Source organism: Dioscorea cayenensis, chromosome 18 (assembly GCF_009730915.1).
Source record: "Dioscorea cayenensis subsp. rotundata cultivar TDr96_F1 chromosome 18, TDr96_F1_v2_PseudoChromosome.rev07_lg8_w22 25.fasta, whole genome shotgun sequence".
NCBI classification, from domain to species: Eukaryota; Viridiplantae; Streptophyta; class Magnoliopsida; order Dioscoreales; family Dioscoreaceae; genus Dioscorea; species Dioscorea cayenensis.
Window position 1 is genome coordinate 992,697 of NC_052488.1, and position 144,179 is coordinate 1,136,875.

General features: G+C 32.2%; 10 protein-coding genes and 1 long non-coding RNA gene across 34 annotated transcripts in view; 6 read left to right on the forward strand and 5 right to left on the reverse strand.

The window, feature by feature from the left end:
* LOC120282248 (kinesin-like protein KIN-14L) overlaps nucleotides 1–12,869 on the reverse strand; it is a 17,832-nt gene extending 4,963 nt beyond the window's left edge. The window contains exons 1-18 of one of the 2 annotated variants that reach the window (XM_039289014.1): nucleotides 12,464–12,869; nucleotides 10,572–10,695; nucleotides 9,923–10,009; nucleotides 9,624–9,794; nucleotides 9,435–9,541; nucleotides 8,047–8,178; nucleotides 7,701–7,879; nucleotides 7,396–7,557; nucleotides 7,115–7,206; nucleotides 5,755–5,906; nucleotides 5,429–5,602; nucleotides 3,941–4,087; nucleotides 3,242–3,430; nucleotides 2,056–2,127; nucleotides 1,312–1,367; nucleotides 991–1,207; nucleotides 479–670; nucleotides 172–387 (exon numbers count right to left, since the gene is read on the reverse strand). In XM_039289014.1, coding sequence (XP_039144948.1) covers nucleotides 172–387; nucleotides 479–670; nucleotides 991–1,207; nucleotides 1,312–1,367; nucleotides 2,056–2,127; nucleotides 3,242–3,430; nucleotides 3,941–4,087; nucleotides 5,429–5,602; nucleotides 5,755–5,906; nucleotides 7,115–7,206; nucleotides 7,396–7,557; nucleotides 7,701–7,879; nucleotides 8,047–8,178; nucleotides 9,435–9,541; nucleotides 9,624–9,794; nucleotides 9,923–10,009; nucleotides 10,572–10,695; nucleotides 12,464–12,658 — 2,664 coding nt within the window. In that variant the 5' untranslated portion in view covers nucleotides 12,659–12,869. Of the gene's footprint in view, nucleotides 1–171; nucleotides 388–478; nucleotides 671–990; nucleotides 1,208–1,311; nucleotides 1,368–2,055; nucleotides 2,128–3,241; nucleotides 3,431–3,940; nucleotides 4,088–5,428; nucleotides 5,603–5,754; nucleotides 5,907–7,114; nucleotides 7,207–7,395; nucleotides 7,558–7,700; nucleotides 7,880–8,046; nucleotides 8,179–9,434; nucleotides 9,542–9,623; nucleotides 9,795–9,922; nucleotides 10,010–10,571; nucleotides 10,696–12,463 lie in introns of those variants that run through there. The other variant, XM_039289015.1, reaches the window with a different exon arrangement.
* Nucleotides 12,870–22,072: 9,203 nt separating this feature from the next.
* Nucleotides 22,073–28,901, forward strand: LOC120282249 (dehydrodolichyl diphosphate synthase CPT3-like). 9 transcript variants are annotated; one of them, XM_039289017.1, is made up of 8 exons: nucleotides 22,073–22,172; nucleotides 22,337–22,438; nucleotides 24,937–25,044; nucleotides 25,128–25,258; nucleotides 25,489–25,559; nucleotides 25,683–25,747; nucleotides 25,841–25,934; nucleotides 27,933–28,901. In XM_039289017.1, the coding sequence occupies exons 6-8, from the start codon at nucleotides 25,740–25,742 to the stop codon at nucleotides 28,800–28,802; spliced, it is 972 nt and encodes a 323-aa protein (XP_039144951.1). In that variant the 5' UTR covers nucleotides 22,073–22,172; nucleotides 22,337–22,438; nucleotides 24,937–25,044; nucleotides 25,128–25,258; nucleotides 25,489–25,559; nucleotides 25,683–25,739; the 3' UTR covers nucleotides 28,803–28,901. The 9 variants fall into 9 exon arrangements, with proteins under 9 accessions (XP_039144951.1, XP_039144954.1, XP_039144955.1 ...); XM_039289020.1 differs by having other exon boundaries at nucleotides 25,496–25,559; XM_039289021.1 differs by having other exon boundaries at nucleotides 25,500–25,559.
* Nucleotides 28,902–35,822: 6,921 nt separating this feature from the next.
* On the forward strand, nucleotides 35,823–44,244 carry LOC120281773 (MADS-box protein SVP-like). 2 transcript variants are annotated; one of them, XM_039288466.1, is made up of 8 exons: nucleotides 35,823–35,905; nucleotides 36,110–36,291; nucleotides 42,322–42,400; nucleotides 42,602–42,663; nucleotides 42,764–42,863; nucleotides 42,967–43,008; nucleotides 43,101–43,297; nucleotides 44,016–44,244. In XM_039288466.1, exons 2-8 carry the CDS (start codon nucleotides 36,110–36,112, stop codon nucleotides 44,038–44,040), a joined length of 687 nt encoding a protein of 228 aa, XP_039144400.1. In that variant the 5' UTR covers nucleotides 35,823–35,905; the 3' UTR covers nucleotides 44,041–44,244. The 2 variants fall into 2 exon arrangements, with proteins under 2 accessions (XP_039144400.1, XP_039144401.1); XM_039288467.1 differs by lacking the exon at nucleotides 35,823–35,905 and having other exon boundaries at nucleotides 36,004–36,291.
* A 5,463-nt stretch (nucleotides 44,245–49,707) lies between these two features.
* On the forward strand, nucleotides 49,708–56,567 carry LOC120282477 (peptidyl-prolyl cis-trans isomerase CYP40). The gene is made up of 9 exons (XM_039289303.1): nucleotides 49,708–49,964; nucleotides 53,421–53,921; nucleotides 54,202–54,289; nucleotides 54,376–54,428; nucleotides 54,722–54,826; nucleotides 55,785–55,860; nucleotides 55,942–55,979; nucleotides 56,067–56,147; nucleotides 56,259–56,567. The coding sequence occupies exons 1-8, from the start codon at nucleotides 49,776–49,778 to the stop codon at nucleotides 56,145–56,147; spliced, it is 1,131 nt and encodes a 376-aa protein (XP_039145237.1). The 5' UTR covers nucleotides 49,708–49,775; the 3' UTR covers nucleotides 56,259–56,567.
* A 1,147-nt stretch (nucleotides 56,568–57,714) lies between these two features.
* LOC120281814 (sodium channel modifier 1-like) lies at nucleotides 57,715–60,791 on the forward strand. Its single transcript, XM_039288508.1, has 3 exons — nucleotides 57,715–57,832; nucleotides 59,792–60,265; nucleotides 60,473–60,791. The coding sequence occupies exons 2-3, from the start codon at nucleotides 59,792–59,794 to the stop codon at nucleotides 60,518–60,520; spliced, it is 522 nt and encodes a 173-aa protein (XP_039144442.1). The 5' UTR covers nucleotides 57,715–57,832; the 3' UTR covers nucleotides 60,521–60,791.
* A 1,192-nt stretch (nucleotides 60,792–61,983) lies between these two features.
* On the reverse strand, nucleotides 61,984–64,938 carry LOC120282033 (uncharacterized oxidoreductase SA2266). 3 transcript variants are annotated; one of them, XM_039288755.1, is made up of 6 exons: nucleotides 64,611–64,934; nucleotides 64,293–64,435; nucleotides 63,632–63,891; nucleotides 62,637–62,730; nucleotides 62,413–62,524; nucleotides 61,984–62,335 (listed from the first exon to the last, which is right to left on the reverse strand). In XM_039288755.1, exons 1-6 carry the CDS (start codon nucleotides 64,799–64,801, stop codon nucleotides 62,206–62,208), a joined length of 930 nt encoding a protein of 309 aa, XP_039144689.1. In that variant the 5' UTR covers nucleotides 64,802–64,934; the 3' UTR covers nucleotides 61,984–62,205. The 3 variants fall into 3 exon arrangements, with proteins under 3 accessions (XP_039144689.1, XP_039144690.1, XP_039144691.1); XM_039288756.1 differs by having other exon boundaries at nucleotides 61,987–62,335; nucleotides 64,293–64,443; nucleotides 64,611–64,722; XM_039288757.1 differs by lacking the exons at nucleotides 61,984–62,335; nucleotides 62,637–62,730 and having other exon boundaries at nucleotides 64,611–64,938.
* A 110-nt stretch (nucleotides 64,939–65,048) lies between these two features.
* Nucleotides 65,049–79,382, reverse strand: LOC120282032. Of its 3 annotated transcripts, none has more exons than XM_039288753.1 (19): nucleotides 79,074–79,382; nucleotides 78,186–78,367; nucleotides 76,715–76,819; nucleotides 76,528–76,599; nucleotides 76,239–76,386; nucleotides 75,498–75,577; nucleotides 72,691–72,746; nucleotides 69,997–70,133; nucleotides 69,814–69,904; nucleotides 69,626–69,691; nucleotides 69,289–69,511; nucleotides 67,922–68,023; nucleotides 66,715–66,800; nucleotides 66,489–66,611; nucleotides 66,263–66,332; nucleotides 66,081–66,172; nucleotides 65,515–65,619; nucleotides 65,293–65,425; nucleotides 65,049–65,229 (listed from the first exon to the last, which is right to left on the reverse strand). In XM_039288753.1, the coding sequence occupies exons 1-18, from the start codon at nucleotides 79,352–79,354 to the stop codon at nucleotides 65,312–65,314; spliced, it is 2,133 nt and encodes a 710-aa protein (XP_039144687.1). In that variant the 5' UTR covers nucleotides 79,355–79,382; the 3' UTR covers nucleotides 65,049–65,229; nucleotides 65,293–65,311. The 3 variants fall into 3 exon arrangements, with proteins under 3 accessions (XP_039144687.1, XP_039144688.1, XP_039144686.1); XM_039288754.1 differs by having other exon boundaries at nucleotides 65,049–65,234; XM_039288752.1 differs by having other exon boundaries at nucleotides 65,049–65,425.
* A 5,196-nt stretch (nucleotides 79,383–84,578) lies between these two features.
* Nucleotides 84,579–85,493, forward strand: LOC120282452 (protein MIZU-KUSSEI 1-like). Its single transcript, XM_039289271.1, has one exon. It carries the CDS (start codon nucleotides 84,654–84,656, stop codon nucleotides 85,338–85,340), a length of 687 nt encoding a protein of 228 aa, XP_039145205.1. The 5' UTR covers nucleotides 84,579–84,653; the 3' UTR covers nucleotides 85,341–85,493.
* A 4,554-nt stretch (nucleotides 85,494–90,047) lies between these two features.
* LOC120281620 lies at nucleotides 90,048–93,781 on the reverse strand. 2 transcript variants are annotated; one of them, XM_039288306.1, is made up of 12 exons: nucleotides 93,564–93,781; nucleotides 93,375–93,413; nucleotides 93,184–93,263; nucleotides 92,484–92,624; nucleotides 92,296–92,412; nucleotides 91,753–92,181; nucleotides 91,355–91,674; nucleotides 91,178–91,277; nucleotides 91,053–91,112; nucleotides 90,881–90,964; nucleotides 90,685–90,801; nucleotides 90,048–90,547 (listed from the first exon to the last, which is right to left on the reverse strand). In XM_039288306.1, the coding sequence occupies exons 3-12, from the start codon at nucleotides 93,208–93,210 to the stop codon at nucleotides 90,245–90,247; spliced, it is 1,698 nt and encodes a 565-aa protein (XP_039144240.1). In that variant the 5' UTR covers nucleotides 93,211–93,263; nucleotides 93,375–93,413; nucleotides 93,564–93,781; the 3' UTR covers nucleotides 90,048–90,244. The 2 variants fall into 2 exon arrangements, with proteins under 2 accessions (XP_039144240.1, XP_039144241.1); XM_039288307.1 differs by having other exon boundaries at nucleotides 92,484–92,670.
* Nucleotides 93,782–102,970: 9,189 nt separating this feature from the next.
* On the forward strand, nucleotides 102,971–109,881 carry LOC120281687 (alternative NAD(P)H-ubiquinone oxidoreductase C1, chloroplastic/mitochondrial). The gene is made up of 11 exons (XM_039288388.1): nucleotides 102,971–103,110; nucleotides 105,105–105,298; nucleotides 106,048–106,143; nucleotides 106,776–106,842; nucleotides 106,946–107,138; nucleotides 107,730–107,823; nucleotides 108,138–108,353; nucleotides 108,644–109,009; nucleotides 109,093–109,169; nucleotides 109,406–109,509; nucleotides 109,595–109,881. Exons 1-11 carry the CDS (start codon nucleotides 102,990–102,992, stop codon nucleotides 109,732–109,734), a joined length of 1,668 nt encoding a protein of 555 aa, XP_039144322.1. The 5' UTR covers nucleotides 102,971–102,989; the 3' UTR covers nucleotides 109,735–109,881.
* Nucleotides 109,882–112,075: 2,194 nt separating this feature from the next.
* Nucleotides 112,076–119,188, reverse strand: LOC120282333. 9 transcript variants are annotated; one of them, XR_005542950.1, is made up of 12 exons: nucleotides 118,963–119,188; nucleotides 118,690–118,876; nucleotides 118,546–118,619; nucleotides 117,166–117,241; nucleotides 116,113–116,220; nucleotides 115,831–115,893; nucleotides 114,413–114,541; nucleotides 113,481–113,618; nucleotides 113,322–113,347; nucleotides 113,073–113,196; nucleotides 112,909–112,989; nucleotides 112,076–112,160 (listed from the first exon to the last, which is right to left on the reverse strand). It is a non-coding gene; the product is annotated as an uncharacterized LOC120282333 (long non-coding RNA). The 9 variants fall into 9 exon arrangements; XR_005542955.1 differs by having other exon boundaries at nucleotides 114,433–114,541; nucleotides 115,872–115,893; nucleotides 118,963–119,187; XR_005542949.1 differs by having other exon boundaries at nucleotides 114,433–114,541; nucleotides 116,113–116,209; nucleotides 118,963–119,186.
* Between the last annotated feature and the right edge of the window lie 24,991 nt (nucleotides 119,189–144,179).

Consider the following 144,179-nt stretch of genomic DNA (forward strand, 5'->3'; position numbering starts at 1 on the left):
AAAACAATGCACCAAGATCATAAGAAAGATTTTACTTAATATGACATAGTATAGTTCTGTAACATAGTCATGGCTTCATATACCCACTTTCTTTTCAATAATCAGGAAGAAAGGAATATTAAAAACATAAAAATAGAAACCATATGATGTGAGCATTTCCAAACTCTGTACCTGGTCAATCCCTCGAAGCTTTAGCACAATTGATGAAAATTTGGACTTCTTTTCTTGCTTTATATTGACCTTAAAACCTTGAACATGCTCATCAATTATAGCGTTCCTTGTACTAGAATCATAATAGACAGGAGATCGACCGGGACTGCTGCTCCTACTGGAACTTCTACTTCGGCCAGTATTAGCTTTCTCTAAAAATCGTTCAACAGGAGAAACCTACAGAACAGAAGAAAACACGAAGGGTGGTAACTCCTATCCATACAAAAGAAAAGTAACCAAGGCAAAAGTTGCATGTGGAGCTCATTACCTTTATGGATTGCAGTTCTGGAGACCTAGCAAGCAAAGATCTTATGTACAAGATTCTAACTCGAGAAACAAGCATAGTATCCATCACCCTTCTTGGTTCAATTTTACGAATAAATGAAAAAACAGCATCTCTAATTTCAGCAAGTATTTCATGCTCCCGTGCAGCACCAGCTTTAATGACAGCAGCCAAAACCTGCAAAAGATTCCTTTAATGGCTTAGTATTCATCACTTAATGAAATAATTAAAACAAAGAAACAGAGCGCGCATATTAAAAAGCTAGAAAATTCGAAAAATACGCGTCAATAAAGGGTCATAGGCAGATGAACCAAAAGCTAGAATTATAATATTTATCAAACATCTAATGATGAACCAATGAACTTATGACAAGGATGAAAATCTGTGCCTAAGGGGAGAAAACCATATAGTAAGAATGTAAGACATCAGGAATCAAGACAGACTATAAAATCCATGCATGGCCGGTACAGAATAATATTGAAGCCTTAAAAGTATACCAGCATCAAAAGCTTGTTCGCCCCATCAGCAATAGCTGCAAAGCTCTCAAATTGATCGGGATCAAACTCTGTTAGCGCAGCTGTCAGATATTCTCCAGCAGGAGTTGTCTTTCCCTTTTCAGAGCCTGACTTTACAATAGCACCAGCACTGCTAGATTTATCCTGACCATCGGGCAATGGGAGTACATCTACAGTGCTAACATTGCTAGTATCATTCCTGCCATTGGATGACCACAAGATGATAAATAAGCAACTACAAAAACACTGGAACAATCAAAGCTCTTTTTAACATTTTAATTATTTTTCAGATACATAATCTACCTGTTTAGGTCTTTAGCTTGAAGGCCAGATGTTTTTTTGATAGAGGGGCTAGATACCTGCAGATGACCAAAAGGTCGGTACTTACAAAACAAAACCATAAGTCGTTGAACATAGTTGTATTCTACACACACACTCAAGAAACAATACTGCATTCTAGTACCAAGAAAATATTCTGCAACTCACAGATTAATACATAACATGAACGGAAATTTATAATGCCACACCATTGGTCAAAAAGCTCCACATTTCACCTTGCTAACTGACTTTAAAGATATTAGAATTCACCAACACAAGAGCAGGCAACCAAAACAGTGGTAGCAGCTTATTGAATGGCATGTGAATTATCAATCCAATATCAGGGCATTAAAAATACCATAATAATAAATGTGAAAAGGTGATTTAAAAAAAAAATGAGATGAAAGAAATAAAGCTCTGCTAATTGCTTCAGCCTCTAGTTCATATTTCATACAGGTAACTTGATGTCCCGGCCAACCTTTATATTCTTTGAGATATTTCTGAGCTATTAAGTAGAAAATGCCATTTTGAACACAATTTGGACTTTAAAGACAAGAACAATGTAAGAAAACAATGCAGGAAAAAAACAGAACAAATAATAATTTAGTATAGTAATCAGATGTGAGAATTTTCCTTGGCCAGTAATCTATCCTGGAAGTGTTCTAGTACTAGCATATTAATAATAACAGCAACACAAAAATAATAATAATAACCACTTCTGCACAGAACCTGGGGTGATCCACCAAGTGAAGCCTTTTCAGTAAGCCTGTCAAAAAGCTTTTCATTTTCTTCATGCAATCGCTGCAGAAAAAAAAATAGAATAATTGATCAATCAACACAAAAATCAAATACATCGAGGGAGGCTGACACCAAACTGCACTCAATAGTACCAAGGTTCATAAACAGAAACCACGAATTGGACATCTGCACTACTCAAATTAATCGATAACATTTAAAAGATCCAGAAATCAGAAATTTTGATAATCTCTTATTTATGAGTTTAGTGACAGCATCTAAACAAAGTATAATGTTCATATCAACTAATATCTAAAGAACATATATTTTAATATGACAAAACCGAAATTAAATTTTGTTATTGTAGTATCATAAATGCAAATATAACTAACAACATGTGCTGAAAGTTACAGGATAATAACATTATGTAATGTAGGCCAACATGCAGTGAATTTCCTATGAGGCTTTCAACCATTAAAATAAACAACCTGAATACTGGGTCATAAAATATAAGAAGCTAAGAAAAGGAAAAGCAACATAAAGCAATGAAAGGAAGAAACTGACTGAACAATTATAAAAACACAGGAAAAGCTCAAGAGACAACAAGCATCCTAAGAACAATACATAATTCGAAGGTAGCCAAGCTAAAGCATACACAACCCAAAATTCATTAGATAGGAGAATGGATATAAAGAAATAATAGCATTAAAAATTGAAGTTTATTCCTAATATTCAGTATTAGAATAAGAATTAGGTGTTGCAAATAACATTTTTGCCTTGAGAGGACATTATTTGACAAACTGTTCGCTTGATGGATCACACGTTTGAGACAAGAAAACATCCTCCGTGAATGAGGATTGGGATTCCCAGTTTATGCATCTTTTGTGTACTTTCAGTCTTTTCAGATAATTTCAACTTCTTTTTCTTCATTATCAGAATCTTGATGATTTCAATTTGATCAAATACAACTGTACTACGTAGTAATAACTTTTTCTAGGAATACTTCACTAACCACACTGGTCAAATCATGCCACAAGACGTTTAAAATTGCCAGTTAAAACAATAAAGGATTTATACGAACCCTATGCATGATTTATTTTGGATGCTGATCACACAAAATACCATCAGACAATGCAAACTGCTGCAGACAAATATAAATTGCATGGCAAATTAAGCAAACCTCGATAAGCGCGTCCCTCTTAGCAAGTTCTTCTTCAAGCTTTCTAGTTACATCTGAAGAATTAACACTATCCCCTGTTGCCTTAGGAGCTGAAACCCCTAGAGACCCAGACTCAGACTGAAGAGCAGATTGAGAATCATTGGAGTGACGGACCTCATCTAGCTGTGCTTCCATGACCTTAAGTTTATCCTAAATGAAACAAACAAGTATGCTGTATTCAGCATATCTGAGAGAAATTTATGGTGGTAGAACATAACAAAACCTAAGGATTACAAAATTACGAATATAAAGATGATAGTTCAACTGCTGAAGCAAAGCATTATTAACAACATTTTTAAATCATGGCCAAAACATAGATTCAATTTTTTGACTATTAACAAACCAAATTTCTAAACAAAAAAAGTGTGAATTTAACGTAAGAGCAGGACCTTGTAGACCCACAAGAAACCGATTTTTGTGTAGCCATTGTTACAAAGATTGGAGTTTTAACTAACACATTTGTTTTTGAAATTCAACAAATGCATATCATGAAAATAAATAAACCTTATGATATTAGAACAATTGACAATTACTCAAAGCAAACATAATGCACCCAACAAGTACACATTAATAATAATGGTGCCATGCACAATAATACCCTCAAATATCAACAATTTCAAAGTTCATATCAATAGCACACTCAATAAGAAGAAATTCAACCTGCAGGGACTTAATAGTTGAATCATGACCCTGTATCAGTATTTTCTGTTCCTGCTCAACTTGAAACAGGTGAGCTAACTGACTCCTAAGCTGATTGTTTTGCTCCTTCTCAGTGTTTAGTTTCTCTGCCAGCATTGAATTCTCCCACTGAAGGTAACAATATATATCAGAGTTAGTATTCCACCGATTCACATCAACAAGAGGAGGCAACAAGAGCATAGCTCACAATAGAAATGAAATAGTTCAGTATGGAACATTCTCTCTAGTTATGAAGCTTATAAATCCAACAAAACAAACAAAAAATGAGGATATGTGTAAATGGTTGAGGTGCATCTACGTCTTTTTAAACAAATTAGCTCCGTTCTCAATAGATCTGTGTTTCCAACTGTCAAGAGAAAAAAGATGGTAGTGGCCATCTGACAGGCCATTTTTGGTAAGAAAGAAGTGCCTCAGTTTCTTGATAATCAGTTAACACAGTTCAAAATTGCACTAAATACTTAGATTGAAAAATAGCAGCATTTATAGAAAGCAAGGTATGGACATATTAGTATAGTTGAAATGCGTATAGGGGATGTGTAGGGTACATATAGTTCCACTTATTCAGGTTGATTAAAATAGGACAGACAACTGCACCAATATAAGAGTCCTCATGTGATTTCGGTATAACCACATGAAAATATTGAGCACTATAATTATGTCAACCATGAGGAATAATTTGTCCTACTGCTTTCACAATGGAATTAAATATCGCATCCAAACATCAAAAAATTACTTTCAAGTATTCCACTTCCTTATCCTCAAAGGAATCAAAATAATCACTGCATAATTGTAAGGCATTTTGCTCCATGAATAATTCATTTTTTAGTAAATATCAACTTGCATTAAATAATGACAAAGGACGAGGTATTTAACAGTTGGCAAGCATTGAATCAGATGTGTCTGAGAGATTTTATATTGATGTCTCATCCACCCGCAAGTACTCCACATTGGCTTCAAAATTACCATGGTAAAAATATGATCACCAAGTTAAGCGTTACTTTAGTTCTAACACACTAACTAAAAGAGTACGGATTTCACCTTTTATCAGCTGAATTTAGATACTGGGGGAAGGAAATTACTGCTTCAACCTTTACCATGCAAGATTGGTCCTATTGGACATCCCATATTTTTTGTCTTCATTTACCAAACCAACAAAAATTTTCAGATTTAGCAACTGGTTGCAAGAACAAAAGAATAAAAACCCAAGCATCGCTGGCACCATTGAGATATAAAACTATCAGAGTGAAAAATGAAGATCTCCCTTGAGCTCAGAGGAAGTTGGAAGTTCATGTGGCCATTGGAGAAAAAGTATGAGCTTGACTAGAAGATATCATCATAGTAAGCATCAGATCTCAATTTAGCTAATTTATGAAGTAGTTAGTATATCATGTAATCCACATATGAAAACGAAATATGAGAATTTATGCAAGAATGGATAAATTATGGGACCTTTAAATCAGCCTGAAGAGTGAATGAAACTTTCCAGGCCTTTTGAACTTCATTGAATAGAAGAATGCATTGATCATTGGCATCTTTTAGAGCCAGATTCAATTCCAAGCCTTCTTGCCTTAGATCAAGAATTTCCTTCTCTTTCTCATAAAGCTCTTTCCGTGAATCATTTGCCTATAAGAACCATCAATAATAAGTGCAAATGAAGTCTTTACCAAATGGTGCACTGGTATTCTGAAAAAGAGAAAAGCAGGAATCCAGTGTACAATAGTGATGAATAGGAAATCAATTTATGAGTGTGTGAGATAGGGAGCAGGAGAATCTACCACATCTCTCCATTTTTTTATAGTATCTCGATTTCCAAGACTTAGTTCAGCATTCCTCGCCCTTGCAGAAAAGTTAAGGGTAGACAATGTTTTCGAAAGACTCAAAGCATCAGGACAAATATTGATAATTAACAAGGTTTTTGAGCTGTCACCTGTCAAGCAAAAGTGGTAAGCATTTATCAATGTATACAAAAATCATAAAAAGAGAATAAATAATATTGAAGTATAATTGGTTCAATGGATTTTATGAGCATAGCATAAGTTCCTCATACACTAGAACCATAACAGTTTGAGCCCTTAATGTAGCCTTTTATCACTTTCTAAATCTTATTCCTACAATTACTCCCCTCACAACTAAACCCACTGCTTTATTTCATGATCACCTATCATCTGCCTCAAACAATCAATCTTTATTTCCAATAAATCAAGCTTTGATTTCTACCAACCCCATCTCCAACTAACAAAAGCTAGCACATTTGAGGGACCCCCATTACAAAATTAAGAAATTGAAAGGGTTTGATAGCTGAAGACTGAACAGCAGAAGTAGAAAAGACTGGTGGTAATAGATAGCATCATTGGATTTTGATCTTAGTTAAAGGAAATAAGAGACCTTAGTGGCTCCAAAAGGAAACCAAAAACCAAAGCTTTTATATATAGAAAATAAATCAATAGTAAATGAAAGAGATCAAAGAACATGGTAGCCTTCCAAGCGAATCACATGGCAATGCAAGAAATAACATTTATTAGTCACAATTCTGATTTCTAATAGTAAAGAGCAGGCATGATTTGTCATGGAAGAGAGGAAATTTTAATCTTTTGCTGTAAGACAAATTGTTAGGTCACACCTGTAGAATAACCAACTGAAAACACCATGAGAGTCCAATTTTAATAGCACATTGTTATTCTGTATCTTCTTTGATGGACAATCCAAATAATCTACTGCTGTCACACTTAGAATTTTAGCTAATTTTACAAGCAGCCCCTGTAAAACTATAGGAGAAAACAACTTTTCTCTTCTGTTTTGGTTATTAGCCCAAATATAACAGAACAATCTTCTCGGTCATTTTTATTATCTATTAGCATGTCAAAGTATTAATAACAGAAATATGTCTATCTTCTAATCCATAGTGAGCAATAATAGCGACAATTTACAAGTATGGATAATGCAACACATCAATAACAAATAATGATGGACAGAAGTAATTCTTTCTCAGAGAGCTATTATTTCAATTATTAGAAACTACTTAGTAGCCAAATAGTAACATCAATTATAGTATCAACAAACTATTGAAACAAATATCAAGCTGTACAGAGCATAAGATGGAAAGGAACTATATATACATGTGAAGTGATTTGTTACCCAAGGAGTCAGAAAGGATCTTTGTAAGCATCGAGTTTTCATAAGGAATCGTCTCTTTCTTTGAAGTCAAGGAAGACAGAACATCACCCAACCTATCTCCAAAAAAAAAGAGAGAGAGAAAGGAAAATAGTAAACTTCTTGCCAGGAAGCTGAGAGTGATCGGTTTAAGGACTTTCCAAAGTGTGTTGATGGAAATAATTCCTCGATTGTTTTGTAGAAAATTACAATTCTTAAAAGTAATAAAGATTGTGATAGGAAAGGAATTCAGACTTGAAACTTACGCGGAAAGTGACTTTGACACATGCAAGAAGTCTTTCACATGATCCCCACTAGCATCCTCAACAAGTAAACATTCACTTCCAGGTAAGTCTACAAGAGAAAGCTTGCTGTACAGGTTTTCCATAGTGACCCAATTGGTATATCGAATATGGATCGTTAAAATCCTGCAATTGTTATAAGAAACTTGAGAACCATAGAACTGAAAACCACTAGCAAAAGTAACCGTGATGTCAAATGTGAAATAAATTTTGCCTTTGTAAGAATCCGGAAACTAATTGATATCAAACCATAAACAAAAATTTCATACAGTTGAGAGACATTGGCCTTTGACGGATCTCTTGTATAATTTTGAAGTGCTGCTTTTAACACTCTAGAGAAGTCCAAGGGATTATCAACTTTCTCCTGCACTACTTCTACAACAGAATCTGGGGGTCCCATTTGAACTCTCGGTAAAGAGTTTCTGAACTCTGCAAGTAAATCCCTCACCTACAAAATGAACAGAAAATAGTTTAACATGTAGAAATGCAGTGAATGAAAGATATAAGGAAAATGGAGAAACAAGTTCATAAGTGGCCTAACCATGATAACACAACAGTACTCCCACACTTACACATAAACAACAGAGAAGTTGGAAAGAAACTAATTAGATTAACCTCTTCATTATAAAGCTCCAGGGCAGTGAAGTAGAAGTCATAACGAGACGTCGAGGTAGCATCTGAAATTGAAAGATCAAATAGCTCCTCGAAACTTCGCAGATATAAGCCACGCTCACTACTAGATCCCTCCTAAATGCCATAGAAAGTTTACAAAATTAAAACACAAAAGAATATGAAATTGCAACATTTCATTCCCATCTAAAAACAGAAAATCATTACAACAAACAACAATATATGTGCCACGATCATCAAAACTTAAAATGCCCATGAATTGGCCAAAGCCGCAACCTACAAGTGAAAGCATAATTCAATGCAGATCTAAGAATTAGCACTAGTAACAGCCTTAATGAGGATATAAGTTATTTCATTGCATGTCAAGGTGTGTCCTCTTTGTAGGGCTCATTATCTCTTCACTGTTGTACTTGTGAATTGCCGTGAAGGTCAGCTAGTGCGTGGCAGGAGGGCAGTTGTTTGTTCGCCACTGGTATGGTTGGTGGCTGAGGTAAAATTGCTATGAACAGATTTTAGATATGAAAATCACACAGATACTTAGCATCATTGCTATAGTAACATTTAAATGATACATAATTAGTAATCATGTTTTGTGTTTCTATTTGAATTAAGTTTTGCTACTTCAAAAATAAAAATTTTTGCTATAACTAGGGGAACAACTCTGAAAATTCATTCAAGTGAAATTAGAGTCACCAACTTGTGGATGAGATTCTGTTGACTAAAATTTCCTGACAGAAATATTTATGACCAAAGAATCTTTTCTGATTGCTCCTGAACAACAAAGAGACCATGGAAGAAATACAAGGTTCTTCCTCTGCAGGAAACATATCAGGTGGCACTGTGGCAGGCCCATTATGGGATCAAATTGATACATTCTATGAAGAAATATTTGAATGTGCAAACTGGGGAAAAAAACAAGGAACACTTATAATTCTCTCAATATGGAGGTCTCCTCAGAATCATTTTTTCCTTTTAAAAATGAGAAAGACCTTATCACCTATGTCATATAACCACAAATAGTGGGCAACATATTGCTTTCAGCCAAAACAATTTGGTACCATGCTCATCCATCCAGCAATTTATGAAATTTCATAAAATTAACCAATGCAATACTCTATTGACTGTTGGAGTAAATGTACATCAATTTTGTATGATGAATTCTCATGAAGCACCATAGGATTATGAATTATCAAATTATAATCATAGGATTTGGTTGTTGTTGCCAAATATCATTGTGTTCAGTTTTATGCTTTCATGAAATTTAAGAGAAAATAATGGGCAAAGCAATCAACTTAGAAGGAAGAAAAGAGCAGGACTGCTAGCATTAATGCATAGTAGTGTGGGAGAGCAAAGAATAAAGATGAGAATCGGACCATCGTGTATGTCTTTCCTGAATGGCTCTGCCCATAGGCAAATATAGAAACATTAAATCCATCCATCGCTGACTGTATGAAGGGTTGCATATCACGGAAAAATTCACCTGAAATAGTGTGAAGCATTATACTGAGCCTTCAGGGCAGTGAATCCCGCAGGAGTGAAATTATCAAAAACTTAACTCTTACCTTGTCCAACATGAGGTCCATATACCCTATCAAACTCAAAATCCTTCTTTGGAATGGCAAGAGAATCATCACCAGTATTTATTCGAACGGTAAATTCATCAGGAAATTCAACAATAGATGTACCCTCATCTTCAAAGAGAGGTCTTGTGCGACAAAATACTTTCACATTTCCTAAAAAGGAGAATACCACACTCTTAACAAGTCACCCACACTACAAGGGTTTCCAACATAAGAGCAGTATAATGAAAAAATTAAGCAGACACAGGGCAAGAGAATTGTAAATCCATAAAAAAAGGAACCTTTAGCTGTCAATAGGTCATTAAATAACCTTTTCTTCTCATTGATCAAAGGAGCAACTCTGGCCTCACTTTCAACTGCAGCTTGATCTACGGATAGAACAAAATTAAACCATTAGTAGAAGCTTAAGATTAAGTAGATTCACTCGAATATAGCATACCAAAAATCTGTTGCAGCCAGGATTTAAATTCAAGTTCATTCAGTTGTTGTATTTTGTGACACATATGAAAAAACGGTTAGAGCAGCTGCATCAATGAAATAACGTCATACACTGCATGTGGGAAAGGAGTACACTTTCAGTTGTCTTTGAGCATTAAGTTGGGCACATTAATTCTTTCAAAATTTCAAACAAGCCCAGTCCAAAAATAGAAAGATATACAGGAAATAACAAAGTTTTGGGATGATTTCATCCCATCCCATCCCATAGGACAAATAGAATATTGATTCTACTTTTGTCATGGCACCCACGTATAACCAAATAAACAAACCAAGATTAGCATTTTCATTCCATCAAACCTAACAATTGATACTGCAAATGGAAATATAGCATTAGCACCTTCAAGTGACTCCACTTATACAAGATTTTAGCTTACTTCAAACAAAACAGACCCATAGGTAATAGCTGTCAGAAGGAAGCATGTCAAATCTTACCTAATTTCCGAGCCTTATCTGCAAGAACACCTAAGTAGCGGGTAACTCGATCAAGTTTAGCATTGGAATACTCTCTAAGGTCATTAGCTTCTTGCCTTAACTCCAGGTAATCTTCTCTGGCATGCTATTGAGAAAATATAACACACATAAAGATAAACATGAGTATATATAAGTTATGAGGCAACAGTAAATCATAAAGGAATTGAGAAAAGTACAGCCTGTATTTAAACAGCGTCCCACACTTACATCTCAAGTACATAAATGAATGGCTGATTAGAACTATCAGAAAATTAATGATAACAAGCATCAAAAGAATGGCTAATAACAAATAAATTAAGGTCTATGATTCAGAAAACATTGGCTCCACAATTTTTTAGAACTTATGAAATAGTTGTCAAGAACATTTCCATGAACAGGCCAGTTAACACTGATAGAGATCAAAAATATCAAAATTTGCTTCAATAGAGGCTTGTTTAACCAGCTAGTTTGAATAACAAACAACTCTTAGGTAATGTAAGAGGACGCTTACATGATGTGGTTTTTGCTATCCATTTTGATGACAATGATAGTATAGTTTCCATCTTGTTTGATTATTGTGACATATTTGGAGTTGGTGGTCCAAATTGCTCAAAAATTATACATGTCATGAACACTTAAGCTTTATTGGAAGGTTATAGTAGAATTTATTGAGATTTATACCATAATAGCCTATTAGATATACAGCATTGCCACCTCAATCATCTTTGAAGATTTGGAGCAAAGAGCATAATCAGTGGATCATAAGTCAATACACATTTTTGAACACATTTGAACCACCAAAATTGGGATCCCAACAATGGTGATGTGAACACTACTTTAAGTGCTCTAAGATTTGAAAGTTGTTACAAATCTAAAAGAAATGGTAGCTTACACTGATCCAAAACTTAAGGCCAACTCATCTACTTCACGGCTCACATATGTGAGCATTAGTTCCTGAGTTGATTGCAGATGCTTCATTCTCAAACAGGCGAGTTAGATTGGCATCACAGCTCATTGGCTGTATGACATCTAGCATATCGCTATTGTCTTCTTCAACTTAACTGTAGAGAAGTTCAAAGCAATGCACTGCCAGGTACATTTAAGGATTCCATGCTGAACAGATTTGCGTGCAAACATTCTTTAGGATAAAAACTAGGGCAGTGCAAATAGGAAACCGCACATTGCTTTCAACCCGTCAGATTACTAATTGCACCCATAAGAAGAGTTCATTTAATGATGTTAGTTGTCTTTAAGTACGGTTCACATCCTCAATCACATTCATATTAGAATTTATGGTTCAACTCCAACTTCATCATCTTGTATTCCATTTGCTGTTAGGGTAATCTCTAATAGTACTGCTGATTTAACTATTGATCTTGCCGTTCTAAAAACAAAATCATCGTTCCATGTAGAGAGAAACCTCGACATTATTTCTTTTTTAAGCCAGCCTACTGTTGTTGTTCTTCCTTCCCTTCTTGATATGGAAACAGTTCCATGATACAACAAGTTTTTTCAGACCATGAAGCAATCCACATTCCAAAAATAACAACAAAGGTAAAAAGCTCAAAACACTTTAGCAAGTTCCATGAGATTAGTGAACTGACTGCAAGTCAATCAGAACTTCTTCAAGTATATCAGTGAAAGACCTTTTTTTATCATAAAAAAATAGCAACTTTTTCTTTTTTTAACACAAACGAGCACAAGTAATCACCACGATAAAAATATAAAATTAAAAAAAATAATAATTCACTCTCAGAATCTCTACATTCACAAACCTCAAACCTCCAAGTTGCAACTCCACATCTTCAAAACTTCACAAAAACATACTAATAAAAACTAAATAAAACATAGACAGATAGAGTAAAAGATCGCACCTTTAGCTGGTCCTTGAGACTCTGAAGCTTAACAGCCACAGAATGCTTAGCCAGCTCCGCGCGAGGGGCAACAGATGGTGTGGAAATCGAGTATCGGCGTGCCAACGGCGACACAGGCTTCGGATCCTCAACAGACTTACGTGGCTCAAATCCTGGCACCTCCCACGTCCACCTATTCTTCTGCTGATCCGCCATTACCAACCCTTCAAAGAAACCCTAGATTCCTCTCAGCCAATGCCTCAAGAAGGACACCAGAGGAAAGCTGAGAAGCAGGAGAAGGGTCGGAAGAGGAAGAGGACGAATGAGGCCTATCCAGAACTCGTGGGGAGAGAGAGGGTAGAGTGATTTCCACCAAAGATTTTTTTCACCTCGCCATTGATGGGGTTGCTTGCTTGGTTTCTAGGTTTTTCAAATTTCTCTTCTTTTTTTTTATATAATTTTGTCTTATTTTGAAAACTTTTCGTATATACCCTTGTCAAAATAGATAATCATTATATAATTCTCAAAGCTTTTTTTTTCAGCCTTAATATCTCTGAAAATTAATCTAATTAAGTGCATACCTTCAATAAAACCAAATATATCCTCTTTAAAATTTGATTTGTATATATATATATATATAGGTTCATCTAAGTATATGCACTTTTAAACTATATTGTAAGTTATATAATTTCTTTTGGCGAAATATGGATAAATCATGTGTTAGGAATGTGGACAGACCATATGTAATGTGACGTTATTTTATATAATAATAAATATATAATTATATTTAAATTTTAAATTATTTTTGGTAATATTAATTTTTTATTTATATGTTATTAATAAATTTGATTTAAATTTTTTTATGAGTATATATGTGCAAAAATATTGACCTAGTAGAAATTTTTATGGCTACATTTATGCATAAGTTTTTTAAGTTATTTAAAATGTAAAAATATATTCCCTCCGTCACATTATAGGAAAAATGGTTGAATTTAAACATTCAATATTTTTTTTTTTTTCATTTGCCCGTATCTCTTTACAACAATTATCTCTTCATCGATTATACATTTAAAATAATGGTGGTAAAGAATAATGTATTTAAATAAATTAATAAAGTTAAATTTAAAAATTAACATTTAAATTAGTTTTGTGAATAGATAATTTAAAATATAGAAAGTGGACACTTGTAATAATGGAACAAGGAGTATATTAATGGTACATGCCGAATAAAAGGGGTATATGTGTAAATAAATGGAATTTTAAGAGGGTATGCATTGCACTTGATTTTATTAAAATGTATACATGTAATTAGGTGAATTTTAAGGGGTATACATTAAAAAAAAATATAATAATCATCTTATGTAAGAGATGGTGTTATCATTGCCAAAATTATTTGCCTAATTTTTTTTTAATAAATACAGGCAAATCACATGGGAGGGACATGTATATGATTTGGATTAACCACGTGCCCTCACTTTACACAATGGGGAGTCAACCTTTAGTCTTTGCCCATAGGTAAAGAACCCAATGCTAATAAACCAAAGGCTATTGACACTTATCTGTTTTTCAATAAAAAATTATAAATAAAGATAAGTATATTGAGAAACTTTTTTTTTATTATATTTAAAAATTTTGGAGATCTTAAAAAAAAAATTTGATTGAACTGAAACCCTAAAAATATCCATTATAAATGAACAACTATATATTTACATGGAATATTTAAACTGTCTTATACCAATTTAATTAAATGTCAAATGTAACTATTTAACTGTTATACATAGCAACCAAACTACCATACTTGGTTCACTTTAAATTTTGATTTATATATATATATATATATATATATATATATATATATATATATATACAGATTTATATATGTATATACACTATTAAAATATATTGTAAATTATATAATTTTTTTTGATAAAATGTGGATAGGTCGCATGTCATATATGTGGATAGGGTGAAGTCACTATTTAGTACTCTTAATATGCATGCCCTCACCGTAGTTGAGATGAGATTATTTTTAGTAATAATAAAAATATAATTATATTTAAATTTCTAATTAATTTTTTGTAATATTAATTTTTATCTAGATATAATGAATACATTTAGTTTAAATTTTTTTTTTTAATGAGTAATGCCGCTAGACCAAATGTCTTTTGGGTGAACCAACCCTACCCTTATATCATACCCTGATATGCAGTTGAGAACACGTCATTGTCCCAAAATAGGTCACGTACCTGATTACCTAACTCCAAGACAATGCAAAGCTCATGATATCATGCTCACAATACGATTAAAACGGAATGTATAAACATGAATAATAGGGTATAAATATCCAAATGGTCCCTCTATTTTTCGTTTTCCGCCTTTTTAGTTCCTCTAATATAAAATCCGCCCTTTTGGTCATTGTATTTGTACATTTCCGTCCTTTAGTTATAAAATCCGCCTTCTTGGTCCTCGTATTTACATATTTTTATCTTTTTGGTCCCTCAAATTCATCAACTGTAAGGACCAAAAGGGCAGATCTATCAATTAGAGGGACAAAAAAATAAAAATGTAAAAATACGAGGACCAAAAAGGCGGATTTTATATTAGAGAGACTAAAAGGGCGGAAAACGCAAAATAGAGGGACCATTTTGATATTTTGACCTGAATAATAGCTGTAAAATATGTCTCACACTACAAATACATAACAACATAATAAGAAGTACAACTACATCTTATAAATATTTTTGAAGTTAATTTACACACTAGTGGATCCATGATGCAAGACACTGAAGAAAAATACAGAACCCAGAGTTAGGTAATATAAAGAAAGGCCTATAACAAACTGACAATGCACAACACAACATTGCCTAGAGCACAATAGATCTAGAGATCTTTGCTTGGAGCATGAGAGTAGAAGTAGCAATGAGTAACATAGTTACCCAGTTAGTGGATGAAATAAATTACTTTGTTACTATGCTATATATAAGAAAAGCTTTCACCATTGCTCCACTTGTGACAATTCACTTTGTGCAATCATTTCATAAAATTAAAAATGATGATTTATGCATAAGTTGCTATTTCAATTTTGGACAGACATTTAGAGTGGCAACAAACCTTTGAACTTATAGTTAATCATTAAGTTAATAAATATATATGTTGCATGTATAAAGAGAGATATATCCACTCTCACTCACTCAATTCAGTCAAAAAAGCATAATGTATTAGTCAATACATTTGATAATATCAAACTAAAACTAAGAATTAAAAAAAAAAAAAAATGGACACCCGTTTGAATGGAGATAATCATATTATTATCTAACATTTCTTTTGCTCCTGTCTTTCTCTTGAAACTGGCTATAAATAAATAAATAATCTCTCAAAACCAAACTCATAAATGAAGATTAGTTCATCTACCTAATTTTTTACATGTAGTGGTCCAAATCACTACCAAACCATCTTTGATTTATACACTTGAAAGGACTTACATGAGATTGAAATTTATTTTAAATTCCAAAAGTATTTTACAATTTAATACTATACAATAATATAAAAGAATGAGTATTTTTAGAAAAAAAAAATTTAGAGAAAGCGACAACCCTAGTGGATCCATCCTAGCACTGGGTGAACATCACTAGACTTAAGCATGATAACCTTAGAGTCCAGTACCTAAAAAGATAGAAGAAGAGAGGCTGAGTAACTCGGTTACTTAGTGAGTGGGGTGAAAATTGGTAGAAAACTTTCAAACACTTTCAAATACAGAAGAAACTTACTCAAACCTTTCCAGAACATCGATCAGTAATTAAAAGACCACAAGTAAACGTTAGGCAAGAAACCATGTACAAGTACAAATACATTAACATAAATTTCCAATGCACAACTTTGCAAACACTTCTCAATATCGCCATTAACCAAATGCGAAATCCTGAAATACAAATCTTGGAAAAATAGAAACTTCTAGACATGATTTCAAACAAAATGTCTCCAAATTTACTATAGATAACATATGGTCATTTATTATTGCCAAACGGACACGGTATTAGATGGTCGTTTATTATTATCGAACGGACATGGTATCAGATGGTCGTTTACCATCTATAGGACAGGGTACAAAACTACAGTCTTGATTTTTCAAAAATTCTTGTTAACAAAGTCAATATTTAACTCCTACTAATAAGGTTGAGAACAATTCATTTGGAGACTAAAACATTCAAACAAAACTTGTAGAATGTTCACAAATTTTTCTCAAATATTTCAGAATTTCATAATTTCATAATTTTAGAATCCCACTTTAGGGGAATAAGTAGATAAACGGAAATTAGATACATAATTTAGTAAATAAATTACCAAGTCATTAATACATACCGATCACTCTCAAAAAAGCAAGGGTAAAACCATTGTATAACCGCATAAACAAATAAGCGAGATTAAATTTGAGCAAATTAAACAAGGGAAAAAAACATAATAGGTACATGCACACTCCAACGCATAATTATATGATTGATAAAATCCACAATTCTAACTATTCCAATACATATAATCTCAAGATTCCCATTATCAAGCTTAATTACATGTATACATCTACCTCACACCCATCAATCATGCTTACCAACCTAAACACACATAGAAGCCAAGGTAAAGATATGGCGCAAGATAAACACTAAGCTTATTATCTTTCCCATTCAAGATTTCAACCCCACTAGTACAATATAATTGAAATAGCCTCATATGAATGTTTTTAAAAAATTAATTAAGCAACTTCTTAAGACCCCAATAGATTTTTCCTCGGATAGCATTTCTACACCTTTACAAATCACCTAACCTTTTCTTTTAATGACACACACAGGGCTTCAACATATTTAGAAGTCACAAAGTATTGAGCTCTACATAATTCACTCTGTAAATTTACATCCCACACTTCTCTGCATAAAAACACCTCTAAACGTGTCTCATTCCATAACATATAACTCCAAAAACATACTATCAAATGCAAAGATATTTTGCAGAAACAAACTTAGGACAATCTTGAATATTTTCCTTGTTTAATTCATTCTCAAATTCAACCTCCAATAATGAGAAAAATCCTTCTAAATCTAAAAATTATGCATAAAAACATCAGCCCTTTTTAATAGATCATAACTCATAATCTACAAATCCAATAAACTTGAAATTTTGCAGGTTGAAAAGTTAACGTGATAAGGAATATTTTCTATATTGGGCACTTTGTCTAATAGTGAGTCCGGAATTTGCCTTTAAATCCGCAAGTCTACATAGTAATACCTCCAAGACATGTCAACTTGAATGGATCGTATCTCATAGAATGTATGCCCAATAAATACAAAATTTGGCAGGTAGATAGATTAAACAATTCACTACAACTTTTCAATTTTAATCTTCTATAAATTATGCCTCTATGGCCTCCGAATTTAGGTCACAATTTCCAGCCATCTCATTATCATTTCCAGATATCAAGATACATACATTCATCTAGTCTCAAACCAACTCTCTTGATTCAAGTCATGCAAGCATATGAGATATCATTTTCAAAGTTTTCACAATCAGTTGAAAAGTATGATTTTAAACATTCATCCAAAATTTATACAACCCTAAAAATTCCTCTAGCCACATCTTGACTTCATTAATGACATCATTTTCACCACCTATCTCACAATCATATGGTTATTGCTTACGATTAATTCTCAAAGTATTACATCAAACACTTGGTGTACATCATTCAAATATTCACATATGATTTCCAACATATCCATTCATGACCGATTTACATACACCAATCCTCTAGCATTTCCTTTCACCATAATCAACCATTCTCTCCATCTAATACATGAGATCCACATAACCATCTTGCCATAGATAACAATAAATCAAACTCTCAGAGGTTTTTAATTAAAAAAAAAAAAAAACAAATTGACATCAAGTATGGAGTGTATTATGCAACAAATAGAATTTTGGTAAACTGAGTAATGATGAGCTAAAATATATATAACAAAACCCTGGGATGTCAGATAAAAACATCAATTAAATTCATGGAGGTCTTCCAATTAAGCATGGTATGCACTCCAACAAAAACAAAACCAATATTTCAACATGATCAAACCAAATCCACACCAAATCAAGTAAACACAATATGCAAGACTTAAAAAATTTAAGGGTTCAGTTTGCCCACTCACATGAAATCTCTTTCTCCCTCCTACTGCAAAGGATATAGGAAGAAACAAAAAAAAAGAAAGAAAAAAAGAAAAAAAAACATGGAGACCAGATCTAGGGTTAAGATCAACAATTGCACAAAAAAAAAGAGGAAAACCCAATATTTACTTACCTATAACCATCAACAGCCAAGGGTGGAGAAAGATCATAGGGCTAGGGTTTGCGACTCATGGATGTGAGATGGAGTTGGAGGAGACAAAAGGTTGAAGTTTTAAATAAACTCTTGGATTGTTACAAAAACGGTTTACTATAGGAACGGGCTGCTACAGAAAGGGGCTGCTACAGTAATGACAAAAAAAAAAATTGGGTTCTAACAGTTCAATTTAAAATCTTTTCCTATATATTTTTATTTTTAGGGGATGACTCCATTTGATGAATGAAAATCAGTTGTAGTATATTATCCCTCATTTATTGGCCAGATATTCTAAATTCTTGAAAGTGACATTTCAATAATAGAAGTCTTCTTCAAAGCTTATTATCAAATAAATAATCACATCCCATTATTCATACGAGAGAGGATGGAAATGGGAACAAGTTTGTCAAACAAAGTAAATTGGACCCAATGTTGGAGAAACATATACAATTTTTTCATTCAATCATATACACATTTGTCAAAAATGGGACTTGATATTGGAAAAACATGTAGAAAATTTCCATTCAATCATGTACACATTGCACACCAACGGTGAGATAAAGGAAGCTTGGTTGCCAATTTCTGCATTAGGTTGACTTGGTGACGGTGAGGTAAATGATGTTTCACAAGAAGCTCAGGCTTCCATTGCCTTTCTTCCTTAACTCTTCCGAGAAATACATGTCATTTTTTTTTGTTATACCTTGAAGAAGTTGCATCACTAAGTGGACACTTTGAAGAGGGGAGATAGAGAGAGAAAGATACTCCCACATTACACACCATCTAAGAACTAAACAAATAATGTAATTATGCAACTTTCAAATTCTTACAAATTTATTACAAGAAATAAAAATAGCTTTAATGAAAACTTCAAAGATAAGATTTCATGAATGGATCTAGAGAGAAAATGATTTTTGAACTTGTAGTTAATCATTAAGTTAATAAATATATATACTGTTTGTTTAAAGAGAGAGAGAGAAACATCCATTCTCACTCATTTAATTAAGTCCAAAAGTATGATTTTTTTTTTTGTGCTTACTTAAAAAAATACCAGTACATGGGAAATGAAGCCTTTTTCTTTAGCTTCTAATTGTCCCATAAGACAGTGGCGAAATTAAGCCTTCTTAATCTAGTGTTCATGCATGCAAGATTATGCATCACATTATCAAGCTGTTTTTCCCTCAATACATGGGAAAAGTTAAAAATATGAGAATCAGATCGAAAAATAAATACAAAAAAATAGCTTTAAAAGAGGGACAATAACAACATACCAAATATGTTTAAGTACACACCCCTCTTCGAATAAGAGTAACCGCTCTCTGAAAGCCTGGTGGTTAAGAGTAACCACCAGGCACGTCAGCCGGCACCTCCAGCCTCCATCTTCGTAAGCTGAATCGCAGACCTCCCGCCATACTAATCATCGCGATGTCATATCTCACCTCACTCTCTGAGTTCCAGATCTCAACGGAGTTTGAGAGAGAGAGAAAGATACATAGATGGCGGATGAGGCTAGGAAGGTTGGGGCAGGTGCTTGCCAGGCAGCGGCGAGGGAAGTGATCGTGATCTCATCTTTTTCCCCTTTTCGCTGATCCACTGTAAACCTCTCCGAGTTCCAGATCTCAACAGAGTTTGAGAGAGAGAGAGAGAGAGAGAGAGAGAGATGACGGATGAGGCCAGGAAGGGTGGGATAGGTAATGGGCAGGCGGCAGCGGCGACGAGGAAAGTGACCCTTAAGAAGGGATCGACTGTGCGACTGAGGCATTTGAGAAGCAAAGAGTTAAATTTTGATCCCTCATCGGACCGGCTGCTAGGGTTTGAAAACAAAGGAAGGGAGTTTGAAAAACAAAGGAAGGGAGATCTAACCATAGATTACAAAGGGGAGAAAATCAGGCTGTTGATTATGTTGAACCAATGGAAATTGGCCAAATGTCCAGCACTTATGCTCACTCGCGGGTTGGAACATGTCAACATCCAACCAATAAATCCAACCAATAAATAATAGCCAAATGTCCTATCAAGAATCAATTGGAAAGAAAGATTTTTAGGGGATAGCATTAAGAGTAAGTATATATAGGTTAAGAACTAAACAAATAATGCAATTAATCAACTGTCAAATACTTACAAATTTAATACCATTCTCACTTGTTTAATTGAGTCCAAAAAGTATGACTTTTTTTTGTACTTATTTATAGATTATAGCCAATATAAGTTAATATTTCCAATTGGGATGTTGAAGTCAAAAACTACTGTTTGAGCATCTAGGATTTCAACTTATAGCTAACCATTGAGTTAATATTATATAAAAGAGAAACATGCATTGTACGTCATTCCAAAAGTTAAAAATGTCGGTTTGAGCATATTGATTGAATGATTTTAAAATTGGTTGGATGGGTGGCACCTAAATTTCTCCGTTATTTATGACTATTTTCTTATTTTCATTTGATTATTCATCACCTAAATTTCATTTTGATTATTTTCATCAAATTTTTTGAGGATAAATCATGATATGATATATAAACTAATTAAGAGCTATCATATGTCATTTCAAATTGAGAGTTTAGATGAAAACATTTCTAGGTAATACAATTAAGAGTATATATATATACAATAATTTATCAGACAATAATTATAAATTATTTTAATGTGAAGGATTTATAAAATATGGGAAAAGTACAAAAAAAACCCATGTGGTTTCCGAGTTTTGCAAAATAAGGAATGAGGAATTTTTGATTCATGATATGGTTTCGAGATTTGCAAAAAGGGAAAAACCAGATTAGCACGTTAACTTTTTCAGGTTTTAGCGAGCGAAAATTGTCATTTATGTAAAAAAATCACTATGTGAGCTTAAAAAGCAAGATTTTTTTCAACATGATTTTGTTTTGATTTTTGGAATTTAAGTTTTTTTCTTGTTTAGTGAAATTTTTGGAAGAGAAATAAATTTAAAAAAAATATTTTTTTATGTCATATAAGTTGATTTTTTTTAAATAAAATGACGATTTTTGCTCGTGAGTTAACACAATTAATTCTTTGAGATAACGGTTTTTCCTTTTTTTGCAAATCTGAAAAACCACGTAGAATCGAAAAAAATTCCTCATTCCTTATTTTCTGAAAAGCTCGAAACCATGCGTTTTTTTGTATTTTTCCCATAAAATATTTATTTACTTAGTCGTACACATTTCAATTTCTTTAATAAAATATATTATTTGAAACCATTTCTATTTATTAATATTTGATTTTTCAATATTTATAATATATATATATATAAAGATTAATATAGAAAAAAACACCAATTTCTCTCTCGCCGCTTCATCTCTCGCTGCGCCGCCGCCGCCGCCGCCTCTTCTAAGTGTCTTGCTGTCTCTTCTCTGGCCGCTCAGTAAGGTTTGCAAAAGGATTGAAAAATATTTAGATTGATGTTTTTCTCTGATGCTTTTGAAAATTTGATGGTTTTCTCTGATGTCTTCGCTTTGTGTTTGCAAAAGTATCAAAAAATATTTGGTTTGGTTTGTTGTTAGATTAAGCTAAATGAATTTGCTTCCTGACAGGTTTTACTGAAGCTTTGCAAGGTTCTAGGGCAGTGAAGGCTTTGTTTTGGGTAGGGGAGTTGAAGGGTTTCTTTGACATGGATGTTGAGATGTATACCAATGGTAATGAATTCCTCTTCTGTATTTCTGGTTTGTGTTTCTCCTGCTGGATCATTTCTTATATCTAAATTTTCCTGCTTTTAATTTTTCTTCTACATTTCTGCTCTGTGTTTCCTAGTCATGGAAATTACTTTTATTTTTCCAGCTTAGATCAATATGATTTCTTCACTATTCATCTGAAAGTTTGCATTTTGAGACAGAATTGTTCATGATAATTTGCACAGTTGCACTCCATTCCAACATATTTTTTTATGTTCATATATGTAGGTATTATGTTTTTCTTTTGGATAAAGTGTCAGTTGGCATCTTGCTTCTAATTTAGGTTTCATGGTGATGAATCCAGTGTACCTGTCCATTTGCATGACTTTTAAAACTTTGGAGAAGGATTGATTGCAATAATGCAACAACAAGTGGAATAGGGAATTAAGTATATCAACAAGAAAAAACATAGTTGATGAAATAAGCTGTCAACTAGTGGATACCAGCTCAGTTTATTTTACTGATGGATTGGATTGGACTGGACTAACATGTGAAAGAATCTTTTTTTTCTTTAAAAACCCGACAGTTATGAGCACAAGTGATGTGTTCATACATGCTCATTATATGGTGACTATAAATTTAGAAGAGCACAAAATATTTTGCTAAATACTTTAGATTCATGTCGTGCAGCTTGGAGATGCAATTTTTTTTTTCTTTTAATTTATTGGTTTCTTGATTACCACCAGGCTGGAGAAAGGTTTGATAGTTTATGTTTCTGATAGTTGTGGTGTTCGAGATACATATGAGACAGATGGAAGTAATGTGCTAGCGGGGTCAGAACTACTGGTTGTTCTGGTATTAGCCTGCATAGATGTCTTTTGTTTTGCCGCTCTACATGCTTATGTTCTTCCCTGGAAGCTATTGGTTTGCTGTTAACCGAGTTAGTAGGTTCTTGAAGATATAGATCTATATATATATATATATATAACTATGTAACTATAATTATAATGAAGAGTGAGGGTTTATTTTTGTTGTTTTGGAGATTATGGTATTAATTGGAATACTGACATAAGTTTTCATACATAAACAGCATAAATGCAGAATCAAAATACAAGGAAAGACACTTTTCATGAATTCTCTGGAGTGACGAACTGACTTCTATAAAATAATGCAAGTGTAATTTGTAGGTGGTTTCCCATGTACTGTAGTGGGCTTTCCTTGTCCTGTTTTCTGCAGTTGCACTGACTTTACTGCTTGTTGTGCAATGGACAAACCAATGCAATGGTGGTAGTGATTATTGCCAGTTCTGGTTACTCATTAATGACTAGCCTTAGATTCACAAATAAGCTTGTCAATTGACTGCATTTAGATTTTTACTGAAAGTTCATGAAGAGCTGAACTGAAGTGTTTGATTCAACCACATATGCAAGTGAAGGCATGGGCATTTATCCTTTGTATCATTGTATTTCCTTGATCTTTTTGGCAGTTGGAATTTATGGTCAATCACCATGCTTGACTGTGAGATGTGGTTCAGCAGAGTTTTGGAACAGTCTTGTTCCTTTAGTGGGGAGTGGTCGGAAGCACTTAAGTTATGAATGCTAATATCTTTTATAGAGAGTTTGGACATAAGCGTATCCTTTGTGAGTTTGTTTCTATTGGTTTCCCTCTGTGGACATCTTTTTCTTTTCTGCTTTTTTGGATTTTGTGTTTTTTATTGGATTAGAGGTCAGAGAAGGAACTATGAATTTAAAGGAATCTGGTTCCTTCAGCTGTTTCTTGGTAGGCTATTTATGTTTCAATGATGCTTTTCCTTTTGTCAATTAGAAAGAATTCAATCCTATTGTCTTTGATCATAATATATCTGAAGTTGCTGTTGTGTAGATACTAAGCTAAAGTTGTTTTGAAAGCAGTTGATGACAGCTTGACACTCAACCATGTTAGACGGCTGTGCTAGATTATTCCTTTTCATATTTTTACATTTTTTGGTTTTCATTTTTTGTGTTCTCACACCACGGAGTTCCCTCTATTTAAGTTGTAATTATTTGGCAATTATGTGTGGTTAATTATGCATAACGATGTTGTGGGTGATAAGCTTTATGGTAGTGGCAAGTTCAGTAAGCGCCTCCCTTACTATCTATTAAGGGGATGCAAATTTAAAAACTCAGCATGAGATATTTCCTTGCTGATAAAATTCTTTGATCTGAACTTTTTAATTTTTTCTTATTCTGTGGACCCTCAGCATGAGATATTTCCTTGCTTATAAAATTCTTGGATCTGAATTTTTTATTTTTCCTTATTCTGTGTACCAAGTGACTTATGATATCCTGACTGCGATTTTTCTATATATCCTCACTGTTAATTCCATGAGCTATGAGTCTTTCTTCATTTTATCAGGGAGAGTGTGAAGCTGGTTGTTTCTGTCTATCTTTGCTTCAAGCTATTCCATTATCATTAGCATTTATAGCTTTTTTTATACATGGTTCTTTGAATGTTGATTTACATATTTTAACTGAATCTTGTAGGTGAATATGTCTTTGGCATCTGCTCTGTCACGCTTTAATAAGACTAGGGAGGAGAGGGATCAATTTAATGAGTCTATTAATCGAATTTTTTTGCATTTGAAAGCAAAGGTTTGAAGCTTTTTCTGATTTTGATGTTTTTGTCCCCAACATCAAAAGATGATCTGAAGTTTGCCATGTTTTTCAAAATATAGGAGGATGAGCTTTCTAGATCTGTTGGCTCATGCAAAGTTGAAGCAAATATTGTTCACACATGGATCAATTTCTTAGATGATACATGCCATCTCCAGTCCTCAAATTCAGAACTGAAGAAGAAGCAGATTGAGTATGCATGTTTTCTGTTTCTGATCAATAAATATTGCAAGTATCATTTTTTGTGGAAAAAAATAATAACAAAAGATAACAAGTTCCAGAAAGGAATAGGTGATTGGAGATTCTAGTCCAAAATTTTTGTTTCTGTTTCTTGGTCAATTTATCATGTCTTGGCAATCACTTTAATTCATCATTTTATTTTATTTTATTTTATTATTTTGGGTGCATTTTCTGATCATGAAGTGATTAGCTAGAAAGAAATGAATGCCATTTTCTGAAGCTGACTAAACAGCACCTTGTTGCATGCATGCAAGGTATTTCTCATGCTCTTTCAATTATCATGGTGTTTTTGAAGATGCTGATTTACAAATAGTATTATCCATCTATTTCCATTTGAATTTGCTAAATCTTTGTGATTCTGTTCTGTTGCTTCATAGGAAGAGTTGGGACAGTCTATCAGTGGGAACAGGACATTTGTGGATAATCTGACATTGATGGAGAGGTATCAATTCTCTCTACCAGATATGTCTGTACAAGCCTTCTTGTACATGTGAAAAGATCGACACTTTAACTGATTATGTGCTTTCATGTTTAGGATGTCAGAGGAGATGCAACCAGATGTAGGCAGTGCGGTAGAAACAAATCCACAGGAATTTTTTGAGGAAAAATATTTGGAAACTGAGACCAAGGTATATACTTCTATATGATCTCTTGTTCTTATCTCTGTGATTCTAGGTGGTTCCTTGCTCTTCAGTTTAGTAGTAGTAGTAGTAGTTCACTTTGATTTTGGTATCTTAAGAATGTTTACCTACTGTCTATTACCATGTTTTTTTTTGCAGATGCTAGTTTTTGCCCTGACAGGTATTTGCCATTTTCCACCCGTTTTGTTAACCACCTTTATATCCTAAGGCATACACCTAGCTTGTTAAAATTTTCAAATTGTGATTTCTCCAAATCCTAATCAGAAATAATAGTGCTCATTGCTGTGGTTAGCCCAAAGAAATTATGCGACCCATGTGGTGTCTCTCTATGTTAGGTGTGGAGTTGGAATTTCTAGTGACTTTAAATGAGAACATTGGATATATCATGGTGGTGGTAGGTGTACTTCTAATATTTTCTACCGAAGTCTGCTGAATTAAATAAAATTTATGGTGCCTTTGACAGCCATAAATTGGATTTTGCACAGGTTAAGAATTGGCTTTGCGGTGAGGTAAAAAGATTTCTAATTTGATTCTTTGATTTGTAAACATAGTAAAATGATTTTTATGACCAGTGGATTTGACATGGACCTGGACTTGGACTTTTTAGAGAAACATTGGAGAAGACATTAGGGGTGTTCACCATTGTTGTAGACACCGATGCTGATGAGGTTGATCTTGTCACCTGCTTGGAGCGAATCGTTGATGACAAACATGAAGGGTTTTCACTTGTTGAAAAATGAGGGTTTTGATTTTAACTCTATTGAGAAAACCTTTGAGACGAGAGATGTTTTGCTCCAGTGGTGGTTGTTGGCACATGAGAAAGTACACGACATGGAAATAGATTTTTATATATTAAAAAAATCAAGTTTAAATTATTTGTAAAATGTGAAAAATGCCCAAATATTTAATTTTCAGCAAATTTTAAACCACTAAAGTTTGATAAATAAGCTCGAATTTTAATTTTTTAAAATTTTTTATTTTTCAGCAAATTTTCAACCACTGAGGTTTGAGAATCTGAATTGTTTCACATTTTATTTATTTACTTTTGCTAAATTTTAAAATCAAATGAATGGGCATTTTTCATATTTTGCAAATAATTTAGAATGTGGCTTTTTTTTATATAAAAATATATTTCTATGTCACATTTTTCTCATGTGTCAACAATAATTGCCGCCGGAGCAAGATCTCTTCGGTCTCAAAGGTCATCTCTTTAAGATTTCAAATCAAAGCTCTTGTTGAAATCAAACATGAAAACCCTTCATGTTTGTCATCAACGATTCACTCCAAGTGGGTTGCAGGATCAATCTCATTGGCGCTGGTGCCTATGACGGTGAAGTCGATCTTCCATGATAGCATGGTTTGCTCTCTAGTTTCTTTTTCTTCTTTTTTTTTTCCTTAGTTACTGTAATTGTTTATCAATTATTGCTGTTAATTTTTATTTGATTGTTTTTAGTTAAATTGATATATGCATCTCAATCCTTGAGTTACATGATTTAGAACTTTTTTTGTCTTTGTTCACCTCTTGTTTATGATCTATATGAAGTTTGGAAGTTGCAAAATACCTGCTTTCTCTGCGGCTTTAACTAAACAGAAGTTTGAAGCTATCTTTTGTCTTTTTTTTTAATGCTTCTATAATGCAATCTCAGAGTTAGATAAAGTTGTGAAATCCAAGGTCTTTGTCATTGCTCTTGTAGATAAATAACAAATTAAGAACTTGTGAATTTTCTGATCGCTTGATGATGCCTGTCACATAGAAGTTTGAGATGATCAAATTTTGTATTAAATTATAATTTGTCATTCTATATGGATTTTTTAGGCCTCAAAAGGCTGAATAAGGTCGAGAATAAATTTGATTCTTATGTTGTTATATTGCTTTCTAAATTAAGAATTTCTTGCCAATTATCTGATTTCATTGTGCAAATCACATGAAACCGTTGCACTATTGAATTTATAATATTGAATTCTGTTTCTCTATGAATTTCTCAGGACCTCAAAATGAAGTATAAGAGGCAGAACAATTTCAAGTTGAGTTCCAATATTTTTGGGAGGATATGGTTTTCCATGCGGATGTTTCTCTTCAATGTGCTCTCTTTTGGTCCTATGCCTGCACACATCGCTTTCATTATGGACGGAAATCGCCGATATTCAAAGAAACATAATTCCAAAGAAGACACTGGACACAGTGCTGGCTTCTCTTCTCTAACATCTACTCTCCAATACTGTTATGAATTGGGTGTGAAGTATGTGACTGTCTATGCCTTCAGTATTGACAACTTCAAACGAAAGCCGGATGAAGTCCGATCCTTAATGAATCTTCTGAAAGAGAAGATTGATGAGTTGTTAGAGGAAACCAGCGTGGTCAACGAGTACGATATCAGAGTGAATTTTTGGGGCGAGTTAAATCTATTGACTGAACCTGTGAGGTTAGCAGCTAAAAAGGCAATGACAGTCACCGGCAAGAATACGGGGCCTGTGCTTTCAGTTTGTGTTGCTTATACTTCTACTCATGAGATTCTGCATGCTGTTCAAGAATCTTGTGCTAATGTGAATAAAATGCTTGCTGTAAGGTATTCTAATGAATGTATTAATTCCGCAGAAGGCTTGGTTTCGGTGGCAGATTTGGAGCAGCATTTGTACAGTGTTTCTTGCCCGGAACCTGATATTGTCGTTAGGACATCGGGAGAGTCTCGCTTAAGTAATTTTCTTCTGTGGCAGACGCCGTATTGTCACTTGCAAAATCCGGGTGCTTTGTGGCCGGAATTCTCTCTTAGGCATCTGGTATGGTCTATTTTGCAGTATCAGAGAGCCTATTCTTCCTTGCATGCAAAACGAATGAGGAGCAAGAAAAAATATTGATGTTTTGCTTCGAGTTCTTTTCCGGCATGAAAAACAATACTTGTGATGCTTGTGATACGATTTTTTAATTTTTTCTATGAATGAAGATTTTGAAGCATTCGGAATTTTGTCGAGAATTCACTCTTTTTATTGTGTCAACACAAAGATGCTAAAAAAAAGTGAGATTGGTATGTGTCTATTTGGAATACATTTATTATTCATCTCTAAATATAAATTTATGGATGCTTATGCTTGGATTAATTTTTTTTTTATCTTGTTCTCTGTGGATGCCAGAAATTAAATAAATTAATTAAAAAAAGGAAAACTTTGTACATTGAGCAGCAGAGATGTTCAGAATTTAAATGTTGAACCTTTTTAAGCATTTCAATCTGTAGTAATCTTCATTTGTAAGTATTTATCTTTGCTTGAAAGTTTGTGACTATTTTATACATAGATCAAAATCTCTCTAAAGATTTCTATAAATTGAAATTCTTTTCAAAAACTATGTTCATTTTCAATTGCTTAAGCGGCCAAATTTATATAGATAATGTGAATAACATTAACAATCATTTATATTTTTTGGATACGGATTTTTAAAATCTAGAGATATTTGATGGGAAACATTAGACCATGATTAAACAATTGTTATTAGTAGAGGTGATATACAGATTTTACAGTCAACTACTGTGTTGCTATATTGTTTGTTAGGCACTTATGAAGTGTTGTTAACTACTATCAAATATTGTATACAAATGGACAATGGCAATGAGATGCAAATTTAATAATCACTTTTAGACGTCTTTAGAAATAATAATAATAATAATAATAATAATCTATTTGTCTGAATAAATAGTCCTTAGTAGGCCTTTTATTTAGTTATTATTTTGCCTCTTCAACCTGAACTTTGATCATCAATGGAGATTGAGAAGGACAAGTTTCATTGTGGAATGATAATAAGGAGATGATCAGTAGAGATGAAGTTTAGGTGATTTAATTGCAGTATTCATCACTTCTAATTCAACTAGTTTATTAATTTTCAATTAAAACAATTAATACTTTGGTTAATGCTCAGAAGAAAAAATTCTCATAATATAATATCAAAACTAACATTCTAATGCATTTGATGCTGATCCTGTAATCAATTCTTAATTAACATACAAATTAATAGTAAATATATATTTATCATTTTTATTGGAGAATAATTATTCATTGAGAATTCTAAGTAATTAATGATTTTTTGATCCATTGACATTAGATCTACTAGACTACTGGGCGTGTCACGTCCCTGACATATTAGTTGTCCACATTTCATTTAAGAAAGAAAAATTATAAGCATGTTTTTTTTCAAGTGTTTATGTGCTTTTCTCATGCAAAGAAGGTTGGCATCCAATGTCATGCAGGTGCTTCACAGTTGTTTAACCATTGACATGCAATTGAGAAAAATAAAATTAAAAACAAACATGATCATTAAATGGAAAATATTTAGCAGATGAGTATGATTTGACTTTTGAGAAATATACCATGAATTCATGTTTGAATAATGTTTGTTAGATAATTCAAATTGAGTTTTGTCTTTATTTTAAGTTTTTAAAATAAATATTTTTTTAAATTATCATTAGCAGTGGCTTTTAAAGTATACCATACGCTCAATCATTCGGTATTATCACCGATAAGTTACAGAACCTTTGATGTCAATATGTCAAGAGACCATTAGTAGCAGTTTAATTTTTGTTAAGATAAAAAATATAGAAAAATTTATTATTAATTTATTTAATTTTGTTATTATTAAAAAGTTACAAAAAATTGTACAAAAAAGTATTTTAAGCAAGTCATAATTTAATTATATCATCTATTTGGTCATTCTTGTAAGAAAGCAGACAAATCAACATAAGTTCATTAAGCTGAGAAAAAAATAATTAAATTTATCTAACCACCTATGAATTCTTTGATTCATGAAATAAATTATTTTAATTAATTAATATAAATTTTTTTGGATAAATAAAAAAAAGTGAGTTTGTTTATATATAAGAGATATATATTTTTTATTCTTTTAATTTTCTTACATTCCAATTTTTAATCACATACAAAACACAAATTACATTTCGCCAACGACCATTTGGTTTATTAGCATCGTGCCCTTTAGTAGGGTGTCACCGAGTGTTGAGCGTAGCTCTTCGAGTTCGATCCCCATCTCGCATAAGGTGAGGGCACGGTTCGGTGATGAGCATGGCTCCTCCATGTGTTCGTCCAGTAGGGTTCGTGACATTGCTTTTCTCAAAATTACATTTCAAAACATATCTTTCCCTTGCTCAATTTGGTCCCTATTTTTATAATAAACAAATAAACACATTATCCCATATATATATATATATATTTACGTTTCAGACATATCCGGATAAATATGAATATAGAATAGGACAACAAATGATGTTTTGATCTCAATTGATACCAACGTATAACGTTCATTTTATTGACCTTTAGTACTTTTTTTTTTGTTAACATTTAATAAAAACACCCCCACATTATTTATTTTGCTAGTGACACTTTCAGAGGTGGGTACAACTTGATTAGGTAGGTTTGATAGGTTTAACCCACTTGGTCTGGTTCATAGTTTGGGTGAACCAAACACGGCCCCTACCTTAGTCGGGTCTAGTGGTTTTGGGTTGAATCGGTATGATAAGAATTATACGTATGTTTATCGTTGGATTTAAGCATATTATCCAGTGGTGTGAGTAGTGAAATGAACAACATTTATCAATAGTACTAACAATAGTGTCACTAATAGTGATATAAAAAAATACTGAATGGGATAAACAGTACAAAGTGGGATACATAGTTCTCGTATCATAATCGTTCGATCACCATCTCAATAATGACCCTTCAATCATAGCTATCCAACCAGATTTCACTCGTTGAATATTTTTTTTTTAAAAACTAACCAATTCATATGTTTCCAACTCAGTAATAACCCTTAACCATTGTTTTTTACTACTGCTGGTCGCTCTCTCTTCTCACCTTTATCTCTGTCTCTTTTCCTCTCTTATTTTTTGTTTTTTCTTAATACTCAGTGAAATGTCCACAACGAACGTATTGCTATATATTATGTATAGCAATCAAGCTTAAATTAAGCTTTTGGCCATTATTTTATATCTTAATCATTAAAAAAATAAAAAATATATACTATATATTTTTTAATAGATGGTAACAGAATCATGTACTCCAAAATGAATTGTGTATGAATGTTTTATTTAATGTTAATAATAAATAAACGTTAAACATTAAAAAAAAATATTTTGCCATATACAGTATTTACTTCATTTTGTAAGTAAAACCCAATAAAACCAAAAATAGAGAAAAGGACATCTTAGCGCGTTTGGAGAAGTGCATTGGCCATTCACAAGAAGCCACGTGTCGACCCTATCCTCAACCCATCCCTAATCCCTATCATGGGCCCCACACACTTGTACGGAAAGCTAGAGCCATTTGAAATATATAAAAAACCTTTTTAGAAAACCCATAAAATATAAATAAATTAATTTATAACATAACCATAGATTTTTTTTTTTCAAATTATTTAATAACACTGAATAACTTGTGATCTAGTGGACAACGGCACACTGACCCTATTATAAAAACTTGGTTTAATATCACAAACCCTTTATTATTAATGCTAGATTGCAACTTAATCCCCATGTTTTTAAGCAAATTATCATTATCCCTTTGTGCATGTTTCTAACCGTATACGTATTTATTATTAAAAAAAATGACCTCATTTGTCAAATTTTTTTTGGATATAATTTTTTTTAAAAAAATTAATGATAATAAACCAAAAACATTTGAAAACAGAGATAATTAAGTAATTTTTTTTGAATTATAAATGGTCAATAAATATTTAGCACAACATCATCAAATGATCAAAATGAATTATTTTTATCTGTGAATATGATAAAATAAAAGATGTTTATAAAAATAAAAATTTCCCCAGGACAAAATTATTACTTTAAATTTTATTTCTAATAAATGATATTTTGTTAAAGAAAATTGAAAAGAAAAAACCACCTCACCACAATGACCACCAATTCACCACCTCCCCTAGATTTTTCATTGCGAAATTACCATAATGCCCTCCAAATGACCATAATACCCTCCATAGTACCATTTGTCCTTCCCACTGTTCTATTTCTGACTTTACCTTCCCTTCGCTCTTTTTGCTTTATCTTTCTCTTTTGGGTTTAATTTTCAAGTGATCAGTGTTTTCACTTCAGAAACACTCTTCTTTAATCATTGCTTTTATTAATTTTGTAAGTGATTAACATTAGTACTCTTTAATACATACAAATGGTGAGTTTCTCACTTTCCCTTTTTTCTACCTTTGTTTATTTTCTTTTTAATTTTTGTAAAATTATTTATATGCCTTTATCCTGCTGGTTAAATTTTTCAAGTCATAAACACTCTGAAATTTTTAGTCTAAAAACAAATGGTAAAATCCTCAGTTTTTTTTTTTGATATATAATTCATCAATTATTTTTTTTTATAAATAAATATTACACATATTTTTTATAATATATATATATATATAGTATTTGCGAACGTTGGTAGAACAGTTGTATTAAAAATTAAAAAAACAAACAGATGAGGTGTTAGGTTGAGTGATGGAAAAAAATCCAGAGATGCTACTTAGAATTCCACTATGGTGGGGCCTGATGTTAGGGATGTTTTACAAAATATTTTTTTTAGAGACATTCTAAAAATTATATATACAGGGGCGGAACCAAGGGGGGGCTAGCAGGGGCTGAAGCCCCCCCTCGGCACCGGAATAATACTTTTTAAACAATATAAGATTTGGTGGTTTTCGATTTTTCTATAATTAATTAAATATAAAATATAATATTTGGACATATGGAAGTGTGGAATGTGGGTGTGCTTGAGTGGTTAGTGGGTCTATCCATATTGTTTGAGATATTTTGGTCCACCCAAGATCAAATCCCACTTGGTACATTTTTTTCACATTTTATTTTTTAATTTAAAAATTACTATTATTTCAAAATTTTAATAAAATAAATCTTATATACAAATTTTAGTAATTTAAAAAAATATTTGAATTGATCATGAGGCCTAACATATATATTCATATATGTTATAATGTACCATATATGCTATAGTGAAACAACAAAAGTTTTTTATAAACAATAGTTTGATTGTTTGTAGTGAGAAAGATCAATTTTTCTATATTTTAAAAAAAAATACGAACTTGAGATGTATTCTTATTAGTTGAATTATTGAAAATCTCATATATTTGCTATCGATAATAACAAAATTTTTAATTATACTTTATATTTTTTTAATATGTGTATTCAAATTTTGGTCATATTAGCACATTATTCTTCATTAAAATAATTATTTTATTAGATTATTTTTTTACTTTTTATTTTTTTTGTTTTGCTTTTAGGCTTCAGCCCCCCCTACCATCAAGTTCTGGTTCCGTCTCTGTATATATATATATATACACCTTCATTGGCATTGAAAAAGCAAAAGAGAGAATGGGTAAGTAGAAAGAGGTTAGGTGTTTAATGTGATAAGTTTGGACGAATCCACTGATAGAGAATGGGCGATGGTGGCGGAGATATCAATTTTCAATCCAGGGACGTCCCAAAAGATTTGTGCTCTATGTATATATACATGTATCTATATGTCATTCAATGTAATGAACAATATCACTGTGTTTATAAATAGTAACATAATAAAAAATACCAAATAAACTTTAATGAATCCTATTAACTCCTAATTAATATGCACTCTAGCGGCTTAATAATTATTAGGGCATCTCCAACCATGATCCCAAATCCCAAATTTGGGGTCATGGTTGGCTCCAACCCAACCCCATTTCCTACCCCAAATTGCACCCCAAATTTGGGGTCCCACATATTTTAAATTTTTTTATTCAATATTTTTTTTATTTTTATTATTATAACTAATAAAACCTTTAAGATATTAATTTATATAATTAATACTTTAATTAAAGTAATATTTTAATATAATTATAAGTAATATTTTAAATTAATTTTAAATTTTATGTGTAATTAATTATTTAACAATAAAATTCTTAATTAAATTAATATATGATAAATTTATTAAACTAAAATAGTTAAAATATACTAAAAACAATGAAAGAGACATGCACTATGAATTTATAACAGAATACATTCATAACAAAATAGATAATAATACATAAAAATTTATAACAAAATACATTCATAACAAAATAGATAATAATACATAAACATTCACCGATAATAAAAAATGAGATGTGTAAAAGAATATTCTTTTTTGGGGTTAGATTTGGGGTTTGTGGTTGGAGTATAATTTACTGTAGTGGAACCAAATTTGGGATTTGGGGTTAAAATTTGGGGTTATGGGTTGGAGATGGCCTTATACTCAACTGCTGATGTCCACAATTAATGTATCTTCATATATATATATATATATATATATGACCTATTATCTAAAGATGTCTATGATAACCACCGGATAGTAATCCGACGGCTATTATTATTATGAATAATAGAAACTATGTTTTACAGTGTTATACAGTAATTATGAACAGTAAAAAGTTATACAATATTTATATAAATAAATAATCATTAAATAATAAATCAATGACTTAGATTTAAAATGTCTTTAGATTTTAAATCTTAAAATTTACCTGAATGATTATATATATATATATTATATTCTCTCTCTTGTTTTTTTAGACTTCATTCTTCTATCTATCCACAGTGTTTTTTAGCCATAAAAGGATGTGACTTCCTTTCTTAGTGTCCTACACTCCTACCCCATAAATGCATAAGGGACCTCTTTTGGATAGATAAGAATCCAACTAAGCAACCATGAAGTTCTCATTAGTCATAGCATAAACAACAGAGGCGGCTCCAAACTATTTAAAATAATAATAATAATAATAAATAAATAAAAAAAGTCACTTCAAAGAGATAAAGAGAAAAAGTATCACAATTTTTACCATAAAAGAGGGCCTTAGTCTTTCCCTCTATCTTTTGTTTCCCTTCAAGGTAACCAATCAGTGCTTTAGATCCATCTCCCAAGGCTCTTTCCTCTTGCTTTCATTGGTAAGTTCCTTTTCCTCTCCATTCCCATCCCTTTCTCTTCTTTCTTTGTCTCCATATCACCTTCTTCTTCTTCTTCTTCTTCATTATTCCTTCTCTCACGTCCTTCTTGTTGTTCTTGTTGTTGTTGTTGTTGTTGTTGTTGTTGTTGTTGTTGTTCTCTTGTTCTTGTTGTTGGTGATATATTGTGTGAAATTAATTACTAAGATGGCAAGGGAGAAGATAAAAATAAGGAAGATTGACAACGCCACTGCAAGGCAAGTAACCTTCTCAAAGAGAAGAAGAGGGTTGTTCAAGAAGGCGGAGGAGCTTTCTATCCTTTGTGATGCTGAGGTTGCTCTCATCGTCTTCTCGGCCACTGGCAAACTCTTTGAGTTCTGCAGTTCAAGGTTCTTCTTCTTCTTCTCCATTTTATTTTATTATTTTTTTTCCTCTTGTTTTATATTTAGATCTTGCTTACTAACTTCATACAATGGTTTTATGTATTGCATTTAGGTGAGTTTATTTAGATGAATGTTTATGAGGTTTTGTAGGTTTTGTAGTTTTTTTGTAGTTTTTTTGTTTTAAGGTTTAATCTTGTGATGATCTTAGTTGGTATATATGTGTTCTTGTTAGTGTTCTTGATGAACTTTAAGGGGAATTATAATTAACATTTAACACTTGTTTAATTGCAAATTAGTTGTGAGTTGATATAGTTCAAGATTTCTTTATCTATTTAATTAGTCGATTTCGTATCGATAAAATTATGTATATATTATCATATTGATTCAAAGTAGTATATATTCTGCATGGAATGTATACCTTCATGTTTTAATGAGATATGTAAATAATGTAAACATTATGCTATTTGGAATTTGACTAAGAACAATGTTGGTTCATATTGGTTATTAATGAGAGGATGTGATTTAAGATGGCATTAATTGCTTTCCAATTTATACATATGTGATTTTTACAATCTTGTATATCTACATAATCAAATGAAAATTCATAGGGACTATATATTTAGTTTAGATATATATAAGCACAAGAATTAATGGCTACCTTTGAATTCACTGTATCCCATCTTCTTAAATGCATTCTTTCCATCAAAATCAGCCACTTGAATTGTTTGCCATTAATTGTTTGCATTTTACACTTGTAATTTGTTAAAACTTCTTGATTTTGTTGCTAATTCTATATATGTTTTAGTCATGAAAACATACTAGTTTTTTGGTCCAGTAAATTTTATTATGGTATCAAAGAAGCCATTTCATGGACTGAAACAACTCGAAGGTTGTCGTAAGCCTTCACAATACTTTATATGTTCAATTTTTGGTTGTGTAATCCGGAATATCAACATTATTTCGAATCTTATAATCGAGCACTTAATCACATGATCATAAATGAGACTGAAAATAAAAAAAGAAGAAATGCTTCCATCTTTATTATGAGTAAGTTTCGCAATATTTCTCTTGTTCAACAACACTTTTTCTTTTTTTTCTTTTAAAGTTACTCCACTTTAGAGAAAAAACAAAGTAGCATAATTCCAAGATGAGCTAGAAGCCACATTAGCACTCAATTTTCTTGAAAATTCAACAACCAAACATGGAAAAGAAGGACTAAATGTTTAATATTACAAAGAAATTTCACATCATTTGGACCAAAGATAAATTGCTTGTCATTCTCAAATTAAAGCATTATAACCATACTTAAGATTAATTGATAAGATCAATTATTGTCCTTTGGAGAATAATTGTGTCCTTTTTCTTGACTTGATGGATAGTGCTATTTTTTCCGATGTGTTTCTTCCCTTAATATATATGACTGTTCTTCTTGATGTAAATCAACTGATCTACCAAAAAGGATTGTCTATATGTCTCTTTTATGTGGAAGTTACACAAGGAACCTACTTCTAAATAACACATATGATATGATACTTCTATCAATACTTAATTGCCAATTAGATCACTGGATTTGCAAGATTGTGTTTGTAACTGTCTTTATGCAGAGTTAACTAAAATTCTATCTGACTTAATTAGTTAATGAATTTGTTAGTTATATAATATATATATAGGATGTTGCCTCATTTATATGTATTAGATATGATATTTTAGTGTTATTATTGTCATTATTATCATCATCATTATCATCATTGATCATTAGAGTCATCAGAGACCTTCTATCTATTCATTATAAACTTTTCAGTTTCTGTTGAATGAAAGTAAGTGTTGATCCATGTTAACTAATTAAGAAGGCTCTTTGCATCAGATGGTTTTCTATTATTATTCCTTAAAACATTTGGGAAGCCCTTTGGGGAGAAAATCATGTTCTATGAGCCTCACCGGAAGAAGTTTTACTGGCGGATAAGTCACTTAAGTGGATTGACTTTCTCTCGGTTCAGATGTTAATTTGCTATGAAGTGGGGAAGTGGTATTCTCCCTATTGTAGCACTTTTTAATTTGATTTGAACTAAACTCGCTTCAACATTTTTCACCGAAATGAATGAAATGAAATTTTATATAAACTCACTTCCCCTTACTTCAGGATTTCTTTTATTTTTTATAAGAAGAACACTAGAACTATTAGAAGTGATATTAACTTCTAACCACTTAAGAGAAGTACTAATCCCCCATTTCTTGACTTAGTGAATGCCCTCTAATTTGAGTAAAAGCTCTATCATGAAAATTGTGATAACTTGAGAAAATGAGGTGGAAATAAAGGTGTTAATGTGTTGCTTGATGTGGATCGAACCCATACTAAATGGCTTCGGGTGAGACATAAATGAATTCGTTAATTCACTAGTAAAAATCAAGTCGGGTCATGAGTTAATAATCCGCTGACCAGCCTAATGACTTGTGTAAACCATATGACATGTATAAATATATAATTATATTAATCTTGGAATTTTTATTAACAGAATAATTTTTGAAATATTTTTAGCTTTCTGGTAAGTGTTTTTAGATGAAAACAATGTAAAGATTATCTCAATAAAGCTTTTATAAGCATTTATTTCATAATAATTAAATCATCTTAAATCAGTCATTCTGAAAAATTAAGGTCAAAATGATTTTGATGACAAAGTTGTGAACGAGTTAGTGGACCAATGCGGTTTGATCCTTCCTCACACATTTAATATGTCCTCTTAGGAGATAGTCTTCATGTGTGTGTGTGTATATTTGTCCATGTGCATAAGTGAAAGGGATAAATTGTGCCAAAGGGTTTTTAGTCTAGTGATACTGACCCCACTATGTAAAGTTTGGTTTATAAGACTTTCATTGCGTAGATTCGAATTGTGTTGGATGCCATGGTATGAAAAAATCCTTGGTGTGGAACAGGCTTACAATGCAATATTATCCCATAATGGTAGGTGAGGGATGCATAGCGGGATAATTAATTCTCGGCTATGCGTATGCTTTTAACTGTATATACACTTGTCGTATTTATAAAAAAATAAAGGAATAAATTCTTGGATTGACATAAAAATGGATGAATGGATGGAATCAAATAGAGGACATATTTCCCAACTTTTATATTGTTTTGGAATAAGATATTATTAGAATAATGAAACATGTCTTAGATTATCAGTGTCTTTTTTTCTGGGAAGAAGTGTTGGTAAGTGTTTTTTACGTAAGCGTTTACTATTTTAGATAATAAGAGAGAAAATTTATTAATAATAATAAGTTTAATTTACTAAAAAAGCGATTCCAAATTTACTATCTAATTCTCTTCTGTTGGGGGTGTTCATTTCACTGTAAGGGAAGGGAAGTTAGGAAATGAGGGAAGTGTCACTTTCCTGAAATGGGGGAAAGTGATATCACTTCCAAGACTTCTATGTTCATTTGTCAGAAAGTGAAAATAGAACCGAAGAATTTAGGTGTTGGATGAAATTTTATGAGTTCAAAAAAGATTTTAGAAGTGAAAAGAAATTAGTTTTTATAGATTGACTCACATTGGGTTTAGTTCAAAATCCACTTCAGTCGGAAGTGGGGGAAATGTCACTTTCCTCACTTCAGCACAGATAAACACCAGAAGTGGGGGAAGTCAGACCACTTCCCCTCACTTTCCCTGAAATGAACACCCCCACTGTAAGTCATTGGAAATTCTAAGAAAAAAATTCTATATAAAAATAAAGGAAAAAAAATTCTAAAAAATTCTAAAAAAATTTTGTAGTACTTTTCATTTCTAATTTAATTCAATTAAGATATCTGGAAAGGATCAAAACGAATATATTTCGTGTAGTTAAAAAACTAAATTATACGTGTTTGTGCCATATTTGTATAGTTCAAATCTGAAGAACAGGGGAAAAAACATTTTTTTTTTTTTATATATATAGTTTACGTTCCAAAGTGACAATTATTTGTGCTTGGGGGTTGTGGCCTTATTTTGTTGTACCTAACCACATTTAGTGGTTGATGACTTTTGTATATTTTTTTATCTTAATTTAAAGTGGTTTATTCATTTTTTCAAAAAAATAAATAAATAAAACAATAATATAATGACAATTGTTTAAGCTAAAAACCCAAATACAAGCTGAATAATAGATAAAGAAATATTTAGTTTAATCGAGACAGTAATGCACAATTGGCTTTTGATTCAAATTGAAATGTTAGATTTGGGCCATATATATAACTAGATTAAGAGCTCGTTTCACTTCTAGATGAAAAAAAGTATTTATTTCATGCATGGTTTTTGGAAGCGCATTTGTTTATAACTGCTTTACATGAGTTACACGTTTGGATACTTAGGACTTGTTTGGATGAGCTTTTGGAAAACCCAGAAGTGCTTTTTTATAAGTTAAGCACTTCTGGGTTCAAAAAAAGTTGTTTGTATTGGCTTTTCTGCAAAAGCAGAAGCTGTAAAAAAAGCTGAAAAACAGCTTTTTTCAGAAGCTAGTCATGAGCAGCTTCTGAAAAAAGCTGTTTTTTAGCTTATTTTTACAGCTTCTGCTTTTACAGAAAAGCTAATACAAACACAAAATATAAAAAGTGCTTAACTTACTATGGAAAAGCACTTTTTCCAGAAGCACTTCTACTAAACTTAAAAAAAAGTGCTTTTTTGAAAAGCCAACCCAAATAAGGCCTTAATCTATAATTATTATTATTATTTTTGGGTAAATTAAGACTTGTGGTTTACTTTGTGTATTTAGGTGTTTTTGTGAAAGTGCTTCTGAAGTATGAAATTATTATGAAAGACATATTTATATATAAGTCCAATCAAAATTTTCTTATATACAAATCTAACATAATTAAGTTAATACTCATGTAATATATTCACACCTAATTAACACTCCAGAAGAGGAACAAACCAAGTGAACAAGATGACAAAGGGTTTATATTGAAAAAAAACTATAGTTTTATATTATATCTAGGGTTCAAAAGTAATATTGTGATTTCTGTTAAGAGTATGTTGGTCAAAATAATTTCTGTTAAGAGTATTTTGGCCAATGAGTCTTTTTCACCCTCCTAATTTTTTTTTAAAAATGGCTTCCGAAAAAACACAAAAACTGCTACTATGAATCTAGATGTGTTTATTTCATGAATTTAGCACTTTTCGGCCACAAACATTTACAGTATGAGTTTATAACCCGATGATATAAGTATTAATTCCTTAATTATCGATTTTACTATATACTTTTTTTTAATGTCAAAATAAAACAATATCAAAGACTTTATGCTTGATAAATAATAATCTCTATCATATGTTTCTTACATAATTTGTAATATTTCACTTTCCTCGTGCCTCATGAATGATTTGTATAATAAATCAAAACTTTTACACTTTCAATATTTTTTCTTAAAAATCTTCACCTTGAGGACCATGATAAAATGTTGTATTATACCAAGACTAATAACAAAAAGAACATTAAACTATTATTTATTTATTTATTTATTATCATATATTGAGAGGCACTATTGAATTGGATAAGAACCATCCTTTCCAACCTTCTGTTTGCCTTGTTTCACCATGTGACTAAATTCTTATTTCTTCTCTACTATTCTGTATTTATTATTATTATTGTTGTTGTTGTTGCTATACTCATGCAAAACTTTATTATTGCATATATATACACAATCTTTTGGAGTGTATTTTAATCAATTATTCTCTTTATTTTGACTCTGTATAAGAATGGCAAACTTATATTTTGGTGAAAGATTTAGTTATTATTATTTTTTTTAAAAAAAGTCATATTCTTAGGAAGTGTAACTTGCAATAGGAAAGAGTACAGTTAATGGACATGAACATATTAATGAAACTTGATTTAGATGGTGAATGTATTGTGATTTATCCATTTTTATCAAAAAAATGGAAGTAATTATGATATGAAATTTAAGTTGTGACAAGTTTTTTGTTCTTTGAAATATAATACAAGTTTTGGATCATCATATGTTCATTTTTAGATAATGGAACAGCAAATTATAACTTGGATTTCATTTTTGAAGCATGAAAGATGTCATCGAAAAACATCGTATTCGTTCAAATGAGGGAACAAGTTCAGATCAACCTGCTCTTGACTTTCAGGTAAGCTATTCTTTTACTCATTCTTAATTTTCATGTCATTCTGAATTTTAGTAACAAAGATATATTACTGAATTTTTTGTGTTGTTATGATTTAAGAAATCAAATTCTTGTGGATGAAATATGAGTTGTTTTATTGTCCTGTGCTTTTCATCTATTTTGATACTGAATGTTACTTTAATACTGAGATTTTTGTGTTCAAAGTTAGAGAATAGTGACTTTGCAAGATTGAGCAAACAAGCTGAAGAATCAAATCATCAACTCAGGTTTTTTCTATGATTATTTACATATGCTAATGCATGAATTGGAAAAAGAAAAATCAATCATATTAATGAAAATATGTGTTTGTTGTTTATCAATTTACAGACAATTGAAAGGAGAAGAGCTTCAAGGCTTAACAATTGAAGAACTACATAAATTGGAAAAAAGTTTGGAAACAGGACTTAGTCGTGTGCTTGAACGAAAAGTATGTTTGTCGATCCTTTGTTTGTGTGTGTGTGTGTGTGTGTGTGTGTTTTTTATGCGGATAATTTCATTTGAAACAATCGAAAAAATTCATGTTTTCTCAGGGTGCTCAGATCATGGAACAAATTGATCTCCTTCGAAGAAAGGTATTGAGATAAAAATATCTAGTTTGATCTTATTTGTGACGTTGAATGGAGTAGGATCATGTTTGGATTGTTGTTTCAATGTACAAATGCAGGGAGTGCAGTTGATGGAGGAAAATATACAGTTACAACAACGTGTGATTGAAATTTCGAAGGCCGGGAAGCAGACAATTGTTGATACAGAAAATCCCGTCTTTGAAGACGGGCAATCCTCTGAATCTGTCACTACTGCTGTACAGTCTGGAGGGCCTCAAGATTACGATGATAGCTCCGATACATCCCTCAAGTTAGGGTATGCAAACTAATTAAACCATGCATTTAAAATATGTGCACTTGATCTTAAAGTATTGGTTAAATACGTAGAGCAGTATAGTCTAAAAAATGTTACATGTTACATGTTAATCATTATAAATCGATTTGATACATTTTTGAAGTGTCTGCGGTATTCCACATCTCCCAAACTGCGGAATGCAAACAAAGCAAATATACATTCAATACATTGATACGGTACACTCTTAAAGTATCGGTAACATTCCATGATATGTTCTCAAACAAAGCGAAAAATACACTTAACATATGTGCAATCAGTATAGTTTAAAAGATGTTGGATGTTATATGGATAGCATTATGCATAGATTTGGTAGTTTTAAAAGTATCGGTTATATTCCGTTACATCTCGTAAGTGTAGTGTCGGACATTTCATACAGTGAAATGTAGGGAACATATTGAATATTTTTAGCGTGACGGAAAAAGACTTTGGTAGCATAAGTGTGATCGGGTAACCGACAAGCATTGACGATGAAAATGCACTCCCACTCTTAACAATGATATGCTATTAATCTTAAACAGTATCTCAGATTCTTTTGATCTGCATCATTATAACTGCAAATTGTGCCATATGACCAATTACTGTGACTAGCACTGACCTCATTATTTCTGAAAACATTTCTGAAACATCCAAACTCTTTGATTAAATTCTAATTCTAATTCATCTTTTGGATTAATTGCAGGCTCTCATGCTCTGGTTGGAAGTGAAGATTAAAAATCTCTTTTAATTTATTCTGAAACTATGTATAAAATCACTATGAAATGCAAAGAATGGAAAGCACTATGAAATGAAATACCAATCAGACAATAACTGAATGAACATGAGAAAACACAACTGGAATTCATTTCTGCAGTTTCCATGTTTGGGAAAGAAAAAAAAAGTATTTATATTTAATTATTATGAATTGGACATGCTTGTGTGTTTGGATATGCATGGTTGGCCAAATGTTGGGAGATCAAGTGGAAGAACTGTTGGCATTATTATTATTATTTATTTTTTTTCTGCATTATTTGTGGTTGTTGATGTCAATTGTCAAGCATTTCTTGTCAACACACAAACATGGAAATCTTCAGTGGGCCAATACAAAGATCATAGAAATGTATAGGGGTATTTTTGTCAATTAACACTTAATGGTATTTTTCATATATACCCTTGAAAAAAAAATCAAAGATTTATATGTATTGTATTGGAATCTTGAAGGGGCATTATTGAGAACACAGAAATGTTTGCTATTTCTTTAGGGGTGTTTTTGTAAATATACACTTAATGGTTTTTTCCATATATACCCCTCAAAAATCAAGATTTATATGTATTATAAGACCCTTCCAACCTTGAAGGGGCAAGAGAAATGTTGGCTATTTATTAAATATTTCTAATAGTTACTAAAAATTTAATATTTTTGTGTGACCACCCCTAACAAATAAACTCATTTTATTCATTAAATCTTGAATCCTAAAAAAATTAAGATAGTAAATAAAAATTAATATTTTTAAGTTTAGTTTAGAAATTTAAATAAAAAATTATATTTTTATTATCATAAACAATCAATATTTTATAGAATTTACAATATATTCAAGGACATAACCAAGGTTTTTTTAGGGGAGCAAATAAAAAAATTAATATTCAATTTTTTTACTAAAAATAAAAATAAATTTAATTTATTTATATTAAAAATAAATGATGAGGTTTTAATATTTCAACATCAAGGACAGATGATGGTTCACCTTCAATAATACCTTTTATTGGCAAGCAAAAGGTTGGTGATGTGGATTGAATGCAGATAGAATTAAAATATTTAAATAATGAAGTTGTTTAGGTGTTAGACTTTAGTTGAAGTTCATATGAAAAAAATCTTGCTTTTCATTGAAGTCTTTAATCATCCAAATAGCATCTAAATACACCACACTTACATTGTTTCTCATTGATTTACTTTAAATTATTATTATTATTTTTTAATTTAAATTAACCTTATATCTTTTTGAATTGGTTTATGATTTTTTAGGATTTTATTGGAAATAATATTTTTTTTTTAAGTTATAGAACCACTATATAATTTTTTTTACTCTATACATACTAGTTTGTAAAATGCTAGGCATGATCCATTCCCTCAGTTTCATCTTTGAATATATTTTAATGGTGTATATATATATATATGAACAACTCAAAATTTAAATGGTCATATGGTTAATGGAATTCTGTATTACTACTGGGAAAAGAATTAGCTGGAACGTAATTCTTAAGTTATATTGATGGGAATATAGCCAATTTTTGTTTTATTGGTAAGAGTAATTGAATGAAAATATTACTTTGTTTGGTTTTATAAAAAATTTACCTTAACAATTATTATTTTACTAAAATACCCTTAATAGCTGTTAAATAGATTAAAGTTGATAATATTTACTAATGTAGATAGAAAAGTTGTTTAATAATAAATATTTGTTATTATTTTAAAAAATGAATTCAATATTAAATTATTTAATTTTAATTAATTTATAAATTTAAAATAATTATTTTTTAAATTAGATAGCTGTTAAATAGATTAAAGTTGATAATATTTACCAAAGTAGATAGAAAAGTTGTTTAATAATAAATATTTGTTATTATTTTAAAAAATGAATTCAATATTAAATTATTTAATTTTAATTAATTTATAAATTTAAAATAATTTTTTTTTTGTAAAAATAATAATTAAATTAAACTTAATTATTTTAAATAAATATATATATATATATTTTCCTCCAATTTACTTATTTAATATTTGAAAAAAATTTAATCTCAATTTTTTTTCTCCTACAAAATATTTAAAATTTTTTAAAAGTTGGTGTATTAGAAATTATATTGAACTTAAGAGGAAAAAAAAATTACATTCTAAAGAGAATATGCGATTACCATCTCTTAAAACAGTAATAGTATTGATCAAATTATCAAATTTTGGGAATATGATATTTTCATCTTAAATAACCAAAAAAGATAATGTAATTAGTCTATTCCTGAGATAATTATGATATTACCTCTAACTATAAGCCACCTATATAACATTTGATTTTATTAAGAAGTTCCAGACGTAGACGAATTTTCAAAAGTAATAAGACAAAACCAAAATATTTATAAATTTTTGGGGAAATAATCTAAAGTACAATAATTGTTCTTTTTTTTTTTATGCGTTCTATTTATGAGTTTGATTGATTCATGTCTCGATATATATATATATATATATATATATATATATATATATATATATATATATATATATATATATATATATATATATATATACGCCAACAAATTGAATTTTAAAAGAAATAATTGGTATTGATTTTATTGAGAAGTATGCACACAATGAAACAAATTTTCATAAAAATATGAATATATATATATTCCATGTAATTGGCGAATAATTTCTTGGCCTATTAATGTCATGTCTTTTTGCATAGAGTGTTTTTATGAGAAGCACACATGATTGAACCCTTAAAAACTTTTAAGGTGAAAGTAACAAAAATCAATATATGAAACCACTTCCAAGTCCTCATAGTCTTCCTACCACTTCCCCCCCTTTTTTTTTTAATTAAATTTTATTTTTATTTTCCCATTGGTACCCAACAAACAAGAGATGAGCATTTATATCACTTTCAATGTAAATGTTTATTAGATTTATCAATCTCAATTTCCAATTACTAGAAAACAATTGAATGTTAGTCCAAAGGCTGTTTTTTTAAATACAAAGTCAAACTAAAAGTTATAATGCAATCAATCTCCACTAATTAATGTGTTGAAAAACTTTGATTAGTGACAGATTTGTTTCTAATAGACCATTTGATAATTTTACTTTTACCCCCTTGACAAGTTCAAAATTACTTGTTATCCCTTGATTTATAGTTTGTTATTGTTTCAAAAAAGAAAATCCATGTTTAAAAATTAATTTTATTTGGATAATTGGGAGCAGTAGTCAATTTTAAGTTTTACAAGGGTGTGACTTGCAAAAAAAAAAAATATTTTATTTATTTTTGAGTTGGCATTGACACTTCCAAAAACAATCAAACAAAAAATCATTGAATTAAAAAATTGCACACAATTATTGAAAATTTTCCACCTGAATGAATTATCAAGTAATTTGTTAATTGAAAGCTACAAGTACATGAAATAATAATAATGATGAATTTAGGATTTAAATATATAAATTATTAAAAAAAAATTGCCCTCACAAAAGTAAGTAATTGTCTATTAATAAACCTCACAAGTAAATGTCAACTTTGCTTTTTGTAAAAATTTAAACAAACGTTTTTGGATCATATGATTTTTATTAAGTTGTTCATACTCATAAAATTTTGTATATAAATATATGCAGAAGGCCAAAAACAAATTGAGGAAAGTAATGATAGGTCCCTCCAATTCTTTCAATTTCCCGAAACAATCCTTCAAATTTATCAATCCCAAAGCATTTCTAATTTTCAAAATTTTACATTTACAATTAAATAAAATTAAAATTACAAAATTATCTCTACATATACGTTGTCATGGTGACAGGTTTTTCACAAGCACGATAAAAAAGGCAAAGATGTGCACAAGCCTCGATAGAGATAGAGAGAGTAAGGTTGCACACATATGGGTGTATAGACCATATACATACAACCACTACTTACATTAGAAATGCGCTTTCACCAATGATTAGATCTATCACCACTTGTAAAAGATTCTAATGAGGATCTGACTACCAATAGATTACTTGATTGTTGGTAGACTACCAATAGACCACTTAATTATTGGTAAAGTATTAAAGGATTTTTGCTCTAATGACACTTACACACTGTGAAAAATATCTTTTGAGAACTTTCATTGCCCAAAGTTCAAAACACATCAGACGTAGTGGTACCCAAAAGAGATTTTTATCTGTAGGAGCGGCCTAGTAGTCAAATCCCTGTATTCACCGGATGAGTGTGCATGAGCCAAAATATTGATTTTTGGTGGTGTACGCGCCCTGATAAGTGATTTGTCCACTTTGTAAAAAAAAACTATATATATAGAGTTTCTAGTAATTTTTTCTTTTCTTTTTTACACAGATTTTTTTTTTTAAATCACCCTAGAAAAGGACTGATGGTAAATTTTCCAAAGTAGGGATTCCGGGAAATGAGCCCAAAAAAAGTAATTTTTATCTTTTGTTGGGCTTGTAATTTAAGAAAAGACACTTTCTAACTTGTAAGAAAGACCAAACCATAAACCATTCAATAAATGCCAAAATCCAAACTTGGGGTAAAAAGTAATTCCAATCTATTCAAGTGAGGAATCCTGACCTCACCTAAAAGTCCTCCCTTTGATTTAAAGAAAATTTTATGCAAAAAAAATAAAAATAAAAATAAAAAAACATATTTGCATGTACACCCTTATAAAAAAATTATATTTCTTTTTATATAATCTATAATTTTACAATCTTTGTGAAAGTTCAACCTAAAGATTCCAAGTGTTGATCCTCATCTTCTCAACTCTATCTCAATAGTGAAGAAAATAAAGAAAATGACTAAAAGTTTGACTTCTTTTTCTTTAAATATTATATAAAAATAATAATAATAATTTTTATTAGTATACCCCCAATAAAAATTTATTTTATTATTTCTGTACCTCTCATTATAATTAAATATTATATATATATATATATTTTAAAATTTAATTTGTTTGCATATACACTCTCTACCAATATATACTGTTAAAATAAATTATTATATATTAAATAACTGAAAAAAAATCTATTATATATATATTACTAAAAACTTCTAATAATCATTAAATTAATATTTTTTATATATACCCCTAACAAAATTAAAATCATTTTATTCATCATATGTTAATTGTAAACATTTCTAATACCAATTAAGTCAATATTTTTCTATATATATCTTTACTAAAATATTTAAGCTATATTTAAATAAAAATTAGCATTATCAGAAGAATTATTATTATTATTATTATTATTATTATTATAAAAGATCAATATTTATATAATTTATAATATATTTTAATAATGTATGTCAAGTAGAAAGGTATACATGCAAATAAATCAATATAATTAGATGAATTTTTAGGGGTATATAAAACAGCATTTTATTTATTTATTTTTAACCTCAAGAAAAAGATTTAAGGGTGCATTATTAAATATTTTTTTTTGTAATAATTATATAAAATTATGAGACTTTATAGGGATATAAGTGCAAAAAAGTTTACAGAGGATGATTCTAGAACCTCAACATAGTACTTATTAACATTAATAGCATTCATATAATAAAACAAAAAGGCTTATTTTTTATTTACGTCCCTCTTTTTTTTTATAATTAATTTTTTTCTCTCTCTTCGTTGTTTTCAAATTTATATAGCACGAACGAGGCGGCACTTGGGGGTTCCAGAGGAGCAGAGAAACGAAGGCTAGGGTTTCGAGGAGAGGAGAGGGCGAGCAATGGAGGACGAGAAGGGGAGTACCAATCCGCGATGCTTCTTGGACATCAGCATCGGTGGGGAAATGGAAGGGCGTGTCGTTGTTGAGCTTTTCGCTGATGTTGTGCCTCGGACGGCGGAGAACTTCAGAGCTCTTTGCACTGGCGAGAAAGGCGTCGGACCTAACACTGGGGTTCCTCTCCATTTTAAGGTCATTTTTTTTCTTTTTTTCTTTTTCTCTAATTGAAGCTTTTGATTTGGTTTCTTGTTGGTGAGAATCGTGAGATTGAAGTGTGGTTGGATTTCGTGGTTTTGATGATTTGGTTTTTGGGATTTGGAGAATGAATGTGTTGGTGTTGTGTTAAGATAATGTTAAAAAAAATTTAAGTTTGATTTGTGGAGGTTGAGTGAATTGTGCTGAATTGCATTTAGATAAGAGATTTTTGTTGTCAAGAATGTCAAAGAAATGTTTGTAGGAACGGCATGCATGCGTCAAATTGCTGTCAATTGTGCATTTTTGGGGATTTTTATTTGTGTGCTTTCTGCTTTTAATTGGTTTAGGGTTGGATTGTTTGAGGATTGGTACAGTGGTTCTGATCTGTGTGTTTTACATTTTATATATGAATTTTGAAAGATTATTATTTTCATAGAGAATTTTGCTTAAGGATTTATCTTTTTCTTTTTTTTGTTGTGGGAATTATTTCTATTGCTTGATCTGATTCTTGTTTTATCTTTCTCTCTCTCTCTCTCTCTCTCTCTCTCTCTCTCTCTCTCTCTCTTAATTAACAGAGCAGTTCTTCTTGATTATCTAGTCTGTTTCTGTAATACATAGAGCATGGTGATGGTTAGCTGAAGATTTGTAATGTGTATGTATAGCATGACAACTTTCATGGATTTTAAGTATAGATTCTAAATCAGAGGATTTGAACAATTATTTTTCTATGAATAGATGATTTTATCTCCCAGTGCATTATTTCCTCATTGCATTGCTTCTTCGTATGGTGCTCTCTCTAGTTGGTTAATATGTACATTATAATTTATACATATTATGTATTTATGCATGTATCATGTTTGTACACAAGGATATATATGAAGAACCCTATTGCTTGAATCCTATCGAGATTTTTTTGGAATTCTCCCCAATTTCTCTCTACTCACACTCAGATATTAGCAGACATTCTGTAGCAAGTCCGCTGGGCTCTTTGACATCGCACATGCTTGTTCTAGAGATGGTCTGTCCATGTATCAAGTTAAAGTAATACCTTTCTATGTAGAGAAAACAATATCAAGATTTTGGTATAGTTTGGATGTGTTTGTTACATCTGACGTATATACTAATATAATGATCTAATTATTTAACGGCTCCCCCTTCCAAGGTTTAAGTTTTATTGTTAGTAGAAATTTAATGTTAGGAGCAGAGGCAATATAATAGAAGACAATTGGAGAATGAGGGAGAACAAGAGGATGAGGAAAAAGAGACCTTTGAATAACTTATAGATCTCCGTTATTTATCTATTTATAATGAATTTTATCTATTACAAATCTGAAATTTTTTCTTGTATTGACACGTCATATTTAGGATCTGCTTTATTGACAGGGGTCATCAAATCTAGAATTTTCTTGACTATCATCATATCTGAATTCACCTGATATAAAATTTGAATCATCTTGGCATGGACCAGATGTGACTTATGGTGAAAATTTTGTTGAGAATTTTGACTTTGAATTGTTTAATATCTCTGGCATGTTTAGTTCAACATGCCAAAATTTTTTTTACTTGTTCTATAACTTTGATAACCTGGGGAAATAAGGCCTTATGAGGGATTGCTTAGTGAAACATGTTCCTTTCCTTTACTTGAGTCCTTGTTTCGTAGTTTCTGTTTGAGAAATTTTGTCGTGTTATCAAGGCGCTCGCCCAGGTGTGCCTAGGCTCTAAGGCAAGGCGCAAAAAGGGCATAGGGCCTTTATACTCATAAGACAAGGTGCTTTAATAAGGTGCTTGTCTTTGGCGCTATTCTGTACCTTTGTCTGAGACTCGTTGCACAAAAAAGGCGTGCCTCATTGAAGAGTCTGTTATATATATATATATATATATATATATATATATAAAATAATTTACTATGAAAACCATAGCCTCACCTATTTAAAATTACCTAATCACAGATAGATTGGTTGTAATATTGTTAAAATTAAACCTATCGAAATTTAAAATGTCATATGTAATATTAATTTTTTTTTAAAAACTGATCCAATACCATTTAATAACTTAAATGGTTGTTATTCTCAAAGCATCCAAATTTAAAATATTATTATTAGCAATATTAAATTTAACTAAAAATTTATCCCTTAAATAGTTATCCAAACTCAAATCATATATTCATTAAATAAAAATATATAGTAATAATTATCTGAAATCAAAATCCTCATAGTACTAAGAACGTCTTTGTTTTTTAAATTAGCATTAGAATTTTTGTATGAATTTTATAGAAATGACTGTAATGTAATTCAACAATTTCTTAACTTGAAATAAGCGTACCAACTAATCCTATGATTTAATGATGATTTTTAATTAGTTACATTTGGAATAGATTTTAGGAAGAATGGGTCAAACTTTATAGTCATTAGTCTTAAAACAATATTTGATGTAATTAATAATATTATTATTTTATATTAAACTGAAATCTATTATATATGAGAAAATGTAAGAGAGAGGGTTAAGATGTAAGAGATAGGAACAATTTGGTAGTTGAACAGTAACATAAACAGTGTCCTACCAGGGTACCCGTTCCAAATGGGTTGGTCTAGTGTTCTGTGGGTTTAGTTTAAGTTTTTGTTTTCTCAACTATAGATCCAATAGAAATTGATTTGAACGGCTGAGATTGATTCAGTTACTGTGCTGAATTGGATTGAACGATTGAGATCAAAACACTGTACATCCTATTGTATAATGTGTTACTGTTGATGAAACAGTGCAACATCGTTAGATTGAAATCCAACGGTTTGCAACAACGTTCATAGACTATAAATCTATGAACGTGCATAGAAGATTGATCCCCTCTCTCTCTATATATATACACATATATATATGCACGCATGCGCCTTACTTCACCCAGGTGAGTGATTTTTTATTTTCCGCCTTGCGCCTCAGGTGATATAAGGGTTCTAGCTTCTAGGGTGTGTGCCTTGTGCCTTTGATAACATTGGGAGGGGTGTAACTTAAAAACATTTCAGAGGTCATGGTTTACTAAATATAGCATCACAAATCTATGATGCGCTTCATCTAAGCCATGGTCATGAGTATGTGACTTCCAATGCTTTTGATGGTTCCTTTCCTTTGAGACTGCCTTTGCCTTTTGTCTCTCTTACTTCCTTTCTATTGTGAGCTCTTTGTTTTTGCGCTTCTCCTATTAGTTAGTAATCAGTTGTCATGAGTGTTTAAAGAAAAATATGACCTCTCACTGAACTCTGATATCTTGTATTTAGTTGAGTCCCTTCTATTTACTAATTCCATATGTTGAATAACCGTTGAAGGTAGTGATTTAACATTAGCTACTTTTGGCTGTTTTTTCTTTCTCTATTACTTTCATGGGTATTGTTTCTAGCCTCTTCATCGTCTTTAGTTTGTTGGATTGTGCTGATTGCTATTTATTTTTTGCTTTACACTTAGGGATCCCGCTTTCACCGTGTTATTAAAGGCTTTATGATCCAAGGTGGAGATATATCTGCTGGTGATGGAACCGGAGGAGAATCCATCTATGGTCTGAAATTTGAGGATGAAAATTTTGAACTGAAGCATGAGAGGAAAGGAATGTTATCTATGGCTAATTCTGGCCCTAACACTAATGGGTCTCAGTTTTTTATTACGACCACTCGAACACCTCATCTAGATGGAAAACATGTTGTTTTTGGACGAGTGATAAAAGGTATGGGTGTGGTTCGTTCAGCTGAGCATGCTCCAACGGGTGATGGTGACTGTCCCACTGTTGATGTTACAATTGCTGCTTGTGGACAAATACCTGATGGAGGTGAACTTGGAATTTCAAATTTCTTTAAAGATGGTGACACGCATCCAGATTGGCCTGCTGATCTCGATGAGAAACCAAATGAAGTCGCTTGGTGGATGAGTGTTGTTGAATCTTCCAAATCTTTTGGAAATGGTTATTACAAGGTGAATAGTATTATAGTTTCATGTCTTCCATGTATGAGCTTTTGCTGCCATCCAGGTTTAACTTCTATGTATGTATTTATATGTTTTTTTCAAGTGCATCAGTCATCCTGGTATCGTTCTTCCTGATATGTTTACATGCTATTTTACTTATTCTTGACTCATCGAAGGGTCTTTTAAGCTTTATTAATTCTATCATTGCAGCAAACCTCTTCATTCTTCTCCTGATTTTATTGGTTTTTTTTATTTACATTTTTCCTGGATGCCAAACCTCTTTGTGCAGAAAGAGGATTACAAGATGGCCCTTAAGAAATACCGGAAGGCTTTGCGCTACCTGGATGTCTGCTGGGATAAAGAAGAGATTGATGAAGGTTTAGTTGTTTGGTTGTTATAAATTTATTTAATTTTTCTCCTAATTGGTATGAAGTTAACTTATGCAATCTGTTCTGCATCACAGAGAAAAGTTCGCTGTTGAGGAAGACTAAGTCAGTTATATTGACCAATAGTTCGGTAAGTTTTGCAATCAGCCAATTTCACATATGTGTTGGGGTGGGGGGCAATAAGTGAGCTCTTTGAAGTCATACATGTCAATTAGATAAAGTAGTTCTCTCATACATAAATAGATGTGATGTTTTAGAGATGGTATCAAGTAATAGCTTCTTCTCTGATATAAATGTGAACCTGCAAAAATGCTGGAATTTATCACTTGTTAAATTGGAATTTTTTTCATGTATAATTTTGACAGGGTATTCACTCTTGATTTTCTTTCAGCATTCATTTAATCATTATTGTGATTGTAACAGGCTTGCAAATTAAAATTAGGAGATTTAAAGGGAGCCCTGCTTGATGCGGACTTTGCATTGCGTGAACGAGAGGGAAATGCCAAAGCATTCTTTCGCCAAGGCCAAGTGAGTATCTTTACCCCTATGCCACATATTTGAGAGTCCGTTCAATCTTGAGCTAATTTGTTACAATTGCCTGGGTTTAAAATGTCTCTTCATTTTCAACTGGTTTTTATTATACCCAAAAAAAAAAAAAAAATGCAGTCACAATGCTAGAAATTTCTAATTTCTTGAGACACTTGATTACTGGCAATCAAATTCCAATTTCATCCTTTATTTAACACTTCCAAGGATGTTCAGAAATTTAATTCGCAATTTGATGCTGGTTTAAGTTTGTCCAACTGTTTACCACCTGTGTTACAAGGAGCTGTTTATTGACATGTGTCACTTCCTGAAAACCATTGGGATTTGTAAATAATGTGGCTTCAGAATTTGCTTGTCAAATTGGACATTGGTTTTGTAGTTTATTAAAACATGGTGCCTAGTTAGTCAATTGTAACGGTTGTGCTTCCGTTGCCTGGTTGAATACTTATTTGTGGTTGACAGGCTGTAGGATTCTGGTGATTTGGCTCTCTTCGAATATAGTCTTTCATAGATGAGCTTCCTAGGTGGATGTTGAGTTGAAATAATAATAATGACTTTGGTCTGACAATGTAATCTGTTTTGGACTACAATCTGATTGCTGATGGCTGGAAATGAGGGATTGTGTGTCTATAAGCATTATAGACAGAAATTTTTTTTTGTAGTCCAACCATTATGAATGAGGCTCAAAATGATGATTTGACTGTTATTGTTATCCTGAAGCTCTGTCCTGAGGGATGAGATCTTTGCTGCCATAACATGCTTGTTTGATTTGTTCCATGTTTGATTTGAATTCGTTTCATCATTATGCCGTACAGCAACCATTTTTTTATTTCGATCATTTGTGGTGTTGGTTTTTAATTTTTAATTTTATTTATTTATTTATTCTCCTGGCTATCTATTTTATGGAAACATGCTCTTATGGTTTTAATTTTGCTGCCAGGCTTACATGGCACTTAATGATGTGGATGCTGCTGTTGAGAGCTTTAAGAATGCACTGGAGCTTGAGCCAAATGATGGTGGGTAGTTTTATCAAATATACTTTCAACCTGATTTACCCGATAAGATAACCGTAACCATTTCGGTTTGTGAGTTTTTAGGAGGCATAAAGAAAGAACTTGCTGCTGCAAATAGAAAGGTCAGTGCAACACAGCCACTGCACTACCTATCTAGACCCAGTACTGCATTTTGTTATTGTCAGTAATTTCTCAGTGTCTTATTACAGATTGCAAACAGACGCGATCAAGAGCGGAAGGCATATGCTAAGATGTTCAAAGCACCCGCGAAGTCTGATGTTAATACCTAGGTGTCATTTCTTTTTATTTAATTTAATTTTATGTTTTTTTTTTTAATTTCCAATCTGTTCTATTCAATCAGTTATATATATATGATGCTCACTGTTTGCAAAAAATCACAGGCAAGAAAACAAAGTGAATGAATTGATCTCAATTCTCAAAGGACTATGAAAAACCTTTTTCTCTCATAACCAAAAGTGGATAATCATTTTGTGACATTTTGATCCATTGTAGAAGAGTTCAGGTAGTTATGCTCTGTGCTTCATTTTCGTCTCTCTGGTTAGTATCGGTGTTATTCATTCGATGGCATCCTTTTTAATTATCAGATATTTAAATTTAAATTTGGAGCTGGGAAATAATCCAGATCCTTTCAGGTGTAGAGATGCTTGAATCAAATTTTTGTTTAATAATTTTATAGTGATATTATGGCATATTGTTATATAACAGGGTTGGCAGAGGAAAAAGGAATGTTGAATTTTTGTGTTAAAGAAAGATTATGTTAAAACATTTCAATGGAAGTTCCTTGAACATTGTTCATTATGAAGACATTTTTTTGGTTTGCTTGATGTTAGAATGTAAGGATTCAAAATTCATATGTTTTCAAGCTTCTTTTTTTTTTTTGGATCTTATAAAATTCAGTTAATTGTGTGTGTATATTCATTGATAAAGCACAATACCATGTGTATGTTTTTGAAATTATATTTATATATATATGTTTATATATGCATGTATATTATTCTAATAGACGTACACAAGTATGTTATATATTATATAAATAGTAATTTTTTTTTATTATAATAAAATGGGAATGTTATTTAAAATTTAAAACTATGTTGGGCAATTGTAATTTTTATTTAAATAAAATTGGTCTAATTTTTTTTTTAAAGGTATATGTAGAAATGTTAATTTAATTAATAGTAAAAAATTTAAGATTTAGATGTTGTGAACAAAATAAGTTTATTTATTTGAAGATTTATATGTAAAAAAAATAAATGATTATAAAAATATTTAGACGCATATATGTAAAGAATAAAATGAGTTTATTATTATTTTTTTAATTTCAAAATGTATTCATTCATCCAATGGTATGTTTGGGGACTTGCAGCAATATGATATTTGTTTAATAAAAATTTGAAAATTTTTAAAAATAATATTTAAATGTTAATAAAATAGTGGAAACATATGTCCAACTTCAAATTTATTTTCTAGTCATTAATAATAAAAACAAACAATTAAATAAGCAAACAGTATTACAAAAGTCCAAGATGTGAAGTCTATTATTATTATTATTACTATTATTTATATAAACAAAAAATATTATATATATATATATATATATATATATATATATATATATATATATATATGAAAAAAGCCAAGGGGATAATTGAAAAAAGAAAGATGAATTAAGTAATTTCCATAAATTTGAGGGTGTGATAGTGAAAAATCCCAACTTCTCATCTTCTCCCGAAGGCTCTCGCCGGCATTTGCCGTTGAAGTCACCGCCGATGAGCGTGTTCGGCGGCGATAGCTGGGCTTCCGAGGCCCATCACCGTAAGCGCCGGGTTGATGACCTGATGCTGTCGTCGTCGTCGTCGTCCTCCTCCTCCTCCTCCTTCAGGCGGCTATCCAATGGAAAGTACGCTTGCTTTGTTGTCCTCATCGTCCCGTTCTTGATTCCCCTATCTCCCTCTCTGTACGTCCACAAACCCTTCCTTTCTTGCGCTTTTATCTCAAGTGTTCTCCATGTTATGGTTGTGTAGCTGTTGTGTTTGTTGAAATGCTTGTGAGAATCATGACATGATGTATGTTTTGATTTGCATGCTTATTGATGTGAAAGTTTGTATCTTTTGGTTAATTTGCCCCTTTGGGTATCAGGATCGATGTGTTTGAGTTGATAAGAAACATTGATTTGAGCTTAAGGGTACAATGTATGGGAATTTAATGATTTTTTCTGATGAGTTGATGTTCTCTGATTAACTTATGATATTATCATATTTTAGTGTTGAGTCTTTGAATGTTATATCCATTGAATGAAAAGATAGAAATTTTAGCTGAATTTGTTGATCAATAGCTTATAATATTTGGTCTGTGTAAATGTGCATCTTTTGGTTAATTTGTTTCTTAGTTTTTAGGACTAAATAATGTGTTTGAGCTGTCACATGTTTTGCCCTGATGAATTGGTGTTCTTCGATAAAGCGATGGTATTATCATAGGTTATTGTTAGCACATTAAATGCCATACTCGACGGCCATATTGACAGCGACAAAATTTTTAGCAGAATTCCTTTAACAACAGTTCACTTTATTTAATTTTTGGCTTAAATGTGCTTCTTTTGGCTAATTTGTTCCTCAGTTATTAGGATTAATGTGTTTGAGTCAATGAAAAATTTTGATTTGAGTTAAAAATGTACGATGTATGTGAATGAAAGTGTTTTCTCTGATGAGTTAATGTTCTTTGACTAGTCAATGATATGATCATATATTACTGTTGGTTCATTCAATGTCATCTCTGATCTCCTGACTGACAAGATTTTTAGTAGTATTTGTTGGTCATTGACAAGATAACAGAATTTATTGATCAATAGTTCATTATATTTGATCTTTCTGTGATCTATATGATATAAGACTTCCTGGTTAGAAGAAGCCTATGATTTTTTTCCCAGAGTCACATAAACATGGTTATTGCCTACTGTCATATATATTAAAACTTCAAAATCCGGGTATGGTGGCCCTCGAGCAAATGTTTGGATGCTGCATCTCCATATGCGATTATTGTGTATATTCTAAATGTGTTCTTTTGTAGACTTATTTGTGATTTATAATCTTTGTGCCTCCAAAGCGTAGTATTGGGTGAGGTGATAGTTGCAAGTATCTGTAAACAATAATTTAATATGTACGTAAGCAGCTGCTGTATATATGTTTTGTTTATTTTCTATATATGTATCTTTGCCATGCCCATTTGTCCAGATCATAATGTTTAGTGAGGTGATAGTTTCAAAAATATATAAATAACTAAGTTCAAATGCCTTAAAGAAGCTGCTGAAAATTTTTCAAATGATATATATGCAATTTATTGGATTTAAGAAGATTTCTATGTAGACATTAATTTAAAAAGTAATGCTATTCATGTAAGAAAGTTGATTTTAATTGGCTCTTCTGTTGATCAATCCAATGCCCTCTTCTCCAAAAATGCCATTTGCTAGAATACATTGTGTGCAAAAGCTTCACAGAACAATGTCTCAGTCATCCATTTTGCTTTGAGATTGGTCTGACCAACCAAGATCACCATTTTTAGGTTTTTAATTATTTATACGATGCATATTAAATGCTAAAACTAAAACTTCTTACTGGTAATTATAATAGTTGAAAAGATTTAATTTTTTTACAAATAGACATATTCATTTGAGTTAATACGGACAAGCATATAGTTTTCTTCATAGATACAATTAGATTATTTTGCCTCTCAAAATTTAAAAGTAGTACTGATAAACGTGCTGGTTCTTTCTAACGTACGTACTTTCTTACTGAACTAGTACTAACTACTGATTAGCTTAAAATGGTAGAAATAAAGAAATTTACATAGGTAGTTCATTCTGCATATTGCCTATATCCATATCAGTTACTTGCGGTGTTTTATCACTATAAATTTACAGATGCATAACAAAGGATCTCGTCATATTGCCGCGGAAACCAGGCTCAAGGAAAGGGTAATATCAAGAGAAGCAGAACTAAATAAGAGACTTGCCTTATCAGCTGATTCTAAAGACGTGCCAAACTCTTCAATCCCGAATAATGGAATGAAGTGCGTCAAGGTTCAAAAAAAGCCACTGATCGAGCATACACGGAAAGTGATCTTCGAGATGCAAAGCAGTATATCATCTGATCAAAATACTACCGGTCATTGCCATGATGTTATGCACAGAGCAAATTCTTCATCTTGTTTTTCTAACCCTTTGTGTGCCCCAATGGACGCTGTAAGTGCACCTCAAAGCGATGGAGTTGAAGTTAACTGTGAAACGAGTTCATATAAGAATTCTGAATTTTATAAACTTCGAGAGAAAGAGCTCAAGTTTACAGCTGCAGGTTGGAAGCGCGACGGTAATGGAAAGTGGTACAAAGATGAAAATGTGAGTTATCTTCAATTCGTGCATCTCATCCTTTTCTTAGTTTCTGCCGACAAACAGAAAAAAAATCTTAGTCAATTTGTTGGTGCAAAAGTTTAATGTAAATTTTTCGATCCAAGATTTTGTCAAAATCTATTTATAATCTGAATGCTGCTCTAAATTTGGTAGTATTTGTTTAACTTCAATTCAATTGTTATTTTTTTTCCACAGGCCGAGTTTGATTCAGATGAGGAAGATCCAAATGAATGCTTGAAGTGAGTTTGAGCATATCATGCAAGATGATAAAATCTCATCTATTCTGGGTATGTTATGAATCTTATATTTTTTTACTTTGGGCTGTCTATATGAATATTTTCATATACACCATGCTAACTGCTAAAGTTATTACATAATTTTTTTTTTAATAAAGTGAATAAATTATAATTTTATTAAAAAGAAACTGAAAGAAAACAGTACAAACACGAGAAATAAAGAACAACAAAAACAACAACACACAAAGAGTAAAGAAACTTTAACCAGCGGTGAGATGCTCAAAACCAGAAGCCATTCAATTTATTCTAGATAATTTTTTTTTACTACTCAATTTATTACATTTTTTTTATGAATTTGATTCTATATAGTTTTTTTTTAAAGAATATAAACAAGCCATTCAAACGCTTGATCTTTGAATATGGATAAGAATAAGATACCAAAGAGTGGTATAACACTAAGAATAGATTATCTTTGACCTAGCCACTTGAAACAAGTGGATGTTGTATTAATTTCATTAACCATACATTTAAATATTTTAAAAAAAATGAAAAAGGAATTTAATGTAAAAAATAAAGGAAGTAAAACTTTTGGTGGAGTTTGGTGGGGAAGTAGGAATAAGTTGGGTATCCAAGGGAAGAAAAAGGGCAATGACCATTAAAGGAAAGTGTTGTGCATACAGCTTGGCATGAAAAGGAAATTAAAAGTTGTGGTCCAAAAACCAGGCTGTGTAAAAGACACAACATCTTTTCATAACAAATCCTTGTTATTAATATCTCTATATAATAATGGCCATAAAAATCAACTGAAACTTTGCCTTAAAAGTGTGCACAAGATGATGACACGATTTGCCCTTTTTACCCTTTCATTTATAGATTTTTGCATGTTCTTGTTATCCCTAATAAGGCCAACAGCATCCAACACAAGACCCATGTGTAGGACCTGTCCTTTGGACATAACTTATAATTACAAATTTGAAATTAGGTAGGAATATACTTTGAGTGAGTGTTTCTTGTCTCTCTGTTCAATTACTCTATATAAATTATTTTGCTCTCTTATATATATTTTTTTTCTCAATTCAGCCAATGCAATTTGATTATTAACACTTGGTTTTAACCATTTACAAAAATATATATATATATATAAATATTTAACCCAGTTAATCCTTGTTGATATGACATTTTAAAACACATGAATTTAGTTTTTATTTTGATAAATTTATTATTTAAAAACACAAGATATGTTTTTATTATGTAAATTTATAAGGGTAAAAAGATAAATTCATGTGTTTTTAAATGCTACATAAGCTAGGATTAACTGGGTTAAGTATTTTGACATCTTTTTACAAATGGTTAAAACTATAAGATTCTCAAGTATTACCATTTAGTTTAGCGAACAGAAATTTTAAAATAATCAAAACACTAGATATTACATACAAGTGATTTAGGTTCAATGATCTTAGACATTTGACCTTTTATTTTATGTTGTATATTATGAATATATACAACCATAATCAAACTTGTGAGTTGAAATTTTAAATTCTTGACAACAAAAAAAATGATAAAATAAAAATGGAAATAACAACATGAACAACCAATAATAACTATATCACACTTGACCAATCATTACCGAATAATGATGAATGATGAAAATGAGAATTTCGAGCTGGTGTTAAGAACGTCTTAAGTTGATGTTCAGGAGGTCGCCGGACGTATGTCGATCTCATGCGTCCACGCGCGTTTATCTTGGATGTGCAAGTGCCAGTATGTCTGCGCGATCGCGTCCGGGTCCATACCATTTTGGTTCTGGTTTTCCTTTGATGTTCTGCATCCATTATATACATAAAAAAAAAAGTCGGAACTTTATAATGCATAAAACATCTATCGGCCAAGATTTGAAACCTTGAATCTCCAGTGAGGCCGTCGACGATGACGTGCGCTACATGAACACCGAAAGCTTGATATTCCTTGGCCAGACATTGCGCGAGTCCTCGCAGAGCAAATTTCGCGCAACCTAAACAAGTTTGAATCACAAAATTACTTAAACCTTTTTGATCTCTACAATGAAGGTTTGGTGATTGAAGAATGTGAGAAATAATGAAGAAGATTTCTAGCTATGATTTTACTTAGTTCGTAGAAGCCTGCAGAAGCATTAACTGAAGCTGATGAACCTGTGAAAATTATTGTTCCCTTCCCTCTCTCCACCATACCCGGTATCACCTTTAACAATGATGATGATAATAATAATGCATCTCATGAACACAATATTAGAAAGAAAGTGAAAAATAAAACGTTAATCCCAACCGAAGATTCTGAAATCTGAGTTCCCGGGTTAAAAAGCCATCGGCGGCATCTAAAGTGAAAAATAAAATTGTTCATTTCGAACTTCGAACAACTTTAATTTGTTTATGTCTGGACAAATCAGTTGCCAAGAAGAACAAATTCATGTAACTCAGAACGAAAATAAACCCTTCGATGGATTCAAACTCAGATACTACATGTTAGAACACATCACAAAGGTTAATTATAACTAGGATTTTCTGGGTGTGCCAATCTATTTGTATGAAACAGTTTTACCAAATTGATGATAGCTATCAAATTTACTTTGGTCTAAGATGTGTTGTTGTGAATAATAGAGGAGAATAATAGCTATCATCCATTTGGAAGGATATTCTCAAAAAACCTAGTGGGCACACAATTGTGCAAACAGCATTAGATGCATTTGGTTTTCCCACATCATGGGTATGTTCACTTTTTCCTTTCCATGTGTGGGAAAAAACAGGTCAAATATATCAATCACAACAAAAGGCATAGACAGGGAGAGAATATATGTTGTGTCTACATCAATGTCTGTATACATATGAGAATGCTATTTGTGCCAAGGGTATCAATTTGTTTATAAAATGTGATGTAGTTGATCAGAGGAAATTCTATAGCTAACATCCATTTGAAAATAAATTTGTTTATAAAATACAAATAGCATTAGATTCATTTGGTTTTTAGTCATTATAGATGTATAGACACATTCGTCTTTTTCTGTGTTATGTGTGTGTGAGGATGAGAAAGGAAGTCTGAAAAGTCAAAGACACAAAAATGTTAAGAGGAGAGAATAAAGGCATACCAGTTGGGAGCACTGAAATGCGCCAACAGCGGAGACGGCGAGAGAAGTCTGAAAGGAATCAACAGAGACATCGGAGAAACGCAAAGGATTAATGGATGTAGGGGCACATGCATTGTAGACCAGCACCTCCACATAGCCGAGAGAAAGCACGCCCTCAAACGCCTCACGCACCGACTGTGTCGAGGCGCAGTCGATCCGGATTGCAAACACCTGTGCCATTGCCTCCCTTGCTATCTCCTCTGCATATCCAGATAGCTTCCCTGAAATGCATATATACATACATATATATATTTATCATATTCAACACCTTACCTTCCTAGATATATATGTAGTATTTATGTATAACCCATATTCTTATCATTCTATGCAGATATTGAAAGAGAAACCAATTCCCACATTGTTATTTGTGTATATATATATTAGATATAATTTTACGGAATGAAAAGTTCAGGTGAACAGATATATAGAGAGCCTTAAGTTTGGCCTTTGTTCTTTGTTGTACAATGACCTCTCTCTCTCTCTCTCTCTCTCTCTCTCACACACACACACACACAGAGGAGTTATCTAGTCAAGTGTTTCTGTGGTTCATGACCTTGAAAAACTGAGGTTTACTTTTATATGTTAAAAAAAAAAACAAGAAAGAGAAGGTGAAAGAAGGTACCTAAATCTCTGGAGAGAATGGCAACAGTGTAGCCTTCATGGGCGAACTTGCGAGCGATGGAGCGGCCAAGCCGAGGACCAACGCCAACGATGGCAGCGATACCTTTAGACGCCGCCGAGCTGGAACACATTGGGCGCATCTTACTGTCTCCCTTGCATTAAGCAACACAAACCCAGTTAGTTACCCACACCAGACACACACAGCGAAATAGATGATTAATATAATGATAGGCTGTACACAAAGAAAGAAAGAAAGAAGAATCAGAAGAAAAGAGACAGAAAGTGACTTGAAAGCAAGAAAACAAGTGAAAGAATGTACCAGCTTTGCTTCAAGTAGACACATGGATCATGGATGCTTCTTCCATTCAGGAGCAGTCCACGTTGCCCCTTGACAGTCTTTACAACATCCTCAAGCACGCATCTCAAAGTCCTCCCCCAAAATGATATTCCAGATAAAACCATACCATGGTGATAAAGATATCTGCTGTGGTGTAAAATGCCCGGCCTCATTTACAATTATACAATATACTAAAGTTTCCAGTGACATTGATGCATCATAAATGCTGCCTTGATTGAGTTTGATTCATTGCTTCAATGTTTGCAAGATCATATGATCTCTACAAGCACTCATTCCACATTTACAGTAACAATTCACAGAGAGAGAGAGAGAGAGAGAGAGAGAGAGAAATAAAATAAAAAAACTCTTATACCAGTATAAGACTTGTAATGCAGCATAATATGTCCCAAAAGAAAAGTCTAGAAAAAGTTAAGTCACTTGAAATGCAAAGCTAGTCAAGAACATTTGGACATGAAAGTAAGATATCATGCCTTGGAAGTAACAGACATGTAGGTAGTTTTACATTAAGGAGCCTCACATGCTCTATTTTGAATGCTGAAAAGGGTGGTTTATGGCAGCCCAAGATGAAATCTCTGAAGACCTGGTCTAAAAATTATGTCAGCCATTTGAATGAAGGCACTAAAAAAGCAGTTTACTTTCTTACATGAAATGACGTCAAGGTACTAATCAAGGTTATCGATTTTAATTGGACGGATTGGATCAGCCGGTTGAAAGTGCCCAACTACTCGGGCAAAAAACATCATCTGTTGCTCAATTGTGAACTTGATATTTTCAGCCTGAGTCATGAAGATTGCATTGCATCAGCAATTGCATTAAGTTAAAGCTTTCAATATAAACAGAAATGCGGCAGCATATAAGTGAATACCTTGCGGAAACCATGTTGTTCTCCCTCATATTCGACGAGAGCAACAGGCAAGCCCTTATCTTTCAAAGCTTTGTATATCTTACGAGATTGATCTGGTGGCACAATCTGCATATTCCATTGAAATATTATATCAAAACTTGTTGCTGTGCAGGTCATGAATAAGATTATACTACTAATTGAGGTGTGTTCTTCTATGCGGAAATTGAAGATGTAATTAGAGAAAATGGGGCTTGCCATGTCAAAAGAGAATCTTAACATGTAATTTGTTGTCTTTGTCATCAACATGATTAAAAACCAATTTAACTTCTTGGTGGTGGAAATTTATGTTATTGGTACAATAGACACTCTGCGTACTAAACATTACACCTCACTAGCTCCTGTTCATATAAATATTAGGGAGTCATAACATGTAATCTTAAATGGAACCTATTGGCATAAAAAGCTGGATGCTAAAACAACTCAAACAGATTGACAGAATTCCCAGATAAATATAACTACACAAGGTGGTGAATGAAATCTACAGCATGGTAAAAAATAGTTGGCCATTATAAGGATAATAATAATACCTTGTCCTCTAATCCTTGGAACAAAATAACTGGGCATGTGAACTTTTCAACAAAATTAATTGGGGACCGCTGAAAGAACGCTTGTTCATCCTCTAGAAATAACAGAAAAAATCATCATAATTTTTCAAATAAAATCATGCAAATTTTAATGAATAACTTGCATTACATGGTTAAATGCATACCAACAAGATTATCCATATAGTGAGATTCAAATTTGTGCGTATCTGCTTTCATTGACAGCAGATCAGCTACCTGTTAAATTGCCAAGGATAGAAAGCCATGTTAACAACAAAAGCAAGAACATGATAAAATCAACTGAAAATAGGAGATTAAGGATGTTACAAATCATGAGAATGCAAATTAAGAGATACAGTCATTCTCTTTTTGAAGCCATAAAGTTTGTCTTACACCAAACAAGGATGCACCAGCCTTGAATGTGTCCCTAAAAGCAAGACAAGCCAATGTTGTGTACCCGCCAGCTGACCTTCCAGTTATACAAAGTCGCTTTCCATCAACCTTCCCTCTTGCTGCCTACAGAGAAGCATCCACCACATAGTTTCATTTCAGTTATAGTTATATTTGATCTCTGATTTAAATGTTCTGAAATACAACAAAAAAGAGTGGAGAAAGGTACCAGGATTTCTGCGCAGCTGCAGCAATCATTAACATCAACTATACCCCACTTCCCCAAAAGTCGTTCTCTATATTTTCTGCCATAGCCTTAAAATAATATACGTCTTAGTGGTGTCATAGTTCTTTTATCATTAGAGATTAATCATGTGTTCTTTCACATCTTTAATCCTCCAAATGTTTATAAATGCATACTTATCCCTCTTCAGGGGCATGCCCCTAAAGTCCCAGATTTGCCCACCTAGTTAGCTTTTGGCATGAACTAGATAAAACTTTACTTTATAATGGTGAATTAATAACTCTAAACATCAAGGAAAACTTGTGATACTCAACACCCAATAGAGATGAAAAGAGAAATCCAAAATAAGCAGCAGAAATCATACACTTCTTGCTAGTGAGGAGATTGGAGTAAAACAGAATAAGAGGTCAAAAGGACAAGCAACAATAAAGATGAAGTTGTCTAACAAGTACGTGCAATTTGAAGAAAAAACTAAGAGGTGGAAGCTTACCGCAAAATATTATCTTTGATGCCTTATTGAAAAGAGGCAAACCCTAGTCTGGGTTCAGACCCTTAAAGTTGAGAAAATTTTCAATCAATTGCTGAAGAAAAGTGGGTACAAAGCATACAATCCTAAAATGCATTTTTCCTTGAAGCTTTAAAGGAAACCAAGAAAACTATAGAGTAGGGTTAAATCAGATGATTAGATAAGGGAGGGCAAAGCAAACTCTGAGAGTCTGAGGAAGACAAGAGTGACGTGATTACAACAAATACAAGTAGGACAGAGAGTACAGGAGTTGGGAGAGGGACTACCAAATAATTTCCACTTAGGTTGAATGGGCGGGTTATGTTGCTATGGTTAAACTAGTGGTCTACAATAGAATATTTCGCAAAAATGTGAAGGAACATGCATCAAATATGAATAGGGGCAACAATGTAATTATAAACCTTTTAAGAAGTATATACGCTCACACCCATGGATCAATATACATGTATTAGACATGCTGACTTCAGAAAGGCGTGAATCAAGTTCAATATTAAAAGTAGAGATGGACTGAGATGCATGTTTGTCGATATAAATAAGAGTATTCCATATGATTTAGGATTTGATCATTGATAAAATTCAAAAAATATACTTGACAGGAAGTACAATGATGAAATTGCGTCATAATAAGCAAAACGCAAATAAGGAAAAAAAGCTATAAGGACAAACCAGTGCTTCCTCCATAATTAACATCAACAAATGCCCATCCCCGACTTGTCCAATACTGAATATTAAGGTCCAAAACCCCGCGTGTCTCACCAGTGGGCCCTCCTGGAAAATTGCAAGGGAAGTTAATTGCAGCTTAACAAGGCAGCAAAACTGAATTTATTGCTGCTATTTACTTTCTGAAGATGCCTTTTTGAGCTTGAAAAACCAAATAACTTCCCAATTTTCCATATCATATGCATTTAACTAGTTTAAATTACTTACCATGTGCTTCAAGTTATCATATCAATGAAATTAGCATATCCTTGAAATAGTGAATGCATTCCAAAAGTTTCTACTTTTACCTTGAGGGCCAAGGACCTAGGCCTCATCAACAATATTTGGTGAAATATTATTGATCAAATGTCTTGAGTCCCTTGACTAACCATAATTACTTTGAAGGGAACAAGTTACCAAAGCAACTCTTTTTTGTATGCATACATAGATGGCATTATTGAGTGGTAAACCCCAAAATCAACGATTTTAGGTTCCTGTTCTATTGTAGAGGTAGATCATATCATATAAGTCATGATAAACAACAACAACAATAAAAAGCCATTAGTCCCAACTATTTGGAGTTAGTTACATAAAACCTTCCCTTCCACATTGCTTTACTAAAGGCTAAAAGGCTAGATTAACCAAGCACATGCATATCATTATGTAAAGTTTTTGCTAAACATTTTTTAGGTCTACCTCTCCTTCTCCCTCTTCCATGACCTCCCACTTTTCTTATAAGGGCATTTATGGGTCTTCTATGGACATGTCAATACCATATTAATCAATTATCTCTTAACTTATTAGTAATATGCATCACTTCCAATTTATTTCGAATAAATTTATTCCTTAAAAAATCCTTCCCAACATTCTTATTTCAGCCACTCTCATCCTTTGAGTATGTTGTTTTTTAATCGCCTAACATTCTGACCTATATGACATAGTTGGCCTAACAACCATTCTATAAAACTTACCTTTCAATCTAAGAGATGACAATGATGATGATGATTATTAACTCTATAAGTTCCCGCCATCTTGGTTTATAGAGCCTAAGTATTGAAAACTTCTACTTCTCCCTATGTTAGTATTGTTCATTTTAACTCCTTCCTCATTTATATGTACATTATTATCAAAATTACATTTCACATACTCTATTTTTTGCCCTAACTGAACTTGAAACCCTTAGCTTCTAAAGTGTTTCTCCAAAAAAATCCTATAAAAGGAGTAAATAGATTACCAAATGAACTAGAAAAATTAGAAAATACTATGATTATGTTCTTTGTCAACACACACACACACACACACACACACACACACAAAAGAGCAACATCTTGTACCATGGCATTTGACCAATAAAGGTGGCTTTTCATCCATGCCCCCTTGATATGAGTGATTAGCAGGTGGGTAGAAATATGCATAGGCATGTTCACCAGGAACTTCTGTAGGAAACTCAATGATCTCTGGCAGACTGAAATATGATTTATATTTGGTGATCTCTGGAGAAGAACACCAAACAATTGAAAGTTCTTTTATTTTTGAACAGCTTTCATCCAGGCTCACCTAGCAAAGTAGAAAGTAATGTCAAAGTTTACACAGACAAAAAGACTACTGGTTAGACAAATCCTTCATTCTCAACAACAATCTTAAACTCTTCAGCATACTTGTCATCCTTACCTTTGCAATTGATAAGGGATGGCTTGCAGATGCCACTTCTATGTATAAGCACCCACGTCCAACAACCTGACAAAACCAAGAGAGTAGGAAGTAAGAACATTACATTACATCATAATAGCCTGCTAAATTTCCAGGGCCAATCAGAAATCAGATTCCATGAGAATGCCAGTAAAACACTTCAAACCTACAATATTATAGATGTCCGTAAAAGGAATGTCCAGGGTTGAAAAAGAGCTCTCATTAATGTCTAAAATTCCAATATATGATCTTCCATTCTGCCTGCATGGCTTGAACATATTGATAGTTAGATATTTATACCAAGATGGTGCACTAGTCTCAGATAGAAATTAGAAAACAATATGAGAACAAACCTGTAAGTGGTGACTATGTTATAGCCTTCTGTATTGTTCTCAATAAAATCATATGAGCTGATGCCAAAAACCCACAATGGCCTTGTAAATTCAGCATCTAAAGTATAAACAGGTACAATTTCATTCTTGTGCTCAACCTGCCCCCAAAAGAAGAAAATTGTATAATAGAAGGAATAGAACATATATTGATGCTAAAACATAATAAGCTAACACATTGACAATAACTGTGGCAAAAACAGGAATTATCAATAATGCCACAATGCCAAATAATAGTAGAGTAAACAGATTTTGATAGTACAACAGTCCAAGCTTAACATTAAATGCATAGGCCAGCAACTTGATAGTTAACACCACTAATTTTTAAGCATGAGAAGGATGAGCAATCGAGCATTTAATGCCATATAACATTCACTCTTGCATCACAGTTAGGTAAAGATGATGCACCAGATAAAGAAAATACCTTGTGAAAATCAACAAAGCTTAACCGTAAGAGCTATGTAGCAAGGTAGGGCAACATGCTATGATTGATCATGCCTTCATCAAGTTACCAGAAAATTTTACCAGGCACAGCTCTAAGATGGCAGTATATTAGCAATTATTTAATCCTAAAGTTCCAAGCTGTACTATTGGAGTCCAACTCAGTAAATTGAGTGCCAAAACAACTAGCTCATCCAAGTTTGAAATCTCTATTAGTTTAAAACCATGCTTCTATTTGTTATTATTATTATTTTTTTCTGGGAGAAAATTTGGATAAACCACCATCCATTCAACTGCTCCTACATATTACTCATGAAATTTTGGTTTATATGCATCCATACACAGATTCCACATTGCACCCACAAATCTATAAACCAGAATGAAATAAAGCTTTTCAGGAGAAAAGAAAGATGGCCTTTCAAGAATTAAACCCAATAAAAAAAGGAAAAATTACAAACAACCCCTAAAAGAATTCCAATTTCCTCACAAGACATTCAGTTTAATAACTTATCTGATGGCTCTTACAATTTGAATATTTTAATTCTCATAGTAACTAAACCTAGTATTGCATGTTTGACATAACTGAAACACCCTCAAGAAATTTCAACCTTGGAAACTAAAGCTTCAACAATGCCACACTACTGCACCTCCCACACTCTTCACACCACCCGATTCCTTCCAATACCCTTTTTTCCTCCTAAATAAACAAAACGCATATCATCTTTAATGACAAAGTGGAGGGTGCACGGTGAGGCTTAGCCAGTGAGGGCAGTGAGCATGATGATCTTCTAGAGTATATCCATAACAACAAAGAGAATTTACAAAGTATGGACTGTTGGCATAAAAAAGTGGGAAGAGAGAAGAGCAACCCAGATGTTGACAAAAGTGTTCGATGCTAGAGAACTGGTGAAAAGTTACAGCAGTGAACGGGCAAGATTGGTCTCCGTTCGTAAAATTTAGAAATTAATAGCTAGTCTTTAGCTAGTTTTAAGTTTGGCTTGGTTTAGAAGTTGTGTAAGTTGTTAGCAAATAATTAGGGTATGATTTACTATTTCTGTAATTTCTCTTTCTACAAATAAAGTAGTACAAGGCAGCAACAATGTGGTATGTATTCATCTTTCTATTACAATTTCATTTTACATTTTCTTTTCTTACATTTTGTTCTTCATTTTTGGTTCTATACCAACATTTGGCATTTGAGTTGTTTATAATCGATGAGGGATTGTGAGTAAGAAAAAACACAAAGCACATCTTGAATTGGCAAACCACAGCAGAGCCCTTAGCTGCTAAACCTCCAATTTTTTATAGTTAGAATTATACCATCTGGGAGGTAAACATGTATGCATACTCGCGGGCCTTTGGTCTTTGGGGATCTGTAGAAGCAGATGAAGAGCCACAGCCTTTGCCAGATAATCCCACAATACCTCAGATCCACATTCCTTTAAAGGCTACAACTAAGCGGTATAAAACACTAACCTGTATTCATGCAATTAGTGAGGAAATTTTCACAAGAACAATGACTTGCGAAATATCAAAATTAGCCAGGGAGAAGCCCAAAGAAGAGTATAAGGAGATCAAAGATCGTGAAGAATTCAAGTTCTCAACTTAAGAAGAGAATTTGAAAAAACTCAGTCCAGCTGAAAAAGCTGCATCAATTAGCTAATTAGAGAGCTCCATTCTTTTGTGAAAGAGCGAGAGAGCAGGGTTCAATCAGCCAAACTAGCGCCAAACTATCAGTGACAAGGAGGTTCCAATAAAATAGGACAAGGATAGAAAACATGTAACCCTTCTAAAGATGCTGCATTAACAGGAACTCATTTTCATTGGGCTTATCTATATAATATAATAAGCTCAAACTGACTTTCACAGAAATGTGTAATGGGGAAACATCATTGGAACAAGATCCTTCATATTAGTGAACACTCATTAAATCTAAACAGCCCTTCTTGTAAAAATCTAGATCACAAGAAGTGCTAGACAAACACATGCTTCTAATAATACAAACCTTTGCTAGACAAATATTCTTTAAATCTAAACATCCATTTATATTTCTACGATTAAAAAAAAAAACATTTACCATTATTGCATCTCAAAGTGTCCATACTATTTTAGCTTGACTTCAGGACAAAGATCTGAACATACAAAAACTGATGGAAGGAAAATTTATTGCCTACTACTAAGAAGGAAAGGCAATTTAGAAGTAGAGCAATGACTTACCCATTTATAAATGTTCCAAAACCCGTTGTCCCTATCAGTTACAAAAAATAGTTCTCCTGCGAATCAAACCAGCATTTATAATCCTTTAACAAGGCTTAATAAAATAAATAAATTGCTCCCAATACAGAAAGAATGCGTGTTGGGTCAATAAGGAACTTAAAAAACAATATTATGTTTTCAATAATAAAATAGCAGAAACAACAAATGCAATGAAAAAGAAAAGGAAACAAAATATATAAATGGTATAACAAAAAAAAAATTGATTTCCTAAGGGACAACAATTTTGCCAAAATAACCAAATATTACCAGTTTCTCCAAGAAAAATGTGTTCAGTGTTCAAACTCTGTTAATGGAATATAATGATCACAAAAAACACATGAGAACATTCCTTCAGGTTTCTTTGCTCTTATATACAAGGTTTCAGACACATCATAAACCCTCATAAACCCAATTAAGCATAAACAAAATTAAATTTAGGTAAATAAGATATTCTTCCTCTTCCTTGATGCATAAAGAATTTTCAGTTCAAGAATAAAGCATAAGTCAGTTAAATGAAACAAGCACCTATCATAAACAAAAAAAAGTTTCCAATAAAATAAATAAATAAATAAAGTCGTGAACATAATTCTTGAGTAAAAAGAAGTCAAACACACACAAGCAAAAGCTATAGCTTTGAATTTACAAAATGTAGGACTGAGCTAACGTATCCTAACACATAGTTTTGTCTGGTGTACACACACAAAAAAAAAGAAAAAAAAAAGCTACAGCTTTGAATTTATAGAATAATGGACTGAGCTAAAGTATCCTAACCCATAGCATTTTCTAAAATCATTGGATAAGTTCAAGGCTAAAAGACTTGTCTTACATTCAGCTTTGCATAGTGTTTAGTTGCAAAATTCTAGTTTGAATGCCTAATTTAAAAATCACAATGTTGAGGGTACCTACAAAAAACACAATTCCCACACCTAAGCCTGTCTTGTACCAAACCCATCCCAAACTTGCTATATCCGTCCAAAACCCGATAAATGTTGTAAATTAAAAATCAATCATCCATCTTTAGAAAACTCAACATATTATTTCAAATAATCATACTTCAAAAATTCAAAAGAAGATATTTTATATAAATTTAGAAAAAAAAAAATTAAAAAATTAAATTAGATTAAAGCTCCACATGTTGGATGAAAAGATACATTTGTTCCTTAACTCCAAGAAAATTAGGATTAAAAAATTTCTAGTAATAATGTAGAAATTAGAAAAAAAAGAAGTTGTTTACATTATTGTAATTGACAAAAAAGTCTAAAGATTTTCAAATAATAATAGCAACTAAGTTAACACTTAAATTATATATATACAAATTAGATTTTATTGTACCCAAAAGTAAAGGTGTAATCGATCGAGTTTGAGTCGAGCAGAAAGCTACTCGAGCTCGAGCTCAGTAGAAAACTCGCTACTCGGCTCGAACTCGATCGAGTTTTGTTTTTGTAACTCGAGCTTGACTCAATACATAAATCGAGCTACTCGAGCTCACTCAATTAAGCTCGATAAAGGCTAATAAACACAATTTAAACATAGATATTTTTATACTCGAGCTCGAACTCAATTATATATATAACAAACTAATATATAATATATATACACACAAATACAACTACTCGATTAAGCTCGCAAGTACTCGAGTCAAGTATTAAGATGCTCGAACTCAGCTCGCTCAACTACTGGAGCTACTCGAGCTTGAGCTCGACTCGACCATAAGCGAGTCGAGTTTGAGCTTTCCCCGAATCGAACTCGAGTAGCCTACGAGTAGTAGTGTATCATTTACACCCACACCCAAAAGTCAAATTCTAAACCTGTCCCAAACCCTAGTAAGGTTTTTTAAATGGGTCCTATAAGAATTTGGTTTAGATACCCCGAAATTCAAAAAAATTGCCATCCTAGCGTAGTGTTTGGGTATAAGTTCAAGACTAAAAAACTTATCCCATATGTAGCTTTCACTATGTTAGGATTCAAGTTTCCAATCCAAATGCTACATTTAATATGCCTTTCAAACCATATGGAACGTTTAAAAAGAAAGCCAGTATAGTTCAGTGTGAATAACATCAAGGGGCTCATCTTTATATATGTATTTATGTACTCATTTTTCATAGTGAGTTGTTAGTCTTGATTTGACCAATTCTGTAAAATTAAGATATGATTGTAGGGCCCTCACAATGAAGAATTGATTTAATGGTTAATGGGGCATCTAATGGTCTCCACAAAAGGAGCTAAAAGTGTTAGACACAAGGTAATGGAAAGGTACGGAGACAAACTCCTGCTCTACATGACTAGTTCTCATTGAAGAAATTTTAGGATATTATGTTAGCATCTGTCAAAATCTGGCTAATGACTTACCTCCATTTAAGTCAAACAAAGCATTATATCAATATTTGCCAAGGCTTATTGTACTTATCTTTATAAACTTTATAACCAGAGCACTATGACTGCATTAACAAGCCAAGACAAAATCACACTTTGCTAAAGGGGGGAAAAATTTATGTATGCAGACTCTCCCAATGCTACTCACAGAAAGAGAGAAGACATATAGAGAATGACAATTACTTACCATAACCGACAGGAAAACGATCATGATAATTTACAGATACCCATTTTTTGGTTGATCAATACACTTGCAAAGGTAAATCAAATGTACTACATATGTCGACCACTAAAGCATATACTCAATATGCAGACCAGTAAATGTAACTAATATTAATATAGCCCATTTAGTGGCTTCCTTTAATTTGAGCCAAGATGAAAAAAGGTGAGCAAACCTTTAGGTGACCATTTGGGTTCACTTGGTGACTCTACAAGCTCCAGATCACCAGCAACACAGATCCGCTTACATAAATCCCTACAAAAGCATAAAGTAATTAAGCAATAATAATCAATCATAGGTATTGGATATGACACAAAACCAAGAATGAAATCAAGAAATATTGCATACAGAAGCAGTGGTTCACCTATAAAAAAAATCCTATCTTCCAACAAAACTGCTTAAAAAGGAACCACTAAAAGCAATTTTTTTTTTCCCAATCGTGGAAGGTGCAGTAGCAAATGCTATATTGGGAAGCCATTTTTCCTTGGTACATTAAGAAATCTAAAAGCGCATATTCATAAATTACTCGTTTATAAATATTACAATAGCATAAAAACGAAACATCATAAGGCATTTAATTTGTTTCTTACATAATTGAGAAAGAAACAAGTATACAGTTCATTTGTCTAAAATACTATACAGTGGTATCAATAATAAATTGTTGACTTTTGGATCTCATATGTATCAATCTAGTTGAAGCCCCAAGGTTATGGGGTATATATCACTAATAAAAGTGTACAGAAATGATTAACTGCATGCCAAATCCGTAAAAACATTTCGACAGACTAGTCCTTAATCCAACAATGAGCTACATTTAGGCGAGTCATTGTGTTTTAAGTATTTCAGGCATATGTAGTTTTCAATATGAATTCTACAATAGAATACTTGATTGCAATCACTATGCACAAGTACTTACCCATTCTCAGAAAAATAACCAACCCAAAGTTCAGTTCGATCCCAAGGCATATTTGGGTGACTCCATTCGATCCAAGCCATCCTCTTGCCAGTATTGTCAACGCGTGGGAATGCATAAAAATCATTCCCACCAACCAGCTCCTTAGGTTCTTATAGCAAAAAGATAAAAATTATGAAAATAAATCAATAATTTGAGCAACAGCTAAAAATGGTTTAATACATCATGAAAAGGTTTTATAAAAACATTGCATAGCTTCTACAAAATAACGTATATTAATTGAACACTCTACCTTGAATGTTTCCATTATTGCTTTCTATAGCAACAATTGATGTTGTTGGATTTAAGCTACTTGTGCGACGGTCTGGGAAACAACCATGAAGTATAAATATGAGGAAGGAGATCTCATGAGAAATGACAATTGCATGACAACTTTCAAGTGCACTAATTATTTACATCAAGCTTCCCAGAATACCAACCTTCCATAATAGTGATAAAACGGTTGAAGTGATGATTGAAGACTCCATCAGCGTAACAAACTGCGGGTCCATTATAATCTGGAGTAAAAGGCACTGGCAAAAGATCTGCAAGCAAGCATTACTTTCAGAAATTTGCACAAAGTACAAAATATAATGCAATATCTTGGGAAACTTAGCGGAAAAAGTTTGTTTCTAGATCATATACACCAGTAGGCTAGGATAACAATGAATGGACAGGACAAGCCAATACAAAATGGCTCATGTGCAATTTAAGGATACAACATACTCAACTTCATCGCTGATGTGGAAACTTAAAGCTTAGGTTGTCAGTAACACATTGTATTTGTAACTTAAAAACAAGAATAATAAGTTTGCCTTAGGCCCAATATAGAAAAAAAAATGCATAGGCAGCTGTAAAATAAATAAATAAATAAACCTTATCAACAAGGGGCACAATATGAGGCAATAATCATATGAGTTGTGTCAATTCATGAATATGCTGTCATAAAGCAATGATGCATAATGTGAGTGAACCATCTAAAAGCAGTTTAAATGGTTTACTGAAGGAATATATTAGGCTTATACATGATACAATGCCAGCGACCTATATTGCACATATAACTCAGGTCAAGTGAAATCATCATGCATGAAAAAGCAAACAATAATTCTTCACAAGATATTTTATGGAAAAAATAATGAAACATTTGAATTTAACTAAGGATTTTTTTTTCCAGTTGTTTCGTCTAATAAATGGTACTTCTGTCTCCTCCATGGTCCAACCATTACCAACTAATCTATTATCTGACATCCATCACAATCATTTGTAAGGACCATAAGCTAGAATATATTAAATCAAGCAAGAACATATTAAATCAAAAAGACAAAAACCATCAACAAAAAGTTCAGGGTCATGTTCATAAAACATCTAAATCAATACCCAAAATTTTGACATTAATGAAGCAAAACATCTCCATGGGCAAACCCTTAAAATACATCAAGAAGAGACAGAATTTTGGCATGAATAACTGGTTTTGGATCTTATATGACCAGAAACATAGTCTAGTCAAATTCGTAACAGTCTTTGCAATAGACACATAAACAATCTAACTTCGTAATTAGCAAATCAAGTGCAATGAATCTCAACATGTACATGGAGACATATAAATATGGGCATAAAACATGAAGAACTTATGTTTAGAATTATCTTAGTGGCTAGCCAATCGACATAATGAACCTAGAAGCATTTACATGTAGATTATACAACATGGACCTAAAATATGAAGTATTAGTCTATGTTAATGGCCACAAATATATTACAAAACTTGCGAAGGCTCAAGGCTTTAAGTATCAGAACACTTTTGCCCCCAAAGCATAAACCATACATTTTAGTTCCTTATGTGAAGAGTATATTAGTCTCTTAGTTCTTAAATAATCACAAATAACAACAATTTTGATAAGTTGAAAAGTTTACCTCCAATGGATTTCTTGTAGAGACGTTGATCTTTGTAGTTTGAAAATACAAGCATGTGCTTAGAGACAGCAAATGCACCACCTCCATATTCTTGGGCCAAAGTCCGTGCCGCAAAATCTGGAGGTATAATGTCTATAGGTTTGTCTTCAGGATTAACAGGTTCTTTAACAAGAACAGCACGTCTGAAAGACCAAAATCAACATAGTGTTTTATCAATTCAAGTTAAATGATGTGAATTTACAAAAAATAACATCTCCATAAACTCCATTTGACAGAATAAATTTAAAAAAAAAAAAAAAAATTGGAGGAAGACATGAATGAAGAACAAGAAAAAACATCATTAACTAAAAGCAGCATCAGATAGTTTAATGAATACCTTTTTTACAAATGTGGACAAGCCACGAAGGCCCAAACCCTCAACCAATCAGTTGGGAGAGAATCTAATGAATACTTTGTCTAAATTATAATCACATAACCCATTTGAAATTTTCTTTAAGAGTTAAACATAACAAACAAGCAAGTTTCATTAATCAATTAATTCATTTCTTCTTCATTCCATGATTCTATAAGAACTACAAACTAAAATGATATTATTACCAATTTTCTTGGATATGAATGCTCCATCCAAAACATAAATATCTTAGTTCCAAAAAGGTATTCTACCCTAACCCTAACCTCTACATTTTAAACCCTAAACCCTAAACCCCAATCCAATCAACCTCCAAACGACCGCTTTCTTTCTTCTCGCCAAGAATCACATTTAAGAAACCTAATTCATTCGTCCCTTCAAGCATTTGCAGCAAAACTCATTACGGCTTTCAATCGTACAACAAAAGAGAATCCATAAGCAAGAAAAGAAAACCAAAAAACCTAAATTGAATACCATACCCTCCATCATCAGGTCGGGTCTCGATCCAAACAAGCCGTCCATCCTCATCGACGGCCATGCCACCGAGTCGCTTGTCCGCACCAGAGACGACGTCGGCGGTGATTGGGGACTTCCATGACCCGTACGGCGCCGTGATCTTCTCGCCTCCGGCGACGTCCGATGAGGCCATGGCACGGCAAGAGGAGGAGAGGCGAGCGATGGAGAGCTTGGAGCGATGAGGAGAGAAGAAGGAGAGGAGGAGAGTGGAGGCGCGAGAAGTACAGAGAGCCGTTGCCGCCATGATCGTGTGGGAATCTCAAAGGATGACGTGGCCCTCGATGAGGACATTTAGTTAGGTGCTTCATCTTGAAAATATATAAATAAATAAATAAATAAAATGTTCATATCCACAATCACAATAGAAAAAATATAATAACATCATATGGGACACATGTCAAAATAAAATAGGTTGAAATCAGTGTATTCTCTAGTTCCAAAACCAAAGGAGATGAACTCAACCGGATTGCACCATGTAATGTCATTAAATCCTTTTCCAAATCCCAATTCTAATATAATAATAATAATAATATTATTATTATTATTAAATAGGGATAGGTCATTTACAAAAGTTTGGGTCTATTCCAAATCAAACGGATGTCACGTGAGATATATAGTAAGTCCTATAAACCGTAAAGTGTAAGAGCAATTCACGATAAATAGTGATTTTATGGACAGTAAAAAAAAAATGTGCGATAAAATTTGGATCATAATCGTCCAAACTGATTTGTATCCCCTCAAAAACATATAAAATACCAACACCCTCTCACTTCACCCAACTATCTAGTATAACGTTTTGGTTACTATACATGACCATGTTGCTTTCTCTTTCTAGAGTATTTTGTGTCGGTCTTTTTCTATTTTTTCTCTCTACTTTTTTTTTACTTTATGTTTCATGATATATATATATATATATATATATATTTGTTTTGTGATACTTTTAATATAATTACATAATCATTAACTTTTAATGGGAATATTAGTTATGGAGAACGAATTAAAGAAAATATGATCAATAATAATTATTTTTCTTATTTAAAAAATATTTGAAAATATATCTCCTATCATTAAAAGAGAGTCAGTTAAAAATAAGAAAGTATCAAATGACTCATAACCCAACAGTATGGGCCTCATTACTAAAAGCGAGTGTGAAATAATTAAAAAGTCTCCAGTTTGAGCCCCGTTGGGCACAATGGTAGTTATGGGTCCCAGATTGTGAGTGCAGGTTTATTGCTCAAAACCAATGTCACATGGTGGGGATGTTCAGGTTAGATGATTAATTTTTGGCCTGTGCACACACCCTATATAGTGTTTGTTATTTTAATCAAAAGGAAAAAAAATTATGGTATACATGCACTTCTTGTTATTTATATTGGCCAAAAAATAATAATAAAATGATCTGTTTGTCATGTGAAGTTTACAAATTTCTCAATCAATCCCTCTAATATTATTCATACTTTTCAAGCCCTCATTTTTTTAATTTTGTTAATTTCAATAATTATCATCTTAGTATTTTTTTTTTTTATAATACCATAACTACTCATGCTTCATCAGTGTCGAAACTCACTTGTTGTTCTTACATTGAAGTGAATTTGCCGCTTCACACTCAGGCTAAGGCAAGCATATTTGAGCACGAGTGAGCTCGCTCCACTTATACCCAGTAGCAGTAGTAGTAGTAGGTGGTTTGAAAACACACCACTCCTTTGGTTAGTCACCTCCAAACTTGTCATCAGCATAATTCCAATAAGGCTACATGTAATTAGTAATTATATATGAATTTGAGTTTACAAATAAATTATTTGGAAAGCATTGACTTTTTGCGGATATAAAAAATTTGAGGGATCTCCAGTCACTTTTTTTAAGGGAAAAAAATCATAAATACCAAGTCTCTACACAAATGCCAAAAAAAAAAAGAAAAGAAAGTTTTTCATTTATTTATTTTTTTAAACTTTACAGTAAAGCTAATCTTTTATTTTACAAAGACAAATGAATATATGAGTATAATTTATGAGATAAAAATACACTCTATGATATAAACTCCTCTCATTATCAACATTTGTTAAAGATAACCTCCTTCTGTGACTTTTGCTAAAGATGTATTCATGATTTCGAGTCTATATATATATTGACAATGTGGACAAGTCACCCTTCCCCTCCCCCAACACCTAAATCTTTAACAATGCTTTAGAAACCTCATACATAAAAGTTAATTGTACTATCACTCACCTAATACGGCGATGATGTCTAAATAAATTTTCAATGTTCTACTCACTCAAATTTAGAATATAATATTGTTTAAAATTTTAAAACCAATTCTCGATTCTTAAATTATAGACTAATAAATATTAGAATTATAAATAAAATTTTGTAAAGCACAATGAAGCATAACTATGAAACATGCAAAGTGACATTCGGTTAAAACCATCAATTTCTCAAATAAAAATGAAATAAAACATCAACTCTTTTACGGTAGAGAGGTAATTAAGTGGATAATCCCTTTGTTACCATCCGTAATTGTATGTACCCAAAGGTGACTCACATTCACATCACTGTTGTTGAAGTGTGAAACAGTGTCACATGCTCATGATTTGAGGCATAAGACATGAGAAAATTGGGACCCATTTGTTAAAGTGATTGGCAAATGGCCCAAGTAACTACATAAAAATGAAAAAGGTTAAAGTTATGTAGAAATTGTGATTTGATCGAATTAATAAAACTATATACATTAATTCAATTTTTTAACTCAAAATGAATTAATAATAAAAATGTAATCCCCATATATTCATGCATATTCTCTATTTCTAAATGCTTCCCCGTTAATAGTAGTAAATATTTCAATTTAAAAATCCCTAGAAATATATAAATTATATTGATAAAAATGATAAATAAATAAATAAATAATAGTATTACATTTTATTTTTGAACCATTAGTTTGTTTATAATCGAGGTGAAGTACTAAAAACTTTATAAGAAAGCATACATTTTTCAATGGATGTGTTTTTTTTTTACACAAACATTTGATCTCAAATCAATTATTTAAGTGGCTTAAATTTCTATTATTTTAACCAACTATGTTAGTAAATTAAATTATTATTTATACTCATAAAAAGTTAATAAAATAAAGGCGACCATAAAACAAAGAAACTTCAAATTTCACTCAAAATTTTACCTCAATAATAATAAATAAGTTAAGTGAATTAATTAAAAGAAAATGCTTATGAAGGTGATGATAAGAGAGGTTTGGATAGAGAGAACGTCTCAATTAGAGGCTTCTTTGTTGTCAAGTGTGTGGGGCCTAGAGAAAGAGCCATCCAAGGGACAAGATGAGGTTGATTTAACAAAGGTAAACTTATTTTTATTTGGTGCTTTCTAAGGGTTGACATGAGAGGGAGGCAAAAACATGAGCAAGATAAACAAAACAGTACTTCATGCCATTCCAATTTCTGTCACCTTCATTGTTTTCAAGTGTACTGTACAATTCAATTTATTTTTATTATTTTTATAAAAAAAAACATTGTTAGATTTTAGCACAATTTTTAAAAAAAAAATTAATAACAGAATATTAGACTAAAATACTAGTTTATGAAAAATACACCTAATTAGTACTCCATTAATTATCTCCATACAATAATTATAACAAGGGTAAGTAGATTTAAAAAAAGATTAAATTATTAAATTTTAACTCATTTATTTTATGACAATTTTTTTTCCTAAAGTTTCAGTTATTTAAAAATGGGGAATATTAAAAGGAAAGTAACAACAGGTCTCTCTAGTTATTTTTATTTTTTTAAAAACTTTTAAAATTTATCAAATCTCCAAATCATCTTTAATTTTTAAAAACTTTTATTTTTAAATTTAAATCTAAATTAAAATTATAAAACTATATATATTTACCTCCAATGGGCTTGTACCAATGTGCAAGCTCAACCTCATCCCTTATGTCAAGTATATATAGTTTTGTTATTTTATAAAAATAAGGAAAGGATATAGAGACAGGATATATAGAAAAAAAAAATTCAAAAAATAAAGATTAAAAAATAAAAGAAAAGTCAGAGTGATTATCTCATCAATGTGAAATATACATTAAGTTTTCATCATCAAAACTCACAATATATAACATGTTAAATGTAACATTCGATATCTAAAAACTTATGTTTATTACATCAACATCTAAAAACATTTGAATATTAGATATTTTAGAATGAGTGTATATATGTGTATATATGTGTATATATGTATATATTAGTGTGTCTATATATAATTATATATATATAGGAAAGAAAACATGAGCATATGATCAGTGCATGCGCATGCTTTAATGCTTCTTGTTTGGCAAAGAAAATCAAACATAAAACTCAGGACACATGATGGACGAGTACAACAACACCCTATTGATAAATTAGGGTTCCTAAAAAAAGGCATGGAGCCCCATGAAGCCTATCATGGCGACACTCTTGTAATGATCTAAACCACATGCTCTTTGCCAAAGCACACAATGTTCTCTTTCCTTTCCCCTTTCTTTTTCCTTAATTTATCTCTTTTTATATTCATTTAATAGTAAAAAAATCAATATCTCATTTTCCCACTTCCATCATGTTTTTAGCCCCATCCATTCCTCTTTTATTAAAATTATTTTAAATATATATATTTTTTTATCTCATATATATATATATATATATATATATATATATATATACATTGATAGTACTCGTGGAAGTCGCCCTCAAGAGCACACAATTTTTTTAATAACCGGCTTGTCGCCTTTTCTCAAAAATTTTTAATAACTATCAACTAATATATTGAGAAGGATTTGAATTCTTCACTTTTTTTTAAGGAGTCAAATGTCTTAACTGTTTAACTACTACTATAATACTTCTCATATACATATATATGAAAAACATTTTCTATAGGGGTTCAATTATCATCCGTGGATGTACTGTTTTAAACAGTCAATATTAACTACTGTTCTTTAATGTTGACCGTTAATTCAAAATTCAACAACTGATAATGGACGTCCATAAATTTTTTATCTATAGCCGTCCATGGATAAATGGTCTTCTTATATATATATATATATATATGAGAACCCATCATCTAGGGACGTCTCTAGATTTCAAATCTAGGGATGTCCATAGTAGCCATCGGATGAAAATCTAACGGCTCTTATTATTATGAACAGTAGAAACCGCGTTCTACAGTGTTGTACAGTGATCGTGAACAGTAAAAAGGTGTACAGTGTTTATATAATCAATCAACCATCGGATGATGATCCAACGGTTTAGATTTAAAAACATCCCTAGATTTGAAATCTAGGGACGTCCCTAGATGATGTTTTCCCTATATATATATATTTACATATATAATTATTAAAACTTAGTTTGTATTCTATTTTCATTATCATGATAATACCTTGTGACATCATGAAGCAATAAACCAACCATAAAAACTCCACTATATATATCACTCCTTCATGGCCATCTTCATCACATCCTCAAGAACCCTAATTGATTCCACAACCATCACCAACACACCTTGAGAACACAATGCCTTCATTAATGGAGACTGCAGGGCTAGTCTCACTTCTCCGGCAAACAACAGAAGGTCACCGGAAAGCAAAAGCCGGTGCCGGCATCCTCAAGCTCTTCAAACTCATCCCCATGTTCACATCCGGGTGCAAGATGGCAGCTTTGCTAGGCAGACCAAAAGCATTGCTTGCCAATAATGCTCCGACGATCACCCTCTTCGGTTACCGAAAGGGTAGAGTGAGCTTAGCCATTCAAGAACACCCAAAAGCTTCTCCCATCTTCATGATAGAGCTACCAATCCTCACTCACACTCTTCACAAGGAGATGGCCTCAGGGTTGGTGAAGATAGCAATGGAGAGTGAGACAAGGGTTAATGGACATCATCATAAGAGAAAAGTAATGGAGGAGAACATGTGGGCAGTGTATTGTAATGGAAGGAAGGTAGGGTATTCAGTGAAGAGGAAGCAAGCAAGTGAAGATGAGCAACATGTGATGCAATTGTTAAAAGGGGTTTCAATGGGAGCGGGAGTTTTGCCATGCATGCATGAGAGTGAGGCTTTGTTAGATGGTGATCAACAGTTGAGTTATATGAGAGCTAAGTTTGAGAGGGTGGTGGGTTCTAAGGATTCTGAGGCTTTTTATATGATTAATCCTGATGGTAATGGAGGCCCTGAGTTGAGTATTTTCTTTGTTAGGATTAAGTAATATATATATGATGATGTATTTTTCTTTCATGATATTTTGTTCTTGTGTTAAGCTTTGCTGTTGTTGTTGTTGTTGATGATGATGATGATGGTGTTGTTGATGTTGTAGTGTGTATATAGTTTTTCTCATAAATAAAACCCCATTGAATTTGGATGCTCTAGCTTCCTTCTTTTTGAAAGAAATCAATGGAACTTGTTTATATATATCTATATTTAATTCTTAGGAAAAAAAGGGAAGTTGTTTGGTTATGTTTGGAGAGGAATAAAGAGAGAATAGGATTGAAGGAAAGAGGGAAAAGTAGATGTTTGGATTTGAATTCTCTTGTATCTACTTTGCATGAGTTTTTCTGAGAGAAATTGTTTGCTTATGTTTGGAAAGATTTATAGACAAAGAAAATGAAAGATTTAGATGTTTTGGGAAACTTCAATGAAACATTGCATGAGTTGTTTAGAGAGAGATGACAAATAAAGGAAGATAATAAAGATTGATGAGAAGATGAAAGAAGATGTTTTTGGACAAGCTTATCTTATTTAATTTCTATTATTAGAAATTAATCTTGAACATATGTATGTATATATATATGTATAAACAAACACTAACTAGTGGGGCATGTCCTCATGTGGCTCAATTACAAATTAATGGAGAGAGTTGCTCTCTTAGAAGTCCTTTTTATGCATCATCAATTATCAAGTTAATTTTTTTTTTTTTTTTAAGTTTTAAGTGTCTTTTTATAAAAATTACAGAGTATGTGTATATATTAGGTGATCTTTATGCATTGTTATTTCTATATTTAGAGTAATATATACTTCACGATGTACTTTTTATGTACTTATAAATTTTTATCTTGTAATGGAAATTTAAATTACTTAAAGAAAAAACAATTTTTTTTTTTTTTTTTGACTTTGATAGATGTATCATGACCCATAACAATTAATGTCATATTGGAATTTTTGAATTTGTTAAAAACTTCAACTTTTATCCTTTAATAATAATCAAAATTTATGTCCCAATAATGTTCTTTTTATTTTTTATTTTTTACTTTATGTAGTGAAGGAATTAGAAAGAACCATGCACAATAAACTACAACAAGTTGATATTGGACATAAAAATAGAGTGTAGGCCTTCAAAATGGACAACTTATGTAGCATACTAAATTGGGGGGCCCAAAAAAAAAAAGGAGTGTGTTTTATGTACATGGGGCCACTATTTAATAATAAAAGCTAGACACAATTAAGAGCATTGCATGATGATGTTTCCCCTCCTTGTATGCTGGTGGATCATATAATGTGTGCCCTAATTATTAACCTTATTGTCACTTTTATGATTTCTAGTTCTCCTTGGAGATATTGTATATATATGGCTCTTCTTTACATACTTGCCACTATAATAATGTTTTTATTCACTCATACTCTTATAAATTCAGTACTAGTTTGAGTAATATTTACATCTTTATCATTCACACTAATTATTTATATAAAATTAGTTTTTTTTTAAACAAAAAGTTGCTTTAGAAATAATATATGTTTATGTGATAGATTTAACATCTTGCGGTGATTTTTTATGCACCTCTTTTAGTACAGATGAGAGCTCTTCCTTAATTGTAAATTTGATTAAAAACTCCTGACACTATAAAGTGAAGAACGGTCATAGACAAATAATTCCTGAGGTTATTATTTTTTAAGATACTTATTATTCATTACCATTTCCCCTCATGTTATTATAGGGTTACTTGATTATTTTTTATGGTTTTATTTGACTTCAATATTCTTTTTTACTTAATGGTCCTTCTAACTTTTATACTTATATTATACCTATAATAGTTTTATTTATTTTTAATATATTTTGAGAAAAATTGCGATCAATATGTTAAAAATAAAATAAAATACTACTAATTTATAATGCACTGGTTGAAAATAAAAATGCAAGTTGGTGGGGTGGGGAATGGAATCCCCTACCACTTCCTGCTCCACACGGGGTGGGGAATCCCCACCCCAAAACCCCCAAGTCACTCCCTAGCTCATAAGGCTCATAAGAATCCCCGCAACTGCCATCAATCCCCTCCCTACTTGATTTTTTTTAATAGTGTACACATATATAAAATAAAAAAATTTATATAAAATATTTCTCATAATAAGCCATAATATAATGTATAATAAAATAATAATATTAAAGTACAAGTCAATTAATATAAATAACATTGAGTTTGAAACTAAATTAAAAGTACAAATTTATTAATAAAATTTATAATGAAAAACTATCACAATAATTTCATATTTCCATAAAATTTTTTATTATTATTCTTCAAATCATTTAGCTTGATTTAGCTTGAGAATGTTTTAAGTTTAAACTATACTAATATATAAATTATAGTCATATATTTTGAATTAAATTATAATATTGTATATATATAATCAAAACATATTTATGGACATGTATATTTATAAAACAAAATTGGAAGTGTTTTAGTGATAAATACATCGTTGAAATCTCACTATCCTCAAAATAATGAGGGTTTTTTTTATTAGTTGAGAACACCATTATGAGCCAAGAGGGGAGAGCACTCTCCACCCGTGTCCATCACCACCTGAATATTCCCCCACTACCCACCCCCATAGTTCTATTTCGGTAAATCCCTACCTCGTCAGGACCAATCTTTATAGCAAATAGGGTTTTCTGTCCCAATAGCTCCGATCAATTAATTGAAAGACAATGATATCATTGATTATTTGATTAAGTGAAATTTTTTACTCTTTTTTAAATTGAAAAAAATATATATATAGATGTCCCATCCTCTGTATTTAATTTTTTATTTTTTATTTTTTATTTCCTTACATTGGTTTGCGATCATGTTTCTTAAGTTCATATATAAACTAAAGTTTGACACCTTATTGGTATTAAAAATTATGTCATAATATTTGTCCCTATTAAGAAAGTTAATAATTTTGCCATATATGAAAAGAAGAAAATGAATGATTTTATATAAATGAATGAAAGTTAAATATAATTATAATATAAAAAATTTAGAAATTACCATAGTATTATACAACTATTGTGAAGAAAAGAGTATTAAACAAAACTCTAGGAATAATTATATAATTATGTTGTTGTTCTAGCTTTTATTTCATTTCCAATAATATTTTAATTTTTAAAATTTTATTTACCATTCTTCTTTGACAAATACATTGACATAAAAAATAAGTTTATAAATAACATTTAAAAAATATGTTAGAATAAATATACACGAGTGTTTGGTCGAATTAAAAGGACTTAAAAAGAAACGTTCATAATATGAAAAAGGACCTACAAGTCATTAACAAATTCTAAAACATTAATTAATTCATTTAATACTCTAAACATCCCTCTTTAATTAATATATATTCCAGAAATTTCCATTATAAGAAATTATTTTTTTTTTATTTTCTTTTAAAATAAGCCCTCAAAAAATCAACAACATCTCCAATATAGACATTGGTCCCATTACAAAAAGAGTGATGTGAGGATTTCAGCGCTTGAGTTTAAATCCTACTAGAGACATTAATAGTAACAGATCTCTAATTATGAGTGTAAATTTACAGTTTGAATCTCATATCACATAGTGATAATGCACCGATTGACTGATTAATTCCCAACTGATATACACGCCCCTGTCTATACTGCACTTTTACCATTTGTAAAAAAAAAATAAAATAGCACTAATCACCTTGTAGCAGAGTGATGGCAAGTTGATGTGAGTTGGTTTTATCAACTTTATCAAATAATAAATACATATATATAAATTTAGCACTATTAAAATATTATTAGAAAAGTCAGAGAGAGAGAGATGTTGGAAGGGGTATAAAAGTCATTTCCTATGCACAATAAAGCTAAGGTTCTCAGCAGCCAAGATGGTACTTTCACCATGACAACAAGCAGACACACATGGGCTCAGTTCAGAGCTCCCACAATTGTGGTTCATTGAAGAAGGCCTCATCCAAAGGACAACACTCTTCCTTAGTGTCTCAAGACTCTCAACTGGACCAATTTAAGGGACCATTTTATTATCAATCACATTCACCTTTTTTGTCTTTCTGCAAACATTATTTATTTTTTTCGAATCGAAACTTATCGATAAAATCATCGGTGTTATCATATAATCGAAATTTGAAACAATGATAACCAAAGAAAATGGAAAACCATTCAGAGCATTTCTGAAGATTTTCAGTTTCTTTTGAACTTATATTACTGCAAACATATGATTTCTGTAATCTTGCCCATAAAATCATCAGTCAAGATCAGTGTTATTGCAAGCCAAAAATCAGTAATTATCAACAGGCCAATTTAATCAGACAATCATGATTCATATCTGCATTATTAAATTCATATGTTAAATTATAGTCAATTTTAATACTAGGAGTTCCCGATCTATCGTTTTTAAAAATACACTATCCATCGACTGAAAGTATGTATCCCTGCTTCCACATATAATCTATGCAATAAAGATTGTTCTATTAACTAAATTTTCCTGCAATGCAGAATATATATATATATATATATATATATATATATATGCATTCTGCATTCCAAGATGAATTGGATGCATCCCATCTCTGTAGACATCCCATCTCTGTAGACTGGTCCTGACATCTATATACAATTTCTTCGACGAGCGTTAACACATCGATGCATGAACATTTCTGAATATTAATGGTTAGAAATCCTGAAACAACCTTCAAAAGCATGAATATACATTCATAATGAAACTGTTTACAAACAACTGATCAAAAGAATCAACCCCAACAACAAAAACCATTTCTGAAACAAATGTAGAAACTCTTGTATTTATATTTTTTTTTTTTTGGTTCTGTTTATTTTGAGGATGTATACAAAACCTTCAGTCATTGAAATCTTTGTGTGGACCATTGTGTTTATGAAGCCAAAAGGTATCTGAAGCTGAAATCATATGGCAAAACTTGCATAGGCTGTGCATCTGGATCACTTCTTCTCATGCCAATGCAGTTAATCGCATTATTTCTCAATTCCGATGGTAGTTGCAAGCATATCCAATCCATTAAACCTTCTGCATCCTTTGCAAAATCCAATAGATACCAATGCAAGAGTTTCGGAATCCCAAACTTGAATTTCATGGAAATCCCGACCGCCGCTTGTAAGTAATCTCTCTTCGCCTTCTCCAACTCTTTCTCAACTTGAGAAGCAGTGTATACTCTCACCTTAATCATGAACAAGAACTGGCATCAATGTTTTAATTCTATATACCATTCGGTTGGTAAAAAGCTGTCAATACTACAAATGCAATAACTAACTCATTCAATGATGTGTGGAGATGTACTTGGGGATCTAAACTTACAGCAGGGGAGGACAGACTTCCATATGATAAAGCAAATGTGACCAAAGGTTCCGGCCAATCCAACCCGAAAATGCCTCGAGTTGTCACCTCGTCGGTCTTTAGTCCTTTCGCATTTGTCTGTGTCATAAATTGTGATGAATAAATTTAGCACAAAAAGAAGCCGGCAAAGCTTTCGAAGCAGCAGAAAGGAACTTACATATTTGGAATGGTAGGGTAACCTCAATATAAAATGCTCGATCGTCATTGCACTGACCAAGTAGCCACCAACATTTATCATCGCCTGCCATAGCATTTGATTTAAATGGTTTGTTATGATACTTTAATGCCTGCTGGTATCATGAATGTGAGTAATGATCATGAGTATATACCTTTGGCATTAGTTCGACAACCATTTGAGGACTTGCCGGCATGCCTTGCTCAAGGAAAGCCTGAAAGAACATCAATAAGTTACTGCTGTAATGCCAAATGCATGAAAGAACAAGGAATAACTTACATTCATCATGCAAGAGTTATAAATGTTGATCCAGAAGGCGAGTTTCTGCTGATGAGTAAGTCCTGCTAAATCCACTGATGCGAGCCTTTTGAGCAAAATCCTAAAGCCACATACATGGCAAGATTGATTACCACAAGCGTGAACTTCCTAAACTGAATCTGAGATGAAGAAACTTACTTCAGTCTCCGTGTAAGAAATGAAGAACCCTTGACAAGGTTCCAGTCAATTGAATTTACTTCAATGGAACGGAGATGCTTATATGGACCGATATCTCTTTTTCCGAATTCTTTACAGATACCATAAGGGTCTCTAAAGTCCGTCTCCTCCGAACTGTCTGAAGAGCCCGAAATAGATGGAGCCATCTCTATATCCATGGATACACTCATTTGTGAGCTCATTCGCGAGAAAATGCTCATTAGGCATTTCAGAATATCCTCGGATAATTTGTTTGGACCACTATCCTCTAATTTTTCTTCATTTGTCCCTGTGCATTCTGGCTGTAAAAACAAGCAATAGATTAAAAAAATCTATAATAAATAATTCTAAGAGAATGTATAGAGTTTAAGCCAATTCACCTGAGGTTTCGAGCACCTCTCCATTGACACTGGAGTTCTTATTCTTGAAACGTTCTTGACTTGTGATTGCTTAACATTCTTCGTGGAATTAGTACTGTTTGATTGATTCTCTTTACCTCGCCGGTCTTCAGCTGAGACTGGAGATGCACTCAGCTTCTTCACAGGTCGTTTTGTATTCAGGTCCATATCTGCAGACCACCGCATTGATGCGGAAGAGATTGTGGGCTCAGAAGAATGCTCAGCAGTGCAGGAATTTGGTTGAAATGGGTAGTGATCAACACAAAAATCAGAAGCATTCTCCATTGTTTTCTTTGATGATGAAATGTAGATTGCCTCCTGATAGAGTCCTTGCCTGAAATTCACCACTTGCTCTTCAAGTCGAACAACCTCTTCTTCTAATACAGCTACTTCAGCCAGAAGCTCGAGCGTCTTCGTTCAGAGGGAAAAAACAACGCCAATTCAGTTCCAAATTCACAACTTTTCAAACAAAATATTAAAAAAAAGTTATTAGAGTGAATCAATGTTCAGTTTAATATTAATTACATGAGAAGGAAGGTAGGGAGGGAGCCTTGGTAGAGCACCCAAAGGGCGAGTGAAAGCTCTCTCTAATGCTCTGTGGACATTCTCTTCGTGCTTGAGTTTCCTCTTCAGTTTATCAACCTGTGAATCGTAATTCGATCACAGAAAGAAGAAGAAAATACATAAATTGAATCGAAAGAAAAGAATTATACATCTTGTTGCAAAGCAATCTTCCTTTCTCGTCTAGATTGATATCTATTGATAAGCTTCTTTGTATTCATTAATTCAATTCCTTGATTCTCATTCTTCTTCTTCTTCTTCTTCTTCTCGAAATTCTCCATATCTTTCACTTTCTGAAGCAATTCAAAACAGAAACTTCAGAAATGACCGGGTTTTTCTCTGCCGGAAAAAACAGAGAAAATGAACTCAATATCACAATAAACCGCCAAATTACCACATTTGAAGACAAGCAGAGTACATCTCAAGTACATAACCAAAGGGAAAAAAGTCCTTGAGAGCATGCAATTTTCAAATGGCATCCAATGTGATTAAACTCATTAAAAAGAATCAAATTCCAAAACCAAAACACGAAAAAGGAAAAAAAGAAAAAAGAAAGAAAAGGAAATACCTTTTCATTTGTCTTCTACACTGCATCCTCAATGAAAATCAATGAAAACATTTTCAGAAACAACAAGTATGAATCAGGATCACAACCAAAGAAAACATGAGACACATTTACAACAAAAACAACAAGAAAACACATTGACAAAACCAAATGAGCTTATTTATCATTGTCAGCAATGCACACCAATTAAAACCAATCTCAATAATATCAAATTTCCAGAACAAAGAACACATCTTTAGAACAAAAACAATAAGAAAACACATAATGGAAAGCCATAAGAAACCTACTTTATCATTCCTGCAACTAATTTCCATGCTCTGCAATGCATTCCGAGCTCTGTTATCCCTCACAACTCACATAAAACTCCCTGTAAACAAAAGAAACAACACAAATTCAAAACTCAAACTATCCAAACAATCTCAAAGAAAAGGAGGCACCTTTACAACAAAAACAACAAGAAAACACATAAATCTCAAACCTTCATCTAATCTTCATCCTCCGCAATGCATTCCAAACTCTGAAATCAATCAAAACAAAGAAACAACCACCCAAACAAAACACCACTCAACCTTAATCTCAGCAAAACATCAAACTTAAAACAAAGCAAGGAGACACCTTTACAACAAAAATAAGAAGGAACCTAGCTACTTTAATCATCACTTCATACCATCTTCATCTTCTTCAATGCATTCCAAACTCTGATATCCATCAAAACCTCTCTGAAAAGCAAAGAAACAACAACGAAACAACTGAATCAAGATCAAAACCAATGAACACCGCTAATCCCGCAATCCAAGAGATGAAAAATCAAGCGAAGGGAAGGGAAGGGAAGTGGCCCAAGTGGGAGCTTTGGAGAGAGCGGTGGAGAGAGCCGAGCTGAGCTCAGCTCAGTTAAAGGTGAAGAAGAGGCCTAGGGAGGAGGGGAGGCGCATGTTAGAACGTTTAGTTATGAGACGGCGCATTTTAGTGTGTGGGCCCAGCCCACGCGATCCATCATGAGCTAACGTGCGCTCTGGACGCCTTTTCAGCCTCCCTGGCTTCTTCTCAACCCTCTCCACCTTTTGCTCTTTTTTTTTTTTTTTATTTACCAAAAATAAATAAATAATTTATTAATTAATTAATGTGAATTGACTAAAATGCCATAAAAAATATCCTCAAATTTTAATATGTATTATAATAAATTTTTCATTAAAAAGATAGCCAGAGTGGTTTGGATGGTAAGGCTATTAAAGTAATTTTAGTCCCTAAAATAAAAATATGATGTATTTTTAGTGTCAACTTTTTTTACCATAATAAATAAATGTGAATTGATATAAATATCCCAAATATCTTCAAATTTTTTGCTTGCTTATTATATATTTTTTTTCTTAAAAATAAACAGAGTACAATTCTCTAAGATGGCAAGGTTGTTTCTGTAATTTTTAGACCCTAAAAATTCATAATAACATGCTTATAAAAATAAATAAAATTTAAATTGACCAAAAAATCTTTAAAATATCATGAAATATACATAAATTTTAATATAATTTTTTTTTACAAATACAGGTTAATTACTTGCCAGCAATAGACACATGTGAGAAGTTGAGCTTTACAACATTTGTGTTCTTCATCTTCGTGAGCTAAAATTCAAGCCAAATTTTTTAACTAAACAAACATGTTACGCAGAAGATCCAATGCAAATGAATTAAATGGTGACTGGCTTGATATTTTAATAAATCATATATATATATTTTGATAAAAATTATGAGTGTAATTATAATATAAATTTTTTTATTAGAATGATAAATATTTTTATAAATATGAAATTATGTATGATTTTTTATATTAGGTCTACTTGAAAATTATTTAGACTCTAGTCTAATTCATATTTATTATTATGAAGTTGTTTTTTTTAAAAAAAAATTCAAAAGAACACCATTGGGATGAATTCCTTCCCGCCAATTTCAAGTCATTTATTTATTTAATTTTTGAGGGATGTGTGACATTACACTGTCCTTGTTCTGAAACTATATAGTCCATGTTCATGTGCAACTGAATACATGGAAACCATAAATAAAAATAAGTAAATAAATAAAATTTTAAAAATAAATAAATAAAACCTTTTCAAATTTCTGAAAACATGGCAGCCTTGACAAGAACAAGAGGACAAATTTTTGGCTATGTGTTTGAAACAGTGAAATAATATAAATAAATAAATAAATAAATTTGTTGTTTTTACATATACACCCTCGTAAAAATCATTGTTTTATTTTATTATTATCTCAATGGGTTTGTGAAGAAAGATTTATATGGGGTACATATGTAAAAGTATGTATAAATGATTTATATATATATATATATATACTGGTAATCTAAAAATGTCCCACAATAATTGTTAGATCATTATCTAATGGTTGTTATTTTATTATAAGTATAACCCCATATTTGGGATTAGTAATGAAACAACAACCATTAGATGAGTGATTTAACTATTGCTATGGGGACGTCCCTAGATTTATTTTCTGGGAACATCCTGAGAAAACATTAAATCTAGGAACGTCCTAAGAAAATATTTTGCGTGAATATATAAATAACATTTTATGGTAATTAAAATTTTTTATTGATAAATGAAAATGATGATAGATTAAAATTTTGAAATATTTAAAATAAAAAATTAAAATTAAGTGGGGGCATTTTGGGAAGTGGAGGTGGAGGCACACAACTACCACGTGAAAACTTTAACTAAAAAAGTGAAGCCAGCCACTTTGGAAAGAGTGGGAAGTGTGAAGAGTTTTTTTTTTTTTTTACTTACAGGGGTATAATGGGAAGAATGAGGGGCATTATGGGAAATGACACTTATTATTCTTTTCTTTAGTTTTGAGGGGCAGAATGGGAAGGTGGATCTCATCTTGGCACGTGTGCATGGCGGAGGAAACACGCCACCTTACTTTTATGCTTTTTATTTTATTATTGACTTCCAAAGATAATTATGGTGAGACTATTACATCCACCGTTCATCAAGATAAGATCAGATCTCGAGGAGATGGTCATGTATTACCATATAAACACAAATTCATTGCTTAAATTTATATAATTATTTTTGCTTTTTTTATTTATATATAATACTTTTAAAAAAATATTTGTAGGGTAAACCCACGTGTTTATATGATTATAAGTTTTTAATAAAGAATTTTTAGAAACACATATTTTTAAGGATGATTTGTAATAATAATCTCATTTCACTATTAGAAAAAACCGGTGGTTCAGTGATAATTCATTACAAAAAGTATAAGAATGTGACGGTTTGAAACTTTGCTCCAATAGTACAATTCAAACACTATATATAATAGTCTTAAAATATTTCCCCAATATTCTGTGTGAAAGAAACATTATTTTTTCTCCTCGAGGGCCTGCATGACAGGAGATTTATTCTAGCTTGTCGCTTGTCAATAAGAATAATAATAATGCTAATAATCTCAATCATCAAAAGCTAAAAATTTATTTTATTTTCAATTTTCATAATTTAAATATATATGTGGCTTCTTATTCAAAGAAATAGCTTAAAAAAACTTTAAAAAACCAAAAATAAAATTTGTAAATGCAATATTTTCTAAAATCGGAGTAAGTATGACAATAATAATAAAAAAATTGTGATCAAAGTTGCTATGAATTGCACCACTTCTAATTAACAATTATTGATAAATTTTTTATTTAATTAACAAGCAACAAATTATATGAAAATGAGAAACTCTTATTCAAACACTCATTATGATCATTGATCTTGTCCTTTTAGCTTTATAAACAGTTATATATAAACCTAACAACTAGGGGGAAAAAAATCAAATAATAACAATAAAGACAGCATTAGGTTTGATATCAAAGATTAAATAAACATATATAATTGTTCTTCATCTTTGCCATGTCATAAACTCATAATATCATATGCTTTTTAGTGCAAAACAGTGTGAATTTGTTGGCAATGTACTCTTTATATAATTCCTAAACTTACACTTTTTAAGCAAAACAAGAAGTCTCTTAACTTTTAGATTTGTAGGTCACTAGGGTTTGAATAGTTTAATCAATGGTACATTGCCATGAAGAATAATAGAATATCACCTTTCCTTTATCTAGCTTATGTCCAATATATACTCCAAAACAAAAGGTTTCTTTTTATTATATATATATATATATAGTTAGTGAATATTTAGTACTCTGGCGTTACTGGTTCAAACCATGATGAGAAAAGAACATGATCATTGGTATTCAGGGATCAAACTTTTTGTTAATAAATATGAATATGTCCAAATTGTTAATGTTGTTGTTGCATAATAATATGATCATCAAACTTTTTGTTAATAAATATGAATATGTCCAAATTGTTAATGTTGTTGTTGCATAATTAATATGATCATATATTCTGTATGTTTTTTTCTTAATATAACATAGTTTATATTTTAAATTCTTAATACTTGTAATATATATAAGATATTATTTTATATTCGTGCATTTTATTAGAGTTTTATACATTGGTAATTAATGTTTTATAGTGCGTGTATATATATAAAGGGTGCGTCATCTACGCACGCGCGTAGATTCAAAATCTACATCCTTTGTTCTCAACCGTATCAGTTTTTATTTGTGTTACTATACTTATAAATAGTAGCACAGTAAAAAAGTGAGATGTGTAATATTTTGATCTGAACCGTTTAATGAAATGTGTATAATAATTTAATCAATCATAACTGTTAAATTTTATTTCTACTCCACCGTTGAATTGTATTTCTACTAAACCCATAGTTAAGTTAAAAAATAAATCAAACGCAACTCATGCACCTGTTTCTTGTTGTACATTCAATTCAACTAGTATTCTCTCTCTACACTATTCTCTTGTTTCTCTACAATCAACTCTCTCTGTCTCTCTCATTTTTTTTCTCTCCCATACTTTTTAAACTGTGAGGTCATATTTTCTAGGTCATTCATAGATTTTAAATTTATTTAACAAATAAACTATAGTTAAAAAATAAAAATATTCAAAATATAATATATTTTTTAGATTTTAGATTTTTTATATCTACTGATATACATTACAGAAGAAATTTGATGTAAAAGAAGAAATAACAAAATTTAACCAATGATCTCTTGATTTACTGGCAACGGATCTCTTGTGTGAGGTATTTATATCCTTATTTATAAAACTAATTCAAACCCTCAACTTAGGTAAAGTAAGAGCATATATATATTGAAATATTACTTTTATTTATGCACAGGTTGTTGATATCGCTTGTCCACTTTGTAATTTTTTTTTTAATTCGAGTTAAAACATAAAAATTATTTAATTAATTACATTTTAAGTAAAGCAATGAGTTGGAGAGTATTAAAAAGAGAAGAACTAAGTCAAGCTGACATGCACCCTGACCAATGATCATCTAAACTTTTTTTAAAAATAAAAAACAACATATAAACATTTGTGCTATGATTAATTAATAAGATAAGGTGCAAGTCCCACTACAAAGTTTTTAATTAAATCTTGATTAGAATCAAATGAAGATGAATGCAATGCTAATCACTAACAAGTAACAAACCACCTAGGTGGCACCAAGATGCCTTCATAATATATACTTTGTTTTTGAACTGCTTTGACCAGTCAATGCCTATGCCTCCCTACTTGTACAACCTCAAAGAAACAATTCTGTTTTAAATAATACATAAACTATATATATTTATATTTATTTATTTATGTTAATAGTTTATTGCAATAAGCAAAGAAGATGACAAAGCTTACCTTATTATTATTATTATTATTATTATTATTATAAGTTTAATTAATTTTCATAGAAGCATGATGTCTTCCAATGGCTATGGAGACAGCTAGACTTGCAAGATTAGATTAATGATACTAATTTAAATATACTTAAAGAAAACATAAATTATATGATTTAATAATAAACAAAGACAATGACAAATTCTAAACTCAATTTTGTAAGTATAATTCTCATTGATACAGGGAGAGGTCATGGTTCAAATCTCTCCCAACCCAGATCTTTCATTCCCCATCTATGTTCATACTACGCTTTACTAGGGATTACTATACTATTCTCATACTCGTATCATTATCATGCGTTCGGGTTCCCAAAGATCTTGTTTAATCATGCTTTATATTCAGTAAAAAAAGAGCACTTTGAAATGCTATTATTCATTCTCATTGATACATGATGTCCCACAATAGTTAATCACACTGATTTATATACTAAAATTAATTATAATTTAGTGATAATATGAAAGAAATATTGAAGAAAAGACTGTTTTGTTATATTTGTTGTAAAATATGAAACTTTTTCAAAGAGTTTATGTTGATAAAAAAAACTAAAATTTAGAGTTTTTAACCTGTAGACATGAGAAGATGTATTCGGAAAGTGATATATATATAGTAAATTGAAGAGTTGTTTCATAAGAAAATTATTAACAAAGTTAAAAAAAAAAAATAGAGAAAATTAGTATGATGGTTGTCTCTAACTTTAGAAAGTGGGTTCACTCATGGCTTCAAAGTAAATGGCCTTGAATTGCATGGGCTTCTTCTTCTAAATAGATATTGGGGGACAAGGGACCATAAGGAACACAAGGAATCTCTCAATGGGTCAATCAAAGTTTAGAACAAAAGAAAGCTATGAATTTAATTGGCAAACCTCACATGCATGGTTCAAGACATGATTATATGAACATCATGTAACTTTTTTCTTAGGTGTGCTTCATCTAAGAAACAAAAGAGAAAGGTGTGATGATGCATATAGTACCATTCCTATTCTTCACAAAAACTTTTGAAAAACAAAGTTATCTTAGTGAGTGATTAGGGTTTCAAATGGGCTTGATCATATATATATATATATCAAGGTTCATAATTAGGGGATGAACTCAAAGAAAAAGAAGATCACAAGAAGACAATATATTTATATAATAAAAAAAATATTGTGCGTGTGTATATATATATATATATATGAGAAAATATAAATTACAATATCATTAAAAGAAAACAGAGAACATTGCATGCGAAACAATGGTAATAAGACCTTGGAGACCATAAAAGGTGGCAAGAGATAAGAGAAAATAAAACAACAAAACTTAAAAAAGATTAATTAGAACAACTATTAGAGGATGATTACATGTGATTAAACATCTATAGGAGCACAATAATTTGAGTCTAGGAGCATACTAGAAATTTTGGCAATTTTAAATGATTTCTCAAACTTTTGTTTTCTTGAATTTAAAGTTATAGAAAAAAAATGATGATCAAATTTGATGCTAGATATTTTTGATTGACAATATATCAATTCCATTAATTATAGCTAAATATTCCAAAAAACATAGTTAATGTATGATAGTTTTAAATGATAATATTATTATAATTTAAATTAATTTTAAGCATAAATTTATCAAACAATGGAAAAACAAAAGGGTGGAATGGAGAGGTTTTGATGAGTGATGATGTGAATAGCAGTGGCTAATTATGTTGGGACATGATCCATTTGGGTCTAAGAGAAAAAGGTAAAACATGATGAAGCATGTAGTAAAATTCCTCTAGAGCTTCAACAAGGGGCCACACAACTTCTCCATTACATGAGCATGCTCTCCTTTCTTTGCTTCCCCTTCTCTTATTTTTCATTTTTTTTTTTAATTTTCACCTTCTATTTTTCAATGAGGTTTTCATATCTTAATTTAAAATGATGTTTTTGAAACTATATTAATGTTATAAATTATGTATAGTCATATATCAAGTTATTGTGTTTTAAATTAATAACTTAACTTTTTAATCTTATTTTAATTAAAATTACTTTTTTAAATTGTTTTGATTTTTAAGGCTAAAACTCTATCTTTTCAATTGATTTCTTTGATTTAGACAATTGTTTCAATTCATTTTTGTATATGATGAAATTTAATCAATAATTAAATGTTATTAGAGAAACTTAAATATAGACTACTAATGATCATTAATTGGTCATAAAGACATATTTATAGATTAATAAAATTATTGGTGATTTGAAAAAGATGTAAGTTAAGTTGAAGAGCAAGATATTAACAAAGCTATGTTTGTGTGTGTGCACATATGAATTTGGACTTGTGAAATAATGTCTGTAATGTAATAGTTGTATCTGATAAGAAGGTAACCAATGTGTTTAATTAGCATGATTAACAGTAGAAATATTCTTAGGATCAGTTAATGTATTGGTTGACAATGTAAGAGATATAAAGGAGAGTGTCCCTTAATATCATATTACACCTGGCTTTTTAGATAAATTAGATGCTCAATGTAAAAATAGAACAATATAATACATGCATCTTCCAAGATGAGTATTGCCACAACATCCAGTTTTTAGCAGAGAGTTTATTATGAATATCAAAGGATATTTCCAGAGGAGTAACATAGAGTTTTAGATATACTGTACCAAAGGGCAATCAAGGAAGATGTGTTCAACAAACTTCAAATTGAGCCCATAAAGCCTACATAAGGTAGAAAGGCTAAGGTTCAAATTATGCAAATGATCAAAGGTTGACACACCCTCCAAATAGCACACTAGCATAGCAAACTTAAGTAGGAGCCATGCCAATGGATTGATTAATGTGAGGATATGGAGCCGAAAAAAGTTCGGCATAAGAGTTAGAGAATAATTAGATGCCAACCATTAAATAAATTACCATAGACTGGTAATAGATAACAATCAAAAAGTTTCTAGCATATATAGTGATATTGGCCTCACTGCGAAAGGTATGGTGTGGGACTTTCAAATGCCCTGAGTTCAAGTCCCTCCAGACTCATATGGTACGTGGTGATAGGTTCGGAGGTTCCCAGTGTAGTTATAGGCTTATAGCCCAAAAATCCTGCATCATTGGGTTAGAGTGTACTCGCTAGATGATAAAGTCTTAGTCCATATGTTCTCTTGATTATCTGGGCTTTCCACATTTGTAAAAAAAAAAAGAAAAAAAAAAAGATGCTTCACCAATTAAGTGAATGTGTTGGGCCTCCCTATATATATATGGGGACCAGTCATTTAGGAATGCTCATAGATAAGTTATCTACGAATGTCCCTCTATTAACCGTTGGATTTCAATCCAACGGTTTCACATCATCCTTCCTATTAAACAATGCTCTGTAAACAATGCTATCAACATTATAAAGTGGATGAACAACAATGTTACACATAATATTTTCTTTTTAACTGTTCAATCTCCTGATCACAATAGTAATATAATAAATCACAACTTTCCTTGTTATTTGTGGATGTCCGTTGATGACGAAGTACTACAAATGATCAAGAAGAACAAACTCATAATTGATATATGTGAATCTTCGTATTTTGAAATCAACTAATAATTTCATTATCTACACAATCAAATATATTTTTTTTAATGTTTATTACTAAGCAATAAACTAGAATTGATCATCAATTCTGTTATGCAGATGAGTCTTCACAATTTTATGGCAAGCAATAATGACCAAGAAAGAGATGATATTGCTAAGACATTAAAATTTAAAAATCAGTTTTCAAATTAAACCTTGTCAAATCAAATTATTTCTTCATCTTAAGCTCTAAAAAAAAATAAATGTTTAGTTTCATATGAGTCCCTATAAAATATATATAGACATTTTTTTCATACATTAACAATAAAAAATTCAAAAGTTATTTTCATATTTTTAAAAATTATATATCATTAATTATATTTAATTGAAAAATAGAAGGGGCAATTGCCCTCTTCTCTTCTATGTGACTCCCCTTTTGAAAAAGTGTCATTATGTGAGAATGTTCATTAAATTATTAATATTATTCATTCGGTAAACAATATTTTTTAAACAGTATTAACGGTCTAAGCGGGTCCAATATCTCAAATAAGTGAAGAATGACTTTTATATTATAGTAATTTGTTTGAGTATATTGGATGAAACATAGTACTAATAAGTAATTTCCAAAACTATTAGGGTTTTATCTGCAAAACAATCTAAATGTGTCCAATACTATCGAAACACGTGGCACATTGCCTCAACAGTCAAATTTCAGGGTTTAAAAGTTCGGTTCTCAGAAGAAGGAATCCAAAGAAGAACGCTTGTTCAGCTTCTCCGCCATTCATGGCCGCTCTCACTCAGCAAGCTCTCCAGCTTCTCGCCGGTGGCCCGACGATGATCGGAAGGAGTCCGAAGACCCTCCTCTCCAGCGCTTCCGCGAGAGTCTCTTCAAACCACTTCCGAGGTAATGGCGTAATGCTTTTCTTTCAATTCCTATGCCTCTCTCTAGAATTTACGGGTTTGCTTGTTTGAGTTTGGCATTCATGTTATGGATGATTGATTTAGTGTAATTTAAGCGAGAAAGTTGAAATTTTTCGATCGTATCTGTTTATATGTAATGGGTTTAGGATTTTTTAATGCTTCTCCTTGCTTCAATGTCTCTTGAATCTCATTTGTTTGTTTTGTTGTTTCATTTCTGAATTCAATTTGTGCATGATTTAAGGTGAAAGAATATCGTTATTTTTGTTGCGTTTTTGAGTTCTGAATTCATGGTGTGGATGATTTAATGACAAGTAATTGAGAAAGAGGAAACCTATATTTTACTTTGTTTCTTTCCTTTGTTTAAGGTTTTAGGAAATGCTACTTCTAACTCCGCCGCCTCAAGAATCTCCTTTAATTGTTTGTTTTTCTTGTTGGACTTTTTAATTCATGTTCCGGATGTTTAATTTAAAGAAGGGAATAAAAAAGGAAATCTTGGCTTTATTGGTTGATAAGGGATGTATATATAGTTAATGCTTATTCGGTTCGGATGCCTCAAGAAGTTTGTTGCTTGTTTGAGTTCCTAAATGTGACATGTTGTGGTAGAATTGATGTATAATAAGCAAGTAAAAGAAATTCTTGATTGTCTTGGCTAGTCATTAATGGCTTTAGGGTTTTAGTTAATGCTTCTTCCAGCCGTGAGGAATATTGGTTTATTATTGCTTGTTTGAGTTCTGAATTCATGGTATAAATTTTTTGAACAAAAGGAAGCAAGAACAGGAAATCTTGAGTATCAAAAGAATGAGTTATTGTAACTTAGTCCCTCTGGTGAACAAGATGAGGTGTTTGTGATTTTGTGTTAGAGACTTGGTGTCTAGATGTTTGTTCGACGCATACCTGTTATTTAAATTCAGTTTGTCCACTTGCCTTAAAGTAGTAAAAACACTTAGATGAGAGGACTGGCTTTGCTCAGTTATGGCCTTTAAGATCACCTATACTGTAGCAAAGTGCATATTTGCGTTCTTATATCAGTTGAAAGTTGAAACCTTTTTATTCAAAAACATTCTTGTGTTAAGTGAAGGCTGTGATTCAAATTTTAGTTGAACATGCACTCCTTGCTTGGGTATATGAAACCAACAATGCGAACCACAAATGTTAAGTTGAGTGCTAAATGTCCTAGATGGATTCCAAAGCCCCATGATGACTTGAGAAGTCTATGAAGGTGGTTAGAAAAGGTTCAAGTAGATGGGATGAAGTGTTGGTTTTTAAGTCTTTTAGGCTAGTGGCAGGATGCATCTTGTCTTTATAGTTCTCGAATGAATTAATTAGCTTTGGGCTTTTAAAATTAAAGAAGTCAAATATGTTTAATTTTTGCTTTAATTTGCTCTATAGACCCTCAAATTTCATAGATTCACTTAAATAAGGATATTTTTGTACAGATGAAAGCATCAAAGTTAAATAGTAGGGGTGTATACTTGGATTGCTGTTCTAATGGAAGTGCATAATGAAAGGGGATACAAGGTTTTGTGTACTGTTTGGGTGGATAGCAGCTGCTATTGTAATTATTATGGGAACCTGACAACCTATAAAAATCTCAGATAGACATCTGACTCTTGCCTTTCAATCTTTAATACTTCTTATGTAATTGGTTATCTATCTTCAGCTGCTGTACTGTATTGATGTATTACTACATCGTCTGCTAAATGCTCTGATTTTCTTTGTTTTGTTATATTTATAGAATGTATCCTTTTTAAAATAAAGTCTTTGTGGTTGGTACTTTCTTCTTTCTTATTATGAAGCAACAGAGTTTTTTTACTGATAAAGAATTCCAGTTTTGGTTGCTGTGTATAATCATGTTATGGGGGATGATGTTATTGAACTTTAGTGAGAAGAAAGAAATATTTCTGTTTTATTAGATGCTATACCTTACACAAAATCACTCTAGTTGGATATTGACAACATTCTTATGAATTGTTGTAGGAGGGCCAAAATGTTGGGATAAATTACTTTTGGACTATGCAAGAAAATGCACTACAGAATTATCAGTTTTTACAAGAGGTCCAACAAGGTTCTTTTCCAGTATAACTGTAGGTGGGAGAAGGGCGAATCAGTTTATTAGATACGCATCAACAGGAGAATCAGCTATAGTATATCATGCATGGCAAGATAATCGGGTTAGTATTATATGCCAATTGTTCTGGGTAATAAAGCTTTCTTCTGTGATAAATAAGCCATTAGGAACACCTAAAATAGTTAAAGAATACTTTGCTTAATAAGAATTAAAAATTAATGTTTATGATAAAATTTCTTCTTGCAACATATGAATGTAATTTGCTTGAATAATACTTTTTCTTTTGTTCCTTTTGTTTGTAATGCTGACTAAGTCTTCTAGACAAGTTTGGCGTTACTATTTAAAATCCTTTCAACCTCTTCAGAATAAGTCAGGTTTTGGCTTATACTCAAGTAAAGCTATGGAGCAAAATTGAATTACAGCCTATAGAGAACACATTTATAGAGTTTTAAACGTTTTTGCCATGTAGATAGTTCTCATTGGGGTTGTTGACTTGCCCTTTTTTTTAAGTTGGGGATGTGAGGTTGATTAGGCCGTACTCAAACCAGACTTAGTTGCATTACCTTTTTTTTATTGTTCCACTCAACTAGTTGATAGTGTTATTAATAAAAGATATTCTGATACATGCTTTTATTCACTTTTATATTAATGTCTCCTTTTGCGGTCTATGACAAATTTTGTCTGGAAAATCTTGTATGTTTAGGTTTCAGAGAACTATAGAACACATGTCTTTTAACAAATTTTGCTGTCTTACTGTAAATATCTATGTAAGGTTTGTTTTAGATTGCTGGTAATGCATGCTAAGGCCAGTTTTTGTCATAAGTAATAAATTGTTTTGACTTTATCTTGCAGAAACCCCGAGTGTGTATACTTGGGGGAGGATTTGGGGGTCTTTACACTGCATTAAGATTGGAATCTCTTGTATGGCCTGATGATAAAAAACCACAGGTACATTTTCTGATGAACTTTGCGGAAATTTATGTTATTGGACTTGGAGCTTTGTTCATTCTCCATATTTGGTTGCTGCCATTATGAAAACACAGTTTTTTTATATACATGTTGAACTAATTCAACACTTTCTCCTCAAATGAATTTCTTGTCTTAGTATACATAAATCGTATTTGATTGCTTTTCTTACAATCTTGTATATTTACAAATATTCTTTTGTAGGGTTGTGCTTGTATATGTGCTCGATAATCTATCATACACACCTTAATAAATTTTACTAGTCTAGGTATTGGAAATCTATGTGACTGATAATTAACACATAGAATTTACATTTAGATTTGCTGGATAGATATTGTATTGTGTGTCGTGAGTAATTGTATTTGCCCTTGCTTATATCCCCATTCTGTGCTCCTTTCTTCACCATTTTGTCAATCTTATTGTAGGACCACCTTATTTGTTCAAGTATCTAATGTACTTATCTTCAATCTTCATAAATTGTGATGTTCAATCTCATGATTGGGTGTTTTTAACACTATTTGTATGGAGGAAGTTCATTGTTATTCTGCCTTACTCATTGTATTTATCGGTTCTGGATGATGTATACAATATGGACTTAACTGAAATGCTTTCAGGTGCTGCTTGTGGATCAATCTGATCATTTTGTTTTCAAACCGATGCTATATGAACTGCTTACTGGGGGTATGATTTTTCACAGAATAAGTGAATTTGGTTACATGGGCATGTTTTACTCTTATCTATGTCTGTGTTATGTAATACTCTTCTGCATACAATTAAAACACAGAAGTTGATCCCTGGGAAATAGCACCGTCATTTGTGGACCTGCTAAGAAACACCAGCATACAGTTTATCAAAGACAAAGTAAAGCTCTTGCAACCAACTGATCACTTGCGACGTTTTGGGGAGAATGACACGGGAGATTTATCATCTGCTGGATCTGTTCATCTTGAAAGTGGCATTATAATTGAATATGACTGGTATAATTTGTGTGCATACTTGAAACCCGTGGTTTACATACTCCATTGCCTTATTTATGCACATAAGCTTGCATGCAGACAAAACATGTTTGTTAGGTACAAGTGATGCATACATGCAGTACATTACAGTATCTTTCCTGTCCATCTTAATTAGGAACATGAGTGATGTATGGAAAAGAAACATTGCTGCATTTTGGCTTTCTTTTTCTCTTAATCAGGAACAATAGTGATGCTTCACAGTGTCAAACTTATTTTATATCTTTTTGCTTGTGTTTCCTCAAAGCTTTAAAAAGATATCAAAACCAATGAGGTTTAATGATGCCATATTGTTTCATCTAATCTTGAAAGTTCATCATGGATCATCTGACTATGAAATGAAATTTGATATGAAGTCTATTTTGTGGTGATTCTTTTAGTGAAGACATCACATGTAATAATGGTGTATTGATATATTGAATGATTATTTGTGTGTAGATTTACTTATTTAGCCATTGAGCTAAAAGCTTTGAGTTTGAATATTATCAGCTTTATTATGTTTTCTCCCTTGAATATATCCTGCTGAAGTTGCTTTCCCCTCAACTGGGCAGCCAGGTTGGTTCTTGCTTTGGGAGCTGAAACTAAGCTGGATACAGTGCCAGGTTCTGCTGAATATGCGATTCCATTCTCAACTTTGGAGGATGCATGTGTAAGTAACAGAGGGTTTTTGTTTTTTGGTAAATATGGTTCAATTCCATTTGTCTTCTTTCCAGTCTACAATTTTTGTTTCTCAATTCAAGATGTTGGATGTCAAGGTGATTCATGCATGTTCGAATGATGTTTTTTGTTCTCTTGATGTTTAAAACTCAAAATTTCCATGAGTTGCCTTTGTTATGGAAATTATTTTGCTTTTTGAGGTTAACATTGGTTTAATATAATTGTTTGTCCATGTTTGTTGTCGCCGATATATTTCAGTTGTGACAATTTTTCCATTTTTCTAACATCATACTTTGATGGTTATAGAAAGTTGATAACAAGTTAAAACTTCTGGAGAGAGTGCGATTTGGTAATGATTCAAGCCCTATACGTGTCGCTATTGTTGGCTGCGGTTACTGTGGAGTTGAGTTAGCCGCTACGATCTCAGAGAGGTTAAAAGATAAAGGGATAGTTCAAGCAATCAATGTGGAGGATACTATTTGTCCAACTGCAACTCCTGGAAATAGAGAAGCTGCATTAAAGGTAAGTATACATATATGCAATCAACATTTAATTATTCTATTTTGAATGCTCTATTTTCTAATCACAATTGTCCAAAACCAGGCCTACGCCCCTGGTCATTAGTAGGAAAGCTTTTAATTGCTTTAATAATCTAAAGTTACCCGGCATGTGATTACTTCAATTTGTTCTACAAGTTTATCGCAAATAACAATGGATTCTCAAGTTGTTGGTTTAGATGGCTCTTTTTGTGTACACTTTTATGAATTTCTTTTTTCCTCTATTTTATTTTATTTTTTTATCATTGGTATCAGGTTCTTTCATCTCGGAACATTCAGCTATACTTGGGTTACTTTGTTAGCTGCATAAAGGAGGTGGCCGATTTCAATGATTCAAAAGAATCGGGACAAAATAAATTCATTTTGGAACTACAACCTGCAAAAAGAGGAATGGAGAGTCAAACATTGGAAGCAGACTTGGTGTTATGGACAGTGGGTTCAAAGCCACTTGTATCTCAGCTTGAACCTTTTGATCAATACCCTGTATTACCACTGAATGGCAGAGGGCAAGCGGAGACCGATGAAACTCTTCGTGTAAGAGGTCATCCTCGGGTATTTGCAATTGGTGACTCAGCGGCTTTAAGGGACTCTAATGGCCAGTTGCTCCCTGCTACTGCTCAAGTATGATAGATTTATGCAACCATTGGGTTTAAGTAATTCAACTTGTATTTATTAAACATTATGGTTTCTGCAATTATCTTCAGGTTGCTTTTCAGCAAGCGGATTTTGCTGGTTGGAACCTTTGGGCTGCCATCAATGACCGACCTCTTCTCCCGTTCAGGTATAAAATCATTTTCTCGATATTCCTTTGGCTTGGACCTTAAATGCTATATCCTCGATCAATATACATATAGACTGACCAATTTATCAAATTTATGGCCTTTTGTGGATAGAAATTTTATGATTCGGAATGTCTATGGATGGAAAGACTTGTCACTCACATGAAATGTTCACTCTATTTGATGATTTTGAGTCAAATACACAGAAAGAACTCTAGTCATTCTGTGAATTATTCAGGTTTCAAAACCTTGGCGAGATGATGACTCTGGGGACAAATGATGCTGCAATAACGCCTAGTTTCATCGAAGGCCTGACCTTGGATGGACCTATTGGTCATGCTGGTAATTAACATGGACATTCTGTGTATACACAATGCTTATTCTTTCTCTATGACTAATGATGATGTACATGTATCTCCTATTTCAGCGAGAAAGTTGGCGTACTTGTGGAGGTTGCCGACTGATGAACATAAGGTAAAGGTTGGGATCAGTTGGCTCACAAAGAGTGCCATCGATTCGATCGCATTGTTGCAAACCAGCCTAACGAAAGCAATTGCAGGATCATAAGTTTATCGGTATGCTTTATGCATGCTTAGTTTCATGTTGCATAATTTTATTATGCTTTACATATGTTTTTTGTTATTCAAATTAATGACCAAATAAAGACATGAAACATTTGGGTTTAAATCAACTCAATTATTATTATACTACTGATTTTGGCAGTGTTTTGTATATAGAATTGTAGCTTTCTGTTTATTTGACTTTAAATTTTATCGATGTAGAAACAATAATAGAAATTTCACTCGTCTCTCCCTTGCAATTGGATATATATACATATATATATTTATTTATTAAAGTTTCATGTGTTTTGCTTTCTTTGTATTTGCATCATCTGTTGTTTAGAATTAAGTTTCATATGATAGAATTAATAGAATGAATAATATTGCATGAATATTTCAAGATTAAAGAAGCCGATTACAATATACGCACAGTGCGACATCTAAATCAAGAACCTGAGAATACACTGACATCGAGCAATTGTGATTAGATAAATGGTCGAAACAAAATAATCAAATGTTGATCATACAGTTTATTGGTTCAGAAGTTTCGTATGACTTGAATCATTACTGAATTGCTCTAGCTCTCTTCAGAAATTTTTTCAGCTTGCCATTGAGGTTCTCTAACCATCAAATATGTGTATGTTAGAAAGACAACAGAAATACGAGTTATATTAGACCACCATTTAGCATATTATGTACACATACATAAGAAAAACAATGATAGCATAATGAAGGTTTTGCTTTGGCTTTTGATACATTGGACTTGATCATTCTTCCTTGTTTTTCCAGTACTAACATAATTATATTCTTCATGATCATCAACTTCAATTAGTACCTTGCTCTTTATCTTTTTTCCTTTAATTGCCTTCCTTCTGATGAGATGATTTCATTTGCAAGAATAATCAGGACAATGAAAAGAAGAACAAAAGCATTGAAAAGCTTTCATCTCTTTGGCCTTGATCAACAGAGATATTTTGAAAGCTATTTATAGAGTTAATTTGTAAGACCATTTGAACCATTGGAAATGCTCTAAAAGTATATTAAAGCTATACCACATGCTTGTGCTAAAGTTTCATTAATTGTACTCATTTTTAGTCATGAATTAAGGCTTGCAAGGTTAGACATATATATATGTGCATATGTTTTTATATAGGCATATATAGATTGTGAGGAGGAAAAGGTAGTGTAAGCACTTATTTGTTTTTATTATATATTTATAAACAAGTGGTATGGTGTGCGAAGAAGTTACTCTTTGACTTATAAATTCAGATAAGAATCTCATACACTCTTCAATCCTCACAAAATGCTTTCATTTTATCATTGATTTTCATTAATCGCATGGTTTAATTCGGATCAATTTAAATTGATACATTAACACCAAAAATGGTGGAATATCTTTATATATATATATATTAAAACTGAAAAAGTAGATATATTTATTTTATATAAACTTTTTACATGCACTTATATTTTACTTTACCTGTTGAAAAATGTGTTATCTCAATTTTTGAGTTTTACGTGCAATTGAAGCGTTATTTATGGGTAAGTCAACCTAGAAGGTCTTTTATCTGGATTTTACAGTGTAGCTTACAGATGTAAACTCCAATCCGGCAATCCATAAGTGTTTTTGTCTGGTGCTTGCGACCGGGTTCATAGATGTTAGTCTACACTACACCAAAAGAATGTTTTAGAGGCGGTTTTCGAGTCCTATAGAGGCGGTTTTAACCGCCTCTATAGCTATAGTGTTGTTTTTTTTACCCGTCTCTAAACCGCCTCGTATCAAGCCGGCTCTACACTTTAGAGCCGTTTGTACCAACCGTTGGGTAAGTTTTGTTTATAGAAGCGGTTTTTAATAACAAGAGTAGAGGTGGTTATAACCGCCTCTATAGCTAATAATTTCTTATTCCTCTTTAATAGTTTTAGAGGCGGTTATAACCGCTTCTATAGCTAATAATTTCTTATTCCTCTTCAATAGTAAATAATTTTAGAGGCGGTTATAACCGCCTCTATAGCTAATAAATTTGATCTTACTCAATAGTTTTAGAGGTGTTTATAAACCCCCTCTAAAACTATTATTTTTCTAACATGTTCATACTTTTAGAGGTGGTTATAACCACCTCTAAATTTGTTCATTAATTAAATTATATTTTATTTTATTTTCCTACTATAAATAAATAAATTTATTTAACCTGTAAATAAAAAACATGAATCTTTCAATACATTCAAAAATTTCCTAATTTAATTTTATTGACAAGTAATGAGCTCAAGTACAATGTATTTTGATTAATAACAAAATGTGAAGAGTTTTACACTATTTATCTACTTTTATTACAAAATATTTTTTTTGCTTAATTACACAAGCTTCACTTAATTACACAAGCTTCACGTATCCTCTTAATCTTCAACCCTTTCGATCTTTAAATATGAATTCTCCTATATAAGTAAACAAACATTAGCAAATAAAAAGCTATAATTGTAATTAAAAGTAAATAAAATTCTATTAAATGCTAAATTACAAAATCCATACTATGCATAATTATAAAAATCTAATTTTCAAGTTTAACGTCTAATGTGGAAATAGTGGTTGATATTCTGATAATGGTGGCAAGCATAAACTAGTGAACATAAAGTTTATGGGATTATGAAAAACAAAATTATTGTTTAAGATAGCTAAGTGCAAAACATTTTTCTCAGGTATTAAAATAATCCTTGAATGAGACACCACTGAGATTTGGCTAATTTCTATAGCTCCTTACTACAAACTGTTACATCAAACAAACCCTCTATCCCATTAGACAAATGGTTGATGTCTAAAATGCCTGACTACCTTATTTTATATTCACTTATTTGCCATTGAAAGGATGATGAATTTTGAAACTTTGTTTAGTGGAATTCCCTAACATCCCTACAATGATGGGCAAATTGAGAAATTAAGAATAAGAGATCTTTTATTGATGATATGGGAGCAAATTAGTTTTGTTTGTGTTCTTCTTGCACTAATTTAACCATATTTGACTTTGAGCATGATTCATTATGGCTTTTGAGAGAAAAAAAAAATTCAACAAAAGAGTATGTAATTGATTAATTTCAAGTGCTTCACTGCAATTAAACCAATCGTAGGAGGTGCATGCAAATATATTTTTCTCAATATCATTAATGAAAGAATAAGCAATTGATTTACCGCATCAGCAGAAATTAAACCATTTTGGTCTTTGTCAAAAACCTTAAAAGCTTCCCCCGGGTCCTTCTCAAACTCAGCATCCTTTGAAAATACAAATACATATTTCATTAGAACAAACAAATACAACCAATTGCTATTTGTTTGTGATCTTAATAAGTAAAAACCTTGTAGGTGATATGAAAATTACTCTGCTTCTTTCTCAAGAACCAAATGCTGAAGTTGATGCAATGGAAAACTTTGCAAAATCTAACCATGACTGAGTCATTTCCTTCTCTGAACATTACACTTCTGAATATGAATAATGTATGGTGGCCACAAAGATTGTTAATAGCATAAGAATGCATTTCACAAACATAACAACACTAGATAATATACTAAAAAGGAAATACTCAAAGCTAATACAATAAGCATACCTCAAACAAAAGCATTCATTGTCACTCTGGAAAATACAAAATTTTAAAAGCATCAACCATGTGAATGAAAGATTTTGTTTACAGAAGGTTTTGTAAAAACATTCATTGAATTAAAGGTTTTGTTTACAAAATTTTAAAAGCATACAAAATTTTAATTACCTGTCGATGACCAGTTATTCAGGCTTTTGAATGCTTGCTTACAGAAGGTTCCCACAGTATCATTGTGAAATCATCAGAACCTGAAACCAGCCTTTCTGGAGCATTTCCTTTCATTTTATTGTATCTTTCTAAGGCTACCTGATATTGAGATATAGATAAATATTGAACCATAAATAAGGACCACAAAACAGAACATAAAATGGTTTTCATGCAAGAATTTTGACAAGAAAATGGTATCATCTGAGGAATTCACATAAACTTGAATGCCTCTTCTAATATCCTAATGTAATATCAGAATCACAAGAAATATAGATTCTCATAGATGAATGAAATTACACTGAGTGATCTGCTTATTGAGTAAAAAGCATTGGAATTAATGTACTACAACAAAAAAGTAAAAAAAAAAAAACATTTTTTATATCAGTCACCAATGGGATAGAACTAAAATACACGATGGCCATTCGGGGGAGGTATAAAGTTTTACATAACCAACATATTTTCTAGAGTTAAACTTAAGCAGATTTTGAGGAAACAGTTTATGTGGTAAAAGAACATGTTAATCGTCAACTATATACAAAAGACCCACTATCGCCATTATGTTCCATTTATAGAGGAACATTTCTTAGAATTATTTAAAGCTTATAAATTTGTGCCTTTTACTAAAAAAAAATAGTATCTGCATGTTTTGCTTCATTTGAGCTATTTGGTTCTGTGCATTGCGACTTGCTGGAATGCATGACAGAATTAATATCAAAAAGTTTTAAGAAACCAAAATGATCCATAAGCATTTAATCCCACTAAAAAGAACAAATTTTATCTTGTTTGCATGATAAACATAGATCTTAAACTGATGCTAATCAAAACAAAGGATAATCAACTATAGACGACTAGTTAAATTGAAGCGTGCAAATGACATGGTAAGAACAGCATACCACAAAAACTCAATACCCACCGCTTTTTTTCCCTCTGGGGATGAATATGCCTTTCTAGTGTGATCAAAAGGACCAATTCGAAGTATATTCAGTGCTCAAAGCAAGAGAGTTAACCCAATGTCCATGCCCCTGAAAGTTGATGAATTAATGTTGAGAACTTGATAGAATCAGACTCACATTGTAACATGTTTTAGCTGAATAAGAATACTAAAATTTGAAGTTCTAACACAAAAACTGCACAGTCAAAGATTACAGAGTCATAAAATTTTAAAAATCCAATCTCACAGATCAATCAAATTCAAAAACTCACTGTACCCTCACTACAATGAATGTCTATCACAAATTGCTTACAACAATCATTGCAAATTCCCAATGTGTTGTTCTAGTACAACCATTAGGTGAAACATAAATAAATTTCCCCAAATGCCTCCCGATCTTCAAGGGATTAAACTGATATTATTTTCCATCCCTTTCCAACATCAACTTGAGCTTAAAAGTTTAATGGGAACAAAATTTCAGCACTGAATTATCGGTAAATTTACAAAGGATCATCTTGTTTATGTAATCAAACCCTTTATTCATCAAGCCAGGTGACACAACCATTGCTTGTGTGCACCATCTGGTTTTTAGGAAAATCAACCTGGGTAGGCATACTAATTGGTTCTTGAAAATTAATTGCAAGTTACAGTCACTTAAATAGATGAAATTCAATAGCTCCACCATATATTATTCCCCCAAATTAATATGAAGTTTTAGTAAGTTAGTGGATCATATACTTATCTAAAGAGCAATAACAAACTAACTATAACTACAGTTGGCCATGTAAGGACTCTAGAAAATGTAGTTAGCCATGTAAGGACTCTAGAAAATTTATTTTATACTTTAACTAGAAAACCCAACCTTCCAAGTGTATCTACCACAGTAAAAGCAAACGCCAACAAAGGAGGAGGTTCTTAGAGAAGATAAATGGAGGAGACTGTCAAAATATAAAAATAAAACTTGGCAAATGTTTAATTAACATATAGGTTTCATATAAATGGAAATGTCATGCATTGAAAGAAGCCTTCTACATTGCCCTTGCTTCTTCTAGAGAAAGTGGAAGATAATCTCTTAGAAATATAATCATGACTAGATAACCAGAGATATAACTAGAATTTTTATGCTCGCTTAAAGTTAACTAAGAATAGGCTACACGAGATCATTTAAGTATTACTTCATGAAAAAGAAGTAAATTTGTCTTTGTAAGAGGAAAAAGCCTCACGTCAAGCTAAAGATTTTTTAAAAAATGTATTGGCTTTAATGACATTCTCAGAGCCAAACCATCAAGACAAACAACTCCAAAAATCGAGGCTATAATTGCTGATAAGACAAGGACTCAAACAACATGAGCTAATAATTAGCAAACATGGTTGCATTACTTTAATTCACAGATCAACTTTCCCTGAGTTGTTTCCCATACCTTGATTGTACAATCCTGTGAGCTGCATGATTTGCATAAAACATGTCAAGGACAACCATGAAGATTGAATTTAATCCCTAGTTAAGCATTAAATATTAAAAATATTTAAGTCCAAAAGGCACCATGAAAGTTTGGAAGACAGTAACATAGAAGTTAGACATTCATCTTAATTGTACAATAGTTACCCACATAAAGCATAACCATATTCATATTTAATTCCAAAATAAAATAAAAGTAAAACCTTTGGCAGTAGAAGGAGTTAGACAACACTGCTGTATTGTATTTTAAAATCATTAGCCTATCCTTGTAACCTCAAGAACGAGAGATGAAGCTCAACACTGTATCGGGCCTTGCAGGGAGAGATTTTTGCTTTAGTCTTTGAATAAAATTGAAAAAAAAAAAGAAGAAAAGAAAAAAAGAAATGTTGGTGTTAGATCAAAGGAAAAATATCATAGCATAGAACAAGCAATCACTTGGTTCAATAGTTTATACCTTGGGGTAAGGACCCCAATTCCTTCAAAAGCGGCAACTGACTTCATCACTAGATCCAACAATTGCCATAAGCCAATATCTTATCCGAGCAAAAACTCAAAGTGAAAAATAAAAACCTTATTTGTCAGCTAATCCCAAAGAATCTTCATCATCATTTAATTTACTCATAATAGTAAAAAGGGCCATAGAACTACCTCGAGTTTATACTCTCCTTAATGCTCATGATTCATGGATCTGAATAAGTTCATAGCCAAAAACAAACTAAATAAATCAAGCAAAACGAGATATCCCCTTTCTTTTAGAAAGATTCTTTCTTCTTGAACACAATTATAAAAAAAAATCCTCAATGAGTTCTCTAGTTTCACCAAACTACAATGCAACCATCTTAATATATAATCTTCGCTGAAGATTGCCATTGTTTTTCTCGAGCAACATCAATACTTCACCAGCCAATATCCCCAACTAGAACTCCCCAGTAAAACTATTTTCCAGATTGCAGAACCTCAAATACTAATATAAATATCAAAATAAAAAGCGCAATTTTATAGTCCCGAACTAATGAAATTTATCCAAAAGCAGAAAAAATTTGGGGAGTCCGATGGATCGAGCAAGTTCATAACCACACAATCAACTGACAAATTGGAAGATCCCTTGGTGTCAAATAAATCAAATAGTGAATGTGATCCTTCAACAAAGATCGATGCGTACTATCCCTTGAAATGGCATGAGATTGAGCATCCCAAAATCATAAAAGCAATGATAGAAACAATTCAAGGATGAAATGGAATGGCTAGAAGGATACCTGCTGGAGAAGGGTTGATAGGAGATCGAAGAGCTGGGCATCTGGTTTCCCCTCTTCCTTCATGGCCGCAAGAGGACTTCTTCCACCCAAAATAGTGGCCATTGGTTTCCTAAAAAACCTGTAGTTCCTTGCTTTGTAAGTTAACCCGGATTACCCATACCATTATCTAAGTTGGCAATGTTCATTTAACTGTTTTGAACTACAAATAGTTCCATTTTTTTTTTTTTTACCAAAACAATAAGTTGGCTAAAAACTTATTTCCATTTTTGATAAATATAAAAATTTCAAGAAGAAAATCCAAAACAAACAAGTAGATTGTTTAGAATCCAATGTTTCCCTGTTTAATAGAATACTAATACTACTGGTTAAGGGAATTAAACACTACATTATAGAGCTTCTAACCAAAAAAAAATTAACACTAAGTTTGGGGCTCGATTGCACACAAAAAGGTAAAAAAAATTATCTGAAAGAAAATCTGCAGAAAAAAATTAATTATGAGATTTAATGAGAGTAAACACTTACCTCTATTTATTATTTTTCATATATATAATATTGAAAGATATATTAGATATATAACAAACAATCACAAATTAATGCAGATCAAATACCATTAGCATGTAAATCAGGCTCAAGAAAGCATCACTTTCCTAGAACAATTTGAATGACTTAAGTGTCAAAACTTAGATCTTAACCATATCAACATAAGATATTACTCATCAATGTACCCAAAAGAATGAAATATGATCAATACATTCCAACGACCCAAAAAAAATAGCAATTAACATAAGTAGATCAACAAGATATTGAATGCTTTAGCAATTAATATAAGTAGATCAACTAGACCTTGCTAATTCATCTTGCTAATAATAAAAGATTTGAAAAATAAAAACTAGATAATTACTCTCTGAACTCTTTAGTTTGTGCCTTATAATAAATTATATGGGCCTCTTATGAATGTTTATATGAAACCACTACAATTCGATGATCCATTCACACATAATCATAGTCAAAATGGAGTGAACCTGGATTTATTGGAAAATTGACTTCAAGCTCTACAAATTCAGCATTCAACATTTCCAAGAATCATAGAGCCTAGTGAAGTAAAAAAGAACCATACAATGTGTGGCAACTTAACAATTTGTGTCCAAGTGCCTAAGCCAGAGCCCAAGGTTTATGATTAATTGTGTGTCATCAAATTAGTTAGAAAACATAGGAAATTAAAATTAGAGAGTCAGGAGAAGAAGATCAAGCTATAAAAATAAAAGGATGGAGGTACTTCAAGATCAAGGCTATTGGCAATTTGGAGATATTATAAGAACTTTTGAAGATAATTGACTACTTCAAAATGTTAACAAAAATCAGAAATCAAACTTGCCTCACTGTTTCTCATAAATCAGAAACACCTATGTCAGGCTAATCTCCACCAACAAATCAAACCCCCTCGTCTTCACCTCCTGCACCAAATCAAATCACAATCACCATCATTTTCCACACAAAAAGAACAAAATCGAAGCAAAAACCCACCTGAGCCAGCACAAATGCATCATCAACACCATATCCAGACTCCAAAGAACCAGATGCCTTCATAGAAACATATCCTGCGCAACAATCTCACCACCACCACTACCACCAACTGATCAAAATTAATAATCAAAAAACCTAATCAGCGGGAGGGAAGAAGCCGGTCAGGGAAAACCCAAGGGGCGAGAACCTGCACCAAAGGATAACCCAAGGCAATCAATGGATGGCAAATTGAGAGAAGAGTAAGAAGAAAGGGAAGGAGAAGAGAGAAGAAACCTCCTTGGCGGAGCAACAAGTGAAGAAGTGGGCGATGGGCTTGATGGCTGTGAAGCCGCGCTGGGCTCGCTCTCTTGAGAGAGACCGCGTTGGGAATTAGTGCATGGCGGCAGCAGAGCGACGGCAGGAGCGGCAAAAGTCGGGCTTCTTCGTTGGGGAATTAGGGCGCACGAGATTTCCCCGTTAGGGAGAGGCGCACTAGATCTCTCCGTTGGGGAATGAGAGAGAGAGAGAGGCCCACTACATCTCTCCGTTGGGGAATGAGAGAGAGAGAGTCTTCGTTGGGGAAAGAGAGAGAGAGGTTTTTTAATTATTTTTTAAAATAAAATTAATGTAGAGGGGTTTAAATAAACCGGTTCTAAAAACAAAGGAAAAATATCCTATTTTATTATAAAGGTGGTTTTTTAAAAACCCCTCTATTTAGCTGCCTCTAAAGCTCAAAAATGATGTAGTGCTAGTTCGTAAATTCTGTTGTCTGAGTTCTTATGGCTATGCTTTCGAGCATAAGACTATTAAATTATCCTTAAAATAATTAAGTAGTCATGTTTTCATATATCTAATTATTTTTATTATTATTTCTGAAAAATTTTGGTTTACTATTTTGTATGAAGGAAAGGGTTCTATTTGAGATACGTTTGGTTATTTAAAATTAATTAATAGTATTTACTTCACATCTGAATATGATCAGTTGCATATATGTATATATCTATAACACAAATACCAATTTCTAAGCTTTGTTAACCATATCATTCTAATCCTAATTAAAGAATTTCATGTTTTAATTCCATCAATTAATATTCTAATAGGAAGATATTATTAGAAGAAGAAGAGAGAAAGAATGGAACAAGTTCTTGAACTTTGAACGATTTTCATATATAAATGACCTTTAGATCTACATATAGGAACCAATAATACAAGTATACTTTCAATATACTTCTATATTACCGTTGTACATATACATACATACATACACCTAACAGATATAACAGTTTGAAGAGCATCTTATTATACTTTAAAAAAAAAAAAAAAATTCCATGCATGCATGGCATGTATATATATATAATATTCTAATTTACAACTTCGCTCACTGCAGTGGAAGTATTTAACTAATCAGACACATACTGTATAAATTAAAGTTTAATATGAAAAGTATCTCATATATATATACTCAAAAGTAAAAAATATAACAAAATTTCTTATCTAATAAATGATTAATTAGGCTTTGAAAATCTGCCAGGAATTAATATTGACTGTTAAAAAGTATAGCTTGTAAACATAAAGAAATAATAATGATAACACGTACACTCTCTCTACAAAGTTTTAAATGTATGGTTATACTTTCTTTGCCCACTAAAGGTATTTAAGTAGTTTTTCCAACTAAAACATATGTTGTTGATGTATATATATAGTGCTTATTATTTTCATAAAAAAAAATAATCATATATAAGTTAAAATATTTTTCATTTAGAGCTGAGTCATATATATAGCTGGAAGATTAGAAGCACTATTCTGAATTAAAGCTCAGGAGATGTGAAATTTAATTAATAGTACATATATATAATATATGAATTGACAATTAATAAACTTACTATGCAATAGGTGACCAAGGTTTAACATGGATATGTGATTAATATAAAGAGGAATGATCTAATTAAGTTAATTACTTTGAGTACTTGAGATATTAATTGTTCATACTGTTATAAGCACATCACACTTTCTTTTGAAGAATTCCAACATCAATGGATCAGTGACTTGCTGTATACACTCTCTTCCTTCTGTATTTCAGAAATTGAGATTAATGATGCTGAAGACAAACAATGAAGAAGAAGAAGAAGAAGAGGAACACAAGAACATCAAGAGCAAAAGGAAACAAAATGGAAAACAAATCAAGACTCTTTAATTCATTGTAACTAGAGTTTATTACACACACCCTATTTATAGAGTTTATTCAGTTTATATAAAATAAATGAAAAGACTAAAAAAAAAATCCTTGCTGATGTAGCTAGTTAGCTTCTTAACTAACTTCTGACGTGGCTAATTTTCCTGCTGATGTGGCAGATAACTGCTAGGTGACTCTTTTTTTTTCTTCTCTTTCTTTGGCTTCATTTTCTATTCTTTAATTCTCAATGGATCTCAACATCTTTTCCCTTTAAAAGTAAAATTTTTTTATTTTTATTTTTTATACATACATATATATATGTATATATATATATATGATTTTTGATATATCTTTCCTCCATCAAGGTATTACAGTATTTTTGATTTGAGTTGAGAAACCTTGAAGAATAATAAGTCACTATCTCTATTTTAAATACCTTATGTGATAGCGAGTTCTTCATGTAAAATTATTAATTATTATTTTTAATTTTTAGTTGTATTACATTTATTTACCATTATTCATTCATGACAGATTAAAAATAGTTTATAAGTAGTTTATACTCACCAAGAAATACTAAATCACATCCTATTTATCATTTATGTTAAAATAATGGTGTTTATATGTATATAATTAACTGAAGACATTTTATATATGTTGTAAACTAGCACTTACTAACAATAAAAATGGCAAAGAATTTTCATTAACAATCATCCAAATATAGCACTTTGTAGTATATATTTAAAAAAAAAAAAATTATCATTAGCAACCGTCAGAAGAATTTCCATGAGAATATTAAAGAAGTTCTTAAGCAACCGTCCAAATATAACAGTTTATAATATATGTTTTAGTGAGAAAGACAACTTGTATCTTCACTTTAAGTAACTCAAACTTAAGAGTGGTATTATATATATCAAGCATTGCTGTCACTAATATATGAAGCTTTGTGTGGCAACTTTTGAGGTTATAGAAAAGTTAGTGCAACATTAATTACCTTCATCTGAATTATAGCAAACATCCAAGTGCACTACTACATGAAAGTTCCAAATTTTACACACATATATACATACATATATACATATACAAATATGTACGTGTGTGTATGTATGTATTTTCACATGTATGTTTAACCATGCATGCATTCATTTATGATCAAGGATGAGTACAATGGGAGGAGCACAGCATGGTTATTAATTAGATTACATGAATTAGTGTTTCTTGGCCAAGATGCAAGAAACCTATATATATATTGGAAAAGGTTGCTCAGCTATTGATCGTTGACTACATACTAGGATGGGTTACTATGTACGAGAAGACTGGCTGTGATTGGATGGAACAGTATCAGAAGAAGAACTGCGATTGGACACTTTTAAGGTTAATTAAGGATTGTATGCTGTGTTAGTTATGTTACTTTTTGAACTCTTTTGTCTTTCTATATATTCAGTCATGTTTGTATTAAGTTCTCAAGCTAATTTTAGTAATAGCTTCAAGTATCTCTTCTCAATCTTTTCCTTGTGCTGCTGTGAGTGAATACATTAGTTCTCATTCTTCTTTCTTCTATCGGTGGTATTAGAGAAACTGGTGACGATGTCAGGTGGTTCCCTAGCTCCTCTCAACCAAATGTTCTTCTCTTCAAGGGAGAGAACTATAACTTGTGGAGTCTCAAGATGAAGTCAGTCTTTAGGTCTAAGGACTTGTGGAGCATCGTTGAGAAAAGAATTGCAGAGGAGGTTGATAACAATAGACTCGCTGAAATCATGAAGAAAGATTCAAAGGCAATATGCTTGATTCAACAAAACTTAGATGATCGAGTTCTTCCAAGGATCACAGAAGCAAAAACGGAAAAACAAGCTTGGGAGATGCTGAATACTCATATCAAGAGAATACAAACAATATCACAGTTGGGCTTCATTCCTTGTACCGTGAGCGCGATGCAACTAAGATGAAGCATGGAGAAAAGATTGAAGATTACATTGTTGAAGTGAATGCTCTGGAAAACCACGTGAAGACCATGTTTGTTGCACTGTGGGTAGTGCATGGCATGCACGTCTATAGTACAGCTAGTTATCTAGACTTACTTTAAGTTTTCTTTGTTACTTGTGTCTTTTATGTTTACCTGTGTAAGTTTGTCTTGTTGTTGTTTTTGACCACATAGGTTTGTTATGTTATCATGTTGTATGCTTTTATATATTAAGAAATCTAGACCGAATGCAAGTGGTGTGATTTGCTTATCATCTTAAAACTTTCCAGCCTCTCTTTGTGTGAGTGAGTGTTTGCATTCAATCTTCACACTTTCACTTTGTGTTTGAGATCTTGTTTGACACAACAGTGGTATCAGAGACATGGCAAATCAAGGTTCCAGCTCAGGCAGCTCATCTCAAGTCATTGTACCACACTTCAGTGGGGAAGGGTACAGCTTGTGGAGTCTCAAGATGGAGACAGTCCTCATCTCTCGCGATCTATGGAAGCTCGTTGAGAAGTGGTATGATGAGGATGAAGCAGATGAGCATAAGTTGATGAGAACATTAAGAAGAATGCCAAGGCTTTGTGTCTTATACAACAAAGCTTGGATGATAAAACTCTCATCAGGATCTCTCAGACACAAAATGCTAAGAAGGCATGGGATATACTGAAGAAAGAATATCAAGGGTGCACGAAGAGCTCGGCTGTGAAGTTGTATGCATATCGGCAACAATTTGAGACCATCCGAATGAAGAATGGTGACACCATTCAAGACTATGTTAGCAAGGTGTTAACACTTGCACATCATATTAGAACTCTTGGAGAGGATCTCCCGGAGCAATCGGTGGTCGGCAAGATACTTCGAAGCCTCACACCTAAGTTCAGACATGTGGTATCCTCCATCATTGAAGCCAAGGATCTTACCACATTCACAGTGGATGAGTTAAGTGGTTCACTGAAGGGTCATGAAGGAAGACTCGACATGGAGAATGACCAGGTAGAAGTGAAGGCTTTTCACATCAAGGGAGAAGCTTCTTCAAGTAGTTATAATGTCAATACAAGAAGAGGCAGGGGACGTGGAGGTTTCAGAGGTCGCTCAAGAGGCAGAGGGAGAGGTCATGTCTCTGAGCAGAAGGATACTCAATCTGAAAGCCGACAGAGCAAAGCTCACATCCAGTGCTATAACTGTAAGAAGTTTGGGCATTACAAGTCGCAGTGTTGGCAAAAGGAGAGTGCAACAAATATAGTGGAGGAAGACACTGAAGTTTCTCACTTGTTCATGGCTGGAGGCTATTCAAAAGATGAGCTTGAAGATGTATGGTTGCTAGACAGTGGGTGCAGCAACCATATGACAGGTATGAAGTCTTTGTTTCACAACTTGGATGAATCTGTTCAGCAAGTTGTTCGCTTAGGAGACAACCGAGTGATGAAGGTAGAAGGAATGGGAACAGTGAGGTTCAAGACAAGAGGAGGACAAGTAAAAGAACTTGAAAGAGTTCAATACGTACCAGAAGTTGCACATAATCTTCTTAGTGTCGGACAGTTACAGAAGGGAGGATACACTTTGTTCTTTGATGAAGATCAGTGTATTATTCAAAACAAGAAGACCGGTGCCGAGCTAGCTCATGTTCATGTGACTGGACACAATCTATACCCTCTTTCCATTCATGAAGTTGGAGACGTCCATATTGCGGTCAGCAAGACAGAAGTTGCGGTCAGTAAGATAGACAAGTCTTTTCTTTGGCATGAAAGGTATGGCCACATCAACTTCAATAGCTTACAGCAGCTGTCAAGAGGGAAACTAGTTCATGGGCTTCCCAACAACATCTCTGCACAACCATGTGAAGGTTGTGCATATGGGAAGCAAACCAAGATCCCATTTCCTGAAGAAACCATGAGGAGAGCAAGCAAACCACTAGAACTGATCCATGGAGACCTTTGTGGCCCGATGCGGACCAAGTCCCGTGGAGGTAACTCATACTTTATGTTATTGATTGATGATTGCACCCGGTATGCATGGGTTTATTTCCTTCAGGTGAAGTCCCAAGCTTTGGAATTATTCAAGGTTTTCAAAAACCAAGTGGAGAAGCAATATGACCACCCAGTAAAGGCATTGAGAACAGATCGTGGAGGTGTGTTCATTTCCGACGAGTTCCAAGCCTTTTGTGAAGCTCACGGCATCAAGAGGCAACTGACAACTCCTCACTCGCCACAGCAAAATGGGGTTGTTGAACGGAGAAATGGAACTGTCGTGGAGATGAGTCGATGTATGTTGAAGCAGCGTAACCTTCCTACTGACTTCTGGGGTGAAGCAGTAGCAGCAGCAGTTTATACTCTCAATCGTTCTCCCACCAGATCACTCAAAAATATTACACCCTATGAAGCTCTGATTGGAGTAAAGCCGTCCGTTCAACATCTCAGAACGCTTGGCTGCCTAGCATTTGTTCTAAGTCAAACTCAATCAAGGGAGAAGTTTGAATCCAAATCAGGAAAAAGAGTTTTTATAGGCTATTGTGGAGAGTCAAAAGGATACAAACTTTTTGACCCGTTGACTGGAAAAGTCCAAGTAAGCCGTGAAGTGTTGTTTCATGAGGAGAAGGGTTGGAATTGGGAATCACACATTGACTCCCCTCAAATTACATCCAATTTGGATGATGCACTGTACCAAAGTGATGAAGACACACCAATAGTAGAAGCAAGAGAAGTTCAATCCACCTCTCAGTTACAATCAACGCAAGAGAACTCTCTTTCTTCACCTTTTGAAGCTTCACCCAAGGAACCAACTCCAAGGTATAGAACATTGTATGAATTATATAATTCATGTTCTTTTGCTCTTGCAGCTGGAGACCCTAGTTCATTTGAAGAAGCAAGTTTGCATGGTGATTGGAAGTTGGCCATGGATGAAGAAATTGTAAGCATTGAGAAGAATAACACTTGGAGTCTCACTACCCTACCAGAAGGAAGGAAGTCCATTGGTTTGAAGTGGATTTTCAAATCAAAATTCATGTCTGATGGCACTTTACACAAGAGGAAAGCACACCTTGTTGCAAAAGGCTATTCTCAAGTAAGTGGAGTAGACTATGACGAGGTGTTCTCTCCCGTCACAAGGCTTGAAACTGTGAGGCTTTTCCTCGCCGTTACTGCTCAGATGCGTTGGCCAGTTTTCCAGTTGGACGTGAAGTCGGCTTTTCTCAACGGTGAACTTCACGAGGAGGTGTATGTAATGCAACCTCAAGGGTATATTCAGCCTGGCAAAGAAGGTCTTGTGTATAAACTCAATAAGGCTCTGTATGGACTCCGGCAAGCTCCACGAGCTTGGTACCCAAAGATTGACCTTTACTTTAGCAAGCTTGGGTTTACAAGAAGTCAGAATGAACCAACTGTGTATAAGAAAATTGGTGAGGACTCAAACATTCTACTCCTTTGCTTGTATGTTGATGACATCCTTGTCATGGGATCATCATTGACAATGGTGGATAAATTCAAGGAGAACATGATGCATAAGTTTGAGATGACTGATCTTGGACTCTTACATTATTTTCTTGGCCTCGAAGTGAAGCAACAACCAGGTTTGATTCTCATCTCTCAGAAAAGATATGCAGTAACTCTATTAAAGAAGTTCAATATGATGAACAGCAAGTCACAGTCAACTCCTCTAAATGCCAATGAAAAATTCCAGTCAGAGGATAATTCAGGGAAAGCTGATGAAAACCGATTTCGAAGCATGGTTGGGAGCCTATTATACCTCACACACACTCGTCCTGATCTCATGTTCGCTATGGGATTAATTTCTAAATTCATTCAAAGCCCCACAAAGCATCATCTTGGGTCAGTGAAGAGGGTTCTTCACTATGTATCAGGAACCATTGATATGGGACTTAAGTTCGAGTGTGTTGATGATTTTCGTTTGGAGGGATACGTTGATAGCGATTGGGGAGGCTCTGTTGATGACCGGAGAAGCACCACTGGATGGGTTTTTAATCTTGGTTCGGGTGTAGTTGCATGGGCTTCAAAGCGGCAGGAGATAATTGCTCTTTCAAGCACGGAGGCTGAATACGTCACTGCAACCTCAGCAACTTGCCAATCAGTGTGGATGCGTCGTCTACTAGCGGACATGGGAGTTCCTCAAAGGAATGCAACCACCTTGTATTGTGACAATCTGGCAGCTATAGCCATTGCCAAGAATCCGGCACAACATGGAAGGACTAAGCACATCGACGTGCGATTCCATTTCATCAGGAGTCTTATCGCTTGTGGAGATATCAACTTAGTTCACTGCAGCACGCATGATCAGTTGGCTGATATTCTGACGAAAGCCCTCTCAGGACCGAAGCATGAAGAATTGAGACGCCGGCTTGGCGTCGTGGTTATTCAGAGCATGGGGAACGTGTTGAAGTGAATGCTCTGGAAAACCACGTGAAGACCATGTTTGTTGCACTGTGGGTAGTGCATGGCATGCACGTCTATAGTACAGCTAGTTATCTAGGCTTACTTTAAGTTTTCTTTGTTACTTGTGTCTTTTATGTTTACTTGTGTAAGTTTGTCTTGTTGCTGTTTTTGACCACATAGGTTTGTTATGTTATCATGTTGTATGCTTTTATATATTAAGAAATCTAGACCGAATGCAAGTGGTGTGATTTGCTTATCATCTTAAAACTTTCCAGCCTCTCTTTGTGTGAGTGAGTGTTTGCATTCAATCTTTACACTTTCACTTTGTGTTTGAGATCTTGTTTGACACAACATACATTACAAGAGTTTTGGACATTGTCTACCAAATCAAGATGCTCGGTGAAAAGTTTCCAGATAAGACGGTGGTTACAAAAATCCTCAGGAGTCTGACGCCCAGGTTCACCAATGTGGTCTCCTCCATCGTTGAAGCAAAAGACCTCAACACCCTCGTAGCAGATGCACATTGTGGCTCATTCAGAAGTCATGAATCCATACTTAACAATGCAGGTGCAGAAGAAGAAGAAAGATCTATGCATGTTAAATCCACTCCCTTCCGAAATTAGTACATCAAAGGAGGGAGAGGGCGAGGATGAGGTAGATACTGTCGAGGAAGAGGCCGAGGACAAGGGCGAGGGAGAAATCCAAATGCCACTCTTTCATCATATGTCACCAAGCAGAATAGAGACATCCAGTGCTTCACATGCAAGAAATTTGGGCACATGAACCTATTACTGGTACAGAACCAAGGAAGCCAATGTCTCCAAAGAAGCTAAAGACATCGATGAAGGTGTTGTCTTCATGGCAAGTAACTCTGCTGTGACAGAAGGTGGAGGAACATGGTTGATAGACAGTGGTTGCTCCAACCACATGTCTGGAGACAAGATGCTCTTCCAAAGGATAGATGAAGCACCAAACCAGACCATCAGATTGGGAGACGGCAAGATACTTCAAGTAGCAGGGGTTGGCATAATTGCACTCCGATCAAGTGCTGGAACAATCAACACTCTCACTAATGTGCAGTATGTACCCAACTTAGCACACAACTTGCTAAGTGTGGGTCAGTTAATGGCTTCAGGGTATAGTGTGGAATTCTTTAGTGAAGAATGTGTGATCAGAGACATCTCATCAAACACCAAGGTGGCTAAGATTCACATAACAATGCACATACTTTTTCCTTTGGATGCTGATGATGTGGGAGCTGCTAATGTAGCTCAAGAAGAAGCATCACTATCAGAGTTATTGCATAAGAGATATGGCCACTTGAACTTTAGAAGTTTGAAACTCTTATCTAAAAAACAGCTGGTGAAGGGCCTACCATCCATCAGCTCAACAAACCCATGTGAAGTATGCACTCTTGGCAAACAAACTCGCTTAAGTTTCCCAAAGGACAGACAAGGCGTGCAAGTGCTCCATTAGAACTCATCCATGGAGACCTTGTTGGGCCAATAAAGTTATCTTCACTTGGAGGTAGCCGTTTCTTCTTTCTCTTAAATGACGACTATTCCCGGTATAGTTAGGTATATTTTCTTCACAGGAAATTAGATGCATTGCAACAATTCAAGCTTTTTAAGTTGCTGGTTGAGAAGCAACTGTCAACTCCGTTGAAGGTTCTCCGTACCGACCTAGGAGGGGAATTTTGCTCATGAGAATTCAAAAAGTTTTCTGAGCTCACCGAAATTCAGCATCAACTAACTGTACCTCATACACCACAGCAGAACGGCGTCATCGAGCGAAAGAATCAAATGGTGGTCGAGATGGCAAGAATAATGTTAAAGGAGATGAAAATGTCGACGAAGTACTAGGTAGAGGCTGTAGCTACGGAGGTCTACATTCTGAACTTCTCGCCGACAAAGGTGCTTGAAAATCAGACGCCACATGAAGCGTTGACCAAGACTAAACCCAACGTGGACCACCTTAAGGTTTTTGGTTGCTTGGGATATGTGTTTGTTAATTCTTAGCTGAGAAGCAAGTTTGATGCCAAATCATGCCCGTGTGTTTTCATTGGGTACTGTAATAATGCGAAGGTCTATAAGTTGATTGATCCGGATACTGGAAAAGTTCAAGTCAGTCGGGATGTTAAGTTCTTTGAAAACAAAAGCTTTGATTGGGGAAGAGATGCTGATTCAAACACAACAATCTTTGCGGCACCAACTAATGTGGAGATTCACTCTAACGATCATCTGATGTTTGAATCTTCACCGTCAAATCCAACAGATGAACGTCGGGCGATCAGTCTAGACACAAACAGTTATTCTTCTCCTCTAAACACAGCAACTACTGAAGATGATGAGGCTCCGGTAAGGTATAGGGATCTCTCTGACATATATAACACCTGCCCCTTTGCCTTGACTGCTGCAGATCCAATCACCTATGAAGATGCTGCTACAAGCTCTGATTGGATTATCTCCATGTATGAGGAGATAGAAGCAATTCAGAAGAACAAAAGATGGACTCTTACTGATCTTCCAGAAGGGAAGCATGCAATTGGATTAAAGTGGGTCTTCAAGTCCAAATACAATCTAGATGGAACTCTTCTTAGAAAGAAAGCATGAATTGTAGCCAAGGGATATGCTCAACAAGAAGGGGTCGATTTTTAAGAAGTCTATTCTCCTGTTGCTCTAATGGAAACAATATGTGTATTCTTTGCCATTGGAGAACAGAGAGGATGGTGTATACATCAGCTCGACGTGAAGACAACATTTCTAAATGGTGAATTGAAAGAAGAGGTTTATGTTTCCCAACCTGAAGGCTTTCTCATCAAAGGTAAGGAGGATCATGTATACAGATTACAAAAGGCCATGTATGTTATTTCCAGCATTTAAGTTATGAGCGCAGTCTCAATGAACCCACGGTTTATAAGAAATGCAAAGGAAGCTCAAATGTTCTACTGCTATGCTTGTATGTGGATGACATCATCTACATGAGCTCCGCTTCAGAGATACTAGCTAAATTCAAAGAAAGCATGATGTGCACTTTCGAGATGAGTGACTTAGGTCCAATGAGCTACTTCTTGGGGTTAGAAGTTAAACAAAGTAGAGGATCTCTATTTGTATCCCAATGTAGGTATGCTGAGGAATTACTCAAAACAACTAAGATGTTGCACTGCAAACCAATTGCCACTCCCTTAAACTCAAATGAGAAGCTTCACTCAATGGATAACTCTGGCCTAGCTGATGCATCTCGATATAGGAAAATAGTTGGAAGCCTCCTATACCTCACTCACACAAGACCTGACTTGATGTTTGCTATTAGTATGATTTCAAGGTTCATGCAAGCTCCAACAGTGCATCACTTGGGTGCTGTGAAAAGAATATTGCATCATGTGGCAGGAACACTTGATTATGGCTTGCACTATATTCATAGCAATGAGTTCATGCTATCAGGTTACACTGATAGTGATTGGGGTGGCTCTCCCGATGATAAAAAGAGCACCACTGGTTGGGTTTTCATGCTTGGTTCAGCTGCAGTTGCATGGAAATCTCAAAAGCAACCCATCACAGCATTCTCCAGCACAGAAGCCGAATACATAACTGCTACATCTGTTGCCTGTGAAGCGGTTTGGATTCGAAGGCTCCTTGAAGATCTTAATGAAAAACAGGATGGACCAAGCATCATCAATTGTGACAACCGATCGACAATCGATCTCTATCACTCGAAACCCTGTTCTACATGGCCGCACCAAGCATATAGACACACGGTATCACTTCATTCACGATCTTGTGAAGGAGGGGAAAATAGAGGTAGTCCATTGCAGCACTAATGATCAGGTGGCAGATATTCTCACCAAGGGTCTGCTTGTCTATAAGCATGAATGCTTTCGAGAGGAACTAGGTGTGAAAAGCTTTGAGCAAGGGAAGTGTGTTGGAAAAGGTTTCTCAGCTTTTGATCATTGACTACATACTAGGATGGGCTACTATGTACGAGAAGACTGACTGTGATTGGATGGAACAGTATCAGAAGAAGAACTGCAATTGTACTGTTACTTTTAAGGTTAATTAAGTATTATATGATGTGTCAATTATGTTACTTTTTGAACTCTTTTGTCTCTCTAAATATTCAGTCATGTTTGTATTAAGTTCTTAGGGTAATTTGAGTAATAGTTCAAGTATCTCTTCTCATTCTTTTCCTTGTGCTGCTGTGAGTGAATACACTAGTTCTTATTCTTCTTTGTTCTATCAATATATACCCTTGCTTGTGCTCATCTCATTATGATTATTTTTGGTACAAAACTGTATCATTTGAAGGAGTGCAGGAGTAAGGTAAGTGGCAAGAGCAAAGGAAGGTTGAAAGTAATGTAGCATGCATAGTCCATATATAGAGAAACAATATGAATTTAGTGATAACAATTTGCTCATGGTGTTGAAGTTCATCAGTCAAGTGTGTCACATTATTTGCCAACCTTCCCTTAATTGTGTTGTAAGTTGCTTGAAAGTGAGATTGGTGGAGTTGACTGGTCAACTATGGAAGGAGTGAAAGTTGAAGAAGCCTGGAAAATGCTGACTTTTCAACCAGCCTATGAGGATGGAGATCCTCCACTCAGCATTAAAAGCCTTTATTCTCTCCTACCGTCGCTGTGGCCAATGGAAGCCTGGAATGGAGATTTTCATTGTACTGTCAATGAGGTTTATGTTATCTATGTTGTCTTTTCTAGTGCCAGGTTGTCTTTTATTTAATGTTGCTTTTGTGTTGGAACTCTAAGCTGATGATGATGATGTTTTTTGAAAAGTTTTAAATGGATTACTCTCTACCTAGTAGAATGCTAGAGAAAAAGCTTTAGAAAAGTAGCTCCACTTTACTGTTCTTTAGAACTTTCTCTTCCACTGTGTATATTTTTGGTCAACGAATTATAACAGACCAATCCTGAACAATTTGCTCCACATATACCACTTAAAGATGATTTTGCCAGAGTTGCAGTAGAAATAAAGAAACATGATTTTGCCTGGTGTGGCCTTAGTGGTCTTGTGGAGACGGTTTGTCTCTTGTTTTTTGTATTTTGTGGTTGGTGTTCCAAAGCTAGTGGGTTTCTATGTTGTTTCTTGCTGTTTTATCTTTTTTGCTAATAGATGTGGTTTATCTACCTTTTCAAAACAAATTTGTAGGACCATGCATGTAAATGTTGGGATGTGATTGAAGCGAATGGAAAAGCTGATCAGATGCCGGCGTTTCACAGCTAGTGGAAGCTGGAGTTGCACTCAAGTATGGGAAAATGAAGGAGCTCACGTACACAGTATGGAGCTAGATGTTTTGTATTAAAAGCACACTGTACTCACAATATTCTGTAGAGCTTTGTTTTGAAAAAGTTAGTACGTAATATAATATAGTATCTGTGTGACTGGCCAATGGAAGTTTGGCCTTTTGTCACCTTTTGAATATATAATGGAATATGAGCTAGTTGCTCATTGGATGGCTTGATACTCAAAAAGTCTTCTTTCTCTTTACAGCCAAATAGCTTGGTGTTAACTCTTGTTGAAGCTAAGCCCAGATAACTCGTCACCTTGCACGAAGATCCTCAACAGTAAATTTGTGTGTTTCTTTTATATATAAATATTTACATAATTTATCTCTTATTTATTTTTTTATTTTTTTATTCTTGAGATTTGATTGAGATAGTTATCTATAACATGCAGGCTAGCTTTAGCACCACATGAAACATTTATGTCTGAAAACTTTTTTAAATCACTTGGTATATAGATATAATATACCATTGGACACAGCATATAGCTAGGTACATGATCAATAGACAAATAAATAAATGGAGATGCTCTTTCAACACATAAAAGACTATCTAATTTATCCATATTTAAATTATCTTCACTCTCCTCTCTTCTCGTCTAGATTAATGCAACAATCTTCTCTTTTCTAGAAGGAAGGCCTCATTTTATTATTCATTCTATACCTTATCTTACTATTAATTAGCTTTCACTTTTTTTTAACTCTTTAGAAACTTTTTTCTCTATAAAATTTCTATTTTGAAAAACATTTGAGAAAATAAGTATATATATATATATATGCACGACATTTTAATTTGTGAAATACTGGTGAATGAATATATTTCATAGGTTTAGACTAAACAAAACCTTTTCTTAAACATTTTCGTTTTCTTGCTTTAACTTTGAAAGAATATGTACATCATATGATGATAAAAGAAAAACAAAATATATATTCTCTTTCTCGACCACCCTACGTATCATAACTATTATGAAGATTTAAATCAATCAAGGAAGAATGATACAACATATTCGTTGGAAGAGGAAGACAGATTTTGTTACTAATTTGTATTATAACATTTGTTATATGTATATAGTTAACATTAATGACAACTTCGGAAAATATATACCTTAAAGATACTCACGGCTTTTCATTTAAATAATCAATATTCATTACATATGCAAATGATCAATATCTAATTTGCATATCACATACTTAAGTTATATATTGCAGTTATAACTTAAGAACTTGTCATTATTCTTATACATATTAGACATTGATAATATATATATATATAAGGATGCAATATAAACCATGAGAGCAATATATATATGTATTTTGAAATAGTTGATGCCTTCTTCCCTGTTTTTTTTTTTAAGAATTAATGGCCTGCACCGGGACTATGTCCAGGATTGGTTGGCCTGTTGTCATCATCAGCGATGACTGTTAGCTTATGTTTCTGTTGAGATCCACCAATGGAATTTGCAACCATATGCATGCCTTCTTTTGTAATTCCTTTGCTTGCACCACCAGCTTCATGTACCTTCTTTGTATTATATGCCACATTCAAATGCCTTCCTTGACATGCTATGATCATTTCATTAGCAAAGATAAGCACAATGAGAAGAGCACAAGCATGAAAAGGCTTGATAATGGCCATTTCTATATATTTCTCAGAATATATGGGAGAGAAAACAATAGAAATATATATTCTGTAATGTGTTGGCTTTGCAAACACTCCTCATGAGACATAATATTTATAGGGAGTGAAAAGAGTATCTAAGAGAATTTGGACCACTAAAAATGCTCAAGTTTGGTGTGTAGCTCATGATGCACTATTATTAATTTCATTACACATTTATAGAATAAAAGAGGTTTTCTTAAAATTTTTCTAGCTTCTGATAACCCTAGAAAAAGACTCATTCATGCACTTGAAATCTCCTTGTCTCTTACCTTTTTAATTCACTATGTGTGTGTGTGTATGGCATCTTTAACGAATATGCAGGCATCTTTAACGAGTAACACATTTGTTAAAAATTTGGCGCCGTAATCAAGATAAAATTCTCAAACAATTATCAAGATAAATTGAGAAGTTTTCCAAGTGAACATAAAATATAAGCATTAATTGTCTATTGTATATAGTTTTATAATTAGGACAACATACCATGAATGAACGACGGATTGTGACTTTGAGTGAATAAGAGATCTTTGTTTTGATGAATTGAGTTAAAAATGGGTGTATTAGTGAATCTTCTTATTGTTTAGGGAGTTGCTTTTTTCTAGCAAATGTTTTGATACTTGTTTGAGTTTATACAAGGGTAAATATTTTTTACCCGAGCACTAAACTAGTCTTTTCATATTTTTTTGGTCCAAACTGCAATTTAAATTAAAATAGTTACTCAATTTTAATTTTATTTGATAGGATGGTTATCTGAGAGGTTCCAGCCTTTTATTTTTATGATATAGATGCCAAAAATTCTTTGTTAATTAGGACATACATGACACACTGTCTGTCCATCTAACAATTCCATCTCATTTGCTGACAGAGAATTTCCAATATAAGATTATCAAATATAGACCAGATTTCCTCAGGTGATCATCCAGTGAAATAAAATTAAAGTTTAACTATTTTAATTCAAATTAAAGTTTGGACCCAAAAATGAAAAAAAAAAAGCTATAGTTTAGTGCCCAGAGCGGCTTAAGGGATTGTGAGGCTAAAGCCAATCTTTAATAAATTTTTTTTTTTAATTTTTTGAACAAACACTAATAAAAGATATTTACTAATTATTTAATTTATATGCTAATATGACAACTCATAAGAGGTTTTAGTTGGTAAAAGTCATATAATTGATGAAGTATTAATTAAAAATTATAAATATTAATTTATTATGATGAATAATTATTATATTATAATGATGTAGTTTAATAAATTTTAAGGTTTTAACTTAGTATGAAGCATCCTATTGATGTTAAATTAAAAACTTTAAATATTAATTTATTATAACAAATAATTATTATAATTACATTGAGAAGGTTTTAAAAAATTTAAAAATTTAAACATACTATGAGGCCTCCAATAAGTATTAAATTAAAAATTTTAAATATTAATTTATTATAATAAATAATTATTATAGTTACAATGATAAAATTTAAAAACATGTTAAGAATAAAAGTTAATATGAGATTTTTAAAATTGAATGGGTCTAAAACGATTGTTTCATTTGCTTTATCCTTGAGTTGCCCAACATCAAATTATTTATATTTAGTTCATATTGTGCATTTAGAGTAAGATGAAGTGGCGTTAATTGGTTTATTATGCATTTTTTCAATAATCAAATTCATATATATATATATATATATATAGTGCCAACCAACACCAATTCCATATATCTAACAAAGTAATAAAGAAGTAAAACTAAATAGTTTGATTCTTTCCAATTCAAACAAGCATTCAAAGATTAATTTCAATTGCTAGCTCCCATGCAACTTCATTAATTATGGTAATGGACCCCATTTTTGACTCATTCATATAAAGAATGATCTCTCAACCATTCAAAGTTACAATTGTGTCTAATGCATTAACGATAAACAAGACATCAGTCTTGTCCGTTAACGCTTTAGAGTGTCTTGAGTCGTCCCTCTCTCTCAAAACACTATCAAATGTTATAGAGTCCCATTTCACTTCTCTTTCAATAACCTTATTATTCCCAAGAATGAAAGGAATCTTCTCCTTTCGGCGGCCAACTAGTGTTCTTTTAACTCTTTTTACCACAAGGAATCTCTTGCTATAATTAATTAAATTATTATTATTATTATTATTATTATTATTATTATTATTATTATTATTATTATTATTATTGGCGTACGTATGTAAAGTTTGAGCTTTAAAATTTGTTCAAAATTTTGTTTTGTGGCATGGCCATTGGTGTTATACTACTTGTGAAAGAAATTGTTCAATAGTTGATATACACTTTTACAAATTGTCCACTGAACTTATTCTATTTGTTGTAATGATATATAGCTTTCCAAGTTTCATATACTTATATGTCATTAGTTTATTATTGCTTGTGATTGGTTTAGTGGTTGGTAACCATGCAGAAAGACTAGTATTTAACTAGCTTATAATAATAATAATAATAATAATAATAATAATAATAATAATAATAATAATAATAATAATAATTTGTCAACTTGAATAAATATTGGGCGCTACAACAAAAACTATATTTAATTTAAGTATATGTAATTATTGGGGGAGATTTTGAAAACCATTCTTAATTACAATTTGGAAAAATGATCCATAGGTTCTTGTAAGTTTTGAACGGACTTTTAGGTCCCTAAATGTTTTACATACCTCAAAACTCCTCCTTTTTCAGATTTGTACGTACCTTTAACATCCTTAATCATGCAAAATTATTTTTTTAACCTTATATATATATATTCTCCTACTTCATTCCGTCTCATGTGGCAAGTTCATTGGGATTGGATGTGCTTGTTGGAGGCTTATTCTCCCTCAGAAGAGCTTGAGCCAGCCAAGTAATTAGCTCATTTATCCTGCAGACAACCCATGCACATGCATGGCTGGTCCAATGGGCAGGGCCACAACTAGTCACCTACTTGTCTTTTTGGTGTTACTATCTCCATAATTAACAAGCCACATGCATGACTTATCAAAGTGTAGCTTGCTTAATTTCATTAAGGCTCTAGGAGCTCCCATTCGGTCAGGATAGTTCAACCCTACCATAATTAATGAGTGCTTTGTTTGGCATGCAGGAGATAAGACAAGCTCAGCTGCCAACCCTAATTAGCCTTGCCTCTGCCTTAGTGAGTTTGTTCAGCTAAATATATACAAGAGGTAATGCTAGGGATTCAAGTCTAGAGGTAAGCTCATTGTGGTGAGTTTGCTAGCTAATTAACCTAGCTGTTCTTTTCTTTTCAGTCTTCTCTTTTTTTTTTCTTCTCTCCTTTTCTTCTTGTCGTGAGAGCCTCACCGCTGGTGAGAAACTTTAGACTGTTTGTATTTATTTGTTATATTTGTTCTATGTTGTGAATTTGTTGTGTTTTCCCTTACTCTTTTAATAAAACTGTTGTTTATTCATTTTATTAAAAAAAAAAAGTTGAAGAATAGATTAGAGCAAACTAATAATTTTAAAAAATAAAAATTAAATTTTAAAATAAAAAAATTAAAAGATAAATTGATTGTCGGAATATTTCAATAGTAAAAAAAATTCAAAAGTTTGCGAGGTTTAAAATTGCCTCCCTTTATAATTATTTTTGGGCCATTTTTTGTAAATCACTCTTAGTTGTTACATTTTGGGCAAGTTTAAAAAATTTTCTTATAATTCATTTTATATAATTTTGATTTATTAGTAAATATTATGTTTTATATATAAGGGGTTTGTTGAGGATATTCCCTCAATTTTTTAAACCCTAACTGTTGTTTTTATTCATCTTTCTCTCATTCTCCTTCTCGTGGAGGTCACTCCACCACACATACACTCTATCTAGCATGGAGGAGAAGAGTAGCAGCACTTTATTTCTCCTTTAATTATGTATTCAATATTTATTCTTCTTATTTTTTTTGGTTTTTTTTCTAGAATATCACTTTACTAATTTAATTAAGATATAAATTTTCTTTATGAAGATTTTTTTTGTGGGTTAAAAATAAAAGTGTGTTTCATCATTATTTGAGTGGTTTATCTCTTTTCAGGTTTATCTTGTTCATATTTTCCACACTTAGACTCACATAAGTATATCATTATTTGAGTTTTGTCTTGCTAAATTTGCATATTTTTTTAATAGTTGAAAATGGGAGGCAATTAACTAGCTGCATAATAAAAATCTTAAAGTGAGAATATAAAAGAAGATAATAAAGATTTATGTTATCTGCAGGAGAATAAAGAAAAAATATTTCACTATCAAAAAATAATTTTACAGTAAATGCTCTCAATACTTTAAACAGGGGTGGAGCTAGGGAAGGGCGAAGGGGGGGCCATGGCTCCCTTGGTTTTGGTTTTTTAAAATAATATATATAATATAAAAATAATATTTTTAGAAAAATATCTGTGAAATTTTAATAGTTGGCTTTTTAACATTTAACAAATTAATTTATATATATATTTTTTTGCAAAAGTCTATCATTTACTGAGTTGGTTTTTTATATAAAAAGGTATATGTATTCTAAAAATATTATAGTTTTACACAAATATATTTATAAAAATTTATTGTTTAACCGTTGACATTTAATAAATTGGCTATATGGTATCAAATTTTTTTTTAAAATTTATTGTTTGACAACTTGATTTTCTGAAAATTAGTATATATGTTATTTAAAAAAGTATATTTGTAAGAAAATATTTATAAAAATATAATATTAGCCTCATTCACTTTTTACTTGTCCTCTAAAAAGATTTTTAGTTCTCTTTAAAAAATTTTTGGCCCCCCTAAAAAAAATTTCTGGCTCCGCCCTTGACTTTAAAACATTTATATATATATATATATATATATATATATATATATTTGGTGTTGATGTGTTTGTGGTGCTCTCAACATGGCTAATGGACATCAATTTATAAGGTGATATTCAATGAAGCAACCAATTAACGCTTGTCAAAAATAAGCGCAAAGGTCACATTACATGAATTCACATATACATATCAAGTAATAATATATAAGGTCGCATTACATGCATTCATATATGCATGTGAAAGAATGAGGGCTAAAGTCATATTACAGACATGCATGCTAAACATGTAAATAATTAAATTCAAATCACGAGTGGCATGAATCATTGACTAGTTGTAGTCTACAGGATGTTTGATGCCAAATTCAACTCCACTAAACATGTTGTCATTTAGCATCATTTGGGAAACTCTCTTTTAATAGGGATCATTAATGAAAAATGACGGAAACTAGCTGATTTTCAAGGGGATAGAGACAAACATATAAATGATTGTATTAATTTGTTTGTTGTGTATATGTTTGGTTACTAGATGGTGAATTTGTTGAATGATTCAAGAAATTTGGTTAATCAAATAAAAAAAGCATTCCTTAAATAAAATAATTAATTAATATCAACTTTGACTTTGACATTTTACACTTGGAGTAGCGGACCATTATATATATGTTATTAGCTTTTGTCTATATATTTGTTTATTTTTAATTTTATTTTTTTGACAAAGGTGAAAAATGACAACTTCAAAAGAACGAGTTACTAGTGGATTACCGATGTTTTTTCAACTTTTATTGCTTCACTTTTCAATATTAAACACATAATATTTAATACTTGTTCTCATTATCATGTCCACATTGATAAAGACTGATTTGTTACCAAATAAATTGCTCAAGAACAAATGGCAACGATGTGAATGAGTGACTTATCCTCTCTTTGTGATGAAAAGCACGACAATATCAAAATAATTTTGTAATCTAGTTACTTGACTAAATAGGCAAAAAAAAATAATAATAATAATAAAATAAAATAAAATAAAATCTCATTAAGATGTTTTTCAACTTTTGATTTTATTATTAATTCTATTAATTTGTTGCTTCCCTTTTCAATATTAGACATATAATATTTAATACTTGTTCTAGATATTATGCCCCCATTGATAAAGACTGATTTGTTACCAAATAAAATGCTAATGAACAAATGGCAACGATGCAAATGAGTGACTTATCCTCTCTTAGTGATGAAAAGCTCAACAATATCAAAATCATTTTGTAATCTAGTTGCTTGACTAAATTGACACAACAAAACAAAACAAAACAAAACAAAACAAAATCTCACTAAGGCCTCGTGTTTCACGAACGCTTTAACAGTTATGGCATATTTGGATAGGGAATAAGTAATTATTCTTCCATACAAACAATTTGGTCTAAGTTATAAGATTATGTTTGTACAAATTTATTTTTTGACATAAATATATTTAATAATTATTTTTTATATTAATAATATTTATTAACATTTTAAAAAGTAAAATTTAATTTTAAAATAATTATTTTTTATTAATATTAATTAATTAAATCAAACTTTCATCAGCTGAAATAAAAGTTTTAATTTCCTTAACCTCATATTCTTATCCCCCATCCAAACAAACCTTTTATGAGAATCTTTGAAATAATATTAAGGTTTAGTGCAAGATTTTCGTTTAAAATTATATAATAAAGTTGTGTGTTGTATACCGATCGAGGAGGTTTAGGTTGAAAAGTAACCATTGCTAGCTGGTCAACAGAATGTTAAATAGCAGCCATCAAAATCTAAGACTTCATAGTTAATCTTTTAGTGCCAAAGATAATTTGAATCTCAACTTTATTTGGCTCGAAGTTAAGAGTATTCTATAAAGCATTGCCTTCATTAATGTAAAAAACTTTGTGTGACAACCTTTCCGGTTAGACAAATGTATTCAGCAACATTATCTTTATTGGAATTATTATTATTTATTATCATTATTATTTTTTTGAAAAGCCGGATAAACCACTCTATTAAACATATGAATTATATCAAACATCAAAGTGCCACTATTACTTGAAATTCTACAATGTTAGTTCTCCTTTGTAAATACATCACAGGATTCACAGCAACTAAGTGCTTGTACTAGCTTTTAATCTTCTCACTCTATTCCTATATATGTAAATATACACAAGTATGTTTAACGTACCATGCATGCCTTCATTAATGATCAAGGACGGGTACAACAAGAAAAGCACAAGCATGTTTGTTATGTTCCATAAATTAGTTTTTCTCATTCACTTGGAGACTGGTGTCTTTAATTTGAATCAATTGGCAATAGAGAAGGATCGAATGAACAAGCTCTTAAAAGGCCATCATCAACCTTAACTCCTTTAATTCAAAGTTATATTTTAAATAAATAAAAACAAATCTTTAATTATGAGTTTGTTTGAATTTTTTGTGGGTTTGCAAATAATCACCATCATTATGTATATAAAGGAGATCTTCACTTCTGTTGATCATCTTCTAATTTCTTTTTTTTTTCAGTGTTTATATATTCTCATTTCATGTTATTTTATCGTCCATACTTTTCTATATTTTAGATTTTTTTAATAAATTAATGATTTATTTATTTTATTCACATAATAATAATAATAATAATAATAATAATAATAATAATAATAATAATAATAATAATAATAATTTGGGAGTTTAACATCCACAAGCGAGAAGGTCCACTGTTGTCCATATATATTGCAAAAGCAAATGGTACAATTTGTTATATATTTGAGAGGGAATTACAAACGAACCACTTGTTAGTTTCCATGTTTAAATTATGAATATAGAAATTACGGCTGCCCCTATTAGAGTAGTACTTTTATGATAAACTTTATCATGTGATTCAATGTACTAAGAGTTTGAATTAAGCATTTGTGCAAAGCTACGTGCATGGTTCTCTGTGAAAACTCCTGGGTTGGCAAAGTTTGACCCTCAAACTCTTGTAGTGCATCATTTTTCATAATTATTTGCATAATAACATGTTTTGTTTGTCGTTATTATTATTGTAAAATTTTCATTTATTGTATCAAATAATTATTTGTTTATCAAATTTTATTTTTATAAATTTTCTTCTAGAATTTCACTAAAGTTATATAGGTAAACAAGATCACTAAAACGTGATTTTTACTGTATTAAACTTGACTCAATTGAAAGAAATCTCAACCATTCATAGATTCAACACTGAAAATGCTAAAATTATTGTTAAATGGTCAACAAGTTGGTTGGCTTGTATTTATAATTAACTAAGGCATTATTCTTGTTAAATTTCAGTATCCTCATTGGATCATTCTTCCATTAAATTTTGTAATTGCTTTTCAACTCTCACAGCAAAGTTTAATTTTTTTGTTTTTTTTGTTCTCTTGCACTGGTTTTTATAATCTTAGTTTTAATATCCATAATTTGCATGTTTGTAAAACTCAAATTTGTTTATCGAGTATGTTCGTTAAATCTTTATCAGTTTTCATATTTTATTATACATTAAGAATATTATATTTATGTTTATATATATATATATATATACATATCTCAAAGTTTATGGAGTATATATACTATAACAATATCAATGCGTTTTCTTTCTAATAATTAAGTTTAATCACTGTTTGTAATTGAAGGTTGTGGAGATGCAAGCATCTAATGGTTGTGCATCATGCAATATAATCATGTTCATTCTTGAGTCCTATTTTTTTATTTATATAATTTATAAATGTTCATTTTAGGTGCTACTTGTTGCATGACGTACAATATCTGGACTATATATATATATATATATATATATATATATATATATATATATATATATATATATATATATATATATATATATTTGTTTAATTATTTAAATTTACAAACTAATTGGATTTTACTATATTGGTATCATATGATTTCAAAATGTAATAAATATTTTTTAAAAATAAAAAAATAACAAACATACTTATTTCAATGAGAGTGGTTTATCTTAAAAAAAAAACATATTAAATAATATTATAAAAAAATTAATATCTGACAAGCTTGGAACAAACTTCGAATGTCTTCGTTTCCACCACTTTCTACCTGGTCCTTAGTGACTCATGATAAATTGCAATATACCTAACTATATATATATATATATATATATGCTTGTCATTTTTCAAACCCTGGACCTAGTTCAAGGGATCCAATTACGTAGGTCAAGGGACGACGCTGGGACCCACAGCATCTTCAAAGGCCATGGTTTGCAAATTTACAAGGCCTCAAGCTCTTGTTTATTAGCTTCTCTTATCTAGAGATAACAATTTGTACAATATCCTGGTATACCTATACCTATATCCGGTCAGAGAGTAGTATTTTTTTTTACCAGATACGAGTACGGATAAAAGTATTAATTATTATTTTTTGAGTGTGTATGGATCGGATAAGGGTATGCCTTACACTATCCGTACCTTTACAATTTGAAGAGTGTATGGATAAACTGTACTCCTACTCTCATATATTTATATATAATTTTTTATTAAGCTAAGAATTTACCAGCAATTTACCCAAAATCCATTTTCACGGCCAATAATTTGAAAATAATATTTTAAATTTTTCTTAATATATTATTTTAAATTTTATTTAATTTTATATTTATATTTAATAGAGTGTAATATTATCAAAATTGAATTTTGGCATATTCTATCCATATCCTACCAGTTCCCATCTCTACTCTTATCAATTTGGTAGCAGAAGATATTACAGTAAATATAAGTGCTTGTTGTTCTGTGCATATATATATATATATATATTTTGAAAGTGTAATCTGGGAACACCCATAGAACGTCCCCAGATTATTTAAAGTAAGAGAGAGAGAGAGAGAGAGAGAGAGAGAGAGAGAGAGAGAGAGAGAGAGAGAGTTGAGAGGAGAGAGATAGGAACAACTACAGTGCAACTAACAGAGACCGACCATGATACTTGTTCAATATTAGATTAGTTATCAAGCATAAGAAGCTTTAATTTTTTATTTTATTTTAGTTTATTTTTTGGACAAGCCATGTAGGTAGAGGCATGGAGCTACCTTACATACTTGTATTTTATTTTGTGCCTCTGTAGTAGGACACAAACACCTTACATAAAAGACCTAGTGCCAATAGATCAAGAGATTATTGATGAGAAATTTTAATTAAATAAAAATATTTTATTAGAAATTAAGAATAAGCTTTGGTTAATAGAAAGAAAATCTTAATATTAATTTATTTA

Coding starts and splice junctions, on each gene's coding strand:
- LOC120282249 (XM_039289016.1), top strand. Junction 25,935..27,932: donor ATTTGGAAACTGAGACCAAG/GTATATACTTCT, acceptor TGAATTTCTCAG/GACCTCAAAATGAAGTATAA.
- LOC120281773 (XM_039288466.1), top strand. CDS start 36,110: ATGGCAAGGGAGAAGATAAAAATAAGGAAGATTGACAACGCCACTGCA. Junction 42,401..42,601: donor AACCTGCTCTTGACTTTCAG/GTAAGCTATTCT, acceptor TTGTGTTCAAAG/TTAGAGAATAGTGACTTTGC. Junction 43,298..44,015: donor GATACATCCCTCAAGTTAGG/GTATGCAAACTA, acceptor GATTAATTGCAG/GCTCTCATGCTCTGGTTGGA.
- LOC120282477 (XM_039289303.1), top strand. CDS start 49,776: ATGGAGGACGAGAAGGGGAGTACCAATCCGCGATGCTTCTTGGACATC. Junction 53,922..54,201: donor TTGGAAATGGTTATTACAAG/GTGAATAGTATT, acceptor CTCTTTGTGCAG/AAAGAGGATTACAAGATGGC. Junction 54,827..55,784: donor CATTCTTTCGCCAAGGCCAA/GTGAGTATCTTT, acceptor TTTTGCTGCCAG/GCTTACATGGCACTTAATGA.
- LOC120281814 (XM_039288508.1), top strand. CDS start 59,792: ATGCATAACAAAGGATCTCGTCATATTGCCGCGGAAACCAGGCTCAAG. Junction 60,266..60,472: donor AGTGGTACAAAGATGAAAAT/GTGAGTTATCTT, acceptor TTTTTTCCACAG/GCCGAGTTTGATTCAGATGA.
- LOC120282033 (XM_039288755.1), bottom strand. CDS start 64,801: ATGAGGCCGGGCATTTTACACCACAGCAGATATCTTTATCACCATGGT. Junction 63,892..64,292: donor CATTCTCTCCAGAGATTTAG/GTACCTTCTTTC, acceptor TATGCATTTCAG/GGAAGCTATCTGGATATGCA. Junction 62,525..62,636: donor TGCAGGCTTCTACGAACTAA/GTAAAATCATAG, acceptor AAACTTGTTTAG/GTTGCGCGAAATTTGCTCTG.
- LOC120282032 (XM_039288753.1), bottom strand. CDS start 79,354: ATGGCGGCAACGGCTCTCTGTACTTCTCGCGCCTCCACTCTCCTCCTC. Junction 76,600..76,714: donor TTTTATCACTATTATGGAAG/GTTGGTATTCTG, acceptor GTTGTTTCCCAG/ACCGTCGCACAAGTAGCTTA. Junction 66,612..66,714: donor GCAGCTGCGCAGAAATCCTG/GTACCTTTCTCC, acceptor GCTTCTCTGTAG/GCAGCAAGAGGGAAGGTTGA.
- LOC120282452 (XM_039289271.1), top strand. CDS start 84,654: ATGCCTTCATTAATGGAGACTGCAGGGCTAGTCTCACTTCTCCGGCAA.
- LOC120281620 (XM_039288306.1), bottom strand. CDS start 93,210: ATGGAAATTAGTTGCAGGAATGATAAA. Junction 92,182..92,295: donor CTCCCTACCTTCCTTCTCAT/GTAATTAATATT, acceptor CTCTGAACGAAG/ACGCTCGAGCTTCTGGCTGA. Junction 91,278..91,354: donor TTTCTTACACGGAGACTGAA/GTAAGTTTCTTC, acceptor ATGTGGCTTTAG/GATTTTGCTCAAAAGGCTCG.
- LOC120281687 (XM_039288388.1), top strand. CDS start 102,990: ATGGCCGCTCTCACTCAGCAAGCTCTCCAGCTTCTCGCCGGTGGCCCG. Junction 105,299..106,047: donor ATGCATGGCAAGATAATCGG/GTTAGTATTATA, acceptor TTTATCTTGCAG/AAACCCCGAGTGTGTATACT. Junction 109,510..109,594: donor TGGACCTATTGGTCATGCTG/GTAATTAACATG, acceptor CTCCTATTTCAG/CGAGAAAGTTGGCGTACTTG.